We start from the raw sequence: 117,062 nt of genomic DNA, 5'->3' as shown, positions 1-117,062 counted from the left end.
CTGCCTCTTGGGGTGGGAGAAGTCACCCCAAAGTGACTTTTCTAGGATCCCCCAGAGATCCCTGCTGCAGGGAGGGGTGAGCACTGAGCTCAGCTGCAGAATAAAAATTACTTGATTTTAAAAATTAATGGAAGAATTACTTTAGTCCAATTCCTTCAGGCTCCTGTTCTGAGGGTGTTCCCATGCCCTGCACAGCAAAGCTCTCCCTGGAGCCATTCCATCAGAATTAAATTTCAGGCCCTGGTGGGTAAGAAATGCTGGGTCTGCAGCACTCCAGCCTCCACATTTTCTTCCCCCTGGCACAATTCCCACTGTGGGCAGCTCCCCTGGCATGGCTGGCACAGGTTCCTGCAGGGAATGCTGTGCCCAGCAGGGCAGAGCTGGAAAGACACAAAGGATGGAAGCCAAGGATGGGATTTGGGAAATCTCATTTTTGTTCCCTTGAGGAAACAGATCTGGCAAAGATCTTCAGCCCAGCCTCTGCACGGAGGGGAAATGCAGATTTTTGTGTCACTGCTCAATATTGCACTGTTCAAGAGGGACACTGCTCCCTCCTACTCTCTCTGCAACTTTCCCTGCAGTGGGGGAAGCTCCCCCAGCCTCATTTCCTCAGCACACAATTCCCACATCTGCTGGGGACTCACAGCCTCGTCCCAGGGTGACCCACGAGCACACACATTAAAAAAAAAAAAAAGTCATTTTTCAACATAGCAGCAAAGACCAGCAAGACACAGAACAGTTTCTGCCAACAGCAAAACCACGAGACAAAACCAAACCCCCAGCAGGTGTGTAAACTGCAACTCTTGGAAATTAAACACTTCCAAGTGAAAAGCTCAGCTCCCAGCTTTAATCCCCTTTTTGGAAATACTAAAAGGAGATTTTTTTTTTCCTCCAGCTCTCTGAGTTGTGCCTTAAAACAAACAGGGCCAGAGAAATCATAATTTGTAAGAGGCCAGAAAAAAATCTCAATTAATTTAAAAGTAGAACCACTAGTGATTGTCAGTAAAGTCACAGACTGCTCAGCAGTGTCTCCTGGAGACAGAGCAGAATCCCACCACTATTTTACCCTGATTTAAGTGTCAATCTTTCAGAATAATTTACCAAGTCAGGTTTGCATCTGGGAGAAGGAGGGAAGGAAGGAAGAAAAGTCCTGTTGTACAGTCAAGCTTTAGGCAGGGCCTCTTTTGGAGGAGCCATCCGTGGGTAGTGATGAAAGCTCTGCTTTCAGAAGCCTTGGGCAGCTTTTCTGGGGGAGGTTTTAGTAAAGAAAGTTAATTTAGAAGCTCAGAAATGGGCAGAGTGAGAGTTTCCCCAATTCCTGGCTCCCTGTGGAAGGAGAAATCGAGTCTCCCATTCCCACAAACATCTGGAGTCTCTGACAAAGGGAGGTGGGAAAAAGGAAAGAAGTGAAAAAGCAGAAAGAAATGGACATTTTGAAGAGTCAGTTTTCAGGGTGACAAATGAACTGTGTGTGTACAGAGACAAAGATGTTCTCTCTTCCCATCCACCTTGGATATTTACCCAAAAAACACAGAACAGACCAAAAATAAGCTTCTTACCAGTGAAGAAAATGCTTATTTACAGTAAAAACTGATTTTAAAGCACCTGTCCTAAATCCTGCCATCTGTAGGGATCTCACAAAAGAGGATTTAACTGAGGAATGGCCCCATGGTCAAATGCCAGAGTGGCTGCAGCTCCTGGCTCATTAAATGAGCCACATGGGAGCATGGCTGTGCTCACCACGCCTTAAAAAAGCTTCTTGAACATCCCTGAAGCTGCCTGAATTTACTTTCTACAGCCTCAGAGCAGAAAATAGCCAGAAATTAAATCCTGGGGAAATTCAACAGCAGGTGCTTCAGTCAGAGGTCCTCAGCAGGAGGAGTCAGGGCTTTCTTTTTGAGAATTTGAAAAGGATTTCTTTTTGGGGAGCTCCAGGGTGGGCCTAACTTGGTGTCAGGGGTAAGGATTTATTTTTGGGGAACTCCAGGGTGGATCTCAGTGTCAGGGTAAAGATTTATTTTTGGGGAGCTCCAGAGTGGGTCTCAGTGTCAGGGTAAGGATTTCTGTTTGAGAGCTCCAGGGTGGCTCTCACTCAGTGTCGGGGTAAGGATTTGTTTTTTGGGAGCTCCAGGGTGGCTCTCACTCAGTGTCAGGGTAAGGATTTATTTTTGGGGAACTCCAGGGTGGATCTCAGTGTCAGGGTAAAGATTTATTTTTGGGGAGCTCCAGAGTGGGTCTAACTCAGTGTCAGGGTAAGGATTTATTTTTGGGGAACTCCAGGGTGCCTCTCACTCAGTGTCAGGGTAAGGATTTCTGTTTGAGAGCTCCAGGATCTCAGTGTCAGGGGTAAGGATTTCTTTTTGTACCATTTCTGGTCTGTTCTCAGACACCCTCACACCTCTCTGCCCACTGTGCTCTGAAATGTTCCCTGGGGGATCAGACATCTCCAGGTCTCTGTTTCAACCAAAAAAGAGAAAGATTGTGCTCAGAAAGAAAGGAGGGATCACAAAGAAGAGCCACGTCCCAGTGGGAGCCAGGATTTCTCTGCTGGAATGGGATAAACAGCCCCTTCAAAGGGGCAAAGCTGACAGAACTGCAGCCATTTTCCTATTTCTGTGGGAATAACTCTTCCAACCTGCAAGCAAGTGCACATCAGAGGGAACAGCCACACCTGGCAGCAGGGATGTGACTGAAATGCCCAGGAACCAAGTGCAGCTGGAAAATCACTCTTGGGAAATAAGGAAATAACTGAAGGAAATAACTTTACAAGTTCTGCACAATGAACACATACAGTAGCAAGACTCCAGCACTGCCTTGATAGAATATCATAAAAAAAACCCTCGAAGAACCCAAGAAAGATTGATTTATACTGCCTAGTCAGCAGAAAGTAGCCACAACTTTGTTTTCCTCTAGGAATTGGTTGGATCCTGCTCCTTTCCAAGCACTTGTGGGTGCCATGTCTGCTTAGAGCTATGGATGCATCCAACAAACAGCATTCCAAGGCAGTATCCCAGATACCAGCCAGCAGTCCTTTTGTCCTTGCAAGAGAAAAAGCAGGGAAAAAAATCAAAGTGCTCCTATGCATTGTCAGGAATTTAGAAGTCATGTGAAATACCAGTCCTCCAATCAGCCCAGAAAGAGACACTAATTCCACTGAAGTAGGTGCCACAATGACCAAAGCTCATTAAGATGTGAATATACACCAGCCATTCACAATCCAAAACGAGATGGGGGGGGAGAAAAAAATAAACATAACGAAAAGATGCCGTCGGTTTGCTGATATTTAACAATCCCAGGAGATGCTGTTGTTCATTTTTGTAGGCGAGGGGGGCGGGGTTTGTATTTTTTTTTTCTTCTTTTTGTTCAGTTTTGTCGATTTTTTTTTTGTTTTCTGCGACACACTCGCGAACAGAAAGGTGTGACATGCAAGACAGCCAAGCCTCTTCCAACTGAGCACCCCACAACCCACCCGCCAAAACCAAAAAAAAACCCACCCTGTGCAGAGTCTTTTGAAGGCACTTCCTCTCACATGATGTCCACGAAGAACTCGCAAGGGTTGCCCATGGCCTTCTGGAAGGACTGGCGGCTCCCGGTGAGCTCGGGCGGCACGGCGCTCAGCTCGCGCACCGGCGGCCCTCCGGGCGGGCCGCTGCTGCCCAGCACCTTGGAGCCCAGTTTGGGCAGGCTGTACAAGGGGGGCACCCCCGGGGGCCCGTAGGAGTGGTGGCTCTGGTGGCTCCTGTCGCTGGCGGAACGCTGGCTGAGCTGGCTGAGCGGCCGCTCGCGGCGCGCTCCGGGCTCCGACTCGCTGCCGCTGCCCCCGGACTTGCGCTCCTTCTCCCTGCCCGCTCCTCTCCTGCTGGTCTCGCTGGTGCTCCGGTTGGAGCCGCTGCTTTTGCTCCCTGCCAGGCCAAAAAGAGGAGAGGAAAAGATGAGCTGGGCTCTGGGGAGGGTCCCGCGTGCTGGTGGTGAGGGTTGTGCCATGCATGGGGACACACGGCCACGGCCCCGAGCTTGCGCGGTGAAAGCAGCAGCTGAACTCCAGCTCCTGGCTCAATTCCAGCCAGACAGGAGAGAGGGGGAGCAGGAACGGGAGGAAAAAGCAGGAATTTGAGGTTTGACTCGAGCAAATGAGGTTTCATTCTAATTGTCTCTTCTTTATTTTGTACCTTTTCCAAAAGAAACCCCTTTGCCTTCTCTGTCACCCGTAAGTCCCTGAGATTTTGTTGGCTTCAGTGGGGAGGTCCTTTTAAAATTCCTTTTTCCAAAAGAAACCCCTTTGCCTTCTCTGTCATCCTTAAATCCCTGAGGTTTTGTTGGCTTCAGTGGGGAAGTCCTTTTAAAACTCCTTTTAAAATTACTTTTTCCAGAAGAAGCCCCTCTGCCTTCTCTGTCACCCTTAGATCACTCAGGTTTTGTTGGCTTCAGTGGAGTGGTCCTTTTACAATTCCTCCCTAAAGCCTTGTGCTGTGGGAGAATTCCCTAAGGAAACAGTTCCTGAACTGCTCTACCACAAATCAGTAACACCAGGATATTGTTCCCAAGAGAGGCCACTAAATCCCCTTGGAAAACCAAAGGATTGCCACTGAGTGTCAGCTGAGTTGTTACTAAAAACAAGCTGCACTAAACGTCAAAAACTGATTTTTTAAGGAAGCTGAAGGTCTTGCTCTGTTCCCATGACAGACAGATTAGGAGACAGTGCCAAGCTAATTTTTTTTTTTTTAATCCAAATGATCAGCCTAAGGAATATGCCATTAAATTCATGCACCTTAGTGCAAGATGGACTTCCCAAAAAGGATCCCCAGCCAGCAGAACAGGGAACCAGCTTCTGAGTCTAAACGAGCCACAGAAATGGGAAAACCAGAATTCTTTTGGGCTGCTCCCTATTGAGATGCCATCACTTCCTGCTGCTCCAGCTGACTGGAGAGATGGGAAACCAGACTGGATTTTGGGGAGAAAGGCTGCATTTTCTGCAGAGTGCCAGAGAGATGGGAAACAGACCACAAAACCACTGGATTTTAACTGAATATTCCAAGCCTGGGTCTCTGAAGTGGTATTTGCTGATTGTTATGATTTAATAGTGCAGATGAATGAGAGAGGGCACAAAACCCCAAATTTAACACTATTCTGGGAGTGAGCAGCGCAGCCTTGTGTTCCAGCACTCCCAACCCCTGCCTGAGCCACCTGGCCACCAGTTAATGAGCAGTGCAAGGGCACTGGCAGAGAAATCCAACCCAGAGGGGTGACACCATAATAAATTTGGACTATTTCTTTTTTGGAGAGCCTGGGGATGGGGTTTTCCCACCTGATCCCCTCCCCTCTGAGCTGCTGCAGCACAGTCCCACAGGTCGATATGCCAATGTCACACCACTGTGCACTGAGACAGGTCGAGCGTCCAAGACAATTCAAAATAAAAATAAAATTTAAAAGTAAAAAAAAAAAACAACAACAAAAAGAAAAAACCACCAAAATACAGCTAAACACTTGGGTCACGAGAATCTAAAAACGGTCATGCTGTGAATTCATCACGGAGGCATTTGAAGCTTACCAATCCCCTAGAGTCAGCCATTCCTCTAGGAATCCTTCAGTCTAACGCTTGCTCAGGACAAAACAAGGGAATAACAGTTACAAAGCAAGAAACAGCACAGAAATTGTTCTCCACGAGGAAAAGCGTGGAAACCTTTCAGAGCTGAACAGCCGGGCACTTTCTGGGAGGCTCTCCACAGCATGGATAAAACACCTTTCCTTTCCTATTCCAGCAGCAGGGAGAGAATTCCTACTGCTCGCAGAAGCAGCTGCCAAGAAAACATCCCCACGTTCTGTCCAGGGCAATCAGTTTCCAGTTCTAAAACCTCTGTGAGATTCCTCGTGGATATTTCTTATTTTGGGATAAGGTGAGAAGCAGCTGGGTTAAAATCCCATGAGCAAGCTCCTGTTATGAAACCCTTTTGTGCCATTTTGTAAAATCTGACTGGCTGTGCTGAATAGGGATAAGTGACATCCAATTTACTGGATGTTCAAAGAAGAACACAAGGAATCCTCACCCCTTCTTTACTGGCAGCATTTCCAAAAGCACAACTCACTCTGGGAGTGACTCTTTTAAAAAACTAATTAAAAAAAAGTATCTGTACAGCCAAAAAATGACATTATTTTATTTACTAAGGTTAAAAATGAATCACAGCATTATGCTAGGGCAGAAAAGGAGGAAGGCAGGTCTTTAATCCATGCAGAATTCTCTTCCAGCCCCTGTCACAAGAGACTCTCCTCCCTGGGAGCAGTGTTTCAGCCCTGGAAACCCCTGGCTGGCCACCTCCCACTTACAAAAAACTGTGATTTTCCTTTTGTGCTGAGCACTGACATGAAAGCCAAGAGCACCCTGGTTCTAACCCCTGTGCCATCAGCACAGAAATTGCCTCATTTCCAGCAACACCAACCCCACTGCTGGCAATTCCTGACTGGGTTAAGCCTGGCAGTTCCCACAGAGAGCTGAAAGCCAAACCCACTCCTCCAGAGCCACAAACACCTTCGATTCATTGCGCACAATCCATGCAGGGAGCAACCAAAACCACAGGACAAGCACGGACAGCACCAAGGAACTCAAGCAGATGGTGGGGGACAATGAGAGCTGTGGAATTCAAACCGAATTGATCCCGTCTTACCTTCACTTTGCTGGCTGCCTGCACTGCCACTGCCATAGCTAAAGCCTGGGTCTTGGTAGGCTGGTGGGAAACAAGGAGGGGGCAGAGGATACTGGTAGGGATATCCTTGGCCCAAGGGCCAGGGAGCAGCGGGGTGTGGGAGTGGAGCCAGGGTGTCCTGGTCCGAGGCGCCGCTGGAACCGTTGTTGAGGTTCAGTGCAGCCAGATCTGGGAAAGAAAAAAGGGGAACATTTCTTACCCAGCAGCAGGTGAAATGATCACTGTGAATTTATTTATGGAGGTATTTGAAGCTTAGCGATGCCCTGGGATCAGCCTTCTCACCCAGCAGTGAGAGGTGAGAAAAAGGGGAGGACAGGGTGAGGACTGAGTGGGACTGACAGCAGGGAATGGGCTGATGCCTTGTGAAGGCTGAGCTAGGAGAGAGACTGGACAGAGCTGAAGAATAAAGCAGGGATTTATTAAAGATCTCCTCATGGATCCACCTTGGGCAGCACAAGAGCCCAGCCAGGGCTGCACCCAAGATGAACCCAAATGGTCCCAAAAAATGGATGATTGATCACAAAATGATCAGCTCTGCTCCATTTGCATCTTGGAGTTCATTGTCCCATTCCAGCTCCAGCCCATGCAGTCCCATCCTGCTTGTTTTCCTCTCTCCAGCCCACGTTGTTTGTGCTCCTGGGCCTGAGGTTTGGATCGTTTGTCCTTGGTGCCCAGCTGGAGAAGGAATTGTTTTGTCTCCCTGCTCTGTGCAGAGAGCTCAGCATCCCCTGATGTGAAGCTCAGAGCCGCACACTAAAGCAGCACAGAATGTGAAAAGTAGAAAAGCCCAAACCTGAGACATCAGCACAGAATGTGAAAAATAGAAAAGCTAAACCTGATCCATCAGTGTGGCACCACCAGAAATAAATCCTGCTGTCCTCAGTGCTCTGTTTGATGGGTTCATCCTCCTCCAAGAGCTCTCCTTGCTACCAGGGAGCACCAGCCACTTGTCCACAATTCCATGGTAATGAAGGGTTCCCCTGTTCTGGGACACCCCTTGTGAAACCCCAGGAGAGCCAGGGTTGGATGGGACCTCTAGAGATCCCCCTGACCAATCCTGGAGCAGGTGACACAGGAATGTGTCCAGCTGGGTTTGGAATATCTCCAGAGAGACTCCACCCTCACCTGGGCAGCTGCTCCAGAGCTCTGCCACCCTCATGGAAATCCCTCCTCACGAAACTCTTCATCATGAGGACACACGAGGGGACAACGAGCACCCTCAAGGCACAAAAGTGACACAGGGACAGCTCTGTCCTTCCCAGCTGGGGACTTACTGCCACAGAGGTCTCCGAAGACGTAGTAGCACTGCTCTGAGAAGGTGATTTTGTTCACAGTGTGCCTGAGGTAGCCGTGTTTCAGCATGCTGCTGGCGTATTTCCTGGCCTCCCGGCGGTCCTTGAAGCCTTCCACGTGTGTGTAAAGCCAGTCCACCACATCTGCTCCTGAAATGGGGACACCAAGAGGAGACACGGGGTTATCTGAGGCAAACTGTGCTGGCTGAACACCTAAAATGGGATTATCTGAGCAAAATTGTGTCAGCTGAACATCTAAAATGGGATTATCTGAGGCAAACTGTGCTGGCTGAACACCTAAAATGGGATTATCTGAGCCAAACTGTGCCATCTGAACATCTACAATGGGATTATCTGAACCAAATTGTGCCACCTGAACTTAAAATGGGATTATCTGAGCCAAACTTTGCCATCTGAACATCTACAATGGGATTATGTGAACCAAATTGTGCCAGCTGAACATAAAATGGGATTATCTGAGCCAAACTGTGCCATCTGAACACCTAAAATGGGGTTATCTGAGCAAAATTGTGTCAGCTGAACATTTAAAATGGAATTATCTGAGGCAAACTGTGCTGGTTGAACACCTAAAATGGGATTATCTGAGCCAAACTGAGCCTGCTGAACCTGAAATGGGATTATATCAGCCAAACTGTGCCATCTGAATATCTAAAATGGGATTATCTGAGCCAACCTGTGTCAGCTGAACACCTACATGGACACTGACACTAAACACACACATGAAAAATGTATGATTTAATAATTACTATTAATTAAATATTAATTTTAATATTGATTTTAAATTTTCTTATTTACACACACCATGCAACCCCTTTGAGCTGCAGGAGTGAAAAGGAATTTTCCTCTGGATTTGACTCTTCTCTGGCAGTCACCTTCCTCAAGAGGCAGATGTTAGCTTGCCAAAATACCTGTGTTCCAACCCCTGAGCAAAAAAGCAACTACAGCCTGGACTGGCTAAATATTAGCACAGCTCAGACTGGCTGTGGTGATTTTCAATCGAATTAAGGGGTTTTATTAAGGTTGTGTGGTTGAATTCCAGCTGCTCTGCTGAACTTGGGCAGGTCTCTAGAGCCACCTGAGAACCTGAGATATAAAACCAAAGAGTTAAGCAGCAGCTCTGTGTGGGAATGAGAAATGTGCAACAGTTTTGGAGAGCCAAGCTCGAACAAGAGTTATTTCCTGTCCATAAATGGAATATAAGAGGTCACAGACATGAAAATAAAGCTCATTAAAAGGTAGTTTTTTGAACCTTTTTCCATTAAGTCACTGGTTTTTTTTTTCCCCTTCAGCATTCCTGGGATCTGCTTACCTATCACTGCATTGGAGATGGTGATTTTTAACCACATCCTGTCCCGAATTTCAAGGCCTGAGTCTGGCAGCTGCATGACCTTGACAATAGTAGCCATGTCACTCTTCACAGTTAAGGGAGATTCTTCTAATTCTAAAAGGAAGAGAGGCCACAGGCTGATTTGAAATGAACTCAGGCTGGAGGAACTTCTCAGCTCCCAGTTTGGATGAAACAAAAATACAGTTTTACCAACAGATGCCAAAAAAAAAACCACAATAAACCCTAAAAAAACCTCAAAATAAAACCAAAACAAAACAAAACCACCCAAAACCCACAAAGGTTCCCAAATGCACCCTCATCCACAGAGTGAATTACAGCATTTGTAGCAATTTTTCAGATTTTTAGTCCCCAAGTCTTGGCTTCCCGGAGCAGCTACAGGATCCACTCTGCTTCAAGACTGGAAACCCAAGGGCTTTTGTGAGCCATCATTTTCCAGTTCAATTTCCCAGGAACAGCCCCCTGGAGAACTCTGTGGGACAAGATTTTGGGGTTTGTTCTTTCGGGGTTCACTGTCAGGAGTACCACCCATCTCCAAGGAGAAAGAGGATGAACATGGCTCAACCCATGTCCAGTTTTTTATTTAAAGATCTGGACATTCGTGGGGAGAACTGAAATTACAAAAGAAATCTTCCTTCCTCAGAAGGAATCAGGGATTTTCTTATAAAAATCCTTCCCAGGGTCCCCTCACAACCCACTCCTCCCAGGATTGCTTTGCCCTCAATCTTTTTTGTGGAAGACTTTAAAAAAAAACTGCCAAATGCCTCCTCAGCCATTCCCAGTTCACACCATTACGGGCAGAACTGGATCCCCAGAGGTTTCACACTTTTCTGATCAGTTTTTACAATAAAATCACAACAGGGTTGAGGCTGAATTTGTCAAATCCTCCTTCCTGTCCCATCTTCCAGCCCTAGAAAATTCATTTTTATCTGTGTTTGTAGCCCAGACCCTTCTCCAGCAGGAATTCCAAAACCCTCCTCCCCTCCCAGTTCCCTACATCACCCACCTTTCAAAAGCACAAAGGGAACCACTTTTGTCCTTTTCCAGCCACCCAAAAATTTTGGATAAAAAAAGGTACAGCAAGCGTGAAACAATGAAAACTGAAAATGTTTCTTTCCATACATGCACTGCCAATATGCATGAAAACATCCCAGACCAGCTCTGCATGCAGCTTCAATACTTACAAACCTCAAATAAACACTAAAACTTTGCTTTTGCTTTAAGTTAGTTTGGTTAGTGGCAAAAAAGCAACAAGTCTGGGGGAAAAAAATACACCAAACTAATATTGAGGAGCAATAAATTGTATTTTCTTGGAGACTTGAGATCTGCATATGAACAGAAAATCTGTATTTTTTAAATTCTGGTTGCTGTACAAACATGGCAAATGCTGAGATGTATCTGAAATGCTCCCATTTTGGTCTGAATTCAGTCAGCTTTAAAAATTCACCCAACCCAGGTCAGGGCAGGTCACAGGGCTGAGCTGAAGGAAGAGGTCACAGTAAAAATCAGGGGTTACTCTTTATTCTCTTGCATTCCAAAAAGGAAATCTTCTCAGTCACTGGCACAGAAATGAGAAGCTGTCTCCAGAAATGTGGTTCTGCTCCCAAATTCCTTTATTTTCAAAGTCTGACTGAGAGGGTGCCTGCTCCCCACTTCCCAACCCCAGCACTAGCAGCAAGGCACAGGATACACGAATTGCTCAAGAGGAATGCTGAGTACAGACTTGTTTGACAGCCATCAGCAGAGACACTGGATTCCAGCAGTACCTGAAAGGCTCAAAACACATCTCAGGATAAAGCAGCCAGCAGGAAAGGGGTTCGTTTGCTTCCTGCTGCAGATTATTTCCCCTCAGTGGTGCTGCCTGATGGCTAAAAACGCCTACATTAAAAAAAAAAAAACTTTCCCTCCAAGGTGAGGTGGAATTCCAGCTCATAAAATCTGAGGGACTTTATATCCAATACCACACAGGTCTTTAAAATCCTCAAAGTGTCGTTCTGAGTTAAATAAAAGGAAGAGTTAAAACTCTTTAAATAAATTTTCTAAGATAAGGAGTTGCAGCACTGTGTTAAAAACAACAACAGGGTTTGATCCCTGTCTGGGCCATTCACTTAAGATCTGGACTCAATGATCCTTGTGGGCCCCTTCCAACTAAAAAGATTCTGTGATTAGAGTGCTCTGAGAGGCTTTTGAATTCAAGAAACCTCTCTGAATCATAGCAACCTCTTGGTTTCATGGATTTTTAGAACTTTTAGAACTTTTTTAGACTGCCACAGACTGACAAACCAGGAAAAAGGTTGAAATCTATCCATAATTTCATGTGGGATGTTAAATTTGGTTTTAGCTTGCTCAATAAATTCTAGGAATATAAAAAAGCACAAAAAAGTATAAAAGAAGGCCGTGTGAATATCAGGGAAGGATTTCCCAAATGAAACAATGACATTATTGTTTTGGTTTTGGTTTTAGCTTGCTCAATAAATTCTAGGAATATAAAAAAGAACAAAAAAAAATTAAAAATTATAAAATAAGTCCATGTGAATATCAGGGAAGGATTTCCCAAATGAAACACTGACATGAATGTTGAAATTTATTAAAAACCAACTAAATGCAAGAAGGCAGCTCTCCCATCCACCTGAGTGGACAAACCTGAACTTATACCTGAACCTCCTGGCTCAGGTTTAAAATCCTCCTGGTTTCATGGATATGGCTCTTTCAGACTGCCACAGACTGACAAACCAGGAAAAAGGTTGAAAGCTAACCTTAATTTCATGTGGGATGTTAAATTTGGTTTTAGCTTGCTCAATAAATTCTAGGAATACAAAAAAGAGAAAAAAAAAAAAGATTAAAAAGTATAAAAGAAGGCCATGTGAATATCAGGGAAAGATTTCCCAAATGAAAGCACGAACGTTTTTGTTGAAATTTATTAAAAATCAACCTAATGGAAGAAGGGAGCTCTCCCATCCACCTGAGTGGACAAACCTGAACCTAAACCTGAACCTAAACTGGAACCTCCTGGTTTCATGGAGATGGCTCTTCAAGACTGCCAAACCAGGAAAAAAGTTGAAATCTAAACATATAATTTCATGTGGGATGTTAAATTTGGTTTTAGCTTGCTCAATAAATTCTAGAAATACAAAAAAACCACAAAAAAGTATAAAAGAAGGCCACGTGAATATCAGGGAAAGATTTCCCAAATGAAAGCATGAACGTTATTGTTCAAATTTATTAAAAACCAACCAAAATGCACCTGAGTGGAAAAACCTGAACCTATCATTAAAACCCACCAGCAACCACTTCTCCCTGAAGACAGAACCCTGACCAAACACCTCTACATCAACCTCCAACCTTTGCCAAAAGTTTTCCTGCTTTCCCCAAGCGTGAGAAACCACTCAAGGCCTGGCTGGCGCCGCCGCTGTCACCGTGCCCGTGGCCGGGCCCTGGTGGCCCCGAGCAGCCCCCTGCCCTGGGCTGGCCAGGGGGTGACTTACTTTCCGACTCGGGAATTGAGCTTGTTAGTGAGGAGCTGGTAGATGTGGTGATGCTCATGGAGGGGCTCATACCGTAACGGGGGTACGCTCCCGTCATGGCCGTGGTATGAGAGATCCACGCCGCGGGGTCGATCGGCCGCACCGGCTCAGCTGCGAGCAAAAGGCAAAGAAAACGGGGTCAGGGATGCAGCAAACACCGAGGTTTTGAGAGATCTGAGGGGTTTTCTCGTTGTTTCTCTGGTTTTCTGAGAGTTTCATGTGAGTGAGGTGCCACAGTCTGCACCACCATAAAGGGACAGAAAATGGGGTGAAAACTTGCAGCAAACACCAAGATTTTGAGAGATCTGAGGGGTTTTCTCTGGTTTTCTTGTTGTTTCTCTGGTTTTTTTAGGGTTTCATGTGAGTGAGGTGCCACAGTCTGCACCACCACAAAGGGACAGAAAATGGGGTGAAAACTTGCAGCAAACACCAAGATTTTGAGAGATCTGAGGGGTTTTCTCTGGTTTTCTTGTTGCTTCTCTGGTTTTTTTAGAGTTTCATGTGAGTGAGGTGCCACAGTCTGCACCACCACAAAGGGACAGCAAAGAGGGTCAGAAATGCAGCAAAACACCAAGATTGGGAGAGATCTGAGGGGTTTTCTTTTTGTTATACTGGTTTTAATAAGAGTTTCAATGTAGTGAGGTCCCCTAGGCTGTGCCACCACAAAGGCACAGAAAACGGGGTCAGAAATGCAGCAAACACCGAGGTTTTGAGAGATCTGAGGGGTTTTCTCTGGTTTCTCTGGTTTCCTGTGAGTTTCATGTGAGTGAGGTGCCACAGTCTGCACCACCACAAAGGGACAGAAAATGGGGTGAAAACTTGCAGCAAACACCAAGATTTTGAGAGATCTGAGGGGTTTTCTCTGGTTTTCTTGTTGTTTCTCTGGTTTTTTTAGGGTTTCACATGAGTGAGATCCCACAGATTGTACCACCACAAAGGGACAGCAAAGAGGGTCAGAAATGCAGCAAAACACCAAGATTGGGAGAGATCTGAGGGGTTTTCTTTTTGTTATACTGGTTTTAATAAGAGTTTCAATGTAGTGAGGTCCTCTAGGCTGTGCCACCACAAAGGCACAGAAAATGGGGTCAGAAATGCAGGAAACAGCAAGGTTTTGAGAGATCTGAGGGGTTTTCTCTGGTTTTCTTGTTGTTTCTCTGGTTTTCTGAGGGTTTCATAAGAGTGAGGTCCTGTAGTTGGCACCACCACAAAGGGAGATCAGAAAGGGGTCAAAACTTGCAGCAAACACCAAGATTTTGAAAGATCTGAGGGGTTTTCTTTTGGTTATACTGTTTTAATAAGGGTTTCACAGGAGTCACATCCCATAGTCTGCCCCAGAAAAAGGGCTCAGAAAATGGGGTCAAACTTGCAGAAAAGACCAACATTTTGAAAGATCGGAGCGGTCTTCTCTTGTTCTCTTGTTGTTTTCCTGGTTTTCCTAAGGGTTTCAAGGGGGCTCCCCCAGTCTGCACCAATCTTGCATTTATTGCACCCTCATCTTCAGTGGACTGGGAACAAACTGGTTCCAGCACCACCAGCACAGCCCTCACCAGCAGGAGGCAGCTGTGGTTGGCACATGAGCACAGATCTTTTACTGCTACTGAAAACAAGATAATTTTCTTTTTTTTTTATTTTAATGTGTATCACTGCTGCTTCCCTCACATCTTCAAAAGACTCAGACCTCTCTAAAAGTTCGCTGTGAGAAAATGAGGATTTTTAACACTTGGTGTAATTATTTCCAAACCTTTTATGAATTGAAAGGTTAAGATCACCTCCCAGAATGTCAGGAGCTTGATCCAAGAGAAAAACTCCCAGGAATTCAATGGGCAGTGGAACCCCAGGCTCCCCAAACAAAAGTAAACAAATAAAAGAACTGAATGGGTAGAATCTGTTAGATGCCAAAATAGGTGAAAGTATTCCAGATTTTTGGGGCTTCCCAGGAACCCAGCAGAGAGTCCAAATGTGTACTCACCCCTAGGGATGGTGAAATAACTCCTGGGAGTAGGGTCCCAGCATTTGGCTACTGTTAGGCTGATAGGTCTAGGAAGAAAGAAAACAGGTAAGGATGACTCTTAACTTTCCTACAGAGCTGAAAATGCTACAAGAACTATTTGAAACAAATTTATTCCTATCCAGCAGTTGCCAAGTACATTCTGAGAATGGTTTTGAGAAGTGTTAGAGTATTTTCAGTATAAAGCACATCAGGATGTTCCTGGTTTTGCACAGATGATGAGCACTGGTGGTGAAATGTGTTGGATGATCAGCTCTTGAGATATTAAAATGCTCATCACATAAACAAACAGCCCTGCTGAAAGCAGGCAACTCCTCAATTCGTGTTGGTTTTGGCCAGAACCAACCTCACCTATTCATCATTTACACTGAGAAGTTCAATGCTGAGATTCAGTCATGCTGACGGATAACAGAATGTTGATTTCTCTGAGGTTTTCCCAGCTCCAACAACTGCACATGGAGGAGAAATGGAAGAAGATAAATGGAGGATAAATAGGAAGAGGTTTTGTGATGTGCTCACCCTGGTTTGGAGACTATTTCCCGTAAAACCCGCACGGCATCGTCATTGCTCATGTTCTCAAAATTGACATCGTTCACCTGAAACAGTGCAGAGAGCAGAGGTCAGCCCTTGCAGCAGGAAAGCTAAAGGTGTTTTAATTACTTCATTAATTAATGGTGTTTTAATTACTTCACTAAACCCCCCAACTTATCTGCCTGCTCACAGCTTCCATTCCTTTGAGATGTCATTTCTCATGCCTCACAAAAATCACTGATTTCAGTGATCTTTGGGCCACGTTTCTCTGAGGATGAATAAATTCTATTCCCTGGTTACCACAGCCCGTGGGGCTGGTGGGATGGCAGAGCAGAGCAGCAGGATTTGGGGACAGGGACCCACCTGCAGCAGCATGTCCCCTGGCTCGATGCGCCCGTCCGCTGCCACCGCCCCTCCTTTCATGATGGAGCCGATGTAGATGCCACCATCACCCCGGTCATTGCTCTGCCCCACAATGCTGATTCCCAGGAAGTTGTACTTTTCTAGATGGACACAAAGTGGAGGGTGGGGAAGGGGAAAAAAAGCAGGCAAAGTGATTGGAATGATAGCAAAGAGCGAGGCTGTTTCAGCTTTGAAACACCTCAACACCTCAGCAGGGCAAGGTTTGACTTGCAATGATCTCAGGCTGCTCTAATGATGAATATTTGTCTGGCACCTCCAGGGAAAGGCTGCTAAAGACAGGATTTTTTCATCCAAGACAGTGTTACTTTAAAAAAAAACCCATCAAGAGGAAGAGCACCGAAAAGACTTGTCCACACCTGGAAATTAGCACTGATGACATTAAGCAATGTTTGTTCCACAAGTCAGAGAACAGAAAGGGTTTGGTGCTGCTGAAAGGTGCTGAATTTGCTGGCAGCCCTGCACATTTCTGCCTGGCTGACAAATGAAACACACGAGCAGCAGAAATGCAAACCTCCAGTGCCCCTTCTACCCCAATCCCTCACCATTAACTCCACATCCTGCAGTTCCAGCTCCTTCCCTGGAAGGAACACTGATCTGCTGGTGAAAATGGCCCAGCTCTGGATTAGGAATCCAGGTAAATACAAAATACATCTCTAGCAACTGAAATTCATCATAAAAAACGTGGCTTGTCCTCTTACCCATGTTGAGTGTGACAGTGATGATGTTTAGGGACATGGTGGAGTCAGTGATGCTGCTGAACGAGGACGACTGCAAAACACAACAGAAAAAGTCTCAAGGTTTTAAACAGCTCAGAGTAAGAACTGTTGAGGATTTACTCCTCAGGAATTGATTAACAGGTTTCCAATTGAGAGGCAGCTGGAAATTATTGAGGCTTCCTCGAAATTATGCTTCATTTAGAAACTTTAAGGAAAGAAATTTGAGCAGAGTCTGCACTTTCTCCTGAGGTCTGATAAAAAACACACAGCGCACGTTCCTATACTGAGGTTTCTCAACTGAACTTCCCCTGGAATTATTTCTGCTTCCTGGCTGTGACTGACAGGCAAACATTTGGATCCTAAAGTGCCCAGTGGAGTGTGAATTACTGCCCACAGCTCCTCCCTAAAGGGAGGAGAGGACAGCACATGACCCAGCAGGAAGTGAGAGCAGAGACACTGCCCTGCCTCCAAAATTAAATACAAAGGTGCTTATCGAAGACCTAAAGCACTATCCTGTGATAAAATGTGTGTGAGGTCATTCTTTAATGTGTGGAGACTCAGATTTATGGGAGAACAAAACAGGAACTTCAGGGGTCTGTGGGGTCACCCTCATCCTGCTGCCAAGGACTGGCACGGGAAAGGGCAAAGGCAAAACTTGGGATTTCCTATGAACTTGGGTTTCTCCTCCCAGCAATGCAGGTCTCAGGGTATCTCACACCCCTTCCCACATCGTAATGGAGCTTCTCCTCCAAAGACTGGTCTTGGAAAAGACAAGAAATGGGATCACTGAACAGTGAAAGCAGAAGGGGAGAGGTGAAAACTTCACTTTGGAGCCGCAGAACTTCAAATGCAGAGATTTAGCCCAGCCTGGAGCCACAAGGAGCCTTCCCAGTGAATTCAACAGGCACAGACCTGTCCTGCATCCCTTCCTGAGTCAACAGCTCCACTCAGAAATCCCTGGGTGATGCTGGTGCCAACCTTACCCTGTCAATCTGCCGCATCCTCTGTTTCCTCCTCCGGCGCTTGTGCTTGCGGATGAGCCGGGACGAGGTGCTCTGCTCCGTGGAGCTGCTCAACCTGAGGGCAAGGACAGCAAATGTCACCCCTGCGAGGCCCAGCCACCTGCACTTCCTGCCAGAAAGAGCTGATTCCTGCAGCAGCAGCAGAGGGGAAATCACACAGACAGCTCAGCAGAAGATTCCAGCTGAACGACAGCAGGGATCAGATTAATAATTTCATTAGTATTTAATTTAGCACTTGTTCTCTTCTGGGAGCAGGTCTTAGTGCAACCCTTGATGCTCATTTTCATGAGTCCTGTCATGGTGCTGTATTTTCTTTCACTGTTACCAGGAATTCAAGGCTTGAATTTAAAGAAATCAAACAGGAATTGGTAACAAGGGGACAGTGAATATGATTTACCTTCACATACCCTGTTAAGTTTTATTTTGCTGGTTTTTTCAGGCTCTCCAAACTTGTAGAACCTAAATGTGCCACATTTTACATATAAATCTTTAAGATCTTTAAGAATTTGGAGCATTAATCATCCTCACTTTACAGAGAGTAGAATGAGACAGAAATGGATATTCCCAAATTAACTTCAGGAGCCTGGAACAAAGCCCAGATCATTAAGATACCACTATAACACCAGAGAGACATCTCTCTTCTATTTAATATGTAAGAATGGCAAAAAAAAAAAAAAAAGACAAAGCAATGCTCCATCATTAACCAAGATTAAAAAATCCAGCCTTATAGAACACAAAACAAACATTGCCAGGCTTTCCCCCCAGTTTCCACATCCCTGCCTTCCATGTTCCAGCCACATGCAGGAATGTGAGAATACCTCAAAAACTTGATGCCAGCAATTCCAAAAAGGAATTGCCCACAGGAAACCCCTCTGGCCTGAAATATTTTTATCAAGTATCAGCCCTGGAGGTGCTGGAGCTGCTCAGAGGGTGTGAATGTCCTGACATTCCCTTGAGTTCACACAACTATTTCAGGCATGTTAACCACACACACTCCTTCTTCCCCTCCCAGCAAGGGGAACTGAAGAGCCAAGAGGTGGGATTTTACAAAAAAAAAAAAAAAGATCCAAAAAGTGATAATTTCTGGTGGGTGGAACAGGAAAAATAAGGAGGTGTCAAACCCAGGGCTCCCAAAACTGGGCTTGTTCACTATTCACCAAAGACTGACACAAAAATCTCCTCTTTTATTTTGCTGTCAATATTCTCCCCCTTCCTGCTTCCTCTCCCATCTCCTTCTCCTCCTCTTCCCTCACCAGAGGATTCAGCTAAATCTTCCCAGTTTAGGAGAATCTGAGGAAAGCCAGGGCTCACTCCAGTGAAGCTGCCTGCTCTCTAAAAATGCATTTTTCTCCCAAATCAAACCAGCAAAACCAGACTTTCTTGGCAAATCTCTGAGCCTCTGTTAGCAGGTGGTAACATGTGAGAAGTGAAGTCGTTCTTGTATTTTTGCCGTTCTGCTGGGTATTGGGATGGAAGGATGAGAAGCAGCTCCTTAGAAAAGCCCCAGCTCAGGTTTAGTTCAAGGGGACACAAAACATTTCAGGGAAAAAAATTGGAGCTAAACCAGCCTCTCACAAACCTGATGATCAGAAGGCTCTGCAGGAACATTTTTACACCGATTTTCATGTAGCTGTGGCACATTTCATCATCTCTCCTTGTAATTTCTGCTCAATCCACAGCCTTAATGCAGCCTTGCTAAATCCTTAATATTCTGGGAGCATTTGGATGCTAAAAAGCAGCTCAGACCTACTCTAATGAGGAATATTTTGCTCTCTGAAGCATCTCCAGAAATACTGGGTAAAAGCTGTTATTATTACAATCTGATGAGCAAGACAAGGTGGTAAATTTGAGCTTTTGAGATAAATAAAGTGCAAAGATGAAAAACAAATCTGGAATTATCACTACCTATTAATTTCCTGCACCAGCTACTGCTCAAAACCCTGACTGCACTTCTAACACAAATGCCCAGAAATACCACAGAAGAGATTTTAAAAAATACTGCAATAATAATAGTAATAATAGTAATAATTTTTTCTCCATTCTACAATTCCCAAAGGACAGGGGGAAAAAGACAACATTTGTTAAAGAAAGCTTATCCACATGGCTTAAAAAGAAATTATGGTAATTTCTTAAATGAGAAATAAACAATTTTTTGCAGTGAATTCTTTTAGTTGCACTGAACTGAGAGCAGCAATTGCTGACAATAATCCTACAGCTACAGATGTCAGATTTGTTCAACCTTTACTTTGTAGAAGACAGGAAAAAAGCTTTCACTGTGAAGTTGCCTACATCAACCTGTGTTCAAAATCCTATCTGCAAACAACACAAACGTTCAATTTGTAAAAAAAAAAAAATTGTAAAAAAATTGTCAAACACTTTGAAAAAAAAGGAAATAAATGATTGTGGTCCCACTGTCACTCTGCACTGCCCTGGAATGTCTGTGAACAGGTTAATTCAGCAAAACATGACATTATTCTTTACCTGAATGCAACAGAACTTCCTTGGGCTGGGAATTACCCAGCTCTGTTCCACTGCTCTGAGTTCAAATAAAACCAAGCCAAACAGAGCCAGAAAAGCACCCTGAGCCTCACAACCTCCTCCCTTCCAGGACAGCAGCATCCTTTCCCTCAGGTTTCCTGCCTCAGTGCCTCCTCCCTGCACAGCCTCCCTCACACAGCAGCTTCTGCACCAGAACCCACCAGCTGCCAGCAAGCAGTGTCACCCTTCTGTCCCCTCACTGCTGTGTCCATCAGGGACCAAACTGACCCCACGCTGGTGTGTCCATCAGGGACCAAACTGACCCCACACTGGTGTGTCCATCAGGGACCAAACTGACCCCTCAGACCCCACGCTGGTGTGTCCATCAGGGACCAAACTAACCCCTCACTGGTGTGTCCATCAGGGACCAAACTGACCCCTCAGACCCCTCACTGCTGTGTCCATCAGGGACCAAACTGACCCCTCACTGGTGTGTCCATCAGGGACCAAACTAACCCCACACTGCTGTGTCCATCAGGGACCAAACTGACCCCTCAGACCCCTCACTGCTGTGTCCATCAGGGACCAAACTGACCCCTCAGACCCCTCACTGCTGTGTCCATCAGGGACCAAACTGACCCCACACTGGTGTGTCCATCAGGGACCAAACTGACCCCACACTGGTGTGTCCATCAGGGACCAAACTGACCCCTCAGACCCCACGCTGGTGTGTCCATCAGGGACCAAACTGACCCCTCACTGGTGTGTCCATCAGGGACCAAACTAACCCCACACTGGTGTGTCCATCAGGGACCAAACTGACCCCTCAGACCCCTCACTGCTGTGTCCATCAGGGACCAAACTGACCCCTCAGACCCCTCACTGGTGTGTCCATCAGGGACCAAACTGACCCCTCACTGGTGTGTCCATCAGGGACCAAACTGACCCCTCAGACCCCACACTGGTGTGTCCATCAGGGACCAAACTGACCCCTCACTGGTGTGTCCATCAGGGACCAAACTGACCCCACGCTGGTGTGTCCATCAGGGACCAAACTGACCCCTCAGACCCCTCACTGGTGTGTCCCTCAGGGACCAAACTGACCCCTCACTGGTGCGTCCATCAGGGACCAAACTGACCCCTCACTGCTGTGTCCATCAGGGACCAAACTGACCCCACGCTGGTGTGTCCATCAGGGACCAAACTGACCCCTCACTGGTGTGTCCATCAGGGACCAAACTGACCCCTCAGACCCCTCACTGCTGTGTCCATCAGGGACCAAACTGACCCCACGCTGGTGTGTCCATCACAAACCAAACTGACCCCTCAGACCCTACACTGGTGTGTCCATCACAAACCAAACTGACCCCTCAGACCCTACACTGGTGTGTCCATCAGGGACCAAACTGATCCCTCAGACCCCTCACTGGTGTGTCCATCAGGGACCAAACTGACCCCTCAGACCCCTCTGTCCCCAGGGGATGTGTCCCTCAGGGACCAAACTGACCCCTCAGACCCCTCTGTCCCCAGGGGATGTGTCCCTCAGGGACCAAACTCACCCCTCGGACCCCTCTGTCCCCAGGCTGGTGCCTCCAGCAGCTCTGGAACCTTCTCCATTTGCTCTTTGCCTGATTTGCCTCTACAGAAAACGTCTCCCTGCCAGCACAAAGCCTCCCGTGCCTGAGAACATCATCCCTGGAACACAACAGCATACCTTGGAGCATTCCTTCGAGTGGTTCTTCCTGACTAGCTGGCCTGGCAGCTCTTCCCTGTGCCAAAAACTCCTGCCCAATCTCCAGAGGGAAAGGCAGGAGCAGCAGCTTCCAAGAATCTCTTTCTTTCTTTCTCAGGTCAGACTCTGGAAGTTTTGTTATTGTTTTATTATTCGTACAGAAAGATTTGCTGGGTCTGCTCTGACGTGGCCCAGTGGCCACCCTGAGCTAATCCTACCCCACTGCACTGCTTGCTGCCATGGAAATTATTCATTTATTTACAAGGAACACAAATCAGCTGCAGGGCTGTTGTTGTTGTGGGCTCAAAGCCCTGAAGGCTTTGGGAAGGCTCAGGGTGCATTCAGGGTTAAGGACCAGCCCTCCATGCAGGTAAATACCCAGAAAAGTGATTTTTTTATATCGCATCATGGAATGGTTTGGTTGGAAAGGACCTTAAACCTTATTCCAACCCCTGCCATGTGCAGGGACACCTTGCACTTCACTGGGACTGCAAAATAAGTTCTTGAAACCAATTCAGGACTAGATCTCCAATGTGAATTTTAGCTACCCTTTGGAAACTCTCAGCCTTTAATCAGAATTGTGAGGTCTTTATAAACCCTGACCAACTGCAAGACCCAACAGATCCACCAAGACCCATAAGCTGATCATGTTTGTAAACACAGCAATGGGTTCAGGATCTACAGGAGCAGTTGCTTTTTGCTGTTTTTACTAAAAATGCCATGTTTTTATTAAAATTACCATGTTCTGCCTTTTTTAGCTGCAGATCCCTGTGACCTACCAGAGATCTGTCACCCTGTTGCTCTCTGGCAAATCCATAATGGATTTGCAGAGTCCACTGGGATGAAGAACAGCTCTAGAGCCAGTGGCCAGGAAAAGGAAGAACATTCCAGAGAATGTGGCCAGCAAAAGGAAGGAAAATACTTCAGATTGGTTTTACATCCATGAAAATAAGTATTTTGAAGCCACAAAATGTATTGGCTTAAAGACGTCTTAAAGAAAAACATAAATATCTTTAGATATAACAAAGATGTCTTGAAATGAGAGGTATTTTTCAAGCAGGGAATAATTCACACACTCTGCCTACACAAAAAGAAAGAAATAATGAAGAAGCCACAAATACGTGGCAGCCCAGGCTGCCTTTGCAACACCATTAACTTTGATGAATTCCTGAACTGCTCATAGGTCTCAGACTCTGCAATTACCCAGGAATTCCTTTATAACTGAGCTCCAGTGAAATGCACACTTATTAGGAATCCGTGCTGACAGTATTTTGTTTTAATATTCACACCACTGCTTTATAAATAGGTAGGCAGAGTGCTTTGATCTGGAAATGTGGCCATTCTTGCTATGAAAAGGAGAGGAGCAGAGCTTTTCTTTCAACTGCAGGAGTGGTTTGGACTCAAGACTTGTTAAAGAAAAAAAAAAATCTATATAACTTACAGATTTATATATTGGGTCCAGAGCCTGGACCCAAAAACTGAGCAGTGATTCCACACAACAATGTCACTGATGAGCGACCTGTGCTCAAATTGATGCCTCAGGTTTGGGCTTTTCTATTTTTCAGATTCTGTGCTGATGTCTCAGGTTTGGGCTTTTCTATTTTTCACATTCTGCGCTGATGTCTCAGGTTTTGGCTTTTCTATTTTTCAGGTTCTCTGCTGCTTTAGTGTGTGGATCTGGGCTTCACATCAGGGGATGCTGAGCTCTCTGCACAGAGCAGGGAGACAAAACAATTCCTTCTCCAGCTGGGCACCAAGGACAAATGATCCAAACCTCAGGCCCAAGAGCACAAACAACGTGGGCTGGAGAGAGGAAAACAAGCAGGATGGGACTGCATGGGCTGGAGCTGGAATGGGACAATGAACTCCAAGATGCAAATGGAGCAGAACTGATCATTTGGTGACCAATCATCCATTTTTTGGGACCATTTGGGTTCATCTTGGGTGCAGCCCTGGCTGGGCTCTTGTGCTGCCCAAGGTGGATCCATGAGGAGATCTTTAATAAATCCCTGATTTATTCTGTAAGTCTTTCTAGTCCCTGTTCTAGGGCAGCCTTCACAAGGCATCAAAATCACAAAAGAAATGAAAGGAAAATTAAAAAAAAACCAAAAATACCCACCAAGAAACACCAAAATCAAGCAAACAATAAAACTACAAAAACGAACAAAGAAACAACCGAAACAAACAAAAAAACCCACATTAAAAAAAACCAAAAAACCCCTAAAAAACCAAACCAAAACAAAAAACCCAAAAAAAAACAAAACAAAAAAAAAAAAAAAAAAGGAGGAGGAGAAAAAAAAGAGAAGATTGGTTAAGAAGAACCCAAGAAGATGGCAGGAGCTGCGTGGCTGTACCTGCTGGTGTGGTCCTCGTCCTCGGAGTCGATGAAGCTGCTGGACTCCAGCTCGCTGCTCAGCACCGTGGAGGAGCTGTCGTAGCCCGGGGGGTGCTCCCGGTGCCGCTCCAGCTTGGGGTGCCCGTTGATCCTGGGGGCTGCAAAAGCACAACCAGGCAGTGTCACACCACAGGGTGCAGGAATAATCCCAGCACAGGGTGCAAGAATAATCCCAGCACGGGGTGCAGGAATAATCCCAGCACGGGGTGCAGGAATAATCCCAGCACGGGGTGCAGGAATAATCCCAGCACGGGGTGCAGGAATGTGCCCCCTGATGTCGGAGTCCAGGACACCCCTGTGGCTGCCCTGGCTGGCTCCAGACCCTGGCATGAAGTCAAAAACACCTGTGGCTTCGATTTTAGCCCGTGGAAAAAACTGCCAACTCTGTATGAGGAATTACAAGCCACAAGGGTTTGACTAGTGTGGTAGTTGAATTAACACAGGGTGAAAAAGTGGAATTTTGGGATTTTTAGAATATAATTCAGGGGGTCAAGATGGAGGGATTTGGGCGTGTCCTGACCTTCTTCTCCTTCTCCTTGCCCTCCATGTCTTGCTGTGATGGTGACACTTTTCTGTTGGTTCAAGGTAGAGATTCACAGTCTACCATGGGCGATGGGAACTGGTAATAAACTGTAAACACACACACGTAGTTTTGAGTCTATAAGGTGGGAGCTGCCCAGGGTTTGGGGCAGGTGGCCACGGCCTCCTCGCCGGGCAGAGAGAGAATGTTTCGATCAGGAGAAATAAACAACCTTGAAAGCACAACCAGAGCACTCCAGGCTCCTTCCCTGGCTGCACGGGCTGGGGAAGCAAAGGCTCTTCAGGATCTCGGGGTCACCCTGACCTTCGGAACCCCGAGAAATCGACACCCTGTTGCTGGAGTAAACAAGTCACCCTCTGTCTCCTTAAAAAGGACAAAAGCCCAGGAGTTTCTCTCCTCAGTTTGGTTAAAGACACCTCAGAGGACCTTGGGGACTTCACCTCACATTAAGGACACCCAACTGGACAGGAGCCAGAAAGTCCCACCTAAGCCATTCCCTAGAGAAGAAGAGAACAAAAGAAGAAAATCGTGAAGTGTTTTAGCAGGAGCAAGAACCTCTTGGCCTAGCTCAGATTTTCTCTGTAAGGAACTTTGTTATTTTGGCTTTTATTAAAACTTTTCTGTTTCCAGCTGTGAAAAATGCACATTTTACATTTGGCTTTTCTCAAGTATTACAATGAATACTGTATGTGTAATGTTAGAAAGTTATGCTGCATTAATCCTTTTGAAGTAGTGTGCTAAACATAGTTTTAGGTTACAACATAACGTTAAAAGAGAAACTCTGCGATGTAAAATAATTTTTTATGAGCTCAAGAAAGGGATAAGATAATCAAGAAACTCTTCACACAGAGATAACAGCCACAGGGCACATAAAGAGTTCCAGCCTCCTGATCAGAAAAAACATCCTTCCACCTTCTCTCCATCTTTATGGAACCAGGATTAAGGGCAAGAAGTTGACAAAAACCAGAAAAATTCTTAATTTGCAAGGGATTTATGCATCATGTATGAGATATATGAATATGCAACAGGCTGTTTATTTTATATTTATGTATAATATATATTTTATACTATTTTATACTATATACTATAATATATATAGTATATATATACTATTTTATATTTATATATACTATATACACTATAGTATATATAATATATATATACTATTTTATATTTATATATACTATATATACTATAGTATATATAGTATATATATACTATTTTATATTTATATATATATATAAATGTATAACAAAAGTATTGAAAGAGTATAACAAAATATTGTTAATAAGGATATTTATGTTTTTTAGTTAATTTTAAAGTATTTTGTTTTATGGATTTATGTTACAGTGTATTTTTAAAAATTAATTATGTTATGATAAAGTTGTAGTATTGTATTTTAATTTTTTTGGTTATTTCCATCGTTATTTTATTTTTTTACATTTTATATTTTAAACTTTTTTTTTTTTAACTTAATGTGCTTTTGCATGGACAATCCCAGCAGCACAGAGATCCTGGAAAAAACCATTCCTGGATGAATTATATTAATATTTTACCCATAAAACCACTTTTCAGGTGTTTCAGAACATTTCTTTATTAATCCCTGGCTGTGTGAACGCTGTCAGAACAAACATTCCCACAGATAATCCCCTCCCAAAAATGCCATTTACTTGAAAGCTGCAGTGACTCATCTTTTTCCAGGATATTTTAGGGATTTTCCTCAGCAAATCAAACTCCTCCTGCACCTTTCATTAGAATATCCTGAATTTCCAAGTGCTCATCTTTTTCTAGATGTATTTTAAGGATTTTCCTCAGCAAATCAAACTCATTCTGCACCTTTCACTAAAATATCCTGAATTTTCAAGTAGTCATTCTTTTAATTTAGGGATTTTCCTCAGCAAATCAAACTCCTTCTGCACCTTTCATTAAAATATTCTTAATTTCCAAGTGCTGATTCTTTTATTTTAGGGATTTTCCTCAGCAAATCAAACTCCTCTTGCACCTTTCATTAAAATATCCTGAATTTCCACATGCTCATCTTTTATTTTAGGGATTTTCCTCAGAGAAGTAAACTCCTTCTGCACCTTTCATGAAAACATCCTTAATTTTCAAGTGCTCATCTTCTTTTCTAGAGATATTTTAGGGATTTTCCTCAGCAAATCCAACTCCTCCTGCACCTTTCACTAAAATATTGAATATTTCACTGAATTTCCAAGTGCTCATCTTTTATTTTAGGGATTTTCCTCAGCAAGTCAAACTCCTCCTGCAGCTTTCATTAGAATATCCTGAATTTCCAAGTGCTCATCTTTTATTTTAGGGATTTTCCTCAGAGAAGTAAACTCCTTCTGCACCTTTCATGAAAACATCCTTAATTTTCAAGTGCTCATCTTCTTTTCTAGAGATATTTTAGGGATTTTCCTCAGCAAATCCAACTCCTCCTGCACCTTTCACTAAAATATTGAGTATTTCACTGAATTTCCAAGTGCTGATTCTTTTATTTTAGGGATTTTCCTCAGCAAGTCAAACTCCTCCTGCAGCTTTCATTAGAATATCCTGAATTTCCAAGTGCTCCATTTTACCAGGAAACAAGAAACATTTTTCCCTGGAACAAGAAAGGCTGAGCTTGATAAGGCAAAGAATCAACATAACAGGCTTCAAAGATAGATTTAAAACCTTTTTTGTTTTGTTTTCACCATTTTTGATTTTAAATCCCCCTCTCCAAACACGCAAATCCCAAGCCCAAGGGATTTTTTTCTTTAATTACAGAATGGAAGACCTGCCCAGGGGAGGAAGGCCTGCAGGAGGAATTATACCTGATTCATATTGAAAGTTAATTATTAAAGTAACTTTTCAAGTGAAGCACCAGAGGAATTTGACAAAGTGATGCTCAGTTTTTATGAAAGATTTCCAGAACCAGGAACAGAGGAAGCCAAGGCATGGAATAAATCCAATTTCTACCTCCCAAGCAGCACCAGGTAACCTGGAGCTCACAAGAAAGATTTCCTGTGTAATTAAGGTGTACATTTAAATCCATAAAGTTTTTTTGAAATTTCCCTGCCCGAGTAAAATTCCCTTTCCCAAGCTTTTCTAATGTTAGCCAGCACTGGGGGCAATAAACCATTATTATAACTGAGTACTTCCACAAACCATGACTCTAAGGGGTTTACTCATAAAATATTCCCAAAGCAATGAGGACTTTTGTTGCTTGAAGAGAGAAAAGGGGAGCTCTGACATCCTGATTTTTTTTTCCAGCTCAGTTTCCCTTTGGAGTTTCTTGATGTTTCTATCTGCAGCATCACTCACCTCCAAAAAAAAAGAGTTTTATTACGTTCCTCAAGCCACCACCACGTTCTCTTTGTGGGGATTCTTTTGAAAATCAGGGAAGAAAGATACAAATTTAAGTCTAAGTCTGAAGAAGAATCAATCATTCCCTGCTGTGGTTCAGTGCCCGTCCCCACTAATGACCAGGGACTTTCTGCCCTGCTCACCCCCTGCCCTGTCCCTTCTCTAAGGGTGACAGAGCTCACCAGGAGAATGAGACAAAAACCTTCCAGTGCCTCAAAGAGCTGAGAATAAAGCATGGCCTGGGAGGGTGGAATGTGTCCTCCCTGACTTTTATCAAGAGCAGAGCAGGTCCTGCCTGAGGGACAAAAGCAAATCAAAGAGCAAATCAAACAAGGCCTGGAAGCAGAGAGGGAAGAGCAGCAGCTCTGGAGAGGTTCTGTCACGGCAGAGAGCAGGGTGAGGGTGATGCCTCAGGTTCTGGCTTTCCTGTTTTTCAGATTCTGTGCTGATGTCTCAGGTTTTGGCTTTCCTGTTTTTCAGATTCTGTGCTATGTCTCAGGTTTTGGCTTTCCTATTTTTCAGGTTCTCTGCTGCTTTAGTGTGTGGCTCTGAGCTTCACATTAGGGGATGTTGGGTTTATATTGTGGTATGGTTTAGAAGGCTGCAAGATTTTTAGTTATAGGATTTTACTCTTCACAGAACAGGGAGACAAAACAATTCCTTCTCCAGCTGGGCACCAAGGACAAATGATCCAAACCTCAGGCCCAAGAGCACAAACAACGTGGGCTGGAGAGAGGAAAACAAGCAGGATGGGACTGCATGGGCTGGAGCTGGAATGGGACAATGAACTCCAAGATGCAAATGGAGCAGAACTGATCATTTGGTGACCAATCATCCATTTTTTGGGACCATTTGGGTTCATCTTGGGTGCAGCCCTGGCTGGGCTCTTGTGCTGCCCAAGGTGGATCCATGAGGAGATCTTTAATAAATCCCTGATTTATTCTTTAGCTCTTTCTAGTCCCTCTTCTAGGGCAGCCTTCACAAGGCATCAAGGGTGGCTTGGAGAGAAGGGACAACAGCACCCTCCCAACCCTTCCAAAGCTCTTTCCCATTTTTTAACAGGAAATGAGTTATTGACTCCTCAATAAAGACTCGGAACCCTGCTGGGTGCAGGGCTCAGTCCCTGCTACTTGTACAGGGAAGGACAATGGGATTGTCCACTCCTGCCTTATGGGCACATCCCATAACTTGGGATCGAAGTTCTTTGGAACCTCACACAGCCCCAAATCCCTCCACCCCAGTCAGGCTCAACATTCCCATCCCGGCTGTTTTCCAGTTCCTGCCTTCCAGTTCCAGCCCTCCTACAGTCAAAACTCCACATATTGCAGCAGCAAGGGGAAATCTGGAGCAGCTCCTCTTCCCAAACATTTGGGATCTGTGAGCCTGCCCACATGAAGAGTCCTCCAGGCACAGGCATTTCTCAGCTGGCTGCACAAGAGTTAAGTTCACCCCACAGCAAAGTGGGTGTTGAAACCCCAGCGTTGACACTTGACATCTGCAGACTTGTCAGAAACCGAGCAGCAGCTATAAAACATTCCTCAACACCCAAAAAAACCCCTCTTGTCCCTTAATTACCTCCCTAATTAGAGCTTCCACAGTCCCCTTTCCCACTGCTCCTCAGCAAGCTGACACTGGAGCTTTGTTCCTCCCAGCCAGGGGTCCCCCACAACCTCCCACCACCCTAATTAAGATCCTCACTCCACTTTCACTTAATAAGACTTTGTCAACCTCCCAAAGCAAGGAGGACTTTTGTTGTTTGAAGAGAGAAAAGGGGGAGATCTGACATCCTGGTTTTTTTTTTCCCAGATCAGTTTTCCTCGAGGTTTTCTTGGTGTTTGTATCTGCAGTGTCACACAGCTCCAAAAAAGGAGTTTTATTACATTCCTCAAGCCACCATCTTTGTGGGGATTATTTTAAAATCAGAGAATATACAAGCACAGATGGAGATTCATTGTCTGTGCACTTAAAACAGGAATACAGTTTAAGGGAAATGGGTGGAAGAGTTTAGGGAAACCCCAAATCCTTCTGCATTTTCAATGGGAAAAGGTGTGAAAACGCTGTCAGATCACCCAGGTGAGTCCCACACCTTCCAGCTGCAGCTGGAATCAATATTTATCGCAGTGTGTGTGGAATTGCCCAGTGGCAATTCAGCAGAAACAGCTTTTCTGGGGTGAGTAATCCTGCAGCAATGAAGGGAAACATCCAGGCTGCTGTGCTGAACAATCCACCCATGGTACCACACCGTTCATTATCACCCACTGGAGAACCTGGGGAACTCACCATCGCCCCAACTCCAAACCAAACCTCTGGAAGGATCTTGCTGCAGTTCAAGCCCAGTCTGAAAGCTGGCAGAGTTTTCCAGTAAAATTAGGAAGCAATTTTTGTAAATTAAAATAGAGAGTAGCACAGAGAATCTGTTTTTAGTGTTCCTTTTCTTCCCTGGGGTTTTCCCAACCTCCATTCTGTGGAACCTCTCAATTCCAGTGCTCTGGGCTCAGTGGACTCAGCCTGTCTGACCTGTTCAGGTTTCAGCTCAGTGCTTCTCTGTTCCCAAATGGCTCCTTCACACCTTTTCTCACTTCACCTGTTTGAAATGAAGGCTGGAACAGCCTGCTCCTGTTTTCCTGTGGAACAAGAACTCCTTTCCCTTGAGGGAACCCAGGGAAATCCTCTTTGCCAGGGTGGGTGATTCTTTGTACCAAACAGTTCCAAACTGTCCAGCTAGCTGAGCTGTTCCTGTGCCTCTGGAATAAATCCCCTGGCACAAAGCTGTGAGTAACAGAGCTCCAGGAGTTCCCTCATCCTGCCCCTCTGCCAAGCACCAGGGCTGTAATTTGGGCATTATTCAAACGAGTCCCTGCAGGAGCACATCAAACACTCTCACTGCATTTCCTGCTTCCTGCAGGGAAAGGAGGATTTTCCCAGCACACAGCTGCTGCCCCTGGAATAGCTGGATCCAGGTGTCACAGCCCTTTCCCCATCCTTGTCCCCCTTTTCCTAGGGCTGCTCTCATTTTCCATCCAGACAAGACTTGCAGGTGCAAGAAAAGAGTGACCCTGTGATCAAAAGAGTCACCCTATGAAAAGGCCTTCAAATCCTTCCCAGGATTAGGGTATTTCTCTTCTTTTAGTGTTGTCAAGTGGCAATTCAGGACACAGAGATGAACTGTGCATTTTTGACTTGCTTTCCACTGAAAACAACACACTCCTGGTGTTGTTATGTGTTACTGCTAAATGAAATATTGTTATGACCACAGAAACACCCTGGACATTAAATAATGTCTTTTGAAGCAGTTCTCCTTGCTTTATGCACACTAACAGAACTCACCTGCTGCAGGCAGAAGGCCCAAATTCAGAGAACAGTAATGTTTGTGACAGGCTCTTGCCTGGGTTTTGGTAAAAGGAGGAAATTTTATCCCATTTCCTTCTCAAGGGAAATGCATGAATTGGTTTCAGACCACTCCAGGCAGAAACTCCAGTGCTCAAACAATTTCATCCACCAACACCAGCTCTTATGCCATAAATACCCAGAGCAAAACCTGCACTGGCACTGATTTAATGCTTAAAACAACTCCCTTTTCACATTCTTCCTGCAACAAGTTTTTAATCAACACTGTGAAAGGATTCTGCCTCTTTCTGTCAGTTCCCAAAGGAATTCGCAGTCAGGATCATGCACAGACAGCTCTCTGAGAAATCCCACTGAGGGATTTCCAGTCACTCCTCGTCGGTGACGCTCTGGAAGGGTTAAATGAACAGAATCTCTCAGTATAAATCAGATTTTTGAGGTTCTAACTGGAGGCAAATGCTTTGCTGGGTGGAGCTGTGAATAAAAGCTATGATGACATTTCTTGGGCCCAAGTATTCCAAGTTCTGGACCAATTTAAGCACAATGGGTGGCACCTATTAATTCTTAATTAAGCCTGGAAATTCTTGTCTGGCAATGAATGAAAAACCCAAGCTTCCTTTGATGTACAGACCAGAGGCAAGAGATGGAGTTCTGCATTTTACAGGTGCACTTGGGGTGCATTTAGGTATAAAAAAAAAAATCTTCAGAGCCCCTGTTACACCAGCAGAGAACACCACAGCTGATCCAAACCTTGAGAAATCAACAGCCAAGCTACTCATCTTCTCGTGCTACAGAAAGTTCTGCACATTGTCAAAACCAATCTCTGCCACTTCATTGTGAAGCATTTCTCGGAAAAACACCGAGCTTCAAAGACTTCCAGAGCAATTATCAAATTATTCCATTAGCAATAATAAAGAGTCCCTGAAAGCAGGCAGGAATGCAGCCACAAGTCTCCTGAGGAGGAGGAGGAGGAGTTGTTGCTCTGAGAGAGGTGAGGAAGATTGGGAAGGGGGTGTCAGAGTCCAGGACACCCCTCTGGCTGCCCTGGCTGGAATAATCCCAGCACAGGGTGCAGGAATAATCCCAGCATGGGGTGCAGGAATAATCCCAGCACAGGGTGCAGGAATAATCCCAGCATGGGGTGCAGGAATAATCCCAGCACGGCTGCAGGAATAATCCCAGCACGGGGTGCAGGAATGTGCCCCCTGATGTCGGAGTCCAGGACACCCCTCTGGCTGCCCTGGCTGCCTCCAGACCCTGGCATGAAGTCAAAAACACCTGTGGCTTCGATTTTAGCTCGTGGAAAAAGCTGCCCACTCTGTATGAGGAATTACAAGCCACAAGGGTTTGACTAGTGTGGTAGTTGAATTAACACAGGGTGGAAAAGTGGAATTTTGGGATTTTTAGAATATAATTCAGGGGGTCAAGATGGACGGATTTGGGCGTGTCCTGGCCTTCTTCTCCTTCTCCTTGCCCTCCATGTCTTGCTGTGATGGTGACACTTTTCTGTTGGTTCAAGGTAGAGATTCACAGTCTACCATGGGCGATGGGAACTGGTAATAAACTGTAAACACACACACGTAGTTTTGAGTCTATAAGGTGGGAGCTGCCCAGGGCTCGGGGCAGGTGGCCACGGCCTCCTCGCCGGGCAGAGAGAGAATGTTTAGATCAGGAGAAATAAACAACCTTGAAAGCACAAACAGAGCACTCCAGGCTCCTTCCCTGGCTGCACGGGCTGGGGAAGCAAAGGCTCTTCAGGATCTCGGGGTCACCCTGACCTTCGGAACCCCGAGAGAAATCGACAAGGGGGAGGATGAGGAAGGACTCACCGTCCTCGTGGCCCTCGCGGTTCCTGCGGCGGTGCCGCTCGCGCCGGTGGCTGAGCACGGACTCGGTTCCCGTCTCGTTGTCCAGGCCATCCCTGCTGCTGGCGGCGTTGGGGCTGTCACAGAACACACGGGGACAATCCCTGCATTATTCTCTTTCTCCCTTTCCCACACGGGGCAGCTGCAGCTGGGAGCAGGTCGGTGCAGAAGGTACAGAACTGCTCGGGAGATGAGCGCTGCAAACCGGCCCAGGCTGCTGGGACACCCCAAAACCACCTCAGTGGGGAAAGAGAACCTAAAAACCATCTCAGGGGTGAAAAGAGAACCTAAAAACCACCTCAGGGGGGAAAGAGAACCTAAAAACCACCTCAGGGGGGAAAGAGAACCTAAAACCACCTCAGGGGGGAAAGAGAACCTAAAAACCACCTCAGGGGGGAAAGAGAACCCCAAAACCACCTCAGGGGGGAAAGAGAACCCCAAAACCACCTCAGGGGGGAAAGAGAACCCCAAAACCACCTCGGGGGGAAAGAGAACCCAAAAACCACCTCAGGGGGGAAAGAGAACCTAAAAACAGCTCGGGGGGAAAGGAGAACCCCAAAACCACCTGGGGGTGAAAGGAGAACCCCAAAACCACCTGGGGGTGAAAGGAGAACCCCAAAACCACCTCGAGGGGAAAGGAGAAAGGAAAACCACCTCGGGGGTGAAAAAAGAACCCCAAAACCACCTCGGGGGGAAAGGAGAACCCCAAAACCACCTCGGGGTGAAAGGAGAACCCCAAAACCACCTGGGGGGGGGAAGGAGAACCCCAAAACCACCTGGGGGGGAAAAAATAACCCCAAAACCACCTGGGGGGGAAAGGAGAACCCCAAAACCACCTCGGGGGGAAAGGAGAACCCCAAAACCACCTGGGGGGGGGAAGGAGAACCCCAAAACCACCTGGGGGGGGAAAAATAACCCCAAAACCACCTCGGGGGTGAAAGGAGAACCCCAAAACCACCTGGGGGTGAAAGGAGAACCCCAAAACCACCTTGGGGGGAAAGGAGAACCCCAAAACCACCTCGGGGGTGAAAAAAGAACCCCAAAACTACCTGGGGGTGAAAGGAGAACTCCAAAACCACCTGGGGGGGGAAAGGAGAACCCCAAAACCACCTCGGGGGGAAAGGAGAACCCCAAAACCACCTGGGGGTGAAAGGAGAACCCCAAAACCACCTCGGGGGGAAAGGAGAACCCCAAAACCACCTCGGGGGTGAAAAAAGAACCCCAAAACCACCTCGGGGGGAAAGGAGAACCCCAAAACCACCTCGGGGGGAAAGGAGAACCCCAAAACCACCTGGGGGGGAAAGGAGAACTCCAAAACCACCTGGGGGGGGGAAGGAGAACCCCAAAACCACCTGGGGGGGAAAAAATAACCCCAAAACCACCTGGGGGGGGGAAGGAGAACCCCAAAACCACCTGGGGGGGAAAAAATAACCCCAAAACCACCTGGGGGTGAAAGGAGAACCCCAAAACCACCTGGGGGTGAAAAAATAACCCCAAAACCACCTGGGGGGGGAAAGGAGAACCCCAAAACCACCTCGGGGTGAAAGGAGAACCCCAAAACCACCTCGGGGGTGAAAGGAGAACCCCAAAACCACCTGGGGGGGAAAGGAGAACCCCAAAACCACCTCGGGGTGAAAGGAGAACCCCAAAACAACCTCGGGGGGAAAGGAGAACCCCAAAACCACCTGGGGGTGAAAGGAGAACCCCAAAACCACCTCGGGGTGAAAGGAGAACCCCAAAACCACCTCGGGGGTGAAAGGACAACCCCAAAACCACCTCGGGGGGAAAGGACATTGCCACATTCCAGCGGCTCCTCACACCCGCGCTCCCTGTGCACAGACACGAGGAAATGGAGAAAGGAAAACATTCAGGAAAACATTTTAATTTCCATGTTGGACCCATGTACAACGTGCTCTGAGGATGGGCTACCCAGAGTAATTAGTTAATTAAATTCTAGTGACAGCGCTGAAATTCACGGACTTATTAAATCCACAACTGTGCAAGTCTCTCAGGAGAGAGAGTCAGAAGTTTTCCAGTTAAACGTTAGGGAGAGCTCTTACTACTGTAATGTAGTGTAAGATAAAGAGAGTAAAATATTATAAAATAAAAAATAAAATAAGCAAGAAGTAAAATAATAAAGGATATATTTATAAGTAAAAATACTGCAATATTAAATATTAGATATATGAAATATTATTATTATATAAAATATGAAATATTATATAAGACATTATAGGAAATATTATATCAGATATTATATGGCATACTATATTAAATATTATATTTATATTTTTATAAATTAAAAAAAAGTAAAATGAGAAAGTAAAGAATATATTTATAAGTAAATATAATTAAAATAGCAAATATTATATTAGATATATTAAATATGTAGTAAATATTATATTAAATATGCTGTATTAAATATTATATTCATATGTTTACTTTTATAATTTATAAATATATTAAATATAAATACAATAGAATATATTTATTTATAAATAAATATTTATAAGTATATAAATAACAGAATTATAAATACTAATTTTATAAGTAAATATAAACAAGTATATAAGTAAATAAGTAAAAAAACATAATAATAAAACAATTAATCAACCTTCTAAATCATACAATCAATACTAATTATGACCCAACTAAAAACCTACAACAATAACTGGTGACCAATCAATAAATATCAATAAATAACATTTCTTTCAATATATTTAATAATTTATAATATATTGATGATATTTATGATTTTTAACTTGGTAGCCAGTTGCTACAGGGTTTATTTGGTTTTTCTCTGCTGACTCCTGCTCAAATTCCCACTCCTGAGCCACCTGAGAACCCAAACCTGCCTCCAAAATGGGATTTTTGATTCTCTATTATATATATTAATATATAACATTATATATTAATAACTTATAATAGATTTATAAAATATAATATTTATAGTTTTAATACATTTAATCAATAAATAATATTATATAAATATTATTTATTTTAATCTATTTAATATTTATAATATATTGATAATATCATTTAATACACTTAATCAATAAATAATAATAAACACATCTCATTTCTTTTAATATATTTAATAATTTATACTATATTGATGATATTTATCATTTTTATTCTATTTAATCAATAAATAATACTCATGCAGGTGAACCCGTTGGGAGGAAATGCTGATGTGTGACTCCAGTCCAGGAGGCTGAATGATTTCTTTATTATAACTATGCTAGAACCCATTAATATACTGTTTAAAGGAGATCCTAAAGCCACAAACCTACTTTTCTAACTCCCATATCCAACTCCCAGCTCGTGCCCCTCTCTGAGAGTGCAGCCACAGGTGGGTTGGATTGGCCATCAGCTCCAACAATCCTCACCAGAGCCCAACCAAGCAATCACCCCAGGTGAACAATGCTCCAAGCACGTTCCACATGGGAAAACGAGGAGCAGGAATAGAAATTGTTTTCTCTTTCCTCCCTCTGTGCTCCTCTATGAAAAAACCCTGAGAGAGAGAGAAGTGTGCCTGCCACACAGACATCCACCTGCTTCCATCAAAGCCCACCATATCCCACCCCATCCTCCTCCTGCCCATCTCCAGACATTCAGAGCCCCTTGCTTAGGGCTGCTGGACCCATGGAGATGATTTCCTTCCCAAGGAACAGCTGAGGGCACTTGTTTGTGTTCTCCTCCCAGTCTGGGGCCCATCTGCCTCCCAGGGGAGCTGACAGCAACCAGGATGTTCTCATTTTATAATTAAAATGATCATTCAGATGACATTTTTATAAACTGCAGCCCCTCTTTCCAAAGGCTGCAAGATTTGTGTTGAAAGCATCAGAGGGAGGAGAGGCTGATTCTGATCCCTGATTTCCTCCATCCCAGATATATTGTAAATGCAGGGGAACCCGGTGGGAGGAAATGCTGATGTGTGACTCCAGTCCAGGAGGCTGAATGATTTCTTTATTATAACTATGCTAGAACCCATTAATATACTATTTAAAGGAGATCCTAAAGCCACAAACCTACTTTTCTAACTCCCATATCCAACTCCCAGCTCGTGCCCCTCTCTGAGAGTGCAGCCACAGGTGGGTTGGATTGGCCATCAGCTCCAACAATCCTCACCAGAGCCCAACCAAGCAATCACCCCAGGTGAACAATGCTCCAAGCACGTTCCACATGGGAAAACGAGGAGCAGCAATAGAAATTGTTTTCTCTTTCTTCCCTCTGTGCTCCTCTATGAAAAAATCCTGAGAGGGAGAAGTGTGCCTGCCACACAGACATCCACCTGCTTCCATCAAAGCCCACCATATCCCACCCCATCCTCCTCCTGCCCATCTCCAGACATTCAGAGCCGCTTGCTTAGGGCTGCTGGACCCATGGAGATGATTTCCTTCCCAAGGAACAGCTGAGGGCACTTGTTTGTGTTCTCCTCCCAGTTTGGGGCCCATCTGCCTCCCAGGGGAGCTGACAGCAACCAGGATGTTCTCATTTTATAATTAAAATGATCATTCAGATGACATTTTTATAAACTGCAGCCCCTCTTTCCAAAGGCTGCAAGATTTGTGTTGAAAGCATCAGAGGGAGGAGAGGCTGATTCTGATCCCTGATTTCCTCCATCCCAGATATATTGTAAATGCAGGGGAACCCGGTGGGAGGAAATGCTGATGTGTGACTCCAGTCCAGGAGGCTGAATGATTTCTTTATTATAACTATGCTAGAACCCATTAATATACTATTTAAAGGAGATCCTAAAGCCACAAACCTACTTTTCTAACTCCCATATCCAACTCCCAGCTCGTGCCCCTCTCTGAGAGTGCAGCCACAGGTGGGTTGGATTGGCCATCAGCTCCAACAATCCTCACCAGAGCCCAACCAAGCAATCACCCCAGGTGAACAATGCTCCAAGCACGTTCCACATGGGAAAACGAGGAGCAGCAATAGAAATTGTTTTCTCTTTCTTCCCTCTGTGCTCCTCTATGAAAAAATCCTGAGAGAGAGAGAAATGTGCCTGCCACACCTGAGCAACGTCCTTGAGCCCTCGGAACATTGCCACGTTTTCTCTGCAATATTTGGAATATTCTGGAAGAAGCGGGAGGACCAGCAGGGCATTGGACCCACAAACCTCGTGCCTAATTGCCAGCTAATTATCTTTTTAAACAAAGCTCGAGCTTGCAGCTGTTGCAGGCAGGTTTAGGCCAGGAAAGACAAAAGCCTGGTTTTATTTTCTGGCCAGGACAGAACACAGGAGGGCAGCACAGCCCTTGTAAAGCGCTGCCAGAATCTCACAGGATTTCCTGTCCCCTCTAAAAGGTTTTTTTTTTTAAATATTCACAACACTGAGGGCTCTTCCAGGCAACAACCATCCCAAAAAAAAGGAAGGAAAGCAAATCCAGGCTATATTTCCTTTTGCAAACACAGCCTAAGAGCACAAGGCCCTGCTTTAAATCCTCCTGGTGGAAGGAGGAATTTTTTTCCTGCTGGAAATTCCCTGGAAAATGAAGGCATCCTAAGGATAGCCCTTGGATCAGGAAGAGGAAATAACAATATCAAAGCAGCTATTCCCAGCCTGGCCCCACACAGCTGGAGCAGGAATAACTCCTTGTGGAAATTCCCCCTGCTGCCAGCAGCCTCCAGCTGGCTCTGCACCCTCCCTAATTACAGAACACACTAATCACTTGTCAGCCACACACTACAAAAAGCATTTTGGGCTCCCTCCCTACTTAACTCATCCACAGCAGGCTGGAAAATGAGATATTTTGGATAAATATTTCAGCCTTAACAAAGACAGGGGTATTTCAGTCATAGCCCCCTTTTAATTCCTCAATATTTGAATTTTCTAAAAATTAAACAGCTGGCTTGCAGCAGGAAGGGAAATGAGGGTGGGAAATTCATGTGAATGAGAATTTGATGAAGAAATGGGAATTACTGGAATGATGGGGGCTGGGAAAATGAGGTATTTTGGATAAATATTTTATATGGGATAAATATTTTGGATAAATATTCATTCTAACAATGACAGGGGATTTTCAGTCCCATCCCCCTTTTTATTCCTCGATATTCCATTTTTATAAAAATCAAACACTTGGCTTGCAACAGGAAGGGAAATGAGGGTGGGAAATTGATGGGAATGAGAATTTGATGAATAAATGGGAATTACTGGAATGGTGGGGGCTGGGAAAATGAGACACTTTGGATAAATATTTTATATTGGATAAATATCTCACTCTAAGAATGACTGGGGTTTTTCAGTCCCAACCCCTTCTAATTCCTCAATATTTGATTTTTCTAACCACAACAACAAACACTTGCCTTGCAGCAGGAAGAGAAATGAGGGTGAGAAATAGATGGGAATGAGAATTTGATAAATCAATGGGAATTTGGGCTTACTGGAATGGTGGGGGCTGGGAAAATGAGACACTTTGGATAAATATTTTATATTGGATAAATATATTGGATAAATATCTCACTCTAACAATGACAGGGAAACTTCATTCCCATCCCCCTTTTGGTTCCTCGATATTTGATTTTTCTAACCACAACAACAAACACTTGGCTTGCAGCAGGAAGGGAAACGAGGGTGAGAAATAGATGGGAATGAGCATTTGATGAAGAAATGGGAATTACTGGAATGATGGGGGCTGGGAAAATGAGACACTTTGGATAAATATTTCACTCAAACAATGACAGGGAAACTTCATTCCCATCCCCCTTTTGATTCCTCGATATTTGATTTTTCTAACCACAACAACAAACACTTGGCTCGCAGCAGGAAGGGAAACGAGGGTGAGAAATAGATGGGAATGAGCATTTGATGAAGACATTGGATAAATCAGAATCTGATCAGTAAATTGGGGCTTACTGGAACGAGGGGGGCCGGGAGTCCCCGATGCCTCCTGTCCTCTCCAGGGGTGGTGGAAGGTCCACGTGGCTCTCGGTGCACTGCGAGCCCGTGTCAGAGTGGGAGCTTTCAGCCAGGACCAGCTGCCAACAGGAAAAAAATAACAACAGGATTACACAAAATCCCACCAGCTTCTCCAACGTGGTCAGCCAAAATCCCGGGATCCGAGGGAAAGCAGGGACGGGGAAGCGCAGGGATCTCTGCCAAAGCTGCAGAAAATCAGGTTAAATTCAGACTCCACATGAGAACGTCAGCAGCCTGGGTGGGCACAGGAGTCCTGCAGACACCAGAAATTCTTCTAGGGAGTGGAGTGCTTGGGAATTATCCCAAATCCCAGTCCTGGACAAGGCTGTCCATATTAACATTATCAATATTCCCAGTCATCGGCATGGACTCTCCTGGATAACGGATCAATACCCAGAACGGAAAAATGGAATTAAAGATGCTGCAAGGCTCCAGCTCCTCATTCCAAACACCAAGGACCTGTGTGGGGTGAGGTGCTTGGGAATTATCCCAAATCCCAGTCCTGGACAAGGCTGTCCATATTAACATTATCAATATTTCCAGTCATTGGCATGGACTCTCCTGGATAATGGATCAATATCCAGAATTCCCTTGAAAATAGGGAATTAAAGATGTTGCAAGGCTCCAGCTCCTCATTCCAAACACCAAAAGGCCTTCACACAGCATTCCCCATCCTTGGGAATTATCCCAAATCCCAGTCCTGGACAAGGCTGTCCATATTAACATTATCAATATTTCCAGTCATCGGCATGGACTCTCCTGGATAATGGATCAATATCCAGAATTCCCTTGAAAATAGGGAATTAAAGATGTTGCAAGGCTCCAGCTCCTCATTCCAAACACCAAAAGGCCTTCACACAGCATTCCCCATCCTTGGGAATTATCCCAAATCCCAGTCCTGGACAAGGCTGTCCATATTAACATTATCAATATTTCCAGTCATCGGCATGGACTCTCCTGGATAACGGATCAATACCCAGAACGGAAAAATGGAATTAAAGATGCTGCAAGGCTCCAGCTCCTCATTCCAAACACCAAGGACCTGTGTGGGGTGAGGTGCTTGGGATTTACCCCAAATCCCAGTCCTGGACAAGGCTGTCCATATTAACATTATCAGTATTTCCAGTCATTGGCATGGACTCTCCTGGATAATGGATCAATATCCAGAATTCCCATGAAAATAGGGAATTAAAGATGTTGCAAGGCTCCAGCTCCTCATTCCAAACACCAAAGGCCTTCACACAGCATTCCCCATCCTTGGGAATTATCCCAAATCCCAGTCCTGGACAAGGCTGTCCATATTAACATTATCAATATTCCCAGTCATCAGCATGGACTCTCCTGGATAACGGATCAATACCCAGAATGGAAAAATGGAATTAAAGATGCTGCAAGGCTCCAGCTCCTCATTCCAAACACCAAGGACCTGTGTGGAGTGAGGTTCTTGGGAATTCTCCCAAATCCCAGACCTGGACAACTTTAATTAAATTTATTTAATTTTATTTATTATTATTAATAATGTATTAATAATAAAGAAGAAATATAAATAAATACATTTATTATTTTATATTATTTATACTTATATAGTATGATGGTATCTTATTGTTATATATTATTCTTATTTTATATTATTTATACTTATATATTATTGTTATAGATTATTTTAATATATATTATGTCTATTTCTGTTTTTTCATTTTATACACAGAAATAGTGTATAAAAAGTATTTCCAAAATAACAAGTGTACTCTTGGCTAAGTACTAAGACACACCCAGCTGTAACATCTTCTGCTTTATAGTCTATGTCTCCTGTTGCCCTTTATGAAATTTCTAAAATTTTCCCAGGAAAATAAACATATTTTTCACATCTGAGTGCTGTTTGCTTTTACAGCTGAGGTCCTGCTCATCTTTCCTGGGAAGTGGAGAGGGAATATCCACGGAATGTCAGAAAATGATCTCAGGTGCTTTTTTGAGGGCCCTGACAGGACAAACACCAGTGAGTTGGGCAAATTCCATGCTGTGGTTACAAAGCACTGACTGAAAACTCCTTTTTCTTCCCTCCTGTGCAGGAGAGGAATTCCAGCATTCCTGGCCAAAAAAGAAAAAAATTAAAAATCTGGCTGAAAAAGCAGTTCCACTGCAAAAATCAGTGCTGAGTTCAGTGCCTGTGTCACCTCCAGACTTCCAACCCCACCTCCAATCTCTGGACCAGTTGTTTCACCTCTCTGTAGCATAATTTCCCCTTTTTTTTTTTTTTAGCCCCTCTCCACCAAATTTGCTGATGCTTTTTAATTAATTATGGCAAGGTTTGACTCTTCCAGAGCTCAGCAGAAATCTGAATAAACTCCCCCAGGCGTTGAGCCAGCTCAAGGAATGGCCTGTGCAGAGTCCAGGGCTGAGGACACGGCACAAAAACCAGCCTGGGGAGAGGAGAGAGCAAACACTGGATGCACTCTGCTCTCAAATCTCATCTGGCTAAATACTGATTCATTTATCAGCACCAAAAGGACAATATTGGAACGCTCACTGAGGAACAGCAGCAGCTCTTGGTGTTTCTCTGAGCTCAGGGAGAGGAGAGGCACTGATCCCAGGTGATGCCTCAGGTTTGGGCTTTTTTATTTTTCAGATTCTGTGCTGATGTCTCAGGTTTTGGCTTTTCTATTTTCAGATTCTGTGCTGATGTCTCAGGTTTAGCTTTTCTATTTTTCACATTCTCTGCTGCTTTAGTGTGTGGCTCTGGGCTTCACATCAGGGGATGCTGAGCTCTCTGCACAGAGCAGGGAGACAAAACAATTCCTTCTCCAGCTGGGCACCAAGGACAAATGATCCAAACCTCAGGCCCAAGAGCACAAACAACGTGGGCTGGAGAGAGGAAAACAAGCAGGATGGGACTGCATGGGCTGGAGCTGGAATGGGACAGTGAACTCCAAGATGCAAATGGAGCAGAACTGATCATTTTGTGACCAATCATCCATTTTTTGGGACCATTTGGGTTCATCTTGGGTTGGCCCTGGCTGGGTTCTTGTGCTGCCCAAGGTGGATCCATGAGGAGATCCTTTAATAAATCCCTGCTTCATTCTTTAGCTCTGCTCCAGCTCAGCCTTCACAAGGCACCACAGTGACTAAAGAAATACCCAAACGAGCCATTTATATTTTTGACAGCAAATTCCACAACAGCCACATTCATCTCTGAGCTGGCAGTAATTATTTCCCATAAAGTCACAGGCAGCTCAAATCCCAAGTCAAAGCTCCAGAGCTGTGCTCCATTATCCACACAAGGCTGCTCCCAAAGCAGCAATTGCAGAAAAGGGCTGTGCTCCACCAGGAATTCCCTCAAAGGCACCAGGACTCCACATCCCTGCAAAAGCCTTATCAGGAAAAGGATATTTATCTGAGCAAGGAGAAATTGTCTACACTGAGATGAGGCTTGGGATGAGTGAGGGTTTATATAAAGTGTGAAGAGACTGGCTCTGAAATCAGCTCATTTCAACACAACATTCTGCTCCTGGGGATTTTTTATTCCCTGCCTCAGCTCTGGGCAATTTTTTTTTTCCACTTCCCAGCCCTGAAGCTCCTGTGCTGCCCCTGTCAAATGGTTCTGCCCCACCACAGCGCTAATTATAATTGCAAATAGAGGCTGGAAAAAGCTGATGTACAAACAGGACAAGAATTATCTGCTGGCACCCAGATAATGGGGAGGAAAAGCCAGGGAAAACCTCACAGAAGGCAGTGACATCACTGCCAGCCAATGGGGAACTGCACATTCCCAGCAGCCAGGCAAGGAATTGTTCCCAGATGTTGCAAATCCTTCCTAAAAACAGAGATAACAGACTTGGCAGCAGCCACAAACCAATTCCTGCCACGCTCCCAGCTCCCACCGTGCAAAGAACAGGGAAAAACATTTTAACCCATAGCAAAAAAATATTTTCTTCCACCTTTTTTTCTAATTGCCCAGTTGAGGCCCAAAAATAAAAAGGTATACAGGTAAAACTGCATGAATAATTTCGTTCAGGTAAGCAGTCCCAGGAAAACTCCAAATGAATTCCAGAGAAAAATTATATTCTGTGTTGTATGTTAAAAAAACAGGACAAATATCAGCTATTCCTGGCAGAAGACGGGTTTGTGTAAATGCATTTACTGTAATTAATTAAGAATTCTGACATACAATTAATTACAGTCTCTCTATTGTCAAAAAGAACTAAAGGTCAACCAGTTTAAAAGTGGAAAAAAGGATTTTTAAAGGATTTCTTGCAAAGGAATCTAGGAAGGAGCAGCTCTCTGTCCCAAATTATTTCATGCTTAAAAACACCACAACAACAAGAACCAAAAACACCCAAGAAGAAAAACAAACCCAGCCTGAAATCAAAAGATGTGAGATGCGGAGGAGGAAAACAGGCAGGGCACAGGAGGGCTGGGGAGGAAGTCGAAATAGCTAATTAGCAGCAGGGATTTGAATCCACCACTAATCCAGCTGAGCTGGAGCTCTCAGGGCAGCCCAAGAGAAGAACAGCCAAAGGCTTGCAGATCCTCCCCTGGATATTCTCCCCCATGGAAATCAGTCCAAAGCTCCCACCCCTGACAAAGGGAAGGATTCGAATGTTCTTCAAAAAGACGAAAATCCCCCATTTCCACGGTCAGCTTCAAGTGGGGTCGGGCAGGAGGGGAGGCGTGGGGGCACAGGGGGCTCAGCTGCGGCGCGCACATGGAATTTTCCCGGTTTCCACGCGTCCAGGGAGCGCAGCAATCCCCACAGAGCGGCTGTGCGCGGATCCCACGCGGCCTCCCGGCACCTGACACGCATTTCACGGCACGGGGACAAAGAAAGCTCAGGTCCAGTTAAAAAAAAATAAATGAGAGACACACAAAGAAACAACTCTGGCCAAAACACACAAAAAAATCCCGAAGAGTATATATATATAACATATTGTATAGATGTAACATATATAATATATATGCAAAATAGAATAGAATATAAAGATAATATTATATAATAATATATAATATATAATACATACTATATGATACATACTATAATATATAATATATAATATATAATATATAATATATAATATAATATATAATATATAATATATAATATATAATATATGACATTGAAATATGAAATATATAACACACAACATAACACAACATAACACAACATAATACTTATACTATATAATATATATGTATCATAGATATAATAAATATATAAAATATATTATACATTATAGTATACATAATATATATGCAATATAATACATAATATATAGTACATAATATATATTACATTCTATTCTATTCCAGTCTATTCTATTACATTACATTAATTCATATAATATATTTAATATATTATGTATATTATATTTATATAATGCATAATATATTAAAATATACTGAACGTTTCTATATTTATATATAATTATAGTATATTTATAGTGTCTATTTGATATATTATGTATTATATTATTTTATATTTTTTATATATCATGTATATAAATAATAGATATAATATATATCTACATTTTATATAATATATATTAAAATTATATAATATAGTATTAAAGATTATGTATTATAGATATTAAAGACTATATATGATATATATAAAAGACGATATATTATATATATAAAAGACTATATATATTAAAACATATATCACATATATAAAATTATATATAATGTATATAAAATATATTATATATTAAAATGATATATTTTTATATATATACATATATATACATACATACATATATATATATATATACATACATACATATATATATATATTTAAATTTCTATATAATATGTATTAAAAATTATATCTAATAGATATATTTCATTTTTTTTCCCAAAAGGGAAAGACCCAACTTTGCTGTCCCTGGAAGATTTGTGTGCAATTATCTGTTGAGTCCCAGTGAATGGGATATTAAAGAATTCGAAAGGGAACAATTAACTCACAGTGTGATTTACATAAAACTCCTCCAGTAATTAGCAGCAAATCGGGGCAGATAAGCCCTGCAATTTTATGGGTGTTAGTGTGGAAAAGGCAATTTGCAATTCATAAGGCAGGTCAGACACAGATGTTCCAGCTGATTGCTGAGCTGCAGGAACACAAACCCTTGTCAACATCATCTGCAAAAAGTGCATTTTGTGAGCTCCAAGCCAGGCTACATTTGGGAGCACTTGATGGGTGGAAGGCAGGAAAAAACGCAAGTTTTGAAGGAATAAATCCAGCTCTACTTCCTCCAATCCGTGCTGGCTCTGCAGAACTGGGTGGGCTCAGAATTCATCCCGAGCAGCATAAAAAAAATTCAGTCCAGCACACCAAAAAGGCTCCATTAAATAAAATATTATTTATATAATAATTTAAAATAATTAATAATATTAAATACCAAGTTATTAATTTAATAATTAATGCTCCCAAATATTTAATTTAAACCACACATCTAAATTTTGCTTTTAGATCTAGCACTGTTCTCCATCAGAGGCCCGGCCACTGACTCCAACAGAGCTGATTTTTGTGGGTTAAGCTCCTGTGCTGGCATTAAGAACTAAAAATATTTCAATATTTTTCACCTAAATTGATGGGAAAATCTAAGAAAAATCCATGACAAACACGTGTGTCTCTGTTTCCACCCCTAATGTGGGAAAACTGACTGGATGTGACAAAGAAAATACTAAATTAACGTTTCTGATCAGCAACTGTCTCCCATCACAGGGAGAAAAAGGGGAGCAGACATTGATTTTGTAGCCTCCAAGCAAAAGTGGAATGCAAAAAAAATAGGATTTTGAGGGCTTCAAACAAGGATTCTGCCTTCTGCATCTGGAAAGCAGCCAGCAACTTATACTGGTGCAGGAGTTGCAATAAATTGAATTAATTCTTGAAATGCATCTCAGAGATTATGATGCTCCTTTGAACTGAAAATAGTAACAGTCCCAGAACTAAAATACAACATTTAACTGCTGTGTGTGCATATATATATATATATATATATATAGTCTTGTTCTGATCTTATTTATTTATATTCTCCTGTTTTCCAGATGGAAAAACCATATATTTTCATGTTTCATATTATTTAAGGAGCTGGCAAAGAATTCAGCTCTTAACATGAGATAAAATGCCCTTGGGGGATTGGTTGGGAGAGGGAAGAAGGAAGAGGTTGAGGAATTGGAGAATTGAATAAATTAAATAATCCACATCCTTCTACATGTGGAATAGTTTGGGGTTGGGGGTGGATTTTTCCTTAAACTCCAAGAACATCTTGCTGGAACAACCTGAGCCATGCTTTGCTGCACAGAAGAGCCTGAATGGTGTCTGGAAATCAGAACAAATCATCAATACACTGAATTCCCAAAGTAAAAAAGAAATGTAACTGGACCACAAAGATAAAACCAAACAGCCCCAAAATCCTGCATGCACTGGGGAGGGGAGACCCAGGTCAGGGATGCAGAGGACAACCTGGCTATTGAATTAATTGAGTATTTCATTAATATTTACCAGCTCAGCAGCATGGGAAGAAGGGGCAGAACAGGGAGGGGCGACACTGAGGAGCAAACACAGGGCAGGAGCTGCACAGAGGGAGGAGGAAAGGGATTCTCAGGGGGAATTTGCTCTCCTGACACGAGCTGCCATCAATTCCCACCCCTCCTGATGCCTCAGGTTTTGGCTTTTCTATTTTTCACAATCTGTGCTGATGTCTCAGGTTTTGGCTTTTCTATTTTTCAGGTTCTGTGCTGATGTCTCAGGTTTTGGCTTTTCTATTTTTCAGGTTCTGTGCTGCTTTAGTGTGTGGGTCTGGGCTTCACATCAGGGGATGCTGAGCTCTCTGCACAGAGCAGGGAGACAAAACAATTCCTTCTCCAGCTGGGGACCAAGGACAAATGATCCAAACCTCAGGCCCAGGAGCACAAACAACGTGGGCTGGAGAGAGGAAAACAAGCAGGATGGGACTGCATGGGCTGGAGCTGGAATGGGACAATGAACTCCAAGATGCAAATGGAGCAGAACTGATCATTTGGTGACCAATCATCCATTTTTTGGGACCATTTGGGTTCATCTTGGGTGCGGCCCTGGCTGGGCTCTTGTGCTGCCCATGAGGATATCTTTAATAAATCCCTGCTTCATTCTTTAGCTCTGTTCCAGCTCAGCCTCTCTCAGTTTCTGGTGGCCACCAAGGGACACAAGGCATCACTGCTGCTCAAACAGATGCAGCTCCCAGGCCATGGCAGCACAAATCCCATCTCCATTTTCTCTCCTGCTTTATCTGCAGCTTTTGGGACGCTCTCTTCTACTCGTTAATCACACATGAAATCCCTTTTTGTCCCGTCCCTTCCCACCCTGCCAGAGCCCCACGCTCCAGCCCTGCTGTAATCCTTGGATTGGAGACAAAACCAGCACCAGCAAGGTGCAGAGCTCAGGGGCATCCTGAGAGCAGCAAACTCAGCAGCACTGAGCCCTGCAGCCAGACCCAAACCCCTCATCCCACCAGGGGACACCAGGATTTTCCTCCTGGAGGGGTGGTCCCCGTCCCACATCCTGCTCCCACCTAAGAACAGGCACAACCTCATTAAAAAGGGAAGAAATTGGTGAAATTAAATATTGGTGCTGTCTGCAGATGGACCCCCAGCTCTCAAACATGCTCTGTTTCAACATCAGTTTGATGCTTTAATGCCAGTGGTTTTATTCCTTTGAATGAAATTATTCATCCAGGGATTCTTCCCTTTTTCCTGGAGGAAAGCGGTGCTCGTTCCTCTCCCTGAGACTGCCCAGCTTTAGATTGGAATTAGATCAGAAATGCAGCTTTAAATCAAAATAAATCTGCTTTAAAACACTCCTCCATGGTCAAACCCAGGCCTTGGAGGGGTGGTCCCCGTCCCAAATCCTGCTCCCACCTAAGAACAGGCACAACCTCATTAAAAAGGGACGAAATTGGTGAAATTAAAAATTGGTGCTGTCTGCAGGTGGACCCCCAGCTCTCAAACATGCTCTGTTTCAACATCAGTTTGATTCTTTAATGCCAGTGGTTTTATTCCTTTGAATGAAATTATTCATCCAGGGATTCTTCCCTTTTTCCTGGAGGAAAGCGGTGCTCGTTCCTCTCCCTGAGACTGCCCAGCTTTAGATTGGAATTAGATCAGAAATGCAGCTTTAAATCAAAATAAATCTGCTTTAAAACACTCCTCCATGGTCAAACCCAGGCCTTGGAGGGGTGGTCCCCATCCCAAATCCTGCTCCCACCTAAGAACAGGCACAACCTCATTAAAAAGGGAAGAAATTGGTGAAATTAAAAATTGGTGCTGTCTGCAGGTGCACCCCCAGCTCTCAAACATGCTCTGTTTCAACATCAGTTTGATTCTTTAATGCCAATTGTTTTATTCCTTTGAATGAAATAATTCCAATTTCATCCAGGGAATCTTCCCTTGAAGTGGTGCTCATTCCTTTCCCTGAGCACTGCCCAGCTTTAGATCAGAAATGCAGCTTTAAATCAAAATAAATCTGCTTTAAAACACTCCTCCATGCCCAAACCCAGGCATTCTGATCCTGCTGTGTGGAAATGCATGGCTGAGTCTTGGAAAAGTCACGCTGGTTATTAGTCACTGCTGCTGAGGCAAAAGGTTGGAGCACAAAGCTAAAAAAAAAAACAGGCAGGGAGGACCTAAAAAAAGGGAAAAAGTAACTTTTCCTTCTGAAGACAATTCCCAAGAACAAACAGCTACTTTTGGACAGCACAGACTGGAAATCTCAATTTTTAAGACCTCAATTAATACAAAATCTACTAAGTGCTTAATACACATTTGGGTGTGTGTGGGAGGACTGATTTTAAACTCAGCTTTACAAAGCCACATGTTTTGCTTGCCTAACACTAAAAACCTGTTGGGACTACCCAGCTGCCAGAATGTGAGTGCCCTAAAATTAAAAGCAATCAATAGAGCAGGAAGAAGTGGCTGCTATTGTGTGATCCAGCTGAGCTCAGTTCAGCAATTCCAGCTGCTGGGAGCCCAGCTGGGGCTGTGCCTGCTGATCCACAAGGAATCTTTGCTCAAGAAGCATCTCCCAATCAAAGTCAGCCCTCTGCACTTCTTGCACAATCAATTCTGTATTTGATTTTTTGTGTTATTTCCGTGTAATCCTGCCTAAAAGAAGCCAGGCTGAGAAAGGTCAAGCTACTCAGCAGGCAGCAAATGTCCTTACCCTGTATAACTTCAATGTCTGGGCTACTAAAATGTTTTAAGGGATAAAATAGTCAAAATATTAAAATTAGTTAAAATATTGAAATTAGTTAAAATATTGAATTACTTAAAACAGTTAAAATATAAAAAAGTTGCAAGAAGTGTGAGCAAGATCCTCAACTCTTAAAGCAGCACAGGGATGGAGAAAAGCCGCTTATTCCACCTGAGAATTCCTTATCCTGTGTAACTTCAATGTCTGGGCTAAAATATTAAATACTAAAATATTTTAAGGGATAAAATAGTTAAAATATTAAAATAGTTAAAATATTAAAACAGTTAAAATATAAAAAAGTTGTAAGAAGTGTGAGCAAGATCCTCAACTCCTAAAAGCAGCACAGGGATGGAAAAAAGCTGCTTATTCCACCTGAGAATTCCTTATCCTGTGTAACTTCATTGTCTGTGCTAAAATACTAAATACTAAAATATTTTAAGGGATAAAATAGTTAAAATATTAAAATAGTTAAAATATTAAAACAGTTAAAACACAAAAAAGTTGCAAGAAGTGTGAGCAAGATCCTCAACTCTTAAAGCAGCACAGGGATGGAGAAAAGCCGCTTATTCCACCTGAGAATTCCTTATCCTGTGTAACTTCAATGTCTGGGCTAAAATATTAAATACTAAAATATTTTAAGGGATAAAATAGTTAAAATATTAAAATAGTTAAAATATTAAAACAGTTAAAATATAAAAAAGTTGCAAGAAGTGTGAGCAAGATCCTCAACTCCTAAAAGCAGCACAGGGATGGAGAAAAGCTGCTTATTCCACCTGAGAATTCCAAGTTTGTTCCAACTGTGCAGCTGGAAAAAACTCCTATAAACCTACTTTACTACTACTCCCTTGTGTACCTTCACCCCAGCAAAAATAGGTTCTAAAAATCAGCTTCCATTATCAAACAACACAGATTTGCACACACAGAATCCAACATACCCAGGACACCACTCTTCCATTGAAGCAAGGGAGCTTTGCATTGTCATCTGAGATCTCTTCCTTCACCACCCTGGAAAACAAATAAAAACAACAAAAAGAAGAAAATCAGGAGTTTGAAATCACATCAGATGAAAATGGACAGTGGGTTTTTTTCGTATTGTCCAGGAAAAATGCAATTTTTTCATTAAAATGTTGGTGTCAGCTGGTGGTCTGTGTTTAAAGAATATGGGACGGTGAGAATAGAGGAAACAAATCAAAAGAAAGGGTAGAACAGCAGCTTTCCAGAAAAGCACCCCAAAGTGGGAGGCACTGAAGTAATTTCAAGAATTTCCCATTTTGGAGTCTGCCCAGAGCCTTTAAAGGTCTGATGGGGACTAAAATCCCCCTGTGCTGAAATCCCCTCTGTGTCACAGATCACACATTAGTAAAAAACCAGATTTCTGGCCTCAAATTCACTGCAGAACAGAGACAAATTTGCTTTTGACAATCTGAAGCCTGAAGTCTCATCAAACTCCACCAAAATGTGTGGACCCACAAGCACATTTTCCTTTATTTATGTTTTTGTCTTGTTGCTGGGTGAAGAAAAACCACAAAAACCACAAAGCAACTCACTGGGTATAAAACAGTGTCGTGTTGAGGGGGGGCTGGCTAGGAGGGAGAAAAGAGTAAATGGATTTTCTTCTGAAAAATTACAAATAAATAACTCCACCACTAATGCCTGCATTCCCACACATTTTAAGGAATGAGCACCTTTTTTTTCACCACATTTATTTGCATTGTTAATAGCTGGCAGGGCAACATTAGGCAATGTTCACCCTTTTTTTTTTTCTATTGTTGGAAAGAAAAACATTGTAAAATATTAACTTAATTCCTAAACCATCAGTCCTCCCTTCATCTTTTGGCAGCAGGAATCAGATCATAAGATTCCATTCTTGTTTTTAGTCATTTATCCTCAGACTCCAAGGAGCAAACTCCACTAAAAGCAGAAACTCAGAGCTTTAAAAACCTCTGACAATTCAGAGAAGCTCTCAGACCTGTAATTCTGGAGCTGCAAACCCAGGATTTCAACACTCTCCTGGATCTCAATGGACACACTGGAATCTTTTTGTCCTGCAGGGAGCACTCACTCAGCAGAGCTCCAGCTGCTGGGTCAGCAGAGAAAGGTGCTGCAAGAATTTTATCTGCACCTCTGAAAGGGCAGGATCTGCAGGAAATAACACTTAGGGCATCCCAGAAATGCCAGGTGAGAATTTCTGCACCCAGCAAAAAACATAAACAGAATTTCTGCACCCTGTAAAAATCACACACAGAATTTCTGCTCCCAGCAAAAATCACACACAGAATTTCTGCACCCAGCAAAAATCACACACAGAATTTCTGCACCCAGAAATATCATAAACAGAATTTTTGTACCCAGCAAAAATCACACACAGAATTTCTGCTCCCAGCAAAAATCACAGACAGAATTTCTGCACCCAGCAAAAAACATAAACAGAATTTCTGCACCCTGTAAAAATCACACACAGAATTTCTGCTCCCAGCAAAAATCACACACAGAATTTCTGCACCCGGAAATATCATAAACAGAATTTTTGTACCCAGCAAAAATGACACACAGAATTTCTGCTCCCAGCAAAAATCACACACAGAATTTCTGCACCCAGAAATATCATAAACAGAATTTTTCTACCCAGCAAAAATCACACACACAATTTCTGCTCCCAGCAAAAATCACATACAGAATTTCTGCTCCCAGCAAAAATCACACACAGAATTTCTGCACCCAGAAATATCATAAACAGAATTTTTCTACCCAGCAAAAATCACACACACAATTTCTGCTCCCAGCAAAAATCACATACAGAATTTCTGCACCCAGCAAAAAACATAAACAGAATTTCTGCACCCAGAAATATCATAAACAGAATTTTTCCACCCAGCAAAAATCATACATAGAATTTCTGCTCCCGGTAAATACCACATACAGAATTTCTGCACCCAGCAAAAATCATAAACAGAATTTTTCTACCCAGCAAAAATCATACATAGAATTTCTGCTCCCAGTAAAAATCACACACAGAATTTCTGCTCCCAGCAAAAATCACACACAGAATTTCTGCTCCCAGCAAAAATCACAGACAGAATTTCTGCACCCAGCAAAAAACATAAACAGAATTTCTGCACCCTGTAAAAATCACACACAGAATTTCTGCTCCCAGCAAAAATCACACACAGAATTTCTGCACCCGGAAATATCATAAACAGAATTTTTGTACCCAGCAAAAATGACACACAGAATTTCTGCTCCCAGCAAAAATCACACACAGAATTTCTGCACCCAGAAATATCATAAACAGAATTTTTCTACACAGCAAAAATCATACATAGAATTTCTGCTCCCAGCATAAATCACACACTGAATTTCTGCTCCCAGTAAAAATCACAGACAGAATTTCTGCTCCCAGCAAAAATCACACACAGAATTTCTGCACCCTGTAAAAATCACAGACAGAATTTCTGCTCCCAGCAAAAATCACACACAGAATTTCTGCACCCGGAAATATCATAAACAGAATTTTTCTACACAGCAAAAATCATACATAGAATTTCTGCTCCCAGCAAAAATCACAGACAGAATTTCTGCTCCCAGCAAAAATCACAGACAGAATTTCTGCTCCCAGCAAAAATCACAGACAGAATTTCTGCTCCCAGCTGCAGGATTCAGGCTGAAAGCAGGCATTAAAACCAGCACTGAGAGTGAGGTTCTGTGCAGAGGAAAGGCTCAGCTGCCTGAGCCTGTCCAGTGAGGAGCTGTGAGGATTAGTGGAGGAGTTTTAAATGAGTTAGAGATGGGAACTCTGAGATTTTTACATGATGGGATTTATTTTTCTTATCTTCCACACAGGCAGGAGGGGTGAGTTCAGCTCACATCTTCACTGCATGGCTCAGAAGGTCACAAGACCCTTAGTTACAAGGATTTATTAACCAAAAAGGATTGATTAACCAACAAAACACTGCCAACAAGGATATTTATATTTTTGACCCAATCCTTAAATATTTAATCTTATGGACCCATGCTGCAGTGTGAGCTCTCTTAGCCAATCGTTATGGCACACAAACCTACAGTTGTGCATTCTGAACTCCTTGTTACCTCTGTAACTGCTTTTATTTTTGTATCTAAACTTCTATATTTTCCTCTTTTTGGCTTAACGTATCCCTGCTTTAAATTATAAATCCACATTCTCACTCCTAGCACCTCAGACTGGAAGCCTTTTCCAAGGTCTCAGATCAAATCCTGGCTTTAATTCTAAGCTTTGGCTTCCAGGCCCAAAGTTCTGAGAATTCCCTGAATTTTGGATTCCAGCAAGGAGCTCCCTGTGCTGCCTTAAGGAGCTGGAACAGAGTTTAGATGGAGTTAAGAGGAATAAAGTGGATTTTTATTGAAGAGCCTTCAAAGGCCACACCCTGGCAGTGCCCAGATGGTTCCAAGGTGGAAGCAAAAGAGGGTTTGGTCATGAGATCTCACATTTTTATAAATTTTAGTCCATTTGCATATGGGAATTAACTGCCCAATTAACAGATTCAAATGATGAAGTTTCACCCTCCTTTCTTGCCTGCCCGCACTCCTCACGTTGTGCTTTGGGCCTGAACTTTGAAGAGATTGCCCTTGAGTTTCCAGCTAGAACAGGATTGTTTTCTGGAAAGTTCCTAGTAACATTAATATAAAACTAAAAGCTGCACCCCAAAACCTAAACCCAAACGTCTCAGTTTATCCCCATCCAATTCCTGTAGGATTGTTTTCTCTCTACCACCCTGTGAAAAGCTCCTGGTAACATTTGATATGAAGCTAAAAGCTGCAACCCAAAACAGAACAGAAAAAAACCTAAAACCAAAGGTATGTTCACCCCCATCCCATTCCTGTAGGACTGTTTGGCATTCAGCATCCTGTGAAAAGATCCTAACACTTAATATCAAACTAAAAGCTGCACATCAATGCAGAGCAGAAAACTTAAAATCCAAGGAATGTTTATCCCCATCCCATTCCTGCAGGATTGTTTTCTCCCTACCACCCTGTGAAAAGATCCTAACACTAAATATGAAGCTAAAAGCTGCACAGCAAAGCAAAACAGAAAAACCTAAAACCCAAGGGTAGTTTATCCCCATCCCATTCCTGTAAGATTGTGTTGCCTTCAGCACCCTGTGAAAAAATCCTAATAGCATTAATATAAAGCTAAAAGATGCACACCAAAGCAGAACAGAAAAGCCTAAAACCACAGGTATCAGTTTATCCCCATCCCATTCCTGTAAGATTGTTTTGTCTCTACCACTCTGTGAAAAAATCCTAATAACATTAATATAAAACTGAAAGCTGCACCCCAAAGCAGAACAGAAAAAACCACAGGTATCAGTTTATCCCCATCCCATTCCTGTAGGATTGTTTTGCCTTCAGTACCCTGTGAAAAAATCCTGTTAAGATTTAATATAAAACTAAAAGCTGAAAGCTGCTCCCCAAAACAGAACAGTAAAAACCACAGGTATCAGTTTATCCCCATCTCATTCCTGTAGGATTGTTTTGCCTGCAGTACCCTGTGAAAAGACCCTAGGAGCATTAAAATAAAACTAAAAGCTGCACCCCAAAGCAGAACAGAACAACTTAAAACCACAGGTATCAGTTTGTCCCCATACTGTTCCTGTAGGATTGTTTGGCATTCAGCATCCTGTGAAAAGATCCTGGTAACATTAATATAAAACTAAAAGCTGCACACCAAAGCAGAACAGAAAAAACCACAGGTATCAGTTTATCCCCATCCCGTTCCTGTAGGATTGTTTTCTCTCTACCACTCTGTGAAAGGTCCTGGTGAGATTTAATATAAAACTAAAAGCTGTACCCCAAAACAGAACAGAAAAAAACACAGGTATCAGTTTATCCCCATCCCATTCCTGTAGGATTGTTTTGCCTGCAGTTCCGTGTGAAAAGACCCTAGGAGCATTAAAATAAAACTAAAAGCTGCACCCCAAAGCAGAACAGAAAAACCCCAAGGACAGTTTATCCCCCTACTGCTCCTGTAGGATTGTTTTGCCTGCAGTACCCTGTGAAAAGACCCTAGGAGCATTAAAATAAAACTAAAAGCTGCACCCCAAAGCAGAAGAGAAAAACCCCAAGGATAGTTTATCCTCATACTGCTCCTGTAGGATTGTTTTGCCTGGAGTACCCTGTGAAAAAATCCTGGTAACATTAATATAAAGGTGAAAGCTGCACCCCAAAGCAGAAGAGAAAAACCCCAAGGATAGTTTATCCTCATACTGCTCCTGTAGGATTGTTTTGCCTGCAGTACCCTGTGAAAAGACCCTAGGAGCATTAAAATAAAACTAAAAGCTGCACCCCAAAGCAGAAGAGAAAGCCTTGGACCCCAAGTCCTCAGCTCTGCACTGACCGGCTCGGCCGCCCCGCTGATGCAGAAGCAGCTCCCTGCACTCAAGCAGGACAAAAACCCAGCCCAGCTCAGCCTTTGCTGCAGCTGAAGGGAACAACTTCCAGATCTGTTGCAACTTGAAACTACTAAATATAGCCCTGAGCTATGAGGCAAGAGAATGACAGGCTGGGATTGCCAGCCAGCTCTGGGCAGAGAGCAGCAGCGCCAAGAACATCGAGGACGGCAGCAGCCACTCGTGGCAAAAATGGCTAAAAATGGTACAAATCATTATCTGGAGTAAAGAGGCTCCTTTCCATCCCCAGCAAGGAGAGAGGAGGCAAAAAAGAGGGGTTGGAGTGGTTGGTATTGGTGGGGTCACAGCTTGCGTGCTGCTGTCCTCTTCCTGGGGTGAAGAACGTTCCAACCCAAAACAGCGTGGCAAGGAAAAAAAGTGATTTCTCTCAGAGACATCTTCCTGAGGTGAAGAATGTTCCAACCCAAAACAGCATGGCAAGGAAAAAAGTGATTTCTCTCAGAGACATCTTCCTGGGGTGAAGAATGTTCCAACCCAAAACAGCGTGGCAAGGAAAAAAAGTGATTTCTCTCAGAGACATCTTCCTGAGGTGAAAAATATTCCAGCCCAAGATAGCATGGCAAGGAGAAAAAGGTGATTTTCCCCAGAAACCTCTTCCTGAGGTGAAGAATATTTCAACCCAAGGCAGTAAAAGAAGAAAAAAAAAGGTGTTTTCTCTCAGAAGCTTCTTCCTGAGGTGAAGAATATTCCAACCCAAAACAGCTTAGCAAGGAAAAAAGGTGATTTCTCTCAGAAACTTCTTCCTGAGGTGAAGAATATTCCAACCCAAAACAGCATGGCAAGGAAAAAAGTGATTTCCCCTAGAAACCTCTCCCTGAGGTTAAGAATATTTCAACCCAAGGCAGTTAAAGAAGAAAAAAAAAAAAGGTGTTTTCTCTCAGAGACATCTTCTTGAGGTGAAGAATACTCCAACCCAAAACAGCAGGGCAAGGAAAAAAAGGTGATTTTTCCCAGAAACGTCTTCCTGATGTGAAAAATATTCCAACCCAAAACAACAAGGATAAAAGGTGATTTCTCCCAGAAACCTCTTCCTGATGTGAAAAATATTCCAACCCAAAACAGCATGGCAAGGAAAAAAGGTGATTTCTCCCAGAAACCTCTTCCTGAGGTGAAGAATATTGGCATTGGATGTGGTCCACCCTGGAGATAAATCACCAGAGCTCTCAAACAGATTGTTAATGTTTGAAAATAAGACCAAAGAGCATCTGATAGCAAGGCACAGAAAAGGAGATGTTTATCCCCTTTCAGAAAAAGGGGTATTTATTTCCCAGGTCACGTCCTGCCTGTTGGCAGCCCTGTGCCCGTGGAAGGTTGGAAGGCACAGAGCTCCTGCTCCAGCACACACAACCTCCTCTTTAAGTGGGGCAGGGAGAGGAGAGCAAACAGACACCTGGCCACAAAGTTTGAACAAAAGTGACATTTCCAGGTCACAGCAGGTCTGCCTGCCCAGCTCCCCCTGCCCCACAACTGCCCCTTGGAAAGGCAGAGCACAGCACCCCCATAATTTAGAGATTTTCAGTATTTTCAATATTCTTCACAGATTTGTGCCATCTCCCTCTTTGCTGTAATCCAGAATAATCTCCAGGCACCAAATATCTTTTAATTCATCCTACAAATGCATCTACCAGGTGGAAGGAAGGTAAAAGAACACAGCCAAGGTCACATCAGAGACAGACCATGAAAAATACCACAGTCTTTACCCCAAACACCTGCTCTACCCCACCAGCAAAGCCCCCAAATCCATTAATATCTAAAAAAAAAAAATTTAAAAAAAAAAAGGTGAGGAAATGTGGGTAAGGGAGGAGGGAACAGCTCCACAATCTCACATCCTCTGCTCCATTTGACTTTGAGGCGATTTAAGCACTAATTACCAACTGAAACAATCAGTGCTAGTAGCAGCCCCTCCTTCCCCTGCCTTCCTGGAATTGTGTGTGGATCCTCTGGCTCTCCCACCACGCTGCCTGCATGTTGCCCTGATTTTTAAAAGTGTTACGTTTTCTTTTATAGTTCTTTTAAAAGTTTTCAAGTTCTCATCAAACTTCTTTAACCTTCTGATAACGTTTCCATATTTGAGAGTCAGAGTTCCCACACAATTTCATGGATAAATGGAATCATTTACATATTTCTCTGTGGGTGGAAAGAAATGATTGATTGATTGATCTTTGGAGCAGTGTGGTTGGAGAGGTGATAATTCCATCAGTCCATGGTCACCTTTGGAATTCTGTAAATACCAGATGTTTGAATAAAACTGTTTTTTTTTCCTCTTCTGAACTCACCCAGCTTCTGTGTACTCATTTCATGTCCAATAGCGACACCTGCACAAGGAGGTTGAGGCAGGCACGTTCTCTCTCTCTCAGGGTTTTTTCATAGAGGAGCACAGAGGGAAGAAAGAGAAAACAATTTCTATTCCTGCTCCTCGTTTTCCCATGTGGAACGTGCTTGGAGCATTGTTCACCTGGGGTGATTGCTTGGTTGGGCTCTGGTGAGGATTGTTGGAGCTGATGGCCAATCCAACCCACCTGTGGCTGCACTCTCAGAGAGGGGCACGAGCTGGGAGTTGGATATGGGAGTTAGAAAAGTAGGTTTGTGCCTTTAGGATCTCCTTTAAATAGTATATTAATGGGTTATAGCATAGTTATAATAAAGAAATCATTCAGCCTCCTGGACTGGAGCCACACATCAGCATTTCCTCCCACCGGGTTCCCCTGTGTTTACAACAGGAGGTGTCTGTGCCTTTCCCAAAGGCACCCTCACACCTCACCTGTACCTGGCACAGCCGGCCCTCCCAAACAAATCCTCCTGGATTTTTGTTTCCTTCCCGAGAGGATTTCAGCCAGAAACCAAGGATTGTTGAGGCTCACCTCCCTCTCACCCCCCTGCCAAGGATAATTCCTCTGAGTCCCCACAGACTGGGATACACCTGATTGCAGGTGAAGCCCACAAACCTCTAATGGCTCTGATTCATAAGCACTGAGATAATTGCTAATTAAGCACTGGGTTTGATAATTCTGCACTCTGATTGCATCATGCACGCCTGGCAGAGTCTGCATTCTCCACAATTAGCTGGGTGATTTTTCATTCCACTCGGAAAAAATGAGGTTAACAAGGAAATTCTCCATTCCTCCATGGGAAATAAATGCAGAAATGCAGGGTTGAGACAGATTTATTCCAGGGTAACCATGACACAAACAGAGCATCTTAATTGTCGCTATTGGACACGAAACGAATACACAGAAGCTGGGTGAGTTCAAAAGAGAAAAGAGCAGTTTTATTCAAACATCTGGTATTTACAGAATTCCAAAGGTGACCATGGATTGATGGAATTATCACCTCTCCAACCACACTGCTCCAAAGATCGATCGATCAATCAATCAATCAATCAATCATTTCTCTCCACCCACAGAAAAATATGTAAATTATTCCATTTATCCATGAAATTGTGTGGGGACTCTGACTCTCAAATATGGAAACATTATCAGAAGGTTAAAGAAGTTTGATGAGAACTTGAAAACTTTCAAAAGAACTATAAAAGAAAACGTAACACTTTTAAAAATCAGGGCAAGACTTAATGTCCTTGAGCACCAGATTAATCCCACTTTATCACAGGGATCATCATCAAGGCTCTTAATTGTCCTTTACTGATGGGAAAAGGAGGGAGGAGCTTCATTCATGAAAAGGGAGAGAAGTTCTGAAATTAGAAAACTTATGAAATTCTAATTATAATTAAATTTATATATATAAAACTTATGGTTTTATAAGTAATCAAATGATATCAATTTAAAGTAAATAGCAATTTAAAGTAAATTGATTTCACTTTATGAAGCAGCAGTTTCCCAAAAATGCTGTTTCAATTCATTTTATTTTATATATATAAGTTATATAATTTTATAATTATAATTCATTTATTTTATATGTATAAAACTTATGGGTTTATAAGTAATCAAATGATATCAATTTAAAGTAAATAACAATTTAAAGTAAATTGATTTCACTTTACAAAGCAGCAGTTTCCCAAAAAAAGCTGTTTCAATTAGCTTTATTTTATATATATAAAAATTATATAATTAGCTTTATTTTATATACATATAACAAATGTTTTTGTAAGTAATCACATAATATCAATTGTAATTAATTAAATTCATTGAATTTATTATAAAACTAAAAGTTATATTTATACTTAATCTGGTATCAAAGGCTGCAGTTTAAAACTAATAGAAGTAAAATATATTGCTATTTAAATATATATTGTTTATTTCTAGACTTAATCTGGCATCGAAGGCTGCGGTTTAAAACTATAAGTAATATAACTATAATATATTTATATTTATATATTATATATTTTATATTATATATGTATTATATTTTATTTCTATACTTAATCTGGGATCAAAGGCTGCAGCTCTAAAAATAGTCTGGCTGAAGCTGATTAACACTTCAGTGTGAATCTTTAATGAAGAATTCCAACTTCAGGGATTTTCCAGCTGAGGACAGAGCACAGAGAGCCTTCAGCACCTTCCCAGTGCAGGGAAAAAATCAAAATAAATCCCCACGCTGAATTTACACGGAGAAACACTGGTCTAAAATGGGGTTTTTCCTGGAATTGGGTTTTTTCCCCTTATTTTTTGCTGAAAAATTGGAAAGAGGGGAGGATGGAAATGCCTTTGATGGGCAGAGGAACAGCAGGAGCAGTGCAGGATGTGCAGGAAATGCGCAGATCTGGTGTGCACCCTGCAGAGCTGCAGGCAGGAACCGAGGCCATCCTTCCCCCTCTCCTCAAAACCCCACAGCACACCCAGCATTCTCCTTTTTTTAGGTTTTTATTCCTAAACAACCCCGACAGTGCCTGCCTTCCCACACACGCCCTGCCACAAGAAGCTGCCAGAAATGGGGATGAACACAGAGCCCACGATGGTGACAGAAATGACACACCCAGGTACGTGGGAGTGACTCACCTGGGGAGCAAAGCCCTCCTCAAAATCCTAAAAACCCTCCTCAAAACCCTCAAACTCTCCTCAAAACACTCCAAACCCTCCTCAAACCCTCGTAAAAACCCTCCTCCAAAACCTCCTCAAAACCTTCCTCAAAACCCTCCAAAACCTCCTTAAAACCCCCCAAACCTCCTCAAAACTTCCTCCAAACCTCCTCAAACCCTCCTCTAAACCCTCCTCCAAACCTCCTCCAAACCCTCCTCCAAACCTCCTCCAAACCCTCCTCCAAACCTTCTCAAACCCTCCTCCAAACCCTCCTCAAACCCTCCTCCAAACCCTCCTCAAAAGCTCCTCCAAACCCTCCTCAAAAGCTCCTCCAAACCCTCCTCAAAACCCTCCAAAACCTCCTTAAAACCCTCCAAACCCTCCTCCAAACCCTCCTCAAAACCTCCTCCACACCCTCAAACCCTCCTCAAACCCTCCTCAAACCCTCCTCAAACCCTCCTCAAACCCTCCTCAAACCCTCCTCAAACCCTCCACAAAAACCTCCTCAAAACCCTCCAAAACCTCCTTAAAACCCTCCAAACCTCCTCAAACCCTCCAAACCCTCCTCAAAACCTCCTCCAAACCCTGCAAAACCTCCTCAAAACCCTCAAACCCTCCTCAAAACCTCCTCAAACCCTCCACAAAACCCTCCTCAAAACCTCCTCAAACCCTCCTCAAACCCCTCAAACCCTCCTCAAAACCTCCTCAAAACCTCCTCCAAACCCTCAAACCCTCCTCAAACCCCTTCAAACAAAGATCTGCAGCCTCAGTGCAAACAAGATCCTTCTCACCTTTTCTCCAGAAAGCGCAGCCAGCGCTGGGAGAGTCACCCCTGCCCACCCAGGTGACAACCCAGCAAAAAGCGCTTTTTCTTCACTGCTCTGATGGCTGCTGCTCTGTCCCATGGTATTTTAAAAGTTATTTAGGTTTTCTTCAAAAATTATTTTAAATTATTTTTAAAAGTATTACTAAATATAAATTTATCTATTAAATACAGTAATAATAATAGAATGGTATAATAATATGTAATATTAATGTATAATGTATAATATTTTATATGTTCTATAATATCATGTATATTATATAATAATATAATATATAATATATGATATATAATATATAATATATAATATATAATATATAATATATAATATAATATATTATATATTATATTATTATATTATATGTAATATATAGTATACAATATACAATATATAATATAATATACAAAATATAATATAATATACATTATATATAATATATAATATATAATATACAATATCTAATATATAATATAATATATATTAAATGTTATATATAGTGTGTATATTATTGCATATTTATTATATATTATTGTATATCATATATTATTTCATATATTGTATATATTGTATATTGTATATATATTATATATATTATGTATATATATATTATATATATTATTTTATATATTTATATAAAATATATACACATATTTTATATGTGTATATTATGTATCATACGTGTATATTATATGATTGTATTACTGTATATGATTATATATTATTGTTTAACCATTGTATATATTATATATATTATATAATATACATATTGTATACATCTTGTATATATTATGAATAATGTATCATATATAATATACAATATATAATATACAATATATATTGTATATTATTATTGTATATACAATGTATATTGTATTATTATATATTGTATATCATATATAATATACAATATATAATATACAATATATATTGTATATTATTATATATTTTACATTAAAATATAATGTATTGTATATACATGTATAATATAATATAATATATAATTATATAACATATCATCTATAATATATTTTTCTATAATATATAATAATAATATGTAAATATACTAACATATTATTAATTATGACATCTATCTTATGTTATTCTAAACCCTCACTCTCAGAGATTCCGCCTGCAATTCCCAGTGAATGCATCCACATATTCCTACCCCATTTATCCTCTGCCACTTCTGCTCTCTATATATACAATATATATTGTATATATATACAATATATATTGTATATATATATACAATATATATTGTATATATATATACAATATATATTGTATATTATTATATATTTTACATTAAAATATAATGTATTGTATATACATGTATAATATAATATATAATATAATTATAGAAAATATCGTCTATATTTTTCTATAATATATAATAATAATATGTAAATATACTAACATATTATTAATTATGACATCTATCTTATGTTATTCTAAACCCTCACTCTCAGAGATTCTGCCTGCAATTCCCAGTTAATGCATCCACATATTCCTACCCCATTTATCCTCTGCCACATCAGATCTCTATATATACAATATATATTGTATATTATTATATATTTTACATTAAAATATAATGTATAGTATATACATGTATAATATAATATATAATATAATTATAGAAAATATCGTCTATAATATATTTTTCTATAATATATAATAATAATATGTAAATATACTAACATATTATTAATTATGACATCTATCTTATGTTATTCTAAACCCTCACTCTCAGAGATTCCGCCTGCAATTCCCAGTGAATGCATCCACATATTCCTACCCCATTTATCCTCTGCCACATCTGATCTCTATATATACAATATATATTGTATATATATATATACAATATATATTGTATATTATTATATATTTTACATTAAAATATAATGTATAGTATATACATGTATAATATAATATAATATATAATTATATAACATATCATCTATAATATATTTTTCTATAATATATAATAATAATATGTAAATATACTAACATATTATTAATTATGACATCTATCTTATGTTATTCTAAACCCTCACTCTCAGAGATTCCGCCTGCAATTCCCAGTTAATGCATCCACATATTCCTACCCCATTTATCCTCTGCCACATCTGATCTCCAGCCCACAGGATTGCCTCCTGCCTGGCTTTTTCCACCCCACCTTTATTCCTGCAGGCACATCCAGCACTCCTGGCACGCCAGGGATAATTCATCATCTCCCAGGATGCTGGAGAGCTTTGGGCACCTTGGTCCTGCACCAAAGCTCAGCTACTGAGCTCAGCTTAAGCACATCAGTGATGCAAGAATTATTGTGCTCTTTGGCAGAGATCAGCCCAAATCTGCGCTGATTTTCAACATAAAACTTCACTTTTTATGGCTATTCAAGGATAATTCCATTTGTGTAGGCTCTGCTCTGGCAGCACGGCGCTGAGTGACCTCGAGGAGGTCAGCTGGCACGTGACACTGCTGGAAAACTGCAGAACATCCCTGCTGAAAAGTTCCTCGGAAAACTTGAACTTTTTGAAGTTCAAGACAGAATTTGGAGCAGCAGAAAGCTTCCTTAATTGGTGAGGGGAGCCAGGAGTTAGGAACACGAATCCAAAAAGAACATCAGGAGGGAAGCACAGAGAACCTTTAGCCACCTTCCCAGTGCAGGGAGAGGAATTCTGCTGAATTTACAGGGATAAACACTGGAATAAAATGGGGTTTTCAGCAGAAAACCTCCTTACTTGGTATGGGGAACCAGGAATTAGGAACATGAATCCAAAAAGAATGTTGAGATGGAAGCAGAGAGAACCTTTAGCCACCTTCCCAGTGCAGGGAGAGGAATTCTGCTGAATTTACAGGGATAAACACTGGAATAAAGTGGGTTTTTCAGCAGAAAGCCTCCTTACTTGGTGAGGGGAGTCAGGAGTTAGGAACATGAATCCAAAAAGAACATCAGGAGGGAAACACAGAGAACCTTTAGCCACCTTCCCAGTGCAGGGAAAGGAATGAAAATAAAGCCACACACTGAAGTTACAGGGATAAACACTGGAATAAAATGGGTTTTTCAGCAGAAATCCTCCTTAACTGGTGAGGGGAGCCAGGAGTTAGGAACATGAATCCAAAAAGAACATTGAGATGGAAGCAGAGAGAACCTTTAGCCACCTTCCCAGTGCAGGGAGAGGAATTCTGCTGAATTTACAGGGATAAACACTGGAATAAAACGGGTTTTTCTTCCTTGTGTGACTCTGGAAAGGGAATTTCCATGTGCAGCAGTCCCCTTTTGCCCTCTGCATCACACTCCAAGCACTCTGCAAGGTCCTGGCAGCCCTGAGCACTGCCACAGTGACTCCTTCCAAAAAATTCCACGTGGTTTGAACCAACTGGTGCTCGGGCTGCCAGCCCACCTCTGCCTCATCCTCCCACTTCAGGGCAGCTCAGCCCCAAGCCAGGAATTCTGCCCCATTCCCTCCAAATTAAGTATTTTAAAATATTTATGACTGGCTGTCCAAGAGCAGTGGCACGCAGGGAATATGATTTGCTTCTCTGCTCCTTAATGAACAGTATTTCAATAACTGTGCCGTGCTCAAGGTGTGGAAATCTCGCTAAAATACAGGTATTTGTGGCATTTAAAATGAGATTTACAGAAATGAGTCTGGTTTAATTGTGGCACTGCAACTGTGCAGGGTGTTACATCTCACTCCATGCTCAGCTAACCTAGAAAAAAATATTATTCTTGCAGAGAAGCCAAGGAAATGGGTGATTTTTAGAGTCCTAAGACCTTAAAATTTCTCTTCCTCAATTCTTCTCCTCAATTTCTTTTCCTCAATTTCCTCAGAAAGGGTTTGGAATAGAACTGGGCAAAACAAGCAAAGCATTTTAGCCACACTGAGCATCTCCTGTCTTTTCTCTTAGTTCCCTCTTTCCTCTGCTCCCTGTGTTGTTTAGTAAATTATTTATGTGCCTATATTTCAATCTCACAGGTGTTAATGAATCTAATCCTACAGCTGTCCCAAGGGACAGCCACATCTCTGCCAGGAAAACAAGGAAGTCACAGTACAAAGGGACAGGTCACCATAATCCTGACCTGAACCCACATTCCCAATGCCTGAGCTCCAAAACAATAAATATTAACAAGCCCCTATAAAATTAAGCAGCTCTTGAGAACAGCATGGGAAAAAAAAAAATCCACTGTAAAAGCTTGTGGAATACCCATTTCAAACTGCCTGGGATTTGGCTTTCCCCAGGGTGCAATTATCCTCCAAACTCTGGGCAGGACACTGGAAATAGCTCTCAGGGATGGCATCTGGGCAGGGATGGGAGCCCCAGGCTCTGCAGGTCCTGAGCTCGCGGGGACAGCTGCTCCTGGTGCTGCTCAGAGCTCCAAAAACCCATCCCAGGGCACTTCCCCCAGCCAGGCTGCAGGACACTCCTCACACCAGGAAAAACTGGGCTCAGGCCTCTTGCCTTCACACCAGGTAATAAATTCCACCCACACTGCAAATTCAAAGTGTAACTGGACCTACAAGTTTGTTTAGGTATTAGAAGAGAGATTCCCAGCTTGTCACAAAGTCCCATAAATTAAATCCTATAAATGAAGGAACAGGGAGTTTTTGGATGGGTGTCCCTGTTGGGATTGTGGTCTCTCTTTAAAGACTTGCACCACACAGAGTGAAAAATCTGTGTTTTCACCAAGGGAAAGGTTTTCCAGCAGAGAAATTAAACAAGTTTTTGGTAATAAATGCAATTCCCTCAGCCCCACATCCACGTTTAGGCATGGATTTGCCATTCTAAGCTAAACTACAACACATTTTCGCTACTATTTCACTTAGAAAAACAGCAGTTTTAGCACAGATTGCAGGGCTGATGGATTCTAGCGTCCACAGAAACATGGACAGCCAACCTCCCTCGTTTCAGGAGTGGTAAGGGAAAGGCAGAGATGTAATTTCATTTATTGTTGTGCTCCTGAAGAACTGTGAACACAAAGAAAACTGCAGTGCTCAGGGACCCACTCGGGTACCTGACACAGATCGCTGAGTTCTTTATCATTTGTCCAATTCAGAGCATCCTTAGAAGATCCAGGAGGACACAGGAATTCTGTATTCCAGGTGGATCAGAAGCTTTTCCAACCAACTCCTTGTCCCTCATCCAACAAAACACATTTGCCAACAGATCTTCAAGTCATTTAAAAGGAAATAAAAATGACAGAGCTCTGAAAATCCAAATCATTCAGCTAAAACTTTCAAAAACTGCCAGGAATGCACCAAGAAATGGTGCTCCTCCAAAGATTCCTCATGGAAGCATCATCCAGGAGCTGGAAAAATCCCCAGGGAGCTTGTTCTGGGAGGGGCCCCACGGAATTCTTCACCTGCCCAGCTCTGCCTGTTTGGTTCCCCACCTCCCACTCTTTGAAAAGTCATTTCAGCAACCTGAGAGAAACAGCTCAGATAAAAGGGGTTGGGATTTTGTGCATCACAGGGAGAGAAATGAACTTTTTCCATATGCAAAGGGAGAGCAAAATGCAAAATTTAATTCCAAAGCTGCACCAGCCCAACTGCATTTGACTTCTAAATGAGAATCGGATGGAATTCCACCGGGGTTTGGGCTGGAAGGGACTTGAAAACTCAACCCAGGCTGCTCCAACCTTGCCTTGGACCCTTCCAAGGATGGGGCAGCCACAGCTTCTCTGGAAAATCCATCCCAGGGGAAAAATCCCACCCAAAAATCCCCTCTAAACCTCCCCTCTGTCCCATGCCCAGAGCCCTGTCACCTCGTGCTCTCAGAAACATTTGTAAACCTGCTATTTGTAACTTTAAATCCAGAATCCAACAGAACTTCAGCCTCAAATTTTCCAGGGAATTAATCTGAAAGAAAGTGGGGAAATTTCTTCTTTTTGAAGAACACATTCACCCCAAGAAGGCTGAGCTTGAAATTGGGAAGAAATTATAAATTTTCCCTATTAGTGGACTTGTTAGTGGCAGTTTTTTTAGGAATCAGAGCAGATTTTTAAGAACCACAGCAGATTCATAGGAATCAGAGCATTTTTTTAGGAATCAGGGCATTTTTTTTTAGGAATCACAGCAGATTTTTAGCAATCAGAGCAGTTTCTTAGGAACCACAGCAGATGTTTTAGGAATCAGAGCAGATGTTTTAGAAATAAGAGCAGTTTTTTAGGAATCAGAGCAGATTTTTTAGGAATCACAGCAGGTTTTTTTTAGCAATCAGAGCAGTTTTTTAGGAGTCAGAGCAGATTTTCAGGAATCAGAGCAGATTTTCAGGAGTCAGGCTCTGAACTGACACAAGCTGAGCTAACACTGAAACAGGCAAACCCTAAATTTTAATTTTTTTGCTGCTTTTTCCTCCAAACACTGCACAGATCTCCAACTCAGCCAATCCACCCTTTAATTCCCCCAGCTTCCTAAATCCTACTTTCTGCAGGAGGACACCAACAGCACCTCTCGAGTGAAACTCCACTTCGTCCCTCCCTAATTCTGAGTTTATTGAGACATTTATCCTGCTCCTTGGCACAGGCAGATAAGGAGAGCTCCAATCCCACTGCTTTTGTAATCTGGCCATTCTTTATTCCAGCTCTGTTCCTTTCTTTACTCATTTTCTGTCAGAGACTGGCCAAGACCAGCAGCACTTCCCAGGGGTTGATTTTTTAATTATTGATCCCTGGAGCCTACAGAGAGAAACAGAAGGTATTAAAAGGAGACTGCAGGGATTTATTTTTTATTTAAATTATTTTTTTTTTGGCCAGGGCTGGGGACAGGTGGGGATCAGGCACAGGCTCTGATCCTGGAGGGATTTTCCCCACTCAATAATCCTGGGATTCCATGGCAGGCTGGGCTTTTGTGGGGATAATTCCCCACTTGTAAGACCTCATTTCCCCACATTGCAGGCCACAAGTAGTTTGTTATTGAGTTAAAAAAAAAATAATTTAAGTATCATTTCTTAATTAGACAGTTTATCCTTAAGAAGCCCTAGAGAAAAAGATACAGCTCCATTTTTAGTTTAATGAAGTGCTGTAGAACTCAGTTTGTGAGACTATTAATATAGATAAGAACTAATAAACATCTGAGTCTGAACAAAAAACATTGTGTCACACATTTAATCCCAACCCTAACAAAAAAAAATACAATAAAATACAATACAATAAAATACCATAAAGTAAAATAAAATAAAGTAAACAAAAAAACCCACCAAAACTCAACAGGCAACCCCAGATTGTTTTGGGAAATCTGCACCAGGGCCTCCCCACCCTCCCAGACAAGAATTCTTTCCTAATATCCCACCTGCCCCTGCCCTCTGTGACCCTGAAGCCGTTCCCTTTTTGTCCTGCCACTACAAACTCTTCCAAAAAGTCCCTCTGACCTGGCTACGCCCCGTGGAGAAATAAACAACTCCCATTTAATTTCTTCCCCCCAAAAAATTATTCCGTTTATTTTTTAAAAGGCTCTTATCTTGAAAAAGGTCTCTGAAAGCTTTTCCTAATGATGAAATTACAGCACAGCAAGAGATCTGTCAGTTAGGATTCCTGTTTTTAACACCTCTTAGGAGTTAGAAAAAAATCAGAAAATCCTCTTAGGAGTTAGAAACCAACTCCTAACTCGCCCTCAGGGCAAGGGAGAGAACAGGGGTGCTGCACTGCCTCCAGAAGAAAAGGCTCTGAAGGCTTCCCCTGTCCCTCTCCTGTTAAAAATTACCCCATTGAGCTCCCAAACTGGATTCCTACTGCTCTAAATCCCATTTCCCACTGGTTTTCAAGCAAGAAAACCAATTTTGAGCTGCAGCTCCAAGTGCAGATTGAAAGGAAGCTCTTTGGCTGATACCAAAGGAATGTTTAAGAAGCCACTCCTTGGACCAGTCCCTGAAGAAGAATAATCAGAGGAGAATTAGTGCACACAATGGAAAGAATGAGGATTTGAACCTCACCCAAAGGGTGGCAGAACAGACACATTCTGCTGCTCCTCCTGCCCCACTCACAGGGGCAAGGGAGCAGGGCAACCACAAGGAGAAGGAATTTCTATCCAATTCTGGACAGATCATGTCTTTAGATGGTTCAGCTCCGCACTGAAACTCTCCTGCTGCAGCATCACATCCCAAACTGGAACAGCAAAGCCTCACACCAGGTTATTGTAAAGAAAATTAAACAAACGGGAATGCCTGGATCCTCCACATTCTCCTTTTGTGCTTCTGCAAGTTACTGATAATGTTTTACAAGCAAAGCTCTGGAAATACCAAATATTTAAAAGCAGACAGAAAGGAATTGCTCTTGTAGGATCTGTCACACAGATTCATGATGAATCATTGGGATCCCACACAGCTGTCACCGTTTCAGTCATGAGAGCCCAGGCATCACAAGCTACAGATTTATTTTTAGCTGTGTTCATTAGCTGTCATTTTTTTCATCATAACAGAATTAACAGAATTCTGTGTTCCTGCGAGGACGTGTGGGGCTGTAACCTGAGAAGCAACACTGACAGTGATGGGAAATGACCTTTGAGCTTTGCCCTGAGGAAAGAATCAGTGGCTGGAATTAATTAAATCAGCTGATGACACAGCTCCTTGTCTATAAAAACAGACCTCAAACATCACCTCTCCTAAATTTCACTGCTGGGGGATGCTGTCACACCAATGAGGCTCACCCGGGAACGTCCCTGCTCGGCTTCCCACCAACCTGAATAAAAACAGAAGCTACAAAAGCATTGTAAATGCAGGTGAACCCGTTGGGAGGAAATGCTGATGTGTGACTCCAGTCCAGGAGGCTGAATGATTTCTTTATTATAACTATGCTATAACCCATTAATATACTATTTAAAGGAGATCCTAAAGGCACAAACCTACTTTTCTAACTCCCATATCCAACTCCCAGCTCGTGCCCCTCTCTGAGAGTGCAGCCACAGGTGGGTTGGATTGGCCATCAGCTCCAACAATCCTCACCAGAGCCCAACCAAGCAATCACCCCAGGTGAACAATGCTCCAAGCACGTTCCACATGGGAAAACGAGGAGCAGGAATAGAAATTGTTTTCTCTTCTTTCTGTGCTCCTCTATGAAAAAATCCTGAGAGAAATGTGCCTGCCACACAAAAGCACTTGCAAGGGTTGAGTATTAATGCCAGGGCACAGCTGGACATCCTGCATCTTAAAATCAGCATTTTGGCTACAGGTGGAGGCAGGAGGAAAGCAGAGTAAAGGCAGGGCCATCCCTTCGTGGGTCAGGGATTGAAAGTGGCAGAGCAGTAAATTAAACTGTAAGCAAAGCTCAGAGGGGAATGTCACCCTCCCACAGCTCCTCCTGCACCTTCCAAGCAGCAAAGAACACAGGGCTTGAGTTCCACGAGCCAGCTCCATCCCAACCCTCAGCCACTGCATCTTTCCCAGTTGGAAACCATTCAGCACATCCAGTGTTTGTGAGCACATGATTTATTCCATTATTTCAGGATCCAGGAAAGGCCCTGCCTTAATTACAACAGCATGTGCAGAATTGCAAGGAGTCAGCTCCCTCCAATCCTCCAGGAAAACATTTGTTTTCCTAACACAACCAGTGCTTTTCACATTTCACAGTGAAAAATTTAGGGATTTAGGGACTGCCCTAAAGTGACCAAGCCAAATCCCAGCTTGGAAGGACAGCAGGACACCACAGGGGCACCCAAAATGTCCCTGCAGCTCCACTTCCAGAAGATCCAGGCAAGAGCTGCTCTGGAGGAGATTTTCAGGCACATAAGGGAGAAATTAGAGAGCCACAGCTCTGTTATGGTTTGTGGCAACGGCAGCTAGAATTGCCTGTTTGCAACAATTAAAAGGCTGGAGCTGTGCCAGGGGAGTTGGGATGGATTTTGGGAAAGGCTCTTCCCCCAGAGGGCTCTGGGGCACTGACCAGGCTCCTCACAGCCCCAAGAGCTCCAGCAGCGTTTGGACAACGCTCCCAGGGATGCACAGGGTGGGATTTTGGGGTGTCTGTGCAGGGCCAGGGGCTGGGCTGGATAATCCCTCCCAGCTCAGGCTATACCACGACTCTACAAAAAGTCAGTTTGTAGATGAGATGATGAAAACAAAGCCCACATTTACTATTAACGCTCAAACAGCCAAAATTCAGCTGAATTTACTTGTAATTTTCCCAAACATCTGAGGTTCAGAGAAGCACAAACACAAACGGAAAAAGACATAGAAAATAAATGCAAACTCTGAGCTGTCTCAAGGCAATGGATTGTCACCCAAACGCTGTTGATTCAGTAACAGAGACAGAATTTCCAGGTCTTGATCCTTGCAGCCCTTCATCTTCCATCATCATCTCCATTTCCAAGAGTAACAGACAAGTTTCACCCCAATTTTCAGACTCATAAGAAAATCCACTCTAGGGTTTGTTACAAACTCTGTTTCCTGGTCTCAGACCAAAACATCCCTGCGTGTTCAAGATGCCTCAGCACAGTTTATATTTCCTAATCCTCAATTTCTGTGGCCCTGGGAATGATGCAGATGCTGCCTGAACAGTCCCAACCTCCTTTAGTGAAATCAAACCACAAACACAATTTGAATTTCTACGACAACAACGTGTCCCTGTCACTCGGGGAGGTGAAGGAGGAAAATTCACCATTTTTTAATTTACCATTTACTCATAATTCCGTTTATTTTGAAAACAAACATTTTGTACTGTTGTTTCTCCCCCCAAAAAAATGTTTGCACAAGTGAGAAAAACAAGAAGTCAATCCACGAACACTCCTATGGTTAGAAGCCAACACTAACAACTCGCCACATCAGAAATCCGTGTCAACAAACAATATCCACATTCCAGCAGGGATAAAAACCCAATCAGCATGAAAGGTTTGGGTCTCAGGGATAAGGAAGAGGCTGCACAACACATCCAAGGATGCTTGGGGTGATCCATCTCACCAAACATAAAACCTGCACCTCAACCACGGCGTTGTTTTGGAGTCAGGTCCGCACGAGTTTCCCACAAACCTGCTCCATTTTTTTAATTTTTTTTTTTTTCATTCCTGGCAAGGCATTTAACTGTGCAAAATTGCCTTGCCAGCGACAGATGTGAGTACAAAGAGAAGCGATTTGCTACAAAAGGATTAATACATTTTGAAAGTTACTGTCTGGCAAACTGTCAAGGGGACTTTTATTGGTTTATTTTATTCTGGCTGTCGCTAAGCCCGGTGGCACGCAAGCCACGCTGGTGTGCAGGGAGCAGAACGATGTCAAACACCCCCCTCCGGCCACTGAGCCGCCTCTGGCCACCACAGAGGTCATTTCAAAGTCCAGCCCTGCTCTTCTCCAGCACTCCCAGTTCAGCACGTGCCCTTGGAAGCGGGCATTTGGCCACTGACCATCCGGCAGCCGTGTGACCACCGAGGTTGGACAGCTGCTGGCCCAGCACAGCCCCTGGAGCCGTCTGACCACCAAGTGCTTGTCACCCGTTCAAACAGGGACTGTGTGACACCTCTTTGACCACTGACCACTTCACACCCAGTGGATCTGACAGTCACTATCTGAGCGCAGCCCCTGGACCTGCCTGACCACTGACCACTGTTATCTGCTTGACCACCAACATCTGACCACTGACCATCCCACACCCATTTGACCAGGGATCGTCTGACACCTGTCTGACCTCGAGGATTTGACAGCTGCGGTCTGAGCACAGTTTGACCCCGGCCACTTGTCACCCGTTTGACCACTGACCATTTCCCACCCTTCTGGCCACTGACCACTCCATTTAACCACTGACCGCTCCATTTAACCACTGACCACTCCATTTAACCACTGACCATTCCACACCCCTTTGAGCACTGACCCCTCGTCCCCCATTTGACATTCATTTGACCACCAACCACTTACCACCCGTTTGACCACTGACCACTCATCCCCCATTTGACCACTGACCATTTCACGCCCGTTTGACCACTGACCACTCGCCCCCCATTTGACCACTGACCATTTCACGCCCGTTTGACCACTGACCACTCGCCCCCCATTTGACCACTGACCATTTCACGCCCGTTGGACCAGGACCGCCTGTCACCCGTCCGACCCCCGCGGATCTCACACCCTTTCGACCCCCGGAGCTTTGACAGCCGCGGTCCCCGCGCTGCCGGCGGAGCTCCCCGCTCCGAGCCCCGAGCCCTCTGCGCTCGCCCCGGGCCAGCGCCCCGCGGCCGCCGGGCACGCCCGCCCTGCCCGGGCGCTCCCGCGGCCTCCCCGGGCGCGGTGACAGCTGCGGCCGCCCGGCCCCGCCGCCTCGGCCCGGGCCCGGGGGCACCGCGACAGCTCCGGGCGGGCCCGGGGGGCTCCTGCCGGGGGCACGGGGGGGGTCCCGGGGCATCGCGGGCCGCGATCGCGGCAGCCCCGAGCCCGCGGCGGGGCCGGCCCGGCGCGCCCGCCATGTTCGCGGCGCTGCCGGTGCCGAGCGGGGCCGGCCCGGGCCGAGCCCGGCAGGTGCCCCGGGGATGCTGCGAGCCCTGCCCGGCCCGCGGCGGAGAGACCGCACCGAGGGCCGGGGGCGCGCCCGGAGCGCGGCCGCTCACCCGAAATCCTGGTCCATGGACTTGAAGAAGAACTTGTAGCTGTGCACGGGCCGGTTGCTGAGGACATTTTTGAAATCGGCCAGCGTGACTTTCTCCGGCGGCACGGGCAGCTTCACCAGGTACGGCGTCTCCTCCTCGTCGATGTGGTAGATGATCTTGGTCTCCGCCATGGGCGAGCGGAGCGGGGGCGGCCGGCCCGGGCCTCGGCCGGCGCTCGGCTCCGCTGTCGGCCTTGCCCACAGGAAGGGAGCTCGCGGCTCGGGCTGGCGCTCCCTGCACTGCTCTCTAGCTGCCCGACCCGGGAACGGCAGCGCGCCCGCCCCGCCCGCATCCTCCGGCCGCCCCGCCGGCCTCGCTGCGCCGCCGCCGCTGCAGCGCTGCCCGGGCCGCGGGCGGCGGGCCCGGCCTGAGGGGCAGCGGGGCGGCCCCGGGCAGCGCCCTCCGCCCGCTCCGCGGCCCCGCTCCGCGGCCCCGCTCCGCGCCCGCGGCGCCCGCACACCGCCCCTGCCGGCCCGGCGGCAGCACGGCCCGGGATGGAGGGGTGGGGTGGGAAAGGGAAGGGGATGGGAATGAGAATGGGGGTGGGTGGGGATGAGGAGAGGGGAGAGGGTGGGATGGGAAAGGGGAAAAGGGATGGGAGTGGTGATGAGGAGAGGGGAGAGGATGAGATGGGAAAGGGGATGAGGAAAAGGATGGGATGGGGAAAAGGGATGGGAGTGGTGATGAGGAGAGGGAAGAGGATGAGATGGGAAAGGGAAAGGGGAAAAGGAAAAGGATGGGATAGGGAAAGGGGCGAGGTTGGGATGGGGATGAGGAGAGGGGAGAGGATGAGATGGGAAAAGGAAAGGGGATGGGAATGGGGAAAGGGGAGAGAGGATGGGATGTGGAAAGGAAAGGGGATAAGGAAAAGCATGGGATGGGGATAGGGAAAAGGGATGGGAATGGTGATGAGGAGAGGGGATAGGATGGCATGAGAAAGAGAAAGGGAATGGGGAAAAGGATGGGATGGGAACGGGGAAAGGGGAGAGGTTGGGATGGGGATGAGGAGAGGGGAGAGGATGGGATGAGAAAGAGGATGGGGATGGGAATGGGGAAAGGGGAGAGAGGATGGGATGTGGAAAGGAAAGGGGATGGGAATGGGAAAAGGAAAGGAGATAAGGAAAAGCATAGAATGGGGATAGGGAAAAGGGATGGGAATGGTGATGAGGAGAGGGGAGAGGATGGCATGAGAAAGGGAGTGGGGATAGAGAAAAGGACAGGATGGGAATGGGGAAAGGAAAGGGGATGAGGAGAGGGAAAAGCATGGAAAGGGAAAGAAGAGAAGATGGGATGGGAAAAGGAAAGGGGATGGGAATAAGAATGGGGATGGAATGGGGATAGGGAAAACGATGGGACAGGAAAGGGAAAGAAGATGGGGATGAGGAAAGGGGAGAGGATGGGATGGGGAAAGGAAGAGGGGTGGGAATAAGAGTGGGGATGGGGAAAGGAAAGTGGATAGGATGGGAAAGGGGATGGGGATGAAGAAGGGAATGGGAAAGGGGATGAGAACAAGAATGGGGATGGGGAAAGGAAAGAGGATGAGAATAAGAATAGGGATGAGAAAAAGGAAGAGGATGGGATGAGGAAAGGAGATGGAAAAGGAAAAGAGGATGGGGATGAGGAAAGGGAATGGGGTGGGACTGGGATGGGATGGAATTGAGGATGAGGAAAAGGAAGAGGATGGGAAAGGGAAGAAGGACAGGAAAGGGATGGGAGAAAGGAAAGTGATGGGGAAAGGAGATGGGAGTGGGAATGGGGATAGGAAAGAAGATGGGAGAAGGGGAAAGGGATGGAAAATGGGATGGGAGAAAGGGGATGAGAAGGGAACAGGGATGGGACAGGGAAGGAGAAAGGGAATGGGAAGGAAAAGGATGGGAATAGGGACAGGGAAGGGGATAGGAAAGGGATGGGAATAGGAATGGGAGCAGGGAAAGGGAAAGGGGATGAGGATGGGAAATGGAATGGAAATGGGCGAGGGGAAGGTGGAAAGGAAAGGACATGCAAGGGGAAGGGGTGGACAGGGAAGGGGATGGGAGTGGAAATGGGAAACAGGTGGGGACCACAGAATCAGAAAAAAAAACTCTTTAGTGCCACACAGGTGAGGTATTTGGAAAGAATTCACCTTTATTTCTAGAAATTCCCAAAAACGACAACCAGAAAATGAAGACTTCAGAGCAGCGTCCTTAGGTCTCAGAGAATCTCCTGCTTATTAAAAAACCATTTTTCAGTGAAACCCCAAGCTAATGATGTTCTGTTTTACCCTTGCAAGGCACATTCACCTCTCAGGATGCTCAGCTGCACTCTGAAGGAAAAAAATCACAGCTCACTGACTGAATCTCCTGTGGCACTGCAAGGATTTTTCCACCAGCACCAAACCCAGAGAGGCCAAACTGTGTCAGAGGCTGCCAAAAGGTCTGGGAACGTTATTTTCAGTTTTCTGAAAGTTTAATCATTGCTACCAGCACCACCTGAGCTGATACCACTCCCAAATTCTGCACAGAGCTGGGGCTGGATAATCCAGAATTTACCAAGAGAATTTAATTTTAATTTAAGAGAAAAATTTGATTTAAAAGAAATTTAATTTCTCACAAGAGTGAGAAACCAAAACATCAGCAAGTATCTCCTGCCATTGCTGGTATGGTGAAGCAATTCCAAAATCACATCCAGCTGACATTTCTACCACTCATCCCTGCTAAATGTGTGAGCATCAAACAGGACAAACAGCAAGATCAGGACATGGCCTTACTCCTCATCATCTGAGCCCTGATTTGGTGCTGGTTTGAACCAGGAATCACCAATTTAGGGCATTTGAAAGAGTCTTTATCAAGAGTCATTTATATTTAAATACATTTCTTTCCAAAATGGCCAAGCATTTCTCACTCTGAATTTTGGAATCGGGAGAATAACGGAGATTTCTATAAAAATATGAGTTCAGCTTTCTGTCCTGCCAGGCTCTGCAAGCACCCCAGAGTGCTCCTGGCATGGGAAGTGCACCACGGATGCATCAGTCCCACCACGCAGGAATGGGGAGGTTCCCTTTGGTGGGATCATAACTCTGGCATGAGCAGTACTTTCTGAGATCCTGAGCTTTATGGAGTTCTTGCAGCATGAAACTCAGGCAAAACATTAACATTTGGTCCCCTCAATTGGTACTTAACGACCTCCTGGGCTCCTCAGGTGCCCACCCAGAGCCTGAACCTGCTGAGAGCTCTGTTCTTGCTCCCTGAGCTTCGCTTTCACTTCTGACAGCTGGAAATAATAATTGTCAGCTGATTACCCCGGAGCAGACGCGATCAGGCTGGCTCTGTGACTCACAAAAAGCTCCCCAGAAAGCACAGAAGAGAGGAGATAACTTTCATGCTGCAGTCAAACCAGCAGCTAATCCAATTAAAGAGAGGACACAGGAAAGCAGGATACACCCCTGGCCCAGCAGGGCTAATACCTCGTGTCTAGCAGAGCTCAGGCCTTAACACTTCAGCAAAAAATAAATAAGGAGGCACCAAATCTCTTGCTAACAGTGCTGTGCTCGCTGTGATAGAGGGAATAGTCCTGCAGGGAGCAGAGAGTGTCCTGAGGGATAAAAGCTGCTCACCCTTTTCTTCATTTTCACAGCAGTTACCAGACAGGGGATAAGCAAACCCTTTTAAAAAGCCATTTTTAAAAACCCTTTTAGACTTACAGCAGTGCTTGTTGCTTGTCTCAGAGCTCTTCACACTCTGGGTGCTCAGCAGAGCTCCTGACCTAAACTACTGCCCCAAGGTGTTTTTGGTTCAGGGGCTTCTAAATTTTTGCTGGAGAATCTCTAAAACAATTCTTGAACATCAGGTAGAACACATGGCCTTCATATCCCATGGGAAAAAAAGGGAACCCTCCATTCTTGGGCAAAAATTTAGCCAATATTTCACAAAATAAGTGTGTGAAAAGATGGGACAAAAGGGAAACCAAAGCTCTGAGCACCCGCCCAGAGGTGTCCTGGGTGGTTTTGATATCAAGGATTTATCTGAAAAGTAACAAAATTTCACTTTGAGGATCGTTGGCAAGATTGGCATCGATGCAGAAGATGAACTAAAGATGGGAATGATCCCAGAACAGAATGAGCAGAGAGAGTTTCAACTTCTCCTGGATCTGGTCTAGAAGATCTGTAAGGTTTTTTTTCTTTTTTATTCTCCCTCTGTGTGCAGTGGACCTTGGGCAGTCACTGAGAGGGAAATGGAGACACTAAACACTAGAGGGAAGCAAAAGACTTTGCAGTAACCTCTGCAAAGCTCCCCGGGGCTTAAATGAAATAAACATTTACTTGTGTTTTAGGGTCCCCTGGACCTTTTATATCTAAACCTTTTAAAGAGAAAAGATTTAAATTTAAATACATATAAATATAAAAGTAGTTACAGAGGTAAACAAGGAGGTGAGAATGCACAACTGTAGGTTTGTGTGTCATAACAATTGGCTAAGAGAGCTCACACTGTAGCATGGGTCCGTAAGATTAAATATTGAAGGATTGGGTCAAAAACATAAATATCCTTGTTAGCAGTGTTTTATTGGTAAATAAATCCTTAAAAAGTCTTGTAACCAGGGGTCTTGTGACCCTCTGAGCCATGCAGTGAAGATGTGAGCTGAACTCACCCTTCCTGCCTGTGTAGAATTAAAATAAAATCTTGTGATCAAAAACAACTCGGAGATCTCGTCTCTAATTCCTTCCAAAATCCCCCCACAAGTGAATTATCCCAGCATCCTGCCTTGATCCTTCAGATCCTTGTCCCTGCAGTGTCCAGGAGCTGTTTCCATCAGTGTCCCTGGGAGAACTCTGCTCTGCCAGCTGGGGAAGTGCTCAGGGGCTGGAAGGCCTCCAGCAGCAGAATGTGCAGCAGGAACTTTGCAAGGTGTTAGTCCTGCAAGGAAAAGAGGAATTTGGGCTGGCAGGGAGATCTGAATTCCAGCAGGAAATGTTATCTTCCCTTCTGGACCTGCAAAATGAAATCCTCTGGAAGGGCTGCCAGCCTTCCTCTCTGCTGGATGGTTTGAGCTCCATCTCCAGCTGCAGATTTGTTCCTTATACAACATTTCTGGAGAGCTGAAATTCCTCTGGGGGACCCATGACCCTGTCAAATAATGATGTCTCAGGTGGAAATTTTATTGGAATCTCTGGAATAATTTACTGGATCCAATCTGCACTTTGTCAGGCACTTTGGGATGCTCTGAGATGAAACACCCCTGCACAGTTATTGGGAAGAATTAGCTAATGCTGGCTGAGAGAACACCTCCAAAAGGGCAAGAAATAAAATCAGCCTGAGCTGGAAAGTTCATCTTATTCTCCTTTATTTCTTAAATGTTTGGAGAGTTAACAGACCAAGGGTAGAAATTAAGCAACAGTAATAATGAGAATTAATTCTGTTACAACAAAGGAAAGAACAAGATTTATGGAGGAAGTTCTTAGTCTGGAGAGTGTTCAGAGAGCTGCAAAGAGGGTTTTAGTTCTAGCCTCAGTTTTAACCCCTTTTAAGGTCACTGCCAAGCACCATTTCCTTGTCACACACCAAGAGCTCATAGTCCATTTATTACCCTAAAGAACTTTGATTTCTCTGCCCTCATCGAGGCAAAGTTCTCACTGAGGGGCAACTGCTGTACAAATACTGGGGAGGGTGATTATTATTATTATTATTATTATTAATATTATTATTTTAACTAATTGAATATAAAATCTATGTCTCAGGAAACCAGGGAGACTGTGATGGGGAAAGAAGGTAAAGAAGTTTATCAAAGTGCAGCAATTCATTGGCACAGAGAGAAAATGACTTTGAATAACCCAGGCCAAGTGCTACACACACGAAACAAGTGTTTCTCCACAAGAAGCAAGTCCCAGATTAGGGAGAGAAAAGGACAGAGAAAACCAAATTGTTTGGGAAGAGGGGCAGGGGGGAATTCCATGTGGAACCCTCTCATTTCCATGGGTTTCCCAGCAGTGCCACAGACTGAGAATGCAGGATTCTCACCGGGACTTTAGGGCAAACAGCCTTGGTTAATTCCTCTGCATTAAGAAATAACCAGCAAACAATCTGCAGGGTTTTTTTTCCTCTTGGTTACCCAGCGCTTGCCTGGCTCTCTCTCAGCCAGAATTTTAATTTGCTAAATTACAGAGTGGCTGCTGGTGGGAGCCACGGTGGTGATCTGCAGGCCAATCACACAACATTCCTCTCCTGAAGGAAAAAGGGCCAGGATCCCATCCCACCCTGTCCTTACCAGGGAGGGTAATCCTGGGCCAGAATCCCACCCCATCCTCACCAGGGAGGGTTATCCTGGGCCAGAAATCCATCCAATTCTTATCAGAAAGGGTTAACCTGGGCCAGAATCCCATCCTCACCAGGGAGGGTTATCCTGGGCCAGAAATCCATCCAATTCTTATCAGAAAGGGTTAACCTGGGCCAGAATCCCATCCTCACCAGGGAGGGTTATCCTGGGCCAGAAATCCATCCAATTCTTATCAGAAAGGGTTAACCTGGGCCAGAATCCCATCCTCACCAGGGAGGGTTATCCTGGGCCAGAAATCCATCCAATTCTTATCAGAAAGGGTTATCCTGGGCCAGAATCCCACCCCATCCTGATCAGGGAGGGTTATCCTGGGCCAGAATCCCATCCAATTCTTATCAGAAAGGGTTAACCTGGGCCAGAATCCCATCCAATTCTTATCAGAAAGGGTTATCCTGGGCCAGAATTCCATCCTGATCAGGGAGGGTTATCCTGGGCCAGAATCCCATCCCATCCCCTCCCCACCTGGCATCTCTGACCTTTACCCAAATCCAGTGATCAAAGCAAAGATGAGGAACTCACAGAGCCCTTCCCAGCCCTTGTTTCAGAGAATATATTCATTTTTGCCCCCCTTAAGCTATCCTACAGCCCAGGAGTCAGACAAAATGCTGAAATGCCTCTGGAGTTTATGAGTAACCCCACTCTGAGCTGTGCTGAGCAATTGGAGCTGGCAAGGAAAATTCTCCAACCTTTGACTCACAGACTTGAAAGGGAGGGAGACAGACCTTAATGACAATCATTTGAGACTGTGCCACCCTGATGGAATAACCAGCACAGCCCCCTGCACCTGCAGGAATGCAGCCTGGCTTTCAGGGCAGGGTAAAAATCCCTCTCTGCTTCAGGGGAAGGGCAAAAAGGGGCTTGGGATCAACCCCAGACCTTCCTCTGCACTAATCCTGGGCACTTCTTGGGGTGGATGTTCAGTGAGGATAAAGGTGATTCATTACAAATCACAGAAGAACATGTGGAGAGCAATTTCTTTAATTTCTTGGCCCTTCCAATTTCTTAGAAGGGCCAAGAAATTAAAAGATGAGGATCTGCTCAGCTGCAGCTTGGGAAGGCTCACCTGCACCTCTAGTCCTGTTCTACTATTAATATTTTTACTGCTTGGAGACATTTAAAATAAGGCCCCCCAACACAATTATTCTTTAAGACAGCCCCCAGTAACAGACATATTAATATCTGGAAAAATGTCCATGCTCTATTTGTCATTAAAAGTGCATTGCTGTGACATCCCACCTTGTGAAGAGCCAGCACAGCCCCTCTGGAGGCCTCACCCACCACGTTTTGGGCAGAGCCGAGCTCAGCTTTTGAGGAACCATGCCACCCTCTGCTGAGCCCTGTCAAACCAGCAAAGATCCCTGTGCCCGTGGGAGGAGGGACAGGGGGGCTGGAATGGGATTTAGATGCCCGAGAACGTTGGCATCAATCAGACAAAACACCCAAATTGGTAAGAAAAGAGTCCTGGAGATGCTGCCCTGGCTCCATTCACAAATCCCCCCCTCTGCCACCCCCTCCAGGCCACCAAACAGAGGGATGGCAATCCTTGGCCACCCTCACCAAGTCCCTGTCACCACCCTCACAAGAGCAGGAAACACCTTTTCCTTCCATGCCCCAAGAACTGATCATATTTACAGCTTTCCTGAAGTTCCAGAAGTTTCCTTGCATTACAACACTGAACCACTTCCCATTTTTTGGCAGCCCCACCCGACACTGTTCATAGGCAGATCCTCCCCTCAGGAATCCACTCCAAATCCATGGGAATGGACTCATCCCCCTCCTGGATTTCCTTTCTGAGCCCCTGGTCCACGAAAATTCCTGCTGTTCCTCCTGGAACCATCTCCCTGTGCTGGGTCCTACCTTTGGTTTGATGTGCTCTGTGTGGCCTGGGTCCACCCCAGGGCTGCAGAAAAATCCCATCCCAGGTTCCACCCAGGAGCTCAGCCCTCTGCACAACATTCCTGGTCCTGATCTACCTGAGGCTGGCATTTACAGCACTGTGACTGCATCCACCAAATCTGCTCTGGGCTGCGCTGAAACAGAAACAAATCAACGAAAACGGGGTGAGGAACGCAGAGCTCAGCTCTGAGCTGAGCCCTCAGCCACTGGTGTGCTTCCCTTTCCCTGTAAAATGAGGATTTTGACATTTCCCCACTGATAAAAGGAGGGTTTGGGAGGGCTGTGCTCTTTGTGCTTCACCTGGGAGGTGCCAGGTTCTGTGTGAAATGATTTTTGCCAGCCTAGGACAGGGATCAGCTTTTGCCATTGTTATCCTGATGGATCCACCACATGGAAAAACGCCTGGTGTAACGATGGCTCAGGAATAGTGATGCAGGTGGCTTTATTTAAAGCAATAACATCAAAGCAGCAAAACCTCTGCTGATTCAGCTCATAAAAATCATTGATGCATAAAATCCAACAATAATTGTCAAGAAAGAAAAGGGGAAGGGAGGATTGGGAGAACAGAGGAAGGAAAGGCAACCCAACCCCATGAATGCACACAAGACAGTTTAACTCTCGCATTAAGCATTTGCACCCTTGTGTGGGGGACAAAAAAGTGGATGTGGGAAAAGTTCTGTGGGAACTGGAGGGAGATGGAATTAAGAAAAGCCATCTCTCTTCCACGTTATCTATCTTGGATGGAAGCTTCTGGTCCAGCCAGCAGCTTGGCAGTGTCTTCATTTACAATATTCCTTCCTGAAATCTGAAAGCAAATGGAAAAGGGGGGGAGGTCAGCACCTGGAGGGAGATTTCAAACCATTGAAAGAAGCACAAAAATACGGATTTATTTCTAGGGTGAGTATTTTCAGTCACCCACAACCCTGATAGCAAAAAGCCCCCCCCACTCCCAGTGAGACAGACTGGGGCTAAATTATTGCCCAGATCCACCCTGCAGGAGAAAATGCCAGGAGAATTCCATCAGAGACGGCTCCTGGGCTCTCCATCCCCTGCTTGGTGTCATTTCAGCCCCATTTATTAAATCCTAATGCCCCTGGAATGAGTCATGGAATCTCAGAGCTGATCACAAGCCCTGCTTGACACCAGGGCTGTCCTACAAACAGAGGCACAACCCTGGGGATTAATCCTGGCTCAGCCAGAGGAGATTCAGCCCCCAGGGAGGGAGAGCTGTTTGCTTTCCTTGGATGAAGTAACTGCCCATTACCCATAAATTAATTCCACTCCAAACACTCTCCTTCTGCACAGTGTTTTCTGCCCAAACACCACGCCAGGACATTTTTGGGCTCCACCTCCCTCCCTCGGAGGTCAAAGCAGAGCAGGCACTGTTCCAGCCCTGCCAGGCTTTCTTTTTCAATCAAGAAAAATTCCAATTTGTGCCATGCCCAGAGTTTTTAAAAGCCTAATCACTGCTTGCAGCTTGTGGCTCCATGATGAAAGTATGGGAAAGGAGCTGGCTTCTCATTCCTGCTTTTGCCATGAGGTTTCTCATTCCTCTTTGGCTGTGGCTTGGTCACTCACTGATGGACTGTTCCCATCAGAAGGTCCCTACAGCCACCAATTAAGGGGAAGAAAGTCATGATTACCTTTGTCTAAATCAATGTTCTTTGCTGGGAAGCTTCTGGCTTGCTCAGCTTTCTCCTTCAGGATGTTGTTTTTGTAATCTGTGCAAGGGAGGAGCAGAATTCAAGAAAACAAAAGTTTTATGAGCAAGACAGAGGTGATCAGTCCTTCCTTGCTGTGCTCTAGGTCTGGCACCTCTGATTTCTAGGAATTATTTGTGGAGTTACTCAGCAGGAAAACAGCTCTGACTTCATTTTAGCCCCTGGCATTAATCAGCTGTGCAAACTTCAGCTCCCTGCTCCTCACAGGCACCACAAATCCTTCCAGCTCTGGACTGTCTCCTCAAAGCTCACCTGGAGGTGACTGATGCAATTATCCAGAGATTTTGCTCTCCTGGGACACACAGAGAAGGATTTTTGCAACCCACCCTCTGCAATTCCTTTCTTTGCTTCCAATTTTTTGTTTGCTGGGGCCTTTACAGCAATTCTTGGGACCTAAGGATTGTCAGCTTGTTCTTTTAAAGATTGAAGCTTTACTGGGGATGCAAATAAAAAAATCAAAGGGACAATTATTTCCTGGCTTATCAAGCAAGTTGCAGCTGGGGTGAACTTGGCATCACGACAAGGCTTCAGGAACCTCAGGGTGGTGCAGACAAGAGCAGCAGTTTTGTGAAATGGATTCACTCCAAATCCCAGCAAGAACCAAGCCCTGATCAATTACTGACACAATAAACTCAAGGCTGCACCTTCAAACCCCAGCAAGGAGCAGCATTTACCTTCAGGAATGTTGGAAATTCCCCAGATCCATCCTATAAATCCCCAAAAAAACCATTTTCACAGTGTGGGAGGAGCTTCCTTCCCCTCTTCCCAGTGGCTTTCATTTTACCACAACTTCCAGGGTGATTTGTATTTTCTCTTTTTTATCTTATGGCCTCTGTTGCAAATTTTCTTCCTCTCATTCTCTGTTTATCTGCCCTAATTGCTAACACAGATCTTGACAGAAGGCCCAAATGTTCAGTGAAAAATCAGAAAGAAACCAAAGTAACTTCAACAGAAGTTGGAGACAATGAACTCAACTTAACTCAGGACTCCTCCCTACCCAATTTTGGTCAAATAAAGTTCACACCCACTTCCAGAGGTTAAAGAATAGGTTAAGTCACTTCAGAATATCCAAGTGCCATTAGAAATTTCAGATTTACAAGGATTCTGGCCTGGTTTGGTGGCCAGGGATACCTACCCAGCCTGATGTCTTCACTTTTGTGTGAGGTCAGATCTGTCGTGTCCACTGTAAATTCTTTGAGATTCACATCCTTCCTGAAAAGGGAATAATGGTGGAAAAGGGTATTGTCCCATCTTTTAACAACTGGCTCCTTTCACACTTTTCCCCATTAGCTTTTCTAATTCTTTAGAGAATTTATTTTTAAATTTTTTTCCCACCTGTTGGTCCACATCTTAGAACAATGGGCAGCCAATCCTGGAATTTCCTTTTATTTTCCACTTTAATCCTATAGAATAAGGTCTGGAGGAGCCCAGCTCCATGATCTTGGCCCCATCTCACAGCAGATCTGTGCATTATTCCTTTCCCACCAGCTCCCAAGGACATCTCACAGAAACTTCATCCCTGAATCAGTTCCCAAAGAGCAGCAAGAGGAAATTCAGTTGCCAAATCAGCCCCACAAACCATTTTCTCCTTCCACTTCCTCCTCCTAACCAGATTTTGAGCTGGTTTAGGCTCTTAGCTGAGGAGGGGGGGGCCATGATTTCATTTTAATGCATTCTAAACCTAATCAATATTATTAATTATATTAAAATTTATTCTACTTACTCTCCATATTTCTTCACGTTGTATTCATAACCTAACCAGGAGGAAAAAGCAGAATGAGCAGTCAGAGCCACTCCAGACCCATTCCTGGTGTTGGCTTTTTGTGTGGCACCCAAAACCAGCGCTGTGGGTGTCACCCAGAGACCCCAGTGTCCCTTTCTGGGATCCCACAGAGTCACCCAGCACAGCAGGGACCTGGACACCTGATAAATCCCACCTGTGAAGGGCTTTCCTTCTCCCTTCCACTCAGCAAATCTGGAGTGGGGTTGAGCCAAAGCCTGCACTTGGTGACTCTGGGGGTCTTTTCCAACCCCAACAATTCCATAAAATCAAGGTAAATCCTCCCCACTGGCCAGGACCTGGACAGCTGAGCTCCCAAGGGATAAATCCCACTTCTGAAGGGATCTTCTCCCTTCTACTGAGGAAATCGTGAGTGGGGTTGAGCCAAAGCCTGGACTTGGTGATCCTGGAGGTCTTTTCCAACCCCAACAATTCCATAAAATCAAAGTCTGGACATCTTTACACCACACCAGCCCTGCAAATCCTCCCCAGTGGGCAGGCTCCTGGTTCTCCAGGAGGGGATCCCTGCCTGCAGCACTGCTCCTTGCAGGAATTCTTTGCAGAACAGGTTTTCCCTGCACTCACCTCTCTGCCGGCGCCTGCGGGTGACGAGCACCACGATGATGAGGAGCACGAGGAAGAGCAGCAGAGTGGCCAGGATGTAGCCCAGCTGCTGGAAAAAGTGCATCCTGCTCTCGGGGATGATGACATTGATGACATTGTGGCCCCTGACCACGTTCGGATCTGAGGGAAGGAGAACAGGGCATCACTGGAAAGGGGATCCCAGGTGGGAAGGCTCAGGGAGAAATTCTGAATTGCAAGAACTAATCCGTGCCTGGTTTACACCACCCTGCACCTCTGGCAGGAGGGAGATGCTGTGCTCTTCACCAGATCAGAATTCCCAGGGTTTAACAGGATCCCTTCCCTGGGATCAGTGATCCCTGCCCATCAGAATGTTCTTGCAGGGGGGAATTCCAGAGCAAAGCCAGCCCCAAATCTTCCAGAGGGTCCCACATCCCCCTCTGGGTCCCTGTCAACACAAACTCCACACTGCTCTGGCTCCAGACAGCAGCCCCTCCTTGCCAAGGGTTATAATTTATGGAGTGGGAAGAATTTTCAATGCCAAAAAAAGAGCTTCCTTTGAAATGAAATAAAATCAATAAAATAAATAAAACCCCCCCTCCAAAAACAGAGGGAAGCCAAGATTCCATTCCTTTTGAGGGTGCAGCAGGATTTTTGTTCCACAGCAAGAGGGAAGAGGAGCTCCAAACTTTTACATGGAACTTTTTTTTTGTAGATTTCTAATAAATAGGTCAATGTTTTACACATGTAAAGAGGAAGTGACTTCTCTGCTTGCAACAGTCAGAGGAATGGACAAAGCCAGCCCAGGCATGGATGGAATCCCACAGGACTCTGCTGGGAGAGGGCTTTTTCCTTCAAAACAGAGCTGAAATGACACCTTCACCCCCTACAGGGAATTTTCACAGAGCACCAGGCAAGAACAGGGTGGAGCCCTCACCTCCCATTCCCTTGGGAGTTCCCCCTGCTAATAACCCAGAGGGAAAAAGGGGAAAAGTGGGGGAAATACCTCAAAAGCCACAGCAGCCTTCAGCAGCTGTGCCCTGACACTTCTGGCAGTGCTGGCACAGCGACTGCTTCCAGTTTTTTTGGGCAGGTTGTTTCCAGTGCTTAAAAAACACCAACCCAGCGAAAATCAAATCAAATCAGGCAAGAGTGGAGTGAAATAAACACTCTGAAACCAGAGATGATGGTTTGCTAATGCCAACAGCAGTCCTAGAAAATCTAAAGGCTTGAGCAACGTGCTCTGTTCTGGTGGCCCAGTGCTCCACTCCAGCAGCACTCTGCTTTTTACTGGGATTTCCAGATGCCTTGTGCTCCCTGGATACAGAGCTGGAAAAAAACATGGGATGTCCACCCTGCCAAGCTAAAAAATATCAATTCAAAGCAAGAAACCCACTTGCAAAGCTGCAAACAGCACATGTGACAGCTCTGCCTTGTCCCATCCCTGGCTCCTTGCTGCCATAATGAGATGGTGCCACAGCAGAGGAATTCTATTCCTGGCTTTTTGCTTTCCCACAGAAGTGGGTTAAGAGCTGGGTTTAAACTTTAGGCAACACTGAGGAGGTCACTGCAGCAAGAGACAGTGGAAACAGAGATTTAATAACTCTGGGCAATGGGATATGTCCCATTTGATAACTGGGGAAACTGAGGCACAGAGTGACAGCTCAGTCCCAGTGTCAGTGCCCAGAGCAGGATCACGAGGTCACACAGGCTCCTCCTCACCCTACACCAGAATTTAAGCTGGGGTGATGAACCAAGATCTGATCTCTCAGCACATCTCACATCCACCTGTCCCAAATTCACTCCCAGGATATTTTAACCAGGATATGATTAAAATAAAATAAATCCTAATGGTGAAGGGGAAACCTTAAGTTCAAGAAGTGCCTTAACATGATATTCCCAAAGTGTCAATTGAAGACCAAATTATTCTGCTGGAAAAAGTGGAGAGCTCTCCCCAAACCTGGCAAAGGGTTGCCAATATTTTAGCACTAATCATGAGGCACAACAGATTCTTCAGCCCCTGGTGCAGAGCAAACCCTGAGTAAAAATGCTCTTTTAGTAGACATGCACCACATTTACACTGCTGAGCCTGAGAGCAGCTCTGAGCCCCTGCCTCTGTTCCAAACAGGATGAACTTTCCTGTCTGGGAATGGGGCTTGGAGCAAGGCCAGGAGCTGAAGCTGCTGCCTGAAAAAAGCTCCTTGGCTTGCTTTTGTTGTCTCCCTGTCCATGCTGTGCTCCCCAGAAGAATTCCAGGCAGTTTTTCCTGGAATGGGGCAATGCCTCAGCCTCCCCTGCTGCACCCAGGCAGGGCTGGAAAAGGGAACCTCTGGAAACCTCCACTGCTCTCACATTCCCATGGACTCAGCACATTTTTGTGAGTGGTGAGGGGTCACTGCCTGCAGGGCACCAAGTCCCAAAGCTGCTGGTTTGGACAGAGGAAGTGGCTTCTGCCAGGAAGGGACATTCCTCCAGCACAGCCAGGTTCAATCACTCAGAGATTCCACCTCCTTCCTGAGCAGGTAGGGAACTACTCAGGACAGCATCCTGAATAAATTTCTGGGTGAACTACTCTGGAAACAAGATCTGGTTTCCATCTGTGGACAAGGCTCAAGGGCTGTGTGCAGGAACTCTGATATTTGGATGTCCTGGTCTCCAGCCACCTCTCCTCAGCACTGCCTGGATTTTCTGGACACCAGCCTTAGCCCCAGTGAAAAAGTTTAGGTCTCTATGACTTGAGAAAGCCAATTTCTACAGGAGAATAAACCTATTTAAAAATGTATGAAGCAAATCAAAATTCTGTATTAAACAGCCAATAAATATTAAAACACAATGAATATTTTAAAGTGTTAATAAAGAACTATACCCAAAAGACTTCAAAAAATATTAAACTTGGGATTTTTGTTTTCTTTTTCTGCCTGAACGAAGTGTGATGGTTTTGAGTTTGGACAGGCTAACAGATGATAGCTCAGTGCAGTGGAAAATATGAAAAGTGGTTCATGGCATACACACACACACACAAAAAAAATTAAAAACAAAAAAAGAAAGAAAAGCTGAAGGGTGGAGGAAAATTCCTGGTGGTTAATTCTGCATGGTCTGGCACCTTGCACAGCCTAAACAACTATGCAAAGGGGAGAGAAACTCTGGTGGGAAGAGTTGTGACAGCAAAGGTAGGGCTCCATCAAGCCCCTGCCCACACCTCCGTAAAGGCACGGAGGAAAGAGAGACAATAAAAAGGGAGAGGGAGCTGTACAAAACTAGAAACCAAACCCAGCTTGTTTGCCTCAGGACCTGCAAGCAGTGCAGAACTGCCCTGGGGCAGTAAGCAAAGGTGATAGGTCAGAAAAGCAAAATAAATCCTGTGGCAACACTGGGTTAGAAAGCTCTATACTGCCACGTAATGAAGAACCTGAATGAAGTCAGCCCTCTGAGCCATGGCTGACTGCTTGCTCTTGAAAATCTCACGGCCTGAGACTGATGTTTACCTGTGTCACAGCAATGGGTCCCCAGCCAGGCAATAACTGGCACAGACTCCGTGTATTACAGCAGGCTGATCAACCACCAGTCTTCACTGAGAAACCCACTGCTCTTTTTTATACCCTAGTTTGCCACAGGTGGAATTGATTGGTCCTTTAGTTAAACACCATCACCACTGGCTAGTTAAGAAACCACCCTCTGGTAAACAACTCTCCACAACACATTCCACAAGTTCACAACAGCAGGTGCAGCAAGCTAAGCTAAGAATTGTTTCTCATTCTTTTTTCTGGTCTTCTCACAGACTTCTCCCAGCACGATGCCTGGGGAAGTTGTGTGACCAGAGAGCTGCTGCCACAAACCTGAGCAATAAATCATTCTTAGCCTGATTGTGGTCGCATTCCTTTAAATTAATGCGATGACTGCAACGGTGTCCATCTCTATAAGGACAGCAGGGACCGCTCACCTGCAGCAGGGACCGCTCACCTGCAGCAGGGACCACGCTGTGCGTGGTGAGGTTCACCACCTTCCTCTCCCTCTCTGGCTCCATCACGGCCACGTGGTAGATGCGGCGCTCGTGCAGCCCGCAGTAGTGGTGGTGCAGGTGGCACGAGTAGGTGCCCTCGTCGGCGCTCTCCAGGTGGGAGATGCGCAGCGAGAAGTCACCGAGGGCGAAGGCACCGCGGGTGACGTTCATCTTCTGCCGCAGGAACAGGGGCCCGTAGGAGCGGCGCTCGCCGGACGCGTACAGGTCCACCAGGCGGTCAGCGCGGTCCTGGGGCACGCCCGGGGGCTGCCGGTCCCAGTGCACCACCTGCTGCTCCTCCTCGCTGTGCCGCTCCGTCCAGATGTGCTGGCGGTTGACGCACGGCAGCGTCACCGTGCTGCCCTCCGGGGCCACCAGCACCGGCTTCTCGCCGTCCCAGTACTCGCTGGCCTCCTCGCCTGCTGGGGAACACAACCTTGGGATGGGTTTTCTCCACCAGTTTTGTCCCACCCGTCCTGTTTTTCCCAGATAATCAACTTAAGTTTCCTTCCTGTGATGCCTTGGGAAGGCTGCCCTAGGAGAGAGGCTGGACAGAGCTAAAGAATAAATCAGGGATTTATTAAAGGATCTCCTCATGGATCCACCTTGGGCAGCACAAGAGCCCAGCCAGGGCTGCACCCAAAAGATGAACCCAAATGGTCCCAAAAAATGGATGATTGGTCACAAAATGATCAGTTCTGCTCCATTTGCATCTTGGAGTTCATTGTCCCATTCCAGCTCCAGCCCATGCAGTCCCATCCTGCTTGTTTTCCTCTCTCCAGCCCACGTTGTTTGTGCTCTTGGGCCTGAGGTTTGGATCATTTGTCCTTGGTGCCCAGCTGGAGAAGGAATTGTTTTGTCTCCCTGCTCTGTGCAGAGAGCTCAGCATCCCCTGATATGAAGCCCAGAGCCACACACTAAAGTAGCAGAGAATGTGAAAAATAGAAAAGCTAAAACCTGAGACATCACCCAGGTTTCCTGTCCTTGGCCAAAATCGGCAAAATTTTAGGCCAATTCGCTGTCGCACACCGCGCTCTTGTGGACACGGTTGATGCCAAATTCTCACTCAACACCAAGCGTCAAGGACAGCCAGAGACACCTGAGTTTGATCCCAGAGCCTGGAATCCTGAATTCCAGGTGTCAAGGACACCCAGAGACACCTGAGATTGCTCTCTTGGAATCCTAAAACTCCATGAGATTGGAATCCTGTAACACACCTCCTCCCAAAATCTTACAAGTGCCACATGGCACAGCTTGAACATGCATGAACATGAACAACCCTGGCTTTTTCACACTTGTTTCAGCAGTTAGTTAAAAAAAAAAACAAAACAAAACTATCCTCTAACATCCTTGGCCATTTCATGAAGCAAGGCCACTTTCTCCTCCTTCTAACTCAGAGTTAATCTCCTGCTTCAGAAAGCAGGAAGCAAATTCCCTGCAGAAGCTAAGAATGGAACGAGGATCTTCATCCCAATCCTCTGAACAGGAAATGCTTTCCTACCCACAAAGGCCCTAATTACTGGAGGAGCTGAAGCAGCACCGCTCTGTGTTTGGCTCTTGAAAAGGAATAACAGAAGAAGCCAGAGCACAGAGGAGCAGATTGGGGCTCTCAGGGTATTTTTCTTGCACTGTGAGAGCAGCAGAGGAGATGCACTTCCACCCCAGCAGCTCCACTGGTGTTATCCAGAGGCTTAAATGGATTTTTAATGGGTGCCTGCGTGCATGGGTGGGACTCCCTGCAGCTGCCAACAGCATGATTTTAGAGCTGGGCTTAAGGTGTGGTGGGTTTTTAAGTACAGGCTGCCCAAGGCAAGCTTAGCAGCCAGAGCACAGGCAGGTCCTTGTGGCTGAGCACAGGCAGGTCCTTGTGGCTGAGCGGAGGGTGTGGATTGTCACCAGGGGGGGATTGTCACCGGGGGGGACTGTCACCAGGGCTGTGCTGCTGCTGCAGCAGGGACAGCTTGGTAATGACCAAGAGCAAACACTGAGCTGAGCAGGCTCCAGGCACTGTTTGGCCAAGGAAGATGAGAGGTTTAAAAATAAACCCTCTGAAACTCAGGCAAGCAGGCAGCAAACAGCACAGAGAGCACCAGGATTTCCTGCTGCTTCCCAAGCCTCCTGCAGAGCCTGGAGGTGTCACCACACCCACCTCTCTTGGCGACGACCAGCTGGATTTTCACAGTTTCATACAAGTGGCAGTAGTGATGGTGAAGATTACAGGAGTATGTGCCTGCATCACTCTCTGCAACACCTGTAGAGCAGGGAAGAGAGAGGAATGCAGTGTTTTATACTGAGGCAATGATTATTTGTGTCATTTGCAGTTTCCCAAATCCTTCTCTGGATGTAAACAACTTTGATCTAAGCTGACCTTATCACCAGGGTGGGTTAAGCAGAGACAAATCATCTCATGCAATGATTTGGCCACCTAATGAAAGAATTTGTTCCGTTGATTTGCTCTTGTGAGCAGCAATTTGTGTATTTCTATGAACAGGTGGAAAGAGGAAGCTGGTTTAGGTTTAGCTGAGAGCAGGCACAGGAACAATGACCATGGAGTGTTTGTAGTCCAGGAACTGAATCACAACCAAAGGGCCACAAAAAGCCCAGGTGGCTTTCAGGTTGTTACAAATTCTCCTTCAAAACAGGTCGGTTTCAAAGGCAAATAAAACACCCAGTGCTTCAGAGAACCTCACAGAATCACTGAGGTTGGAAAAGAACTCCAATATTGAGTCCAATCTCAATCCTCACCTTGTCCCCAGCCCAGAGGTCTGAGTGCCATGTCCAGTCCCACCTCATGGGGTGGGGACTCCACCACCTCCCTAAGCAGCAATTCCCATGTTTAACAACCCTTTCCAGGGAAAAAAATCCTTCTTTATCCAGCCTCAACCTCCCCTGGGGCAGCCTGAAGCTTCACTTTGAAGCAAAACCAGAGGGCTGCCCAGGAGCAGTGCATGGGTTTGGGGGCAATTCCTCAACTTCTTCCTGCCTTGAATCTCCAGCTGAAAGCTCTACCTCCCTAAGTGCCCAAGGAGCAGAAATGAATTAATGCAACAGTCCAGGTATGCAGGTATTTGGTAAGAGGGAATGCTGAGAGGGTTTTGGTCTGCTGAACATGCTGAGCTGTGCAGGTTTTCTGGGTTAGACCTGGAGGTAACCATGGTGAGCACTGAGTGCCACCAGTGCACTGAGATTGCTCCCAGACCCTGGAATCCTGAATTCCAAGTGTCAAGGACAGCCGGGCACACCTAAAATTGCTCCCAGACCAGGAATGGGGACTCCCCCACCTCCCTGAGAAGCCTCTTCCAAACCTTAAAATTCCTCCTGAGAATTCAACTTCTTAACCTGGTATTCACAGAATTCACAGAATGACTGGGTTGGAAGAAACCTTAGAGATCATCCAGTCCAACCCATGCCCTAACACCTCAACTAAACCATAAATCCATTTACCAAAAACATGCTGTGAAACACCCATTTCCACCAAAACCCCCAAACCCCATCGGCCCTCAGGGGGAAAAAATCTCCACACCTTTGATCACCAGCGAGAAATTCCCATCTGCAAAGGCATTCTCAGGCATGAGGATCCTGCCCTGGTTGTTGGAGCTGTAGACACGTTGGTCCCCAGCTGAGTACATGTCACAGAGCCTCTCCATCCTGCTGTCCCCGTAGTAGGAGCTGAGCAGGTCCCAGTGCACCACGCGCTGCCGGTCGTTGAGGCGGTCCTGGGTCCACACCATGCGGTGGCTCTTGCAGGGCAGCACGGCCTGGGAGCCCAGAACAGCACTGACGTTCAGCACAGACACCACCACGCTGGTGGGGTTGGAGGCATCAGCTGGGACTGGAAAACCAGGAGCAAACAGCAAAGAAAAGAGTTGTAGGGTTATGGAGTTAATGGTGTGTGAAGGAGGGGCTGGAATCTCTGCAGGCTTTTGATTCTGGTTTCAAGACCAGCATGGGGCAATGCCATGGAGAATAAAGAATCCTGAGCTGGAAGGGACCCAGGAATCACTGATCCAACCTTATCTCTGCACAGACACCCCAAAAACCCCATCCTGTGCATCCCTGAGAGTGGTATCCTGGAGCTCTTGGGGCTGGGACCATTCCCAGGGCAGCCTGCTCAGCACAGTCACCACCACGCTGGTGGGGTTGGAGGCGTCAGCTGGGACTGGAAAACCAGGAGCAAACAGCAAAGAAAAGAGTTGTAGGGTTATGGAGTTAATGGTGTGTGAAGGAGGGGCTGGAATCTCTGCAGGCTTTTGATTCTGGTTTCCAGACCAGCATGGGGCACTGTCATAGAGAATAAAGAATCCTGAGCTGGAAGGGACCCAGGAATCACTGATCCAACCTTATCTCTGCACAGACACCCCAAAAACCCCATCCTGTGCATCCCTGAGAGTGGTATCCTGGAGCTCTTGGGGCTGGGACCATTCCCAGGGCAGCCTGCTCAGCACAGTCACCACCACGCTGGTGGGGTTGGAGGCATCAGCTGGGACTGGAAAACCAGGAGCAAACAGCAAAGAAAAGAGTTGTCGGTTTATGGAGTTAATGGTGTGTGAAGGAGGGGCTGGAATCTCTGCAGGCTTTTGATTCTGGTTTCAAGACCAGCATGGGGCAATGCCATGGAGAATCAAAAGAATCCTGAGCTGGAAGGGACCCAGGAATCACTGATCCAACCTTATCTCTGCACAGACACCCCAAAAACCCCATCCTGTGCATCCCTGAGAGTGGTATCCAAATGCTTCTGGAGCTCTTGGGGCTGGGACCATTCCCTGGGGAGCCTGGTCAGTGCCTCCCTCAGGGGGAAGAACCTTTCCCTAATAAATAAAATTCTAACACACAGATTTCATTCATGTCTGTTATCAGGACTCTACACTCGAGCTGTCCTACCCACCCTTCCTAATCCTGACCCCCAGTTTAATCTAGGTTTAGAGACACCAGTGCATGGGATGCACAATCCATGAAGTTAGGAATGAAAGCCCCTGTGCATGCCATGGAATCAGGGTCCCTCTCACTCCTCCTCATGATCACAAAACCTGGCAGATTTACAGAGATGCCACTCACCTGAATATGAGCACACAGAACCTGTCAAAGCAGAAAATAAAGAGTGTTACTGACAGCAAAAGGATAAAAAAGCTGCAAATACACTCCAAGTCAGCAGCCACCTCTGTTATTGCTCCATCTATCCCCCCCTGCCCTGTTAATGCTGATGTTTATATCTGGATGTTTGTAACCTTTTCCCACTCCAGCCACACACTTGGTCTGCACAGTTAATTGTGATGCTCTGGATGCATCAGCTCTCTCCAACTCACATGACTCAGATCCACACAGGAAGAACTTTGCCAGAGATGAACCAATTCCTTTGATTCTGCATTTCTCTGGTCCAGTCCCTCCTGCTCCTTCTGTGGGAGGGGTCTAGAAGGTCTCCTGGCATCAGGATTTTGATTCCCAACACAGATTCCCAAAACAACACCACCATTCATCTCTCCACCCAGCCAAATCCAAGTGGGTTCCACCAAAATCATTGGAGGTTTTGTCCTGCTAATGTCAGAGGCACAAAGTCCTCCAGACAAAGACTGTATTTTTTTTTTTTTAAGCCCTGGAATTTATGAATTTTAAATTCAGCTCCAGACTGGGGGTATTTTAGCACACCCCCAAATGCTGAGAATTAACTTGGTTTCCTCCCCTTTTTCAGTCACAAAGCACTGGGCAGGGACAGCAGAGAACAAAAAATGAGCAGCACTCTCTGTTGAACTGCCAGCTCAAAGGCACTTCAAATAGGAGGTTTTTTTCCTTACGTTTAAAATCTCAGCATCACAAAGAGAAAACCCAAATCTTAGACAAGGTCTGGGCTCTCTGTATATAAGAAAGAGACATCATAATTCCATCATTTGATTGTCTCTCCTGATAGGCTGCAAAATGTATCAGCTGCAGCCCTTGTCTCTGCAGGCCAGGACCTAGATTTGGCTTAGAAAAACAAAAGAATGATAAAAAAATCCCTTCCACAGCACCAAATCAGCCAGGAAAAATCGATGTCACTTGTGACAGGCCACCAGGTGAGGTGTCACTGTGTCCAGGCCATGTCCTTGTGGCTGAACGGGTGTGGTTTGCCCCAGGGCCAGGGGACAATGTCTGACATGAACAGCGATTTGGGAGCTGGGGAATGGTGTCTGAGGCTGCTTCCAAGCCCTGCACGAACAACAAATTGATTTGGTGGGACAGAAACATCCTCTGCTGGCTCAGGCAGAGGAATGAAGGCATTTACTGCTCTCCTTTCCTCTGGCGAGCTAATGGGAAAAACACGGAGCAGCGTCGGATTTACCAAGCAGAATTAGGAATGCAGCACTGGAAATCCAACGGGTGACAAAAGCTCAGCCATGCAAAGCTCTGAGCTCACACCAGCACCTGCCTCTGCACCTTTTTGGAGCCCTGCACCTTCCACCTGTCAAGGCAAGGATGTCCCTTCCCTTCCCGAGCTGCTGGAGCCTGGGCAGCACTTCCAAACACAACCCTCTGTGAAAAAGGGGCCTGGCTGGGATGGAACAGCTTTTAGACAAGAAAAGTTGATGGCTTGTGGGTTCTTTTCCCCTCCACTCCTAAAACTTCAGCCAGGAACGGGGCAGGAATGCTGTTGCTTCCTCAAAAAGTCATTCCAAGGTGTTGCCCCTCAGTGAGCAGGAGATGCTGCTGCTGTTAGGACCAAGGGAGAGCCTGTGGATTTTATATTTTGCATTTTATAGACTGGATTTGTGACTTGCTGGCTGTTGCCACACAAAGCTGTGTTGCCACTGAGCACCCCAAAGCCAGCCTAGATGAGGTGAGCTTAAATATTGGAGCTCAGCCCAGAGAGGTGGGAGAGAAAGGCTTTCTCACTTTGTGTGTGCACACACAGAGTCTGGGCAGAAACTTTGGCTCTGAACCTGCCCTAGGATATCATCCACCGTTTGACAGAATGGTGCAAATATAAAATAATTTTTTTAAAAGTGACATTGCAGCCAAGCAGCAAAATTCTAGAAGGGGGGAAAAAGGGATAACTCTTCACAAAAAGCACAGGAACTCCAGCAGGCAAAGAAGGAAGAACTGATTGTTCTGATTCCCCAGCCATGCTGGAAATCTGCACACATCCATCAGCTCATGGGTAAGGCTCAAACTTACTTGACAGAGCTGGAAATGAGATCACTCAGAAATCTGAGGAATCTGGGATGTCTCTGATCCCCTGCACGCCTGGAGAAAATGGAATTTTGAACAACTGACCCTCAATAACCTGAGCAGAGAGCAGCAGTGGAAGGATTCATGAGCCCTTTTCTCTTTTCAGTGCCTATATTATAGTTTTACAAGTTGTGAGTTTTGTAGTATTTCACTAATAAGTTACAAAATGGTTCTGTATCTATTTTTATTAGGTTTTTAAGGAAAAACTATTTAATTAAGAAATGACACCTAAATTATTTTCCCTTTTAATTCAATGACTAATCACTCATGTCTTGTAATGTGGACTTTTCTAATTATAAAATTATCTAAATTACCTATTAAATTATTCATTAAATTATCTAGTCTCTAAATTTATGAAGAAGGTGAAGAAGGACTAGTTACTGTTCTGAAACTTTTATCTTGTTTTATATATATGTTACAATATTCTAAAACTTTAATCTCTAAGTTTTCTATTATGCGATATTACACATTTCTAATCAAACTACACACCTATAATTTCAGTTCTACTATTCAATTTTGGAAGTTTTCTCTATGGTTTCAGGTCAAATGCAGTGTTCTCTTGAGGGTTTGTGCCTTTCAACACAGAAAGTCTAAAATTCCCAGGATCTGGGGTTCTAACAGTCCCTCTGCTGTGGGACCCTGCTGTGTGAGACAAGAGGAGCAACCAAACCCTGCTTTTCAAGGGGATTTTATGGCACAGCAGCTTCTGAGCAGAGATAAAGGACACCCAGTAAAGGTGACAGCCCATGGATGCAGCACTGGGACCAGCTGGAAGCAGGGATTTCTGATCAAGAGATAAAGGACAGCCCAGTAAAGGTGACAGCCCATGGATGCAGCACTGGGACCAGCTGGAAGCAGGGATTTCTGATCAAGAGATAAAGGACACCCAGTAAAGGTGACAGCCCATGGATGCAGCACTGGGACCAGCTGGAAGCAGGGATTTCTGAGCAGAGATAAAGGACACCCAGTAAAGGTGACAGCCCATGGATGCAGCACTGGGACCAGCTGGAAGCAGGGATTTCTGATCAAGAGATAAAGGACGGCCCAGTAAAGGTGACAGCCCATGGATGCAGCACTGGGACCAGCTGGAAGCAGGGATTTCTGAGCAGAGATAAAGGACAGCCCAGTAAAGGTGACAGCCCATGGATGCAGCACTGGGACCAGCTGGAAGCAGGGATTTCTGAGCAGAGATAAAGGACACCCAGTAAAGGTGACAGCCCATGGATGCAGCACTGGGACCAGCTGGAAGCAGGGATTTCTGAGCAGAGATAAAGGACAGCCCAGTAAAGGTGACAGCCCATGGATGCAGCACTGGGACCAGCTGGAAGCAGGGATTTCTGAGCAGAGATAAAGGACACCCAGTAAAGGTGACAGCCCATGGATGCAGCACTGGGACCAGCTGGAAGCAGGGATTTCTGAGCAGAGATAAAGGACACCCAGTAAAGGTGACAGCCCATGGATGCAGCACTGGGACCAGCTGGAAGCAGGGATTTCTGATCAAGAGATAAAGGACGGCCCAGTAAAGGTGACAGCCCATGGATGCAGCACTGGGACCAGCTGGAAGCAGGGATTTCTGAGCAGAGATAAAGGACACCCAGTAAAGGTGACAGCCCATGGACGCAGCACTGGGACCAGCTGGAAGCAGGGATTTCTGAGCAGAGATAAAGGACAGCCCAGTAAAGGTGCCAATCCATGAACTGCAGCACTGGGACCAGCTGGAAGCAGGGATTTTGGTGAGTCAAGTGTAAAACCAAAGAGTCTTCATGCACCTGGTGACAGCTCTGACCTTTGTCCTCACAGGCCTCCAGGACTTGGAGCTTCTAAACCTCAGCTGCCTTCAGAGCTGTCAACACAGGACTCAACTGTGGCTTTCATTTTAAAATTTCAACTTCCATGGGATGGAGAATAACTTTGTCTTCTCTGGGTGATGTAACCACAAAAAAAAAAAAAAAAAAAAAAAAAAAAAAAAAAAAAAAAAAAAAAAAAACCACCAACAAAAGACAATTCTGTGCTGTCCCTGACACGTTCTGTGCTGAGTCAGCAGGATCCCAGAGATACTCTGTGGGACCACAGTAGAGGAAGAGGAAAGCAGCCTGGAAAACGATTTCTTAATTCCTTGTAAAAGGCAGAGCCAGCTCCTACTTCTTGAATCCCAGCCATTTTTCATGTGAATAATTAAGAGCCACAAAAAAAAAAAAAAAAAAAAAAAAAAAAAAAAAACTGTGGGCAAACTCGAAGCAAAAGGCTGGGGCTGTGAAAGATGAGTGACATGCTCAGAGCTCTCTAGGCTCTGTCCTTGGAGGAGGACAAGGACAGAAAATTGTCCCCTGAGTCCTGCCTCCTGGGAACACAGGAGCTGCTGCTCAGCTCGGTGCTCTGAGCTCCTGTTTCCTACTGGGGGGGTGAAAAACAACCAGAGCAGAAAAGGACATGTTTTTCCCAAAGCTGTGTGTGCCAGATTCCTCATTTCTCCCATAAATCCCTCTGTTTATAGGGGGTTTAATGGGCTCTGTAGGGTCATTACACAATTATGGGAAAAGCAGCAGCCTGTGCCACCACGCTGTCCCCAAACCCTCTGGGGAGTGGCAGTGGCTCCATCCTGACTCTTTAGGGGGCTGAGAGGCCCTGATGGCTTTTGGTGCAGCAGCATCGAGGTGACAGTGACATAAATGAGCCCAGGTTTTTTAAACCCACTGAGCAGTAGCCAGGAGAAACATCTGGGCTCACCTGGAAGAGAGATATGGTGAGCAAAACAGCTCCTCCTAAACGTCTCCCATTCACCTCCTGCCCAGCCTGCAAGACTCAGCTTTTCACTAAAACAGGATTTCCCTTCAAAGCCCACTGATGGTCAAGCCAGGCTTTGAACTGGGATTTTCTCTCAATCTCTGTGTTTGTTTATTTGTAAAGGCTTCCTGGGACAACTTTCCCAGCAGAAGACTCTCCCACTTCCCAAAAGATGTCAGAGCCCTTAAAGACCCATCCAGCCCCAACAATTCCTGCTCTGCCTGCAGGTAGGAACATGCAGGGAGCAGGAATGTGCTGCCTCTGCAGAAAGGAAAATCCTAGTGTCTGTACAAGGAGCCAATCCCCACCTGGGGCACAGACAGGATCCCTCAGAGATCTGCCCCAGCTTTTCTGGGATTTTAGCCGAGCTTTAGAAAGCCTCCCCTGCCTTGTGAGCTTCCCCTTGGCTGCAGGCCCACGGAATGGTTTTGTAGAGCCACTCCAAACACGGAGCTGTTCCTCCCTGAGACATTAACACTTGAGGGAGTGGTTCCCCTGCAGGAGGGGTCACAGATTACCTCACAGCACAGATTCCCTCCCTTCTCAGCCTGGTTATTGAGTTATAACCTGATTTGGGTGAGCTCAAACATCAGGGCTGGCAGGAGTGCATCCGGGTAAATCCAAAATGCACCTGAAGCTCTGTCAGAGATCATCCCTGCTCAGGTGGGACCTCTGGCTCTGCAGCAGCCCAACCTGCTATTCCTGCCCTGGGTGCTCTGCCAAGCCTCCCTGGGAGTCACTGGACTGGCTGGTGCTTCTGGAGCACACAGCTGTGGGCTCTCCTCCTCTTTAAGCCACCCCACACCCCAGATTCCTGAGCCACTTTAACCCTTCTGTCCCTATGACCAGTCCCATCATTAGCCAATTCCTAAAACTTGCCTCGGGGCATTGCAAAAATGCCGTGGTGGCATGGAAAGTGCATTAATTAGGGACCAAAGGGAGAGCTCCTCACCTTATTCCACCCCAGTGCTGAGGAACTGAGGGGCTCAGGTGTCAGCCACAGCCTTTTAACAGGGCTGGGAAGAGTAGGGGGTCACCAGTCCCTAAAAAAATTCTGCTCCTCACTTCCTACTCCTTTCTCGCACCTTGCTACCCAAAAGTGAATCCTGTGTCTGTCTTTATGCTGACAAGAGGAAAAGAAACCCAAAAACCACACATCCTTTTTTCCCTCCATCTGAACCCTCACGCACAGAGCCCCACAGCTGTTTCTGCTTCTTCAAACATAAAAAAATAACCTTAAATCTTGTACATCTGACTCTGGAAGCTTTGCTGTACTCACAGCCAGGCTTATTGGTTTTGAATTTGCTGATAGGAAAAAAAAATTGCCCAAACATGCTGAACAGAGCCCCTACAACCTCAAACATTTTTCCATTCTCTCCCCAAAAAGCAGAGAGGAAACCTACGACTCCCTCCCCTCCCCAGATGAAAACAGAGCAAACTTAGGAATCTGAACAAAGTCTTACAAAGATAACTCTTCAAAATCTTGTAGCCAAGCCCCAGCCCCGTTGTGCAGCTGAAATAAAAACAATTAACACCACACCAGCAGCTGAGAGCTTACTTTGCTGAAGCAAAATCTGCCACAGGAGGAGTTTTACAAGTTGCTCCATTTCTTCGGCTCCTCGGAGTTTTCGCCTCTCTTGAAAAACAAGTTGAAGACCTTTTTTTCCTTTAACTTTCCTTTCTGTAACTGGAAAACACTATGACCTCATCAATTTACATCCCCAGAGCTGAGGACAGCAGCTCAGATTCTGCGGGATTACTCCACCTCCAGCCCCCCACCTCCTTCCCTTCCCTTCGCTCACTTTCTGCAGAGCCCTCTCCTCCTTCCCCTCCCTCTGGCACCTTCTGAGCCCTCCCTCACTCTGACATCAAACTTTCATCGGCTGAACTTGGTCCCACACAGCTCTGGGCTGACAAAACAAATCTTTCTCCCTCCCCCTGGGGATGGAACCAATTTTCCTCGTGCTTTACTTGATCCAGCTGTTCCTGCCTTTGTCTGACACTCCCCCAGACTGGATTTATTCTGCTGCCTTCAATGGGGTTTTGATCTCCTCGTATGGTTTTACTTCCAGCTCCAGTCTCCAAAGACAACCTAGAAAACAATATTTACCCTGTCCTGTGATTTGTAAGCAAGGGCTGGGTATTTACAGGAAAATTACACTGAGTATAAAGTCAGGAAATAGAGTATAAAATAGGAAATAGAGTAGCTGCTGCTAGGATATTAAAAGTAAAATTATATATTATAGGAAAATTAAAATGTGGTCAATTTTTCTGTTTTCTCACATTCTGTTGTCAGGTTATTGTTGCTTATGGTTAACACCATTTAGTGGATTGAATTTATTGGATTTTACAATTCAATCAAATTAATCATCAAGTGAAGAAAGGGAATTAAAACTCACTGTCCTTAAATGTCTGTGGGACTCCATAACAGAACTTAAAAACAAAAGTCAGGAGCCTTCCCATGGGATCATGAGGATAAATTTAATTGCCACACTTGAATTTTTCCTTCTGATATTTCTCTGTCTCTCCACTCTACCAGAAAATAGATTCCCTCTATCCCAGAGGGGGAAGAGTTTCAGGAAACAGGAGAGTATTAGAATTATAATTATAACAACCTCCTAAATAAACATTTAAATAATTACACACTGCAACAAGGGAAACTTTGGGAGCATCCAAATCAGAACTTCACCCAGTCCAGGATCCTGTCTCCAAATCAGACAGAACCAGACACTTCCAAACAAATTCCAAGAAACTGAAGCTATTATTATTATTAGATAATATGACCAAAAAAAAAAAAGCCTGCTGTTAACTCCACACTGTCCAAGACAGATTCAGAGAACTGGTTAAGGAAAAATCCTAAAATAATCTTCAGATAAGGACAAAAATTTCCCTGGAAACTGACATTTCTGTGAAGTGAGGAGATTTGGGGTGATGGGATAGGAACAGCCCCTCCCTCCACGTTCCCACCCTCATCACCTGGACATGAACAAATCCAGCCCAACTGCAACCTGAATCCCATCAGCTTCTCTTTGCCAGCCTCAGGAATTCCCATTATTCCAATCCCAAACCACCTACAGGCAGCAAAAACTCCTGTTCCCCTGTCCCTGACCTGTGCCAGGTGTCACAACAACCATGGCACTGGTCCAGAGCAGCTGCTGGGCCAGGAATCTCATGGAACCTCATGGAATCTCATGGAACCTCATGGAATATCATGGAACCTCGGAACCTCACGGAACCTCATGGAATCTCATGGAACCTCATGGAACATCATGGAACCTCACGGAATCTGGAGCCTTTCCTGTTGTCTCCATCAGGGAGCCTGGAAAATGCCTGGCTGGGAGGCAAAAAGCTGCTCCCACCTGACAGCAAATCCAGCATTTTCTCCTTCCCCTGGTCCCTCCCAAGCACGGACAGGACCTTTTTCCCACTTTTTTTTCCCCTCTTTTCTGCCTCCCAGCTGTGGCACTGCAGAGGTTACTGCCTGCTCCTTGCCTTTAGGGTTTTTGGGAGGGAGCAGATTGCTGTGGTTGCTGCTGTCACGGACTGGATATTTCCTGACTGCAAGGAGCCAAGTCCAGGCTGAACAAGGCTGAAGTCTCCTAAAATCACCCAGGGGAAGAGCAGCTGCTTCTGTGGGGTTCACAGAGGGTTGAAAGGGACACATTTAGGGGGTTGCTGTAATTATTTTTATATATTTATATATATATCTGCCTTGTCCCCTCTCTAATCCTGCACAGTCTGCAGCCAGCCCTGCTTCCTGGGGCTTTGCTACTCCAAAGACATCCTGGAAGAGCAGCTGTGTCAACATTTTTCCTGGTCTAGGAGCTGAATTTTTAACCAGCTTCTCCATTCTGAGCTGAGCAGTGCTGCCCAGCCTTTCTCCTTCCCCACTCCCAGGGGAATTGGGGTTGATTCTCCCAAGACCAAGCATCCCTTGGCTGCCCACTGCTCATCTCCAGCTGACCACAAATCCTGACCAGAGAAAGCAATTTCATCCAGGCAAGGAAAAGGGACTTTCCAGCAGCAGCCGGAGTGGTTTTGCAGGCTCTGCACCTGCCAGCAGATCAGGTCAGCAGCAGAAGAAAGGCTCCCCTGTTCCCAGAGTCGCCTCTTTTTCATTGTGGCAGAAGAAAATCGGCATTTCACACCTAATTCAGATCTAAAGCAGCGACTCAGGTGGACAAAGCCCTGTTGAAAGTGCAGGGTCACGAGGGTAATTGGCTTGTGGGAAGTGTTGGATGTCAGGAAGTTTCCTCCTCCCCATCTCTTCCATTTTTTCCATTTTTGTTTTCAGGCTGCACTGAGAGACTTCCCAAGAAATCCAAATTGAAGACCAGCAGCCAGGAAAACTGAGCAAGTACAGATCAAGAAAAAATGTCTGATGCCAAGGGGAACTCTCCATCCTTTAGTGCAATTTTTGAGAGCCACTAACCCTGGGAAACAGGAGTGGAAGTGGCCCCTTCCACCCCATCTTCAGAGCCATAAATACATGAATTATAAAGGAATGCCAGCATTAATGATCTGTTGACACAAATTACAGTACAAGGCCTTGTGTGCAGGATTTGTCAGCACTCCAGGCTTATCATCAACAGCTTCTTTAAATACAGGACCCAGAGTGTTCCACCAGGATCAAAGGAGAAAATACCTACTCATGGGAAGAAGAAAGGATAAAATTCCTGTAACAGAAAAGTAGTAGGGAATGCTACAGCTTAGGAATAAAGAGTACAAGACTACAGCTAATTGGCAGTGGCAAAGGCAGCAAGGAAAAATAAAATAAAATTAAAAATAAAATGTGGAAAAAAAAAAACTTTGCATGGGAACAGCAAAAGAAAGGCACAGCAGTTCAGGGTTAATTTACATCAACACCATTTTCATTTTTCACTTGGTGGCAAAGCTTTTCTCTTGAAACCAAATCTTCCAGCTGCCACGAACCCCTTAAGCAAGCCTGAAATAATCCAGCTTAGAGTGAGAACTGTGAACTGAAAGGACAAAATTGAAAGCCAACCACAATGGCAGGGCTGCCAAGCAGAGCCTGTCATTACTGCAGGGCTGGAACAAGCCAGGCACCTCTCAGCCCCAGCATTACCCTGCTTGTTCCCCAGCCACAAACACAAAAACCCTGATTTGCCTTCTCTGAAGGGCACAGCCAGAATGACAAGGTGATGCTCTCACCAGATTTTTTTTTTTGTTGTTGTTGTTTCATTTCACTGGAATCCACTGTAATCAGCAGCCTGAGATGCAGCCACCAAAGCAGCTGGGGCAAACACGGGCTGGAGGATGAGCAAGGCAGAGCTCTGACGCCTTTAGGCTGTGGTGAATTAAAAAAAATATCAAGAGAACATTAAATACCAGCCAAAGACAGGTGAAATTCACAGAAATGCCCCACTGGCAGCCACTGCCATGCTGTGCCCAAGCACTCCTCAATCCCAGTGTTGCTGAGGTTGGAAAAGAGCTCCAAGATTGAGCTGAATCACAGCCAAAGGGCCACAAAAAGCCCAGGTGGCTTTCAGGTTGTTACAAATTCTCCTTCAAAACAGGTCGGTTTCAAAGGTAAATAAAACACCCAGTGCTTCAGAGAACCTCACAGAATCACTGAGGTTGGAAAAGAACTCCAATGTTGAGTCCAGCCTCAATCCCCACCTTGTCCCCAGCCCATAGCTCCAAGAATTCCTGGGACACCTCCAAAATGGGCACTCCAAACCTCCCTGTGTTAAATTCCCACATTTAACAACCTTTTCCATGGGGAAATTCCTCCTGATGTCCAACCTGACCCTCCCCTGGTGCAGCCTGAGGCTTCATGTTGAAGCAAAACCAGAGAAATAGCAACAGCAGGTGGGTTTGGGGCTGTCCTTTGCAGGCAGCTCCTCAACTTCCTCCTGCCTTCAATCTCCACTTCCCTATAACCCAAGGAGCAGAAATTAATTAATGTGCATGCCCAGGAATGCAGGAGTTTATTCAGATGGAAATGCTGAGAGGGTTTTGATGTGCTGAGCATGCTGAGCTGTGCAGGTTGTCTGGGACACACCTGGATGTGCCCAAGTGAGGAGTTAAACTGCAGCATCCAGAGTTTTCCAACTGCATGGATCATTCCCATGAATCCATGTGTTCGTGTGTTCTTCCAGCTCTGCTGTCCTTGGAGCAGGTCACAGAGCTCTGTCTGCACCCACAAGGCATCTTCAAAACTCCCTGCATTCCAGCACCTTTGGAGGGCACAAAATTCAAACACCTCCTTTGGCTGGAAAGCTTCAGATTCCTGGGACTGATCTCAAAAGCATTAATAAAAACCAGTTACAAAAACAGAGGAATTGCCCAGGAAACCAGCAGTGATTTTTTTCTTTATTTTTCTTTTCTTTTTTTTTTTTTTTATTCCAGACAGAAGCTACCCCCCAAAAAAAAACCCAACTGACCAAGGAGAAATAGGAAAACAACGGGCATCAAATAAATCAGGGATGGAAAAAGAGACACAAAGCAGCAACTCACAGATACCCACAGAGCAAGTGTAAATGATAGTTTTCTCTTAAGCTTATTATTTTTGGCAGGACCAAACTGTATGAAGGTAAATCTGAAAAATCACTTCTCTAGAAAAATAATTTTAGTTAAAAAAAATTAATTTTAACTACTTGTGATGATTGATTCAATTTAAATGCTGTTAAAAATAACTCAAATCACATTAAACGTGTTTTCTGGTCCCTCACTGATGTGTGCAAGGCTCTCTCTTGGTCACAGCTCACTTGGGTCTGTCCCACACAGCACAGGCAGCTCCTGGCAGGAAAAATTTGGAATCTAAACAGACAGGAGCAGGAGGGAGCCATGGAACACAAAAGGAAATGAGTCACCCCAACTCACAGAGCAGAGCAGTGGCAGATCTGGGAGCAGAGCCTGGACCAGCTGCACAGATTTGGGGAAGATTTTGGGAAGAATCCTCATTTTTAACTTTCCAGTGGCCCCGTTTCATCCCTCTTGCCTCTCAGATCTTCCCAGTATTCCCATTCCCTAGGGAAACCAGGAGTCATTTCTACCTGCTGCTTCTTTACCCCAGTGAAAAGATATTTTCTACCTTTTACTTCATTTAAATTATTAAGTACTCATCTCCCAGTCTGTTCTGAGAGCCAGGGGTGCCTTCAACATAAGAGTGTTAAAGAAAAAACAGGTGAAAATCCCTCCACAAAGCACGAAGGGATGGAAAAATGTGCAGCTCTTAATTGGAGTGACAGCAGTCTGAACTCCAGGAGTGGCTCTGTTCATGTGTCTCCGTCTATTAATCCTTCCCTAAGGTCCACAGCAGCAGCCAGCAACTGGATTTTCCTAAAAAAATCAGGATTTTTTTCAGGGCCACTTGCAACTGAATGCCCCCAAAGCTTCTAGATTTATACAGACGATCCCCCAAAATCAACTTTTGAAGCTGGAGTGCCTGAGACAGAAGAGTGTCCAAGCCATGACACGGGACTGACTCACTCCCATGTGGTTCTGGAGCATTTCAAGCTTTCCCAAATCCACAAAGAATCCATCAGGCTGCACTTTGGGGGATGGATCCCCAGTCCTGGGCCAATTTGACAGCTGGCAGACAGCAGGAGGCTCAGGAGGAAATGGCTGAGGCATCAAATCACTCTGAACTCTGCTCAGCCCCTGTGTTTGTCCCCAGCAATGGGGGAGAAAGCAGCAGCTCCTGGCTGTTCCTCATCCACTTTCTGAATTCCAGGGAAAAGCCACCAGACCTGGGTCCCATCTCTAAAGGGGCAGGAATTTTGTATTTTTTGCCATTCCAGATTTCGAGGCATTTTACATGGAAGTAGTTCATCCTACACAAAGTTCTGGGGAGAAGAAGCTGAGCTGAAAAAGTGTCCAAAAATCCTGCACCACTGTCCAGTATTCCAGGTCACTCCCAAGCCCCTGGAGCAGGCTGACCACACCACAAATCCTGACTACCAAGTGAATTTCACTCCTCCCACAGGCAGCACAAAGTCAGGTTTCTTCAGCCTGGAAAAAGCTCAAGGCACCCAGCACTGCTCAAACTGAATTTCACTTTTCCAGCCTGGGAAAAGCTCAAGGCACAGCACCCAGCACTGAATTTCACTCCTCCAACAGCCAACATTAAATCAGGTTTCTCCAATCTGGGAAAAGCTCAAGCCACAATCAGCTAGCACTGCTCAAACTGAATTTTACTCCTACAACAGGCAACATTAAATCAGATTTCTCCCAGCTGGGAGAAGCTCATGCCACAGCACCCAGCACTGAATTTCACTCCTCCAACAGGCAACATTAAATCAGGTTTCTCCAACCTGGGAAAAGCTCAAGGCACAGCACTGCTCAAACTGAATTTCACTTTTCCAATCTGGGAGAAGCTCAAGGCACAGCACCCAGCACTGCTCAAACTGAATTTCACTTTTCCAACCTGGGAAAAACTCAAGGCACAGCACCCAGCACTGAATTTCACTCCTCCAACAGGCACCATTAAATCTGATTTCTCCAATCTGGGAAAAGCTCAAGGCACAGCACCCAGCACTGGTCAAACTGAATTTCACTTTTCCAGCCTGGGAAAAGCTCAAGGCACAGCACCCAGCACTGAATTTCACTCCTCCAACAGCCAACATTAAATCAGGTTTCTCCAATCTGGGAAAAGCTCAAGCCACAATCAGCTAGCACTGCTCAAACTGAATTTTACTCCTACAACAGGCAACATTAAATCAGATTTCTCCCAGCTGGGAGAAGCTCATGCCACAGCACCCAGCACTGAATTTCACTCCTCCAACAGCCAACATTAAATCAGGTTTCTCCAACCTGGGAAAAGCTCAAGGCACAGCACCCAGCACTGAATTTCACTCCTCCAACAGGCACCATTAAATCTGATTTCTCCAATCCGGGAAAAGCTCAAGGCACAGCACCCAGCACTGCTCAAACTGAATTTCACTTGTCCAACCTGGGAAAAGCTCAAGGCACAGCACTGCTCAAACTGAATTTCACTCCTCCAACAGGCACCATTAAATAAGATTTCTCCAGTCTGGGAAAAGCTCAAGGCACAGCACCCAGCACTGAATTTCACCCCTCCAACAGCCAACATTAAATCAGATTTCTCCAATCTGGGAAAAGCTCAAGGCACAGCACTGCTCAAACTGAATTTCACTCCTCCAACAGGAACCATTAAATCAGATTTCTCCCATCTGGGAGAAGCTCAAGGCACACCACCCAGCACTGCTCATTCCTGCGAGGAATGAGAAAACTCTGGGAGTTCTCAGGAGCTGAGACATGACATTTTGTGTCCCAAACCACATTTTGTGGCCTCTCTGCACGTGGGAACAGAGCTCTGGTACCACGAGGTTTTGACACTAATTGCAGCCCATCCATTGCACCCGCCTAAAATAATGAAGCAGTGGGATTCCAGCTTATTTTGAGATCAGAAATGAATGGGAAAAGAGTGGGGAAATTAAGGGGTTGGTCCTGAAGAGGGTGCACAAAGGTGCCTCCCAGAGTTGTGTTATTTACCTCAGGTTTGCGGGCCGTTTCATTAAAAATAAAAATACTTTGGGTGAAAGGAGGTTGCTCTCCAAAATGCAGTATAATCCTGCTGCCAAATTTAGACACATAAAGATGGAGCCTGGTCAGCTTTTAAGGGTAGTCGGTGTGAAAAGTGTATTTGCTCAGGATTAACCCAAGAGGACTGTGGCAACCATAATTTTAGCTAAAAAAACCCACGGTGCTGCTTGCTTTGCCTCCTTTAGAAATCAAGAGAGAGTTCCCACTCCACTTTGGGAATGACACCACATGTGGAAATCCCTATTTCTCCTTCATAACAACGTGGAAATGCAATTTCTCCCTCAGAACAATGTGGAAATCCACATTTCTCCTTCATAACAACGTGGAAATCCACATTTCTCCCACAGAACAAGGTGGAAATCCGTATTTCTCCCTCAGAACAGTTTGGAAATGCAATTTCTCCTTCAGAACAATGTGGAAATCCGTATTTCTTCTTCAGAACAATGTGGAAATGCAGTTTCTCCCTCAGAACAACGTGGAAATCCATATTTCTCCCTTAGAACAATGTGGAAATCCACATTTCTCCTTCATAACAACGTGGAAATGCAATTTCTCCCTCAGAACAATGTGGAAATCCACATTTCTCCTTCATAACAATGTGGAAATGCAATTTCTCCCACAGAACAAGGTGGAGATCCATATTTCTCCCTCAGAACAATGTGGAAATCCAGAGTGAGCAGTCCCAGACTTACCCTGGGGATGTACCGGGCGCTGCTGGGCAGATCCCAGCTGGCTGTGCCATGTCACCCTGCTGTGCCACCCTGGTCTGGCAGTACCACCCTGGCCTGGCTGTGCCATGTCACCCTGGCCTGGCTGTGCCATGTCACCCTGGTCTGGCTGTGCCATCTTTGCCTCCCTAGTCTGGCTGTGCCATGTCACCCCGGCCTGGCTGTGCCATCTTTGCCTCCCTGGCCTGGCTGTGCCATCTTTGCCTCCATGGCCTGGCTGTGCCATCTTGGCCTGGCTGTGCCATGTCACCCTGGCCTGGCTGTGCCATCTTGGCCTGGCTGTGCCATGTCACCCTGGCCTGGCTGTGCCATGTCACCCTGGCCTGGCTGTACCATCTTTGCCTCCCTGGTCTGGCTGTGCCATGTCACCCTGGCCAGGCTGTGCCATGTCACCCTGGCCAGGCTGTGCCATGTCACCCTGGCCTGGCTGTGCCATCTCTGCCTCCCTAGTCTGGCTGTGCCATGTCACCCTGGCCTGGCTGTGCCATCTTTGCCTCCCTGGCCTGGCTGTGCCATGTCACCCTGGCCTGGCTGTGCCATCTTTGCCTCCCTGGCCAGGCTGTGCCATGTCACCCTGGCCTGGCTGTGCCATGTCACCCTGGCCTGGCTGTGCCATCTTTGCCTCCCTGGCCAGGCTGTGCCATGTCACCCTGGCCAGGCTGTGGCATGTCACCTGGCCTGGCTGTGTCATGTCACCCTGGCCAGGCTGTGCCATGTCACCCTGGCCTGGCTGTGCCATCTTTGCCTCCCTGGCCAGGCTGTGCCATGTCACCCTGGCCTGGCTGTGCCATCTTTGCCTCCCTGGCCTGGCTGTGCCATGTCACCCTGGCCAGGCTGTGGCATGTCACCTGGCCTGGCTGTGCCATGTCACCCTGGCCAGGCTGTGCCATGTCACCCTGGCCTGGCTGTGCCATCTTTGCCTCCCTGGTCTGGCTGTGCCATGTCACCCTGGCCTGGCTGTGCCATGTCACCCTGGCCAGGCTGTGCCATGTCACCCTGGCCTGGCTGTGCCATGCCTCCCTGGTCTGGCTGTGCCATGTCACCCTGGCCTGGCTGTGTCATGTCACCCTGGCCAGGCTGTGCCATGTCACCCTGGCCTGGCTGTGCCATCTTTGCCTCCCTGGCCAGGCTGTGCCATGTCACCCTGGCCTGGCTGTGCCATCTTTGCCTCCCTGGCCTGGCTGTGCCATGTCACCCTGGCCAGGCTGTGGCATGTCACCTGGCCTGGCTGTGCCATGTCACCCTGGCCAGGCTGTGCCATGTCACCCTGGCCTGGCTGTGCCATCTTTGCCTCCCTGGTCTGGCTGTGCCATGTCACCCTGGCCTGGCTGTGCCATGTCACCCTGGCCAGGCTGTGCCATGTCACCCTGGCCTGGCTGTGCCATGCCTCCCTGGTCTGGCTGTGCCATGTCACCCTGGCCTGGCTGTGCCATGTCACCCTGGCCAGGCTGTGCCATGTCACCCTGGCCTGGCTGTGCCATGTCACCCTGGCCAGGCTGTGCCATGTCACCCTGGCCAGGCTGTGCCATGTCACCCTGGCCTGGCTGTGCCATGTCACCCTGGTCTGGCTGTGCCATCTTTGCCTCCCTGGCCTGGCTGTGCCATCTTTGCCTCCCTGGCCTGGCTGTGCCATGCCTCCCTGGCCTGGCTGTGCCATGTCACCCTGGCCTGGCTGTGCCATCTTTGCCTCCCTGGCCTGGCTGTGCCATCTTTGCCTCCCTGGCCTGGCTGTGCCATCTTTGCCTCCCTGGCCAGGCTGTGCCATGTCACCCTGGCCTGGCTGTGCCATCTTTGCCTCCCTGGCCTGGCTGTGCCATGTCACCCTGGCCAGGCTGTGGCATGTCACCTGGCCTGGCTGTGCCATGTCACCCTGGCCAGGCTGTGCCATGTCACCCTGGCCTGGCTGTGCCATCTTTGCCTCCCTGGTCTGGCTGTGCCATGTCACCCTGGCCTGGCTGTGCCATGTCACCCTGGCCAGGCTGTGCCATGTCACCCTGGCCTGGCTGTGCCATGCCTCCCTGGTCTGGCTGTGCCATGTCACCCTGGCCTGGCTGTGCCATGTCACCCTGGCCAGGCTGTGCCATGTCACCCTGGCCTGGCTGTGCCATGTCACCCTGGCCAGGCTGTGCCATGTCACCCTGGCCTGGCTGTGCCATGTCACCCTGGTCTGGCTGTGCCATCTTTGCCTCCCTGGCCTGGCTGTGCCATCTTTGCCTCCCTGGCCTGGCTGTGCCATGCCTCCCTGGCCTGGCTGTGCCATGTCACCCTGGCCTGGCTGTGCCATCTTTGCCTCCCTGGCCTGGCTGTGCCATCTTTGCCTCCCTGGCCTGGCTGTGCCATCTTTGCCTCCCTGGCCTGGCAGTGCCCGTGCTGACAGCAGGGCAAACCCTCTTTCCCTGAGGGAACAGCCCTGACTCAGGCAGGGAGTGCGGCCGGTGAGTAACGTGTGCTGCTGCTCGCACTTTGCTGACTCCAACTCCATTTCTTCCACCTCTTTCTTCCCTCAGCTTTAACCAGTTCCTCACTGGCTGGTGATAAAACTCAGCCACATCATCCTACCATGAACTAATTCCCTCAAAACACAGAAATCCCACACTCAACTCCTTGCTCACAATTCCACATCCTTGTGTTAACACCAATCATTTTACAAGTGAGAAAGGAATTCCAAAGTATTCCAGGAGTGTTTTTCTCTTGACACAGACACACCAAAGGCAGTGATGTTCCCTCAGCACACCACCTGCCTGAGCAGCACCAAGCCACAATTACTGAACAAGTATTAAAAACCTCTCATTTTTTAACTACAGTTCATGTTTTCTACTTCAAACCAAATTTTAGCCACTTCCATTTAGCCTTGTCAAGGTGCCACTGTCCCTTCCAACTCCTTCTTCCCGTTATTTTGCAGAAATTCCAGCTATATTCAAGGGGGACAAATCTCACTTTTAGAGTTTTTAGTGTCCATGCAAGGAGCAAGACAAAAAAAAAATCCCTAAATCAGGGATTTGACACAAAAGTGATGTATCAGCTGGTTTTCTTAAATTCTCTGACTCACAGAACTCCTTGTTTCAGTTTTATTCCTTAGTTTTGTAGGGAAAGTCAAGTAAAAATGGATTCCTCCACAGGAAAACCAGCACCGTGTACTTGCTCCAAGCTACCTCAGATGTTTACAGCAGCTACAGTTATTGATATTTTTATTTATTTATTTAAAAATCAGCAGGAAAAAAACACCAAAAAACCACTTTTCAAACCCATTTCAGCTCTGCAAATGCTCCAGGCTGGGTAGAGAGTGCTGTTATTTTTGGAGAGGTTCATCCCAAATGACCCCAAAGCAGGATGTTTTCCTAGAAACCAGAGAACAGCATGAATGGTGAAAAGAAAAGATGGCATTTGAGTCAGCCCCAGGTGCTGTTTGGAAGATCAGTAATTCCACCTCAGCCAGGTTTTCAGCTGGTGGGAACAAGCCTGGTTTGTTAAATTTGGAACCTCTGGATCAGGGATCAGTCCCACCAAAGCAGAGCTGGCTCCAGGATTTGAGAAGGAGCAGGTCACAGCTCCTGGAGCCAATGTACACCAACATTTTGGTTTTTCACATCAAAGTGCTCCATTTAACAGGGCATGAGCTCACCAGAGTAAAGGTACCCACTGTTCCTGCTCAGGAATTATTAAATTTATTAATTATTAATGGTACTCAGGTCCTATTAATGCCCTGAAAGGTGTTTTGTACACCAAATGCTACAAACATCCCCTGATACTGGCTGATTTACTCCCTTTTGAGACTGGAGTCTATTAGTGGAAGAAAGAGCTGTTCTCACAATAAAAATATCAGAACAACTCTTTTTTTTTTTTCAGAGAAATCCTCCAGCAGCAAAAGGAGGAGGCATCACCCCTGTCCTCTCCCTCTGATGTCAAAAAACCCCAAAACAAAACCAACCAAACAAACAAAAAAACCAAACCCCAAGCAAACAAAAACCCCACAAACAACAACAAACAAAAACCCCAAATAGAAATAAACCACACACACAGAAAAAAACCCCAAAACATGCTCAAAAAAAAACAGGTTTTAAGTACACCAGCTATCAGAAGCCAATACAACAGAAGAATATTTCTCCTTATTTCTCTTTTTGTTGCTCCAGTTGTGTGCAGCCAGGGACATCCCACAGCCTGTCCACATGAGATCATCCTTGAAAACACTGGGAATAAAAAATCATCCTTGAAAACACTAGGAATAAATCCTTTCAGTCTGCACCACACACTTTAGGATTTAAGGATTCTCAAACCTTTTGCCTGCCTACAAGCAGCCTCAAATCCATGGTTTTCCCCTGGTGCTTTTACAAGCTCCTGGTTTGAATCAGGTCCCTGGAGCAGGAGAAGCCCATGAGGAACCCAGAGTGGAACTGAATTAATGTGAAGAGAGCCAAAACTAGAGGAGACAACACCCCAAAATATCCCTGTGCAGAACTGGAGAGTGGCTGCCCAGGAGCTGAAATCTCTTCTGCACAGCCCAGACCATCACAGGGTTAACTCAGGCAGCAATTGCTGATTAGCTGCAATCAATACACAATTTAAATGTTTCTACTTCCCACCCACTTGGGCTTCAATCCTTGTTACCAAAGGGACCAAACTTCCTGATGTGCAGTGGAATAGTTTTGCTGTTTTATAAAATTGGAATTAATTTTGTATGCCCCAGCAGTACCAAAAATCATCCTGTCTCTGCTTTAATCCTAAAAAGCTCCTGTCGTTTCCAACACCTCATCTCTACCACCATGGAGCACCCAGCAATTCTCTAGTTATATAAAGTACTGGAAATTGATGCAGACTTTTAGGAAAAAGCAGCAGGAAGCATTTATTTCCCATTTTTCCCCTTCCCATATTCAGGCCTGATTTTCAGCTGGAATGTATTTTTAAGTTAAACTGGATTTATTTGTGGCTGAAATAACTTTTATTTTATGTCCAGAAGCCTCTAAAAACCTTCAAGAATCCATGTTGATGTCATTGAACACCACATTTTCTAGAGAAGACTCTTAAAAATGTATTTAGTTCTTACTCTGGTAAGAATCATTGCTCTCCAGGTTAGCCAAAATCCTGTTTGCCAGGAACTATTAATTGCTAATATTAAAAAGAAGTGGTATTTTTGTCACTGCCACCACATTGCTGGGCTCTGAGCTTTCCAAAATGGGGCAACACCCTCCCCATTTGCAGTGGGATTTGGTTCAGAGAAACAAAATTCAGTTTTCATCCCTTCCAACTCAACTGATTTCCTATTTTAGAGCCAACTCATTCCAGCCAAACTTGAT

General features: G+C 45.1%; 2 protein-coding genes and 1 long non-coding RNA gene across 8 annotated transcripts; all 3 read right to left on the bottom strand.

Annotated features, from left to right (window-relative positions):
* Positions 1-2,830: 2,830 nt before the first annotated feature.
* On the bottom strand, positions 2,831-75,634 carry DVL1 (dishevelled segment polarity protein 1). Of its 3 annotated transcripts, XM_068171720.1 has the most exons (16): positions 75,205-75,633; positions 51,370-51,439; positions 40,150-40,271; positions 33,246-33,358; positions 24,145-24,283; positions 17,542-17,635; positions 16,541-16,610; positions 15,783-15,922; positions 15,408-15,484; positions 14,850-14,917; positions 12,842-12,991; positions 9,321-9,452; positions 7,973-8,140; positions 6,660-6,866; positions 5,549-5,595; positions 3,755-3,902 (listed from the first exon to the last, which is right to left on the bottom strand). In XM_068171720.1, exons 1-15 carry the CDS (start codon positions 75,372-75,374, stop codon positions 5,585-5,587), a joined length of 1,731 nt encoding a protein of 576 aa, XP_068027821.1. In that variant the 5' UTR covers positions 75,375-75,633; the 3' UTR covers positions 3,755-3,902; positions 5,549-5,584. The 3 variants fall into 3 exon arrangements, with proteins under 3 accessions (XP_068027819.1, XP_068027820.1, XP_068027821.1); XM_068171718.1 differs by lacking the exon at positions 5,549-5,595 and having other exon boundaries at positions 2,831-3,902; positions 75,205-75,634; XM_068171719.1 differs by lacking the exon at positions 5,549-5,595 and having other exon boundaries at positions 2,831-3,902; positions 12,914-12,991.
* On the bottom strand, positions 11,627-12,834 carry LOC137461898 (uncharacterized). Its single transcript, XR_010993530.1, has 2 exons — positions 12,591-12,834; positions 11,627-11,954 (listed from the first exon to the last, which is right to left on the bottom strand). It is a non-coding gene; the product is annotated as an uncharacterized lncRNA (long non-coding RNA).
* An 8,236-nt stretch (positions 75,635-83,870) lies between the features above and the next one.
* On the bottom strand, positions 83,871-111,794 carry MXRA8 (matrix remodeling associated 8). 4 transcript variants are annotated; one of them, XM_068212762.1, is made up of 12 exons: positions 111,736-111,788; positions 103,484-103,604; positions 103,071-103,209; positions 96,584-96,604; positions 95,052-95,360; positions 93,678-93,779; positions 91,489-91,950; positions 87,532-87,690; positions 86,890-86,920; positions 86,302-86,378; positions 85,089-85,166; positions 83,871-84,250 (listed from the first exon to the last, which is right to left on the bottom strand). In XM_068212762.1, exons 1-12 carry the CDS (start codon positions 111,783-111,785, stop codon positions 84,225-84,227), a joined length of 1,575 nt encoding a protein of 524 aa, XP_068068863.1. In that variant the 5' UTR covers positions 111,786-111,788; the 3' UTR covers positions 83,871-84,224. The 4 variants fall into 4 exon arrangements, with proteins under 4 accessions (XP_068068863.1, XP_068068864.1, XP_068068866.1 ...); XM_068212763.1 differs by having other exon boundaries at positions 91,489-91,947; XM_068212765.1 differs by having other exon boundaries at positions 103,071-103,604; positions 111,736-111,794.
* Between the last annotated feature and the right edge of the window lie 5,268 nt (positions 111,795-117,062).

Source organism: Anomalospiza imberbis, chromosome 23, assembly GCF_031753505.1.
Source record: "Anomalospiza imberbis isolate Cuckoo-Finch-1a 21T00152 chromosome 23, ASM3175350v1, whole genome shotgun sequence".
Lineage (NCBI taxonomy): Eukaryota > Metazoa > Chordata > Aves > Passeriformes > Viduidae > Anomalospiza > Anomalospiza imberbis.
Note: the sequence above shows the minus strand (reverse complement) of the source record. Positions and strands in the feature narration are given on the sequence as shown.

Coding starts and splice junctions, on each gene's coding strand:
- DVL1 (XM_068171718.1), bottom strand. CDS start 75,374: ATGGCGGAGACCAAGATCATCTACCACATCGACGAGGAGGAGACGCCG. Junction 16,611..17,541: donor GGATGCGGCAGATTGACAGG/GTAAGGTTGGCA, acceptor TGTGTTTTGCAG/TCGTCCTCGTTCAGCAGCAT. Junction 6,867..7,972: donor CTTCGGAGACCTCTGTGGCA/GTAAGTCCCCAG, acceptor TTTCTTTCCCAG/ATCTGGCTGCACTGAACCTC.
- MXRA8 (XM_068212762.1), bottom strand. CDS start 111,785: ATGGCACAGCCAGCTGGGATCTGCCCAGCAGCGCCCGGTACATCCCCA. Junction 103,210..103,483: donor GGCAGGAACAGCTGGATCAA/GTAAAGCACGAG, acceptor ATGAGGTCATAG/TGTTTTCCAGTTACAGAAAG. Junction 91,951..93,677: donor GCTGGTCGTCGCCAAGAGAG/GTGGGTGTGGTG, acceptor TGTGTTCCCCAG/CAGGCGAGGAGGCCAGCGAG.